Raw genomic sequence first — 144,179 nt, forward strand, 5'->3', positions numbered from 1 at the left:
GCTCTAGTTCGCCGCCAGCGACCTGGGGCAAAGACTAAGATGAATACTCAGATAAGCCACAAACCATGGCACGTTGGCTAAGTTGAATGGGCCCCAACTCACAAACCATAGTCTTTTAACCCCGAATTAGAATTATTTCTTACCACTTAACATTTATCAAAAAGCGAAAATAAGTGTTGACAGCAAAGATAATTAATTCAGTTCGTTAACGGAGCAATGTTAGCAAAAACAGAACATCAGTCAAACATCATGCAAAGAAAAGATGTTGCTTATCAAAAATATGGTCTGAGGTGTTCCGCGTTCCAAGCTCATGGAAGAATAGCTTCATTCATATCCGCCAGGTGATATGCTCTGTTGCCCAGGTTTTCTTTAAGAATATAAGGGTCTTTCCAGTTCGGGCCTAGTGCCCCGTTGCTGGCCTTTCGAGCTCTGAGAAGAATAAGGCGCAACACGAGGTCACCGAGACTATAACATCGAACTCGGACTTTCTGATTGTAATACCTTGCGATCTGCTATTGATAGATAGACACCCTTATGCGAGCTAACTCCCTTACTTCATCGAATGGATCAAGGTTTGCAGCTAGTAACTGGTCGTTGTCCTCGAGGTTGAAGGTGGCTCTTCGTTGACTGATCACCTCATTCTCCGCAGGGATCATCACCTCAGATTCATAGACCATAGAGAAATGAGTTTCTCCTGTTGTGGTTCGAGCTGTTGTTCGATAGGTCCAAAGTACCATTTGTAGTTCGTCTGCCCAAGCCCCATTTCTGTCTTCCAACTTTGTCTTCAAAATTTGTTTGATTATCTTGTTGACAGCTTCGACTTGATCGTTAGCTTGGGGATGATCCACGGCGGAGAAACTCGTCTAGATCCCCAATGATTCGCAGAACCGAACAAACTGCTCGTTGGTGAATTGGGTTCTGTTGTCTGTAACTATTTGTTGGGGAACCCCGAATCTGCAAATGATGTTACTCCAAGCGAAATTCTCTACCTTTGTTGTGGATATCAGTGTGAGTTCATTCGCTTCCACCCATTTAGTGAAGTAATCAATTGCTACTATGGCATGCTTGCATCCACCGCGAGCTGTTGGGAGTGGGCCAATTAGGTCCATGCCCCAAATGGTGAAGGGTCACGGGTTTCTCATAACGTCTTACTTCATTATGGGCCAATAGAAGCCCTAGTGAAATGCCTTTTGAGCCAAAAATAGCCACCCAGCGTGATTTCCACAATGACCATTGTAGATTTCCTTGAGTACCATCTAGCAATCAAGGTTATCAAGGCATCTTAGCAACAGGGTAGTAAACCCCCTTTTGTACAGCACATCATCATAAAGGCAATATCTGGACGCCCGAGCTTGCACATAACGTGCCTCTACTTTGTCGCCTAATAGCATACCTTCCTGTAGATAATCAATAATGGGTTCCATCCATGACCCAGGGGCCATCGTGATCCCCAAAATTTTGCCTTAGCCTTCTGGCTCGGGGTTGCTAGGAACTCCACCAGTATGGCTGCTAAGGAGTCCGCATCTGGAGTTGAAGCCAAACGAGCTAGAGCGTCGGCGTGAGAATTCTCGTTCCTCGACACTTGGTTTACCTTGCACGCCTCAAACGTGCGTATTAGATCACGAACTCTTTGGAGGTAGGCCCCCATTTTCAAGCCTTTTGTTTGATATTTATCTCGTATTTAACATACCACGAGTTGAGAATCATTGAAGACCGTCAACCATTCTGCCTTCACTTCCCTCGCTAGGCGTAACCCTGCCAACAGTGCTTCATACTCTGCTTAATTGTTGGTCGCTTTAAACTCGAACCTCAACGTGTATGGAATCTTGTGCCCCTCTGGGCTTATCAGGAGTACTCTAGCTCCAGCTCTCTACTCGCTGGAAGATCCGTCAACATATAACTCCCAGATCGGACTCTCTGAAGACTTAGGCTCTTTTTCTGTTGGCCTCGTGAACTTGGTAATAAAATCTGCCAGCACCTGTCCTTTCATGGCCGACCTTGGTTTATATTCTATGTCGAACTAAGCAAGCTCGATGACCCAATTTAGTAATCGGCCTGACAAGTCGGGCTTCTGCATGACTTGTTTTAGCAGATATTTTTTCATGCCTGATATTTTGTCCTTTTATGGGCTTGGAAGTAAGGGCAAAACTTCCTTGACTCTACCCCTAAGCAATAGGCGAGCTTGTCCATTGGGGTATATTTGGTTTTCACATCTAACAATCTATGACTTATGTAATATACTGGATATTGTACCCTGTCTTCTTCTCGCATTAGCGCGACACTGATAGCGTATTGAGAAACTCCCAAGTAGGTGATCAACTTCTCTCATTCTTTTGGGTTGGACATAAGCGGGGCCCGCCCCATATATTCTTTCAGTTACTAGAAGGCGATCTCGCATTCTTCCGTCCACTAGAAGTTTTTGGCCTGCTTCAACATATTAAAGAATGTAATGCATTTATCGGAAGCCTTGGAGACAAACCTGCTAAGAGCGACGATCTGACTGTTTAGGCCCTGCTCCTCTTTTATCTTGGTTGGCGATCTCATATCAAGCAGGGGTTGGATCTTTTTTGGGTTTGCCTTGATCCCCCTCTCGTTCACCATAAAGCCCAAGAACTTCCCAGAGGCTATGCCGAATGTGCACTTGAGTGGATTCAGCCTCATTTGATATTTCCTCAAATTCTGGAACATTTCTCCCTAGTTGCGAACATGGTCGTCCATTTGCTGGGACTTTACTAGCATATCATCCACATAAACTTCCATGGTTCCTCCAATCAGATCCTTGAACATCATGTTAACCAGACACTGGTAGGTCGCTCCGGCATTCTTTAATCCAAAAGGCATTACCTTGTAATAGTATAACCCTTGATCTGTAATAAACGAGGTGTGCTTCTTGTAATCGGGTTTCATTAGAATCTAGTTATACCCCAAATAAGCGTCCATGAAACTGAGGAGCTGGTGACCAGCCGTTGCATTTACGAGCTAGTCTATTTTGGGCAGAGGAAAGTTGTCTTTTGGGCAGTCTTTATTTAAGTCGGTGAAGTTCACGCAAGTCCTCCATTTCCCGTTCTTCTTTTTTACCAGAACTGGATTAGCTACCCAGATCGGATAATGGGCTTCTCTAATGAACTTGTTTGCCAGTAGTTTGTCCACTTCTTCTTTCAGGGTTGCATAACACTTTGTAGTCATAGGCCTTCTCTTCTGGAAAATCGACTTATGATTGGAATCTATGTTGAGTCAGTGCATCATCACATCCGGATTTATCCCTACTATATCTTTGTGGTTCCAGGCGAACACATCTAGGTTTGCTTTAAGAAAGTTAGTCAGTTAAGTCTTTACTTTAGGGACAAGGTCCTTACCCTGCTTGAGACACCTTTCAACATCAGTGCTACAAACCACAACATCTTCTAGCTCGCCTACAGGGCCTACAGCTCGGTCACAATCCACCTCGCGTGGATCTAGGTCGTGACTGATGTAACATCCCATTCGAGCGATAGGAAGATCCAGAACAACTTATCCTAATGGGCCTACACGAACTTCCCAGGGGGGTCACCCATCCCTGGATTACCCCAGGTCAAGCACGCTTAACTTGGGAGTTCTTTGCCACCATTCAGCCCAAAAGGTATCCAGTTGGTGTTGTTTCATTTCTTACACTATCCTCGATATATACTAACTTCTCTGGGCTCTCGGGGTATTACATTCTCCTCCCCTTAAGCACATGACGTCCCCGTCATGCGACCTTACAACCGGTCTCAGATCTCTCCCCCCTTGCATGGCTGATGTGGGATTCGCCTAAGGTGCCTACACGCATCCCCCATAGGGCCCTCACGCCCCCCTCGGGACTCAGCCTCCTCGCTGAGGTTTGCCCCACCACCGCGCTCAAAGGTTCGGGGGGTCGGCTCTAATACCATTTGTAACATCCCGTTCAAGCGATAGGAAGATCCGGAACAACTTATCTTAATGGGCCTACACTAACTTCTCAGGGGGGTCACCCATCCCTGGATTACCCTAGGTCAAGCACGCTTAACTTGAGAGTTCTTTGCCAACATTCAGCCCAAAAGGTATCCAGCTGGTGTTATTTCCTTTCTTACACTATCCTCGATATATACTAACTTCTCTGGGCTCTCGGGGTATTACAACTGACTCCTTTCTCGCTTACACCTTGCGATCCTCCTCGTGAGACAACGTTAACTTTGTTTTCTTTGAATTCCATTTTCAAAGCCTTCTTATAACAACGTCTCGCTGAATTTGTTCGCCTCTGATGCATCCAATCCCATTCGGAGTTGGGAATTTGGCGGTCAACGCTTTTGTCAAGATGACCAAATTCAAGTCGTTCATGGCGGGTCACCCCGTGACAACATTATACTCCGAAGGGGAGTCGATGACTAAGAAGTCCGTTATCACAATAGCTTGGCGATTTGAGTCCCCAACTATAAGTGGGAGGCTGATGCATCCTGTGGGGATCACCACATCTTTATTAAATCCATAAAGTGACTCTGGGGACGCCTTTAGTTGGTCCGACCCTAGGCTCATTTGGTCAAAGCATCTTCTATACATTACATTTACCGAGCTGCTTGTGTCAACCATAATCCTTCACACTTCAACGTTTCCAATTTAAGCTCAGACCACAAGAGCATTGTTGTGGGTCGAAGCATCATTTCTGGTATCCTCCTCTGAAAAAATGATGTCACTGGGGGTTGTTCTGGATTTCTTCGATGGCATTCCATGTTCGCCATACCCGACTAGTAAGAGGTGACCGGCCTCCCTTACATAACATTCGTGCGACCTATTAGAGGTCCCTGCAATATGAGGCCCACTATGAATAGTGAAGATAGTTCTTATCGCAGGTGCCCGATCCTACTCGAGAGCTTGGCAAGGTTCTGGTTGGGTTGGATGATGGGGCTGCTGATCCCTCAGCTGCACTACATAATCACGCAATCGACCTTTCCTGATCTGTTCTTCAATCGCATCCTTCAATGCCCAACATTCAGAGGTGTTGTGTCCATCCCCGTTGTGGTAAGCGCAGAACTTGTCCTTGTTCCTGTACCTATCGGAGGTCCTTATGGGACTAAGCCTCCCGAAATTTTCCTTTCCCTTCTCGGCAGTGAAGATCCTATCTCAAGTGTCTGACAGGACACTATAGTGCTCATAGCGACCTTGGTGTGGAGGTCGCTCACTTCTCTGCTCATTCCTTATTTTTTTAGGAACCTGGTCATTGGGATTTTGGCTTTGGCCTCCTTTATCGTGGTCGTCATTGCCCCGCTTCTTACTCTGGTTATTGCTCCCATCTATATCTTTTTGGTTGCTAGGCTTCTTTAAGCCAAAAGTTTCCTCCCACCTGATCTCTTTTGCAGTTCGCTCATAGAATTCACCCAAGTCCCTTACAAGGGACTTATAGATGCTCTCATAGACCTTCCCATCTTTTCGAAGTAATGCGGATATTGCTGTCAAAATACTCTCGTCTGAGAGGGTCTCAACATTGTTGACCTCGCATCTGAATCTTTCTATGTATTCCTTCCAAGATTCACTAGATCGCTGGAAAACTATAGCGAGGTGACATGTTGGAGCGAGCGCCTCCATAGTGACCTGTATTGATTGATGAACCTTCTCTCGCATTCTTCCTAACTACAAATACAACCGGGGGGGAGACTTCTTAACCATGTCCAAGGCATATCCCTTAAGGTCGCGGGGAATGCCCAGCATTTGGCTAGTGAACTTGAAGTTTGCAAGTCCATTTGGACGTTAAAGGCATCCAGATGGTCACTGTCTCTGTTGTATTTAGGGACATATAGGACCTTAAATCTGCAGGGTAAAGGCTCATGTTCTACTTCTCTTGAGAATGGGGTCATTTTATCGCGTTCTCCCTTCCGATCATGAGCTCCATGTCGCGCCTCCAGTTGTTGGACACTTTGCAATAACTCATCCATAGTTGACTTTTGGTCCAAAGATCGCTTAGGGGGAGACCGCCTTTACCATCTGCTACCTCGATCTAGCGAATAGCGAGCTCTAAGCTGATGTCGTCTCCTATTCCCTGGCGAGTTACAATGAATGGCGCGACTTGGGCTGATCCTAGTCGAGTTCTCTCCTGGGCGTGGATCCCCACGTCGTCGACTCCTTTCATGAACCTCGTCACAGTGGTCTTCATAACGATTTGCTCTCGTTCTCAGGTTTGTGGGGTGAGCCTCTAGTCCCTTTCCTTGAGATCGTCGTTCCTCCGATATCCCGGACCGTGAGTTCAAGGAATGCACAGATCCAACCCGTCATGATATTCCTCTACCTTCCCATTCATCTGGAATAAGTCTTTCATCTCGAGGTTGTGAGACGCCTCCTGATGGTGTGACCTCTACTCGATTTTGTACGACCTGGACTTGCGTCTGGGCCAACATCCTAACCACATCCGTGAGCTGCCTGACTGTATTATCCAATGCTTCTTGACGTTGCTGCCAGGCTTGAACTGCCTCTATCCTGGGAACATGGTTCGCCAACTAACAGGGAACCCACTAGGGAATTCTTGAGATTGTTCTAGTCAATGAGGGAATGAAAACAGCTACAGTGGTCACGACTGCGCCCCCTATAGGCAGAATTTTCGGCGGCTGACTAGCATGATCTTTGGGGTTGATTGACCGCGACTTCTGAAGTTCTTGCATGTCTCCCCTTGCCATTGATGTTGATTAGAATGAGCCCTCGTTCTAGTGCTAAAATGTTGACGTTTTGAAATGGTCGACCGAGATTCGACGGCCCGTACTAATCCAGCAATCACGAATACGAGGGGAAGAGAACAATAACACCATCAACGAACAATGCATAAGAGTTTTTTACTTGGTTCGGCCAGAATGATGTCTAGTCCACGACTGTTCTCTGATCATTTTTTGCAGAATAACAGTATGTATTTTTTTTTATTCTACCTGCACAATAGCTTTTGATTCCCTATTTATAGTGTGGGATATTGACAATTTACAAAAAGTTTAAAGTAGTGGGGCCATATTGTGAGGGACAATATGTCATTATCTCCATAAAACAAGGAGTAAAAGTTCCACACCATATGGGGACTGGCTTTCCACGAATAAGGACAAGTAGACATCAAATCCAATTATTCTGCTTAGTGGTCTTCTTTGCAAGCTGATCAGGTTAACCAGGGAGCTAAAGATATCACCAAGAGTTCGCTTGCGATCGTAATCAAAGCTCGCGCTTTAACAATCATGCGATCTCGCAGAGATGGCTTTGGCCTTAGGCCCATTGGATTTCGAGAGGTGGGGCCTTATCATCGGACCATTTCCAGCCTACTGCAGTCTCGTCAATAGTTCAAGGCGTTCCAGAAAATGCCCGTAACAGATAGATTTTTGAGATTTTCTCTCAAACTCTTGAATTTGACTATTAAAAGATATTTTGATTTATTTTTGAGATTTGTTGACATTCTAAGATTTTTTTCAAAATTTCAAAATTTGACTATTATCAAACATTCGGAGTTATTTATATTAAAATTCTTAAGATTTCCTTCAATATTTATATATTTGACTGTTACAAGATGTTTGGAGTTTTTTTTTTTTAAGATTTGTTAAAATTCTTGAGATTTTCTACTAGATTTTTAATTTTGATTATTTTAAATAACGTGGTCTCTAGAAGATTTAAATGCAAATACATCAATCAGATTTGATTTCGATTCTCTTAAATTAAAATCCAATAGTTAATTTAGATGAATCCTTTATATTTGAATCTAGGCTGACGAATCACTTATATTTGAATCTACCCTAAATAAGAGTTATATGTTACTTTTCTATTGCTTGATAATTGTAACGCCCCGCTCCCACTTACGGGTGTTACTCGTGAACAATTATCCGAATTGTCCACATGCCCGGTCTTTGATGAAGGGCAGACCATGTTTTAAGAAGAAACGCCCTAGGTGGAAACTAGGCTCGTCCTTCCCTTCGTTGAATCCCAGGATTCACTAGCAGAATTGGGCTTTAGCCACACCGCATTGGCTATAAAGAAAATCTCCTTCAGGCGTCCAATCGCCATTTTCTCATTTTATTTAATTCTTTTCTATCGAAGAATTTTATCGGGCTCCAAAAAAATCACCATTTAAACCACTCCATTGATGGATCACCAATTTTTGGAGGAAAAACTCATCATTTTCAAATTTTTAAATTTTCGGCCTTTTCTCCAAAATGCCCGAAAAATTCATTTATTTTGAAAATTCCTCCGGGGCCCAAATTCAATTAAGAAATGCCCCAAACTTCCCCATTTTTTCCAATTTTAAAAAAAAAATTGGCCGGCGGGGCCCACTGGCACGCCCGGGGCCCGCACGGGGCCCTGCTGGCGCTGGCTGCGCGGCCGCCCGCACGCGCCCGTCGGCATGCGAGCGCGGCCGCCTGCTCGCGGGCGCGGCCGCCCATGCGGCCCAACCCGCGCGCAGGCAGCAGCCTGCTGCTGCTGATTTCCAGCAGCTTCCAGCTGTTGGTTCCCTCCTTCTTTCTTCCCTTTTTTTTTTTTTTTTTTTTTCTTTGGGCTATGAAACCCCAAATTTTCCAGAAATTAAATTTAAATAAATAAATTCACATTCATCTTGGTTTGCCTCTAATTCTCCATAATTAAGGCCTAATCCACCTCTTGATGAACACACAACATATCATACCAAAGGGAAGTTTTTGCCTAGGCTTCAACATGCCATAAGCCTCAATCTCATTCACTAAGAAAAATCAACCCTTCAAGGAATATACACTCCAAAAATACACTTTGGGCTTAAGAAACCCTTACTTAAAGCATATACAATTTAAGCATAAATTACACCATTTGAGAAAAATAATTAATGCCTTCATGCTCAAGCTTCTTTCTCTTGCCAAACCCTTCCATAGCATGCTTCAATACCTATAAGAGGTCAAATAAACCTCATGAGCTCCAAGAGCTCAATAAGGGTGCAATGACATAAAGTATGGAAATTAACAACATAGATGCTAATGCCATATGCAAGTGCCTAGGGTTCCAATACCTCAACCCTCAAGGTTAAAGGCTTCAACACACCCATCCCAACACACAATTTCATGGCCATGAGTCTCATACACACAAGCATATGCAAAGCAAGCACAAAATGTTAAAATGCATACAAAAGTCATGCTAGCCACCATCCACTTGGGGCTTTCCCCTTACCTCATACTCCATGGATCTTCAAGTTTCCAACAACTTCAAGCCTCCAAAATCACTTCCTTTAATTTCCTCAAACTCCTTACATGAAAAACAAGCCTAGGATTATAAAGAAATCCTTTAAAAATGAGAAATACAAGAAATTTAAGAAACCTTTACCTTTAGGCTTCTTGGATTTCTTCTTCTCTTTTTTCTTCTTCTTTCTCTCTTCTTCATTTCTTTCTCCAAATGGCCAAAGGAAACCAAGACCTCACTTCTTGCCATTTTATACTAGTTCCCTCATATTTCAAGAATGCATCCTAGCCATTAGATTTATTTGGTGAGAATAAATCCTCACCATCCAAACTAACACAATCCATGGCATTAAGTCTTGTTTAAAGTCTACCATTGGATCTTTTCTCACTTTACAAGACAACATCTTAGCCATCCAAAGGAAGCACAATCCATGTGCTTTGCTAGGTTTTAATCCTAGCCTTTGATTTAATTTGGAGATTAAATCTCCACCTTCCAATCATTTCTCTTTTAACATCTCTCCACCATTTGGCAATCCATGCCAACTTCCAAGATTTAATGGCAACCCTTGGATCACTTTCCCATTTCAAGAATTAATCTCATCCCTTGAAATTATCCTTTCTTTCCCATTTAAATTAATGGGACTATTTTCATAACCATCACATGAGAGACATAAATAATTTCTTTCCCATTTAAATTAATGGGACTAATTTCCAACATCACATTTGAGAGACATAAATACTTTCTTATGTATTTAAATAACTCTCATATTTTCCAAGGCATTAATGGTGACCATTTACCATTTTCTTTTGGATTTTCTTTAATCCATATAATCATGCCTCTTATTAAATGCTTACAAGACCAATTATCATAACTTTTGCATTTATTTAATTCACCCAATTATACTTGAACCACAAAATGCCAAGTGTCACAACAAGACACTAACCTTGGCTTCCAAGTTTAATCTCATCTCTCCAAGTGGCATTACCACATTAATTCACAACTTAGGGAAAATATAATTATTCTCCTCAAATAATTTAATATCCACCATTTTCCCTATTTCAAAATTAAATTTCCTTTATGGAATTAAATTCCAAAATTCCCAATTACTCTTTGTGAATTTATTAATCCCATATATCTCCACATAAATACCAAATTGGGATTTTTATTCACTTACACACCTAATTCTTCATAGGAATTATTTTTAATTTATTAAAATATCCTTTATTGGATTTCTCTATCCAAATTACCAAAATACCCTTCTCATGGGCATTCTCAATCTCAAGGATCCATCACCTTCTCAAGGGTATTTTTGGAAGTTTACTTACTTCCTTTTTTATTCTCTTAACACCGGTTACACCGGGTGTTACAATAATAGAGATACATAGCTAGTTATGGCTTATTTTTCGTCAAAGATAACTTAGCATGCTTTCTCTTTGTTGTTTTTAGTCTATTTTTAGTTTTCAGTTTTTTAAAACAATGAAAATGCATTTACTTTGTCATTTGCAAAAATACATTTTTGAAAATAAAAAAATATTTATAAAGAAAACTCAAAACAACAAAGTTGTTTTCGATCAAAACAACCTCTAAATCCAAAATATGGAAAACACAATTTATTTTTCATGTTTTAGTTCTAAAAAAAGGGGGGAAGGAAAAAATGTATTCTTAAATTTTAAAAATAAAATTATATATTTATTTAAAATTTAAAAAAATAGTATATTTATATTATAATTAAAAATATAAGATAACATATAGCATATTATTAAGTATATTACACATATTATATATAATAATATTTAATATAAATTATCACTCAAATGTCATTAATTTATTAATTAAATTTATTATTTTATTTCAATAATAAAATTTTATTAAAATGAGTTAATTTTATCATTTAATAATTAAATTTATTAAATAAAATATTATAAAATATTTTTTTTAAAATTCTAAAGTAAATGTGTTTTTCTAATGATATGTCTTTAATTTTTATTTTAATACTTCCTATTTATAATCACATTATGATCACACTTGCTATTTTTTTTCAAGTTAGTTTATTTAATAAAATGTCATTGAAAAATTATTTTTAAAATTTTAAAGAGAACCTTTTTTTCTAGTTTTCTATTTTAAGAAATAGTTTTTCAAAATGACAAAGAAAACGCATTTTCTATTTTTTGAAAATAGAGTATCAAAATAAGAAATTAAAAATGAATTCAAAACTTAAAATTAAAAAGCAAAGAGAACGCAGTCTTTGTAATTTATATTTTTTTGAATATTCTCACATCACAACTAATAAAAATTATTTTATACTAAAAATTTATTATATTTTTTGTTAACGCACCATTATGAACGCTCCTGCTGTTCGATTTCACGATTTCAGTAGGAGAGGTAAATCAAGAAACTTAGCAGGGAGGTTTTGACCTCTAACACAATTACAAATGTGAGAGCGGCAAGTATTTTTCATTTTTTAGGATCACTCTTTGCTTGTTGAACTATTTCTTGACTAGAACTTGAACACGGAATTTGAGAGCACAATGAGAACTTGCAATCTAACTAAATCTTTTGTCATAAAAAAGTAGCGTAGTTACGCATTTCGTAATAAATAGGTCATTATATCTAATTTTATCATTATAATTACTAAATTATAGATTTTGTTAAAATTCTATTACGTTTTCATTTTTCTTCAAATTTTGATTTATAAATTGACATGACATATATTAATATAATTTTTCAAGTTACTTGATTGTGAAATTTAGATTAATTTTAATTTTAAAATGATTTTGAAATTTATATTGATATCTAGCACGTAAATTTATGCTCACAATAATATAAGGACAAATCGAAAGGTTGAAGATCACCAAGCACCAGTGGTCTAGTGGTAGAATAGTACCCTGCCACGGTACAGACCCGGGTTCGATTCCCGGCTGGTGCAGTGAGAGCAGTGACGAGGCTTCTGCACCACTGGCGATGGTTGGGTCCATCGCAACCGTCCGATGATTGCAGACGAGACCACGGTGCATCTGAGCTCTTAATTTATTTTTTATCCTTTACCCATTTTTTTCCTGAATTTGTTCTTGATGCTCACAGAATAAATTATGAAAAAATCGTAGAATTTGTTGGTGTTGGCACTTAAACTTTTAATGATTTCAATTATACATATGAATTTATATTTTTAAATTAATTTAATTTTTATACTTTGCCCTTTTTTTATAATTGACTTAAAAATACAATTTTAAAAATATATCTAAATTATATAAAATTTGAGTGGCGATAAAAAAAATGAAAGTATAAAGATAAAAGTATAAGCTTGACCCCCACATTTTATTCAAATGATCACATTTGATCATTTGTGTGGGCTCATTTTGACTACACGATCAACCTTTGTAAAAGTATAATATTAAGAGGTTCAAAAAGTATTTATTACATTATTACTATGATATTTTTGAACATAATGATTGACTTGAGTATGGATGAATCATAAGAGTATTAGACCTCAAAATTCTTTTCCTGTAATAATAATTACTTCAAGACACACTCGATTCTGAGAAGTGTTTAAACAATCTCGAAATTGCACAAAACTCAAATAGAGCATGGCTAGGTCACAAATCGTGTATCTCCATATTTGAATCAAGAAAATTAAAATCGTGAAAAATTCAAAGAGAACACTTGAACGCAAGTGTTCTGTATTTGCAATGTTATAGTTTTATAGTATTGTGAAGCTACTTTTAAAGTGAATTTGTATTGGCAGTTTTTGGCCATTGATTTTTATCATTTAGTTTTTATCTTTCTATGAAAAAAATGTTACCTTCCTACGAAAAAATATGGATGTAGTCGTCAACTATTCCAATTTTACAATTTGACGATAGAATAAGGGATCAATTATCACAAATTTGTCTTCAAGTAGGCATTTGTAAGAATGGGTGGAGTTTGTTCCTTTGGCACAATCTCCATTGTTCAAGCTAGTAATGGTACTTGTCCCAAGGTATAGATTATGTGATTGATCCATAATAAATTAAAATTTATATTAGTAGGTCGTGAGTTCAATTCATTATCTTGTGTAATGAACTAAAATTTTCACCTATGATTTAGAAACTGTGTAAAGACAATAATCTCAAATTGGTAATAGTACTAAAAAAATAATAATGATAATGTTATCTATAGAAATATTCCCTTTATATAGATTGAAGGAATTGAGATATTTAGAGTATTTTTCAAAATTTGTTAGATTTTAGAGATTTTCTCTAAAATTTTTGAATTTGACTGTTATAAGATATTTTGAATTATTTTTTAAATTTGTTCACATTCTAAGATTTTCAAATTTGACTATTATCAGACATTTGGAGTTATTTATGTTAAAATTCTTGAGATTTCCTTCAATATTTATATATTTGACTGTTACAAGGTATTTGAAGTTTTTCTCAAGATTTGTTAGAATTCTTGTGATTTTTAATTTTGACTATTTTGAATAAGGTGATCTCTAGAGGATTTAAATGCAAATATATCTATCAAATTTGACTTTGATTCTCTTAAATTAAAATTTAAGAGTTAATTTAGGTGAATTCTTTATATTTGAATCTAGGCTAAAAGTCATATGTCACTTTTCTATTGTCCACAGTAGAGATACATAGCTATTTATGGCTTATTGTTTGTCAAAGATAACTTAGTAATTTATATTTTTTAAATATTTGCACATCACAACTAATAAAAGATTATTTTATACTAAAAATTTCTTATTATTTCTCAAACTTTTGTGTTTCTGAACGATAATGTAACAACTCTAACGAGAACATGCAATTTAACTTAATCACTTGCCATGAAAGAGTAAAGTAGTTACATAATAAATTTGTCATTATATTTAATTTTTTCATCATAATTACTAAACTATAGATTTTGTTAAAATTCAATTACTTTTTCATTTTTCTTCAAATTTTGATTTGAAAATTGACATGACATATATTAATATAATTTTCCAAATTACTTGATTGTGAAATTTAGATTAATTTTAATTTGAAATGATTTTGAAATTTATATTGATATATATTATCAAATTGAAAGATTGAACTTCAACAAGCACCAGTGGTCTAGTGGTAGAATAGTACCCTGCCACGGTACAGACCCGGGTTCGATTCCCGGCTGGTGCAGTGAGAGCAGTGACGAGGCTTCTGCGCCACTGGCGATGGTTGGGTCCTTCGCAACCGTCCGATGATTGCGGACGAAACCACGGCGCATCCGAGCTCTTAATTTTGTTTTATCCTTTTCCCAATTTCGCGGTCGTCATTGGATCTGCGTTAGAGAGCCTTAAAGTTGCCAAATCTGAAGGATGGACGAGCAGCTCTGCTCTAGTCATCACGGGATCTGCTATAGCCATCGCGAGATCTGCTCTGCTCGTCGCCATTCGCTGGATCTACTTGAGGACGACGAGTGTTGCTTAGGGATAGCTAGATCTAGTGGAGTTTACCGAAAGAACAATTGAATTTTGAGTAATTCGCTGGAACTGGTCGATGTCGCTGAAAATTGGTCGAATCGGGTTGATTTGGTGGAGATCGGAGGAAGGACAACTGGAGCTGGTCGAAACTGTTGGAAGAACGACGAGGAGACCAGAAAGGCGTCATTGGAAGGACAGCTTGGTTAGCGCTAACCAATGATGAGGAAAGGTCGCTGGTTCTTGAAGGGGAGGAAGGTAGAGGATGGTGCTGAAAGGTGAAGAGAAGGAATGGAAAGGTGAAATTCATTCCAAAACTTCACAAATAATTTTCTAAAACAAACACCGCTTTCATTGTTTCGTTCCAAAATTTTAGATTATTCAAACAGGCCCTTAGAATAGTACCCTGCCTCGGTACAAGACCCTTAAAATCAAAATTTAAGTATAATAACAAGGATCTAACGGTAGCAGTATATAGAACCCCAAAAATATACAATTTGTTTAAATAGAATGAGGTATCACCAAGCACCAGTGGTCTAGTGGTAGAATAGTACCCTGCCACGGTACAGACCCGGGTTCGATTCCCGGCTGGTGCAATGAGAGCCGTGATGAGGCTTCTGCGCCCCTGGCGATGGCTGGGTCCGTCGCAACCGTCTGATGATTGCGGACGAAACCGTGGCGCATCTGAGCTCTAAATTTTTTTTCCATCCTTTTCCCAATTATTTTGTATTTGGATAAACCACGAAATCAACTGTTTGTTCTAATAAAAGGAGATTTTACAGTTCAGATTTACTATTTTATTATAAAATTATGAATTTTAATTGATTCTTAAAGTACGAAAGTCACAATATAAAATTATAGATGTACATGATTTTTTTTACAAATATTAATTAATATTGATAAATTTTAATACTTTTAAGAATTGAAATTTCTTTGTATGTTGGCATATTTCTTACACATGATTGAGTACTTTTAATTTTTTTTTAGTTTTTATGTGTACAGACAATTAATTATCTTCGATCGTATATTTATCTATGATATATACATAAATTATCATTATATTATATTTCTTTAACTTGTCAAAATCCTTAACTATAATTAAGGCAATTTGAAGGACGTAATAGTTTGGTTATGATTTATAATATAGTTAAATCATGATTAGTGGTTTGGTTTAAAAAATACATTTCAAACTGTTCAAATCAATCATCGTACATGTGAGCCAAAACCTACAATGAACCAAATCAGTGCAAACATTGAACACTAAAGAAAGCAAGCACACATAGAAATCTGAAAATAAAATAGGATGCAAAGAACTCCCTTCTCCACCAATGGCAGTCACAATAATGTATACATAAGATTCAGATCGAATATCTGACATATCACAATGGCAACACCATAAAATATGATCATCAAGTTTCGAACAAACTTGATCCCCAAAGCAATCTTTCATGAAAAACCAATAGAGTCCACCAAGGAGAGAGGGAAGATTACAAAAAATAATGGGGGCTCGATGAACTCAGACAATCGAAAGAGAGAGGGCAGAAGAATGCAACCAAAAGGTAGAAGCACAAAGCTTCAATCAAACCAAAGAAAATAGGGAGCAACCAAGAGGTCATCGGGAAAAATAAACACAAGGACTAGGAGTTTTGGATGTCTATCTAAAAAGGTAGAGGTGACTCCCACTTATATATATATAATTAGGTTTAGATTGGGATAAAAGAGGAAGCAAACTTTTAGGCTAAGCCCATCCCACCTTCAAAGAAAAGGCTAATCAGCAATGGTTCGACTTCTAAATTTGGGCTGTTAACAAGTGATGTTAAATTTGAGTATTTCTTCAATTACAAGCTGAACCCTATAAAAAATATAGTCACCCGATTTAATTGTTATTTCCTTGGACTTATTTGAAAATACAAACTAATAATACACCATTCCTTTTGTATGAATATTAATATGAGTTACTCGAGTTTTATTTTAAATTAATTTAATATTAATTGATTATTAAATCTAATTTATTTTATAATTTAATTTTAGGTTTTTGACTTTTATTTTCTGAATTAGTGTAGGACTTGTCCTAATTCCTAATGTATATGTGTGTGTGTGTTTCTGAATATCTTTTTCTTTTGCCCTAAGGTTTGATTTTTTGCTTCATCTCTCTTTCTTCAGAAAGAGCAAAGCCAAGTTTGTTCTCAAAACTTTCTTAATTTAAGTGTACAAGAATTACTCTTTTTTGTATTAATGAGAATATCAATAAACACTAAACGAACACAAGTAAGATGAGATTAACCTTTTCTATTGATTCTTTTCTTTATGCTCGATTTCGATAGCTTTCACTCTCACACTTTTCTCTATTTTGCATTAACTAATTTAGATGTCCAAAAAGCATATGAAAAAAAATCTCAAAATAGTTATTCCACTTTTATTGCAAGTTTGGAAAGAGACTCTTAAATATTTAATCAACATCTCCAACATATCTCCTTATGGAATTTTTTATTATATTATAAATAATTTACTCTTTATTTTTTATGTGCCTTGAAAACTATGCATGCTCCAACCATATTTCATGTTCTCTTCTATATTTCACTCTCTATTTGATTTATTTATTTTAAAAAACTTCAATTCTATTTATTTTTTATTTTTTATAATTTTTACACATATACAAAATCAATAATTAAATACATAAATTAATAATCAAATACAAAATATCAATCATTCAATACAAAAATAAATAAAAAAAAATCACAAAATCACAAGAAAACTTGCGATTGTTCTGCCTGAAGAAGACGCTGCGGCTAGAGGTGTTTGTCGTTGTCGTCGTTGCTGGTTTTCGCCACCATTGTTACTTGTCGTTGCCATCGCTTTGGCCTGATTTGGTGTCTACAAGTTGTGAACACGCCTACAACCCTTGTTCTTCTCTATTGTTGTTGCTGCTGCTATTGTTGCTCATCGTCGTCGTCGTTGGTATCCGCTGTTGTTGCTCATCATCGACCATTTTCTTCTAATTCCATATCTAAGAGAGAGATTCGTTGGGACAAGAAAAATAAGGAGTGATTTGAAACTCAACAATTCTAGTGAACAATTTGAATCTCAACAAAAAATTAGTGAAAAACAAGAGAGATAAGGAGTGTCATTAGAGTGAATTTTCTACAATTATTTTCTCAAATTTTAGTTTAACGAGTAATTTATGCTCCTATTAGAGATAACCTAAGAAACACACAAATATATCATGCAAAATCCCTAATTTGCAAATTGCTCGTATTAGAGATAACCTAAGACACACACAAATACATCATGCAAAATCCCTAATTTGCATGTTCAGGCCAAGCCATGCGATCTCCGTGGTGATAAAAAGCTTTACTTTTGGTCGGGGGGGGGGGGGGGGGGGGGGCACCACAATTTGCTGCTAAATTAGACACACGGTTGGCCAAGCATCATCAACAAAAAGTTGCCAACGAAGCACATATGGTGTCGTCAGTCACTAGGTAGCAACCATGCCCACCATCAACCTCCCCTCTCACCCACAAACTCGTGTCCAATCCTCTCTATCTCTACAGCCTTTGTCACAAGAAATTATCACCACTCTCTCAAACACCATTACCACCGGTTGGCTCCATTATGGGTAGTGCCTCTATTTTCAGCAGTTGGCTCCATTATGGGTAGTGCCTCTATATTCAATCTTTTTATTACTAAACAAGAAGATTGGATTGTCATTCCTAATTAATTTTTCCACTACAATTTTATCATAAAACATGTTTTTTTAATGCCCAAAACCAACAACATTGGGAAAATGGGCACATATATAGCAAACGGAAAAAATAAATATAGCAGATTGACAATGGAAATGATTTGCCTTTTGAAACATTTCTTCTCCACTTAATAAAAATATCAAAAAAAGAAATCATCTCCCATCGAAAGAAACGTCACGATTAATAACACAGTTCCTGCCTTCATGCCCTCCCGTGCCGTCGATTTCACAGTGGACAGAATGTTCTTTTACATTTAAAAAATTGCACCGGTATGCCCCTTATTTTATTTGTTATTACATTTTCAATTATTTAAGTTTTAACTTGACCTTATCCAACGGTCCAAAGAATTAGAAACACGAATAAAAAATTAATTAATTTCAGTCTCCCCCTCCCCAGTGTGTCGTATGCGGGGCAGCGGGCACTGAGGAATCTGTCGGGTCACGGGATGGTCTTGACATCGAATAAATAAAATAAATCAAGGCGAGATTCCCAATTATTTTGTCATACTTGAAACATGCAAATTATTTATACGTAAATATTGTTTAAATATTTAGAACTCATTTAGTATGATATTTTTTGTATTAGTATGCTATATTCATATCACCATCTCTAATGTTAGTAGAAATTATTTTTCAAGTAAAAATATGAAAAGCTAATTATTAAAAATTCACTTTAATGGTATTTTCTATCTATCTTGTTTTTTGTCAAAAATTTATTGAGTTTCAAACTACTCACTACAATTATTGAGTGAGAAATTATTTCTTATACGTTTTATCCCAACAATTATCAACGCGTAAAGAAAATAAGTCGTTGTAGGTGAAGGTAAAATCAGCGACCAATAGAGACGAAGGTAGCGGAGAAAAAAAACAAAATAAAGAAGATAAGTTGCAGTTGAAAAAAACGAGCTGTAGGTGCAAAACAACAATCAACGGAGACAAAGGCACAGGCGGCAAGCAAAACGATGACATGGTAAGGACTAGATCAAACATCAAATGAGTTTGTGAGATTTTGAATTTTTATTTATTTATTTTTGTGTTAAATGATTGATATTGTGTATTTGGTTATTGATTTATATATTTAATTATTAGTTTTGTATATGTGTGTATTTAATTATTAATTTTATTTATGTGCATATTTGATTATTTTATGTATTTAATTATTGATTTTATATATGTATAAAATATATAAAATAAATAGAATTAAAATAAATAAATAAAATAAAAAAAGAATAGAGAATATGATTAGAGTAGGTATAATTTTTGAGATAAAATTAAAATAAAGAGAAAAATATTTATAATATAATAAAATATAAAATAAAAAATGAATTAGAGATGGATTTAGACACATAACATAATTAGGGAATGCTCGTGCATAAAGACACGATGTAAATAATATAAGAGTAAATAATATTAAGATTAAATATTAGATAAAAATAAAAATTAAAGTTATTATATATTTATTAATGTTGATAATAAAAAATAAAAAATAAATTAAAAAATTATTCTATAATCTAAATAAATAAAATTAAAAATTAAATATCATATAATACGTACCGTGCTATATGATGTCAATCAAATATAAAAAAAATTAAATATCAATTATTTTTGCAGCGCCATGCATTGGACTGTGTGTGTATGGGGCTGTGTGCATTATCATTCTATTTTAACATTATACATAAAACTAATTCTTTGGACCACCCCGTGACCCGACAGATTATATATGTATTTAGTTTTTGTATTTGTAATTTTTTTATTTAAATACTTAATTTTTTTATTATCTTAAAAATACTCTTATATTATATAATTTTGAGTCAGTTATATTGTTAAAATTTTTATTATTTTAATTATACTGTTAAATTATATAATTTTGAGTTAATTTTGTAACTGAATAAATTTATTGAGAATAATAAATTTAGAGATGTAATTAAAATAATAAAAAATTTATAAATATAATTAATTTAAAATTATAATTTTAGAAATATTTTTAAAATAATTAAAAATTTAAAAATTTAATAAAAAAAGTCTAAATATAAAAATTAAAATATATATTTTGTGATCTTTTTATGGCCACACCTACATAAAAAGGATAATAAAGAGGCAAATGGAGTTGGGTTGGGGTGGAGTTCTAAAAAACTCTTCGGGCTTTTCATTTTGCCTTTTTCATTAGAGGTGTGCAATTGATTATAATTGAATTGAACCGATCAAAAATTATGAATCGAACCAAGCCATATGCAATGACCGAACCAAACCAATCGATTAACCCAACTAACTGAAACCTAAACTGTGCTAACCAAATCGAATAAAAAATCGAACTGGTAACAAAAAATAACCAAGATACTGGCCTTGTTGTTGTTGCTGGCCACCTAGCCAGCCGACAATTCCGATGATCGGATTCCCCCAACCACGATGACCCACATATCCAAAAATTAAAAAGATCTAATGGTTAGATTTCAGTAGATCTAGGTTTCCAACTTTTAATGTAAAAGAAAAGTAATCAGAAAACTTACTGAAAAACCATCGGCATCGTCTTCGTCTTCGGCTTTCATCTTCTTTTTTGCCATCGGTGAAGACGACGGATGGTGGAGAAAGAGAGAGAAAGAGAAAAAATGAAAACGAAGTGATAGAGATAAGAGATGAAACACAAATCTGTGTAGACTTGATCTAGAAGGGCCATTGCCATCGAAGAGTCTTCATCTTCATTTTGGCCATCGCCAGATTTGTGAAGAATCGATCTAGAAAAAGAACGAGCCTTGGTCTTCGCCATCACTAGATCTGTGAAGACTCGATCAGAGTGGACTGCAAAGGGATACAAGCAAGGGGAAGAAAAGACGAAATGGCGAGACGCGAGAGAGAGAAGAACAAAGATAAGTACAGAGGCTCATTGGGGTGTCGCGTTAGCGTTGGGGGCAGCCAGTTATGTTCACGCGGAGGGGTGTGGCCAATTCAGTTGGGTATTTGCTACACATTTGGTTCGGTTCGATTTTTTGAGAATTTTTATCAAAATAAACAAACCGAACCGAATAATCGATTTTTGAAGAAAAATATAACCGAACTGAACGGTTCTTTTTTTGAAAAATCGAACTTTTCTGTTCAATTTAATTAATTCGGTTTAATTGAACTTTTGCTTGCCCCTATTCTCCAACAATGAACGGGGTGATGGGATCGTAATAAATTGCCATATAATCTTCCAATCAACTTTTTTTTTTTTTTTTTTATCGTGAAAGTAATATTTTAACGGGTAAAAATTAAGCTTAAGTATCTAAATTTGGGGGTGCACATAATTGGCAATTTTATGAGGAGGTTACTGCAATTTATTGAAAGACCAAATCAACCTCTTTTTGCGTCCGATCAACAGCTTCAACCGTATTAATTCCTGCGGACTCTCCGTTGTCCGACGTCTCCCGCGGCTTAAAAACTTACCAAGTTCCGATAAAAAGCACAACCATGACGACCTTACCGTTAGCAGTTAGCCCCACTCACTCCTCCACCACCGCCACCTCCGTCACGGCCACCACCGCACTACAAAAACTCTTCAAGCCGCTCGTCTTCTCCTCGTTATCCTTATCACATCCACAATGTCCACTCCTCCCCCGACAACAATCCCTACCTCTTCCCCTCGCCAGCCCTGCCGCCGCTGGCACGGCGCCAAGCCCGTCCCTCTCGCCGTCTCCCTCGTCGTCGGCCTCATCTTCCGCTTCGCCGTCCCGAAGCCCGCCCACCTCTCCAAGCAAGCCTGGCAGCTCCTGGCCATCTTCCTCGCCACCATCACCGGCCTCATTCTCGGCCCCCTACCGGTCGGCGCGTGGGCGTTTGTCTGCCTCATGCTCTCCGTTCTCACCAAGACCCTAACTCTATCCGCCGCCTTCGCCGCCTTCACCAACGACGTGATTTGGCTGATCGTCGTGTCGTTCTTCTTCTCCCGCGGCTTGGTCAAGACGGGGCTCGGCGACAGGGTTGCGCTCTACTTTGTGAAGCTGCTCGGGAAGAGCACCCTGGGCTTGGCTTATGGGCTGGCGTTGTGCGAACTGCTTATTTCGCCGGCTGTTCCCAGCACCACCGCCCGAGCCGGCGGCATTTTCTTGCCGATTATCAAGTCGCTGTCGTTAGCAGCCGATAGCCGCCCCAGCCACGACTCGGCCAAGAAGCTCGGCGCTTTCCTTATCCAGTCCCAACTTCAGGTTATCATATCCTTCTCTTGCTTTATCCAATCTATTGAGCTTGGCTGCTGAAGGTCCATACTTGTCAGTTTTATTTGAGAAATTCGCCCCCCATAGCATTTAGTTATTTTACTGTTATAATAATCTACATTACAGTCGACGACATGAATTTTGCTGGGTCTTTCAGCGTTTGAACTATAATGGACACTTTTATTGGTTTTAGGATTCAAGGTTCTGTTACATTTCACATTATTCAATTTTGTGGATATTGCAGTCTGTTCTCTTCTATGTTGTGTTATTGTTAATTATCCTTATGGTGATATCTCTCTCTAACTTCGCATTTTTCTCTTCTCATTGTGTGACAGTGCAGCTGTAATTCAAGTGCTCTTTTCCTCACTGCTGCAGCTCAAAACCTGCTCTGTGTCAAATTAGCTCAGAGTCTGGGGGTTAAAATTGCAAATCCATGGGTTACTTGGTTCAAAGCTTCATGTTTACCTGCACTAATCTCTCTTTCGGTAATACCAGTTATCCTATTCAAGCTGTATCCCCCTGAGATTAAGGAGACACCAGATGCTCCTGCCATGGCCTCACAGAAACTGGCGCAGATGGGTCCTGTCTCGAAGGTCGAGTGGGCTATGGTCGCTACCATGCTTGTTACAGTTGCATTGTGGATTTCTGGGTAAGCAGAGAAACATTGGTTTTACTTAATGTAGTTCACTAATCAGTTTAGCTATTTACTAGGTTGGTGTAACAAGTATATTTCCTGAAAAACCAAACGCAATGGATCATATGCTGATGTGGAGGAGTAGAAAATTTGCAGAATTTTGAAGAGAACAAGGAGAATAATTCAGGGGAAGAAGAAGAGAACAAGAAGAATTTACTAGATTGGATTTTTTTATTACATCCTAAGCCTATTTATGGTCTAACGTCCTATCCTAATTAAAATTATCTTACAAAATGTAAGAGGTGAAACTAACTGAAGATGAGTTCTAAATGTAATTGGAAATTTTTTTGTTTCGTAGGCATTAAACATAAATAAATTATGAAATTTGTAAGGTTTCGTGTTAGTTTATATATTAAAAACTAAATGTGTATCTAAATTAACCGATAATGAGGACGCCATAATGTTCCTCGTTAGACAATAAAATAGTCCGGTTTGATTTCCCTCTCTAGGCCTTAATGGACAAAAACAATAATGATGGATTCCATTTTATGGTTTTCTGTCACTATATATAGAAAGAGATAAAATCGTAATTGCCTTTATGTAGTGGTTTTTCCCATCAAAATAACTGCCCCTACTACCCCACTAATCGGGCCACTTGAAAAATAAATCTTACACTAAAATTTAAATAAAATAAGATAAATCTAAGTAACTCAATATCCCAATATCAACCTTAAAATTTAATAATCCCAATTCCACATCATATGTATGCTAATCGAACTACTAGATTACGTTGGTGTAAATGATTTCACAGTGTGCAACCAATGACATTCTGCAGAAAATTAAATAAACCACACGAAAATAAGTAACCAAATGAAAACCCATCGATAATCTCCCAACCAGATCCAACCTATGCTTGTAACACCACTGCTTATTCTGTTCTCTTATCACTGTTCTTAAATTCTTAAGAATTCAATCTATTTGCAGAAAGGCTCTTGGTATAGCAAGTGTTGTTTCTGCAATGCTGGGATTGTCAGTACTTCTTTTGTTGGGAGTGCTTCACTGGGATGATTGCTTGAGTGAAAAGACAGCGTGGGATACATTGGTTTGGTTTGCGGTCCTAATTGGCATGGCAGGACAACTGACAGCCCTCGGTGTTGTGCCTTGGATATCCGATGGTGTGGCAAAATTCCTTAAATCTCTCTCGGTGGGTTGGCCAGCTGCTCTTTTTATCCTTCAGGCTGCATATTTCTTCATTCACTATCTATTTGCAAGTCAAACTGCCCATGTCGGTGCTTTGTACTCTGCATTTCTTGCAATGCACCTGGCGTCGAAAGTCCCTGGTTTATTAGCAGCGCTAGCATTGGCCTACAATACTAACTTATTTGGTGCACTAACACATTATAGCAGTGGCCAGGCCGCAGTATATTATGGAGGTATCCCTTTTTTCTGCTCTATAGAACACTGTTTTTCTTTTCTTCCTTCTTTAGGTGCACGTACAGTTTATGTGAATTTAATTCTATTTCATTTGAATTTCTTGTGCAGCTAAGTTTGTAGTGTAATGTTCGTTTTGAAGTGCAAGGCATGTAGATTTCTCGAATACATAAACGTTCAACTTCATTTTCCATTTACTCGTAGGGTGTTTTTTGCTCAAGTATTGTCCACTTGCTATAAGAATACTCGTAGCACGTCTTGGCTTGTGGGAATTGCCCAGAGCTCTCCTAGTACCCTAGTTGGCTCCAGTGGCTTTAAATTGCTCCGACAACTCCATTGGCTCCTATAGTAGTTTCTTCAATCTAGGCCAGGTACGGCCTATGGTCTCCTCTGCTTAGGACCTTCAGGTCTCTATATGGAATGGAGATTGTTGGAGCTAACGGTTCACCAAGGAAATATCCTCTACTCTGTAGGATCCTTATGTCGACTGGTAGTTCACAGAGAGAGAGAGAGAGAGAGAGAGAACAATAAGTTACACATGTTTTACTCCTCAAATACCTTATGTCAGATTGCATGATCTTCACAATCCAGACATGCATGTCATTCCTCTCCCATTGGTGCCATTCCTCCACTACTGATGAGTGGTCATCTCATTACTGGCTTTAAGTCCACAATTTATGCCCATTTCCTTTGAACGCCAATTTGTTGGCTTTATTCCACCACTACGTATATGGGGCTGTTGGAATTTTAGTGATTGATGGAAAGGTTGAAAGGGAAAGAAATTGGATTGAAGTACTTCAAAACACAAAAAATGCTATAGATAAAAATAAAGTGTTTTCAGTAATATCGAAATAGATATTTAAAATATAAAATTAAAAATAAATTCAAAACTTAAAATTAAAAATTAAAAAAGAAGATAACAACCCCTACTACTTTCTAGACTTTTCTTTGCTTTTGTATTTTTCTCCAAGTCTCTAGATTTATCTCTTTTAATTATCTTCCCTTAATTTTTAGATTGTGCACCAATTTTCAACCCTTTTTCTTGATGCGTAACTAGAAATTAAGAGAAGATAATTTCAAGAGATAAAATCTAGATATTTGGAGAAAAATATACAAAAACAAAGAAAAATCTAAAAAGACCTAAGAAAATATTTATATCTAGAACCAACTAGAAATTATTATTTAAGAAAAATAAAGAATTCTCTAGAAAATTAGTGAGGCAACCCTTTGGGGGGGGGGGGGAGTTACAGATTGCCTCCCAAAGCTTCCTACCAAAGTTATCCACCATCTTCCTATACAATTAATTTTTTATTTCTAAAACCTTGAACTACTTCAATTCAATTTATATCCCTTTAAACCTTTGAATACTAAGGAATATTTGTTGAGATTGTATTCTTAGGTGCAAGGATTTTAGACGCGTCGGCGGCATTGCCAGATGCAATTTCTGGCACTAATTTTGGCCGGAAAGATATTCTTAGGTGCAAGGATTTTAAAACTTGGATAGGTTCTACCATTCCAAGTTTCCTTGATCTTCTTGTGTGTTATATCCTCATTATCTTGTGTAGTTTCACTTACACTCTTGTTTCACCTTTTCTTAATCAGCAAACTTTTGCTCTTCAAGCTTCAAGAAACCCAATAATGCTATGTTAGAAACATTGAATCACACCTTTAGTAGTTCTCAAGCCATGGATACATATGATATACTGTTAATCTTACGGACTTTTATTTGTACCCCATTGTTCAAAAGACAAACTAACCATCGATATGGAGGATGGATGATAAGTGAGTGATCAAAGACTTGATTAAAAGGGGTGCTTAGATCGATTTGGTCTCTTTTCTTCTGTTAGAATCGTATCATTTACAAATGCTTATCCTTTCAGTCATTTCCTGGAGGTGGATTGATGGGTATTTAACTGTGGGCTGATGATTGTTTTGGCAGGTGGTTTTGTAAAGCTTCGTGCTGTTTTTCGAGTGGGAATTTTGATGGCCCTAATTAACGTAGTTATTTGGATTTTAGTTGGAACTCCCTGGTGGAAGATTTTAGGGCTTTACTAATAATGTTGGACTCCACAACCGAAAGACCCAAATATTTTGAATTGACAAATGATAATCGTATTGTAAACTATGAACTAAAAAGGAATTACAACATTGTTAATTATAGCTAGTCTTGGATAAAAAAATTTGAAGTGAGCAAATATTAAATAATAATAATTTGTTTTTTTTGAAACGAGAGATATTTTAATATGTAACTTTTGATAAATAAAAATTAAATAAAATTGAAAATAGAAAATAAAAAATATTTATTAGCAAATCCTTAAGTTGCATGTATTTCAATTGGAACCCGTTGATCATGGTTGTTAAACTCTCAATTTTATTAGTACGATTTTACGATTTTTTGCACTGAAAATCTTTACGATTTTACGATTTTAAAATTGAATTGTACTCGATTTTATGATTTTACATGTCAAATATCCTCTTACGATTTTACAATTTTAACAATATACATAAAATATAATTAATGTTCACTTCTAAATAAATGCCAAGTGCCTTAATAAAATTAATTATTGAATAAGACAAAATTATTAATTCCACTTATTCCAATCTTGTGTAATTATATTTTTTAACAACTTTTGATTGGTTCAAGATTTTTTTTTTTTTTTTTTTGTAATCGGTTTGTTTAGTATGAGTATTAAATTATAATGGAACAAAATTAAGAAGAAAATTAAATAATATTATCTAATATTTGATAAAAAAAAAAAAAAGTTATTATGTGAGGTTATACTATCCTATATTTGATTGACAAAATGGTATTACTTTGTATTAAATATTACTTTGCATGGAAGATTAGTAAATTGTGTATTCATTGAGTGGAACTTCTGGGAAATGATGCAAATTAAAAAGGAGAGCACCTTGGTAGTGGCTACCAAAACGGAACTAAAAGAAATTGGGCAAACTAAGAGTCATAAATAGAATCGAAAACGAGTCAAGTCGTTAGCAAGTTGCTTAGTGTTTGATTTAATAAAATTTTATTTAAGTTCGTTTGTTAATATAAATAATTCAAATTTTAACTTATCTAAAATTTAATTTGTAAAAGCATTGAGTTTAAACTCAATAAATCTTAACTCATAAGACTCATGAAAAGTCTCGATTAGAGTTTTATGAATAATTTCGTTTGTAAATATATTATTTAATATAAAATTATCAAACTTTAAATTTATTTTTTTAATAGAGACTACAAATTTTAATCTCTAATTTGAAATTCTATCTAAGATTGGGGTTTAATCCCCAATCTGTTTCTTCCTTTTCCATTTTTTCTTGAATCTCACCTCAATCGTCTCCCTTATCTTCATTGTCGCCACCTTGTTCATTTGTTGTTCTCTCATTTTTTCTTTACTATCTCATTTGTTGTTCTCTCGTTTTTTCTTTATATTTCCAAAACCTTGTTACCAGCTCAAGCTGAACTCGCCAAAACCTTAGTGAGCTTGAGTTTAAGCTCGACTCGTTAGAAGATAAATGAGTTACTTGCAAACTAAGCTCGAGCTTGACCAATGTAAATCAAGCTAGAGTTTCAATAGATTTTCAAGCTCGATTTGAGCTTGAGCTCAATATTTTTTTTGCCTAGTTTAACTCAGCTCGACTGTATTGTATCCCTAGTTATTAATCTCTAATGTAAGACCTAGTTTTTTCTTCTTCTTTTTTTCTCATAATAACAAAAGTTCTCTAAATTATAAATGAAACTCCTATAGCATAAGTGAAATGCCCCTGGGTAAAGAAATCATCTAATTGTGATACTTTTTTAAAATTTCAACGTAAGTTGTAAAATAAAATAAAATTTCCAAACATGATATAGATCGAAACCTAATGAATCTCAATAAAATCATTGACAACCCAAAATTTATACATTAAGGTTCAATACTACAGTAAATATATGGGATTTATTGCTTGCTTGCAAGTAGTGAGAGCATCTCCAATATATAACACCAAATTTGACATCATTTCAGTGTTAAATAATAGTTTACATCAAATTTTTGTTCACTCCAACATGCTCAACAGTAAAAAACATCTTTAAAGAATATTCTATAAATAATTTTTTAATTAATATTAATTTATTTATTTAACTTGAAATATTATTATTAAAAATAATTAGTCACATTTTATAAAAAAAATAATAAATACTCTCATAATTATTCTACAAAATATGTTATTCTAATTAATTTTCCAACTAATTTTTAATTAATAATTTTCACCTAACTTTTATCAAACTAATTGTTATCCACCTAATTATTTATCCATCTCATTTTTTCAACTTATATTTTAAATCAAATTAACAATTTTCCCATAAATGTTTTTTCTCACTTAATATTTCAACTAATTTTCTCACCTTCTTAATTTTTAAATGATAGCTTAGAATTAAGTATAGAAAGCATTTTATTTTTAATTAAGCCATGTTGTTGTTGTTTTTTTATTTAATTTTTTTTCTATTTTCATCATGTATTTTTAATTTAAGTTAATAGAAATGTTATTACTTTTTATTATATTATTGATTTTTTGCATTAAGAATATTATCTTTCTATTAAGTAATTATTGAAATAAAAAATTTTCATATACATAAACAAAATTAGTTCAATTCATTTTATATTAACATGGTATTTATAATATACATTAAATATATTTAAGATTATACTCATTTTATAGATCTTAATAAAATATTTTCATCGATATATATTTTTTATAATAATTTAATTTATATTTATATTTATATTTATTAATCAAAATCTATAAAATAAAGCAAGAAGTTTTTGAAAATATTTCAAATGTATGAGAGATATATTTGGTTTCAATGGATGGGATTAATTTTTAGTGTATATGGATTGCTGAGATTGGGAGATGAATGTATCTTCTCGTCTATTGACTCCTTACTCATTCCTTTTGTCTTTCTCTCTCTCTGTCTTTTTCTCTCTCAGAGATGTATCATATTCTCTCTCTCTCTCCCACCCACCCACGCCAACAATGGGAAGGGCAACCAACGAGTGGCGGCGACGAGAGGCGACAATAGACGGTGTGAACAACGAGGGTCGACTGGTAGGGGCGACCGATTGGGGAGAGGGGTGAGAACTAGAGAGGCAGGCGATAATGGGAGGGGGTGCGACAGCCGATGGTGGTGCTCTTTAAGGTGGTGGGGACGAGACGATGCGAGCACAGAGGGAGGGGCGACGAGTCGGTGCAAGCACAGAGGGGGCGACTATCAACGATGCTCACTGCGGTGGTAGGGCAAGGAGAGCGACGGTCGGCGAATTGTGCTCTTTGGGCTGTGGGTTGTTTCATATAGAGTATGGGAGATAGTGAAAGGGGGAGAGAGAGAAAATGGGGGATGGCGGAGGAGATGAATTGACAGTAGCGACAGCGAATCTGGTCCGATGGTGGCCGAAGGGGACTGATGCGGTAGATCTGAGAGGTAGAAGAACATAGGGATGTCGATGGAAGATTCACGAAAGATTTTGAGAGAAGAATACTATTGTCGGAGATTCTCTTGGGCTTATCCGTAATCCATCTTCCCCATCTTGCTAAATCTGCCTGTGTTTTTTGGGATCCAAAAGGTAAAAAAGAAAAAAGAGGAAGTAGAATGGGTTTAAAAAAAAAAAGTAAGTTTTTCCCTTCGTTGAGCTGCATGGCTTGAACTCGGGCTGAATGAGCTCCATCTCCCCATGCCTTTGTTAGGTACCCAAACAAGAAAACTCCCATATCTTCCTCCAAATTTTAATGGTTTTTTCTTAGCTTAAGAGGGGTGCTTTTTTTAGGGAGCTTTTTACACAATTTTGGATGTGAATTTCGCATCTTTGAGGCTTTAAAGTTTCAGAATTTCAGCTTTTGCAACTGTTTCAGATTGGGTTATGTGTTGAATTTATGTTCAGTTTGCTAGCGTGCATGGTGATGCTGCGTAATTTAGATCTTTTTTTAAAAAATTAATTATATTTCAATCTGTGAAATTTTAAAATTTGTGATTTTCTTTTCTCCTTTGTTTGGATGAAAGAATTTGTTGATCGATTTGCCTTTTCTTTTTTGGCACATTTGGTGCCAATGAAATTTTGAGAATGTGAGGTTGATGTTGTGTTTATTTGATTTGATGAGAATCTTTCATTGCTTTGGAATCCTTGCAAGAGTGAACTAATGAGCTTTATAGTCAAAATTAACCAAAAAGAATAATTTTGGACGATGCGTATGAACTTGATTAATGTTCCTTTATTTCTTTATAATTTACAAAAAATGTGATATTTAGTTCTTTGGAATTGAGGATGAATTAACAGTTAGAATTTTTCATTGATGAATTGTGTTCTTTTTGTGATTGTTGGAGAAAGTGAACGGCCTGGGGTGAGGAGAATTTTTCCTTTGATTTCTTCACTTAACGATACTTTATCTCCTCAGTTTGGGGATATATGTAAATATATGTAGTTTTATATTTCTAGATCTCTTTTTCCTTGGCTCTTCTCCGTTGTCTTTGAATTTTATCATTTGTGCATATATATATGTGTAAGTGTGTGCATATTTTTAAATCGTATTGGGTTTTTGGTTTTTTTTTATTTATTTAGTTATTTTCTTGCATTTGTGGTTCTCTTGGTGCTGCATACGGTAAGAAAAGAGTAAATGGGATAAATGTTTTTTTAAAAGAAATCTTTTTTTTAAATATGTATAATTATTTTTTAAAAAAAACCAAACAGTGTAAGTTACCAGCAGTATAATGGATGATTAAATGTTCTTTTTATTTTAAAACTTTATTCAAATAATGATATCAAAATAAGAAACTTAATTTGAAATTTAATATTTTTATCTTTAGGTGTTAAATCTTTGATACTTAATCTATCTTATTGCAAATATTCAAAAAATATTCATTTATTTGTATTTTTTTAATTCTATTCTTATTTTATTAATTCTAGTTTTTATTTTATTATAATAATTTTTTTAATTAAAATAATATAAAAATCAAAGAGTTCCCAACCACGCATAGTCGGGGAACTCAAGGTTCAAGAATACAAGAGTTCTTGACAACTCACAATCGGGAACCCAAGGTTCTTCGACCTCGAACTAGGGTGCCCCTCCGTTGATGGTCGTGGCTGCTATGGCCGTAGTAATGTGTGTTTGTGTATATAAATGTATAGGTGTGTTTGTGTGTATATAGATATTCGGTGTGTTTGTGTGTATATATATAGGTGTGTAAAGTTTTAACTCACTCTTTTTGATGTATAACAATATAATATTTGTTTTTCTTATGTAGTTATAATTTGATGTCAGTAGCACTAACTAATGTGCATTTTAATTTTAATTTTTTTAGATTGCAGAGTATTGGTTGTTGTGCATTATTTGATATTTAACTTTTGTTTGGAATTGTAAAATACAAGCTAATATTTAATTGTAAAATGTAGGTTGGTATTTAATTGTAGAATACAGACTGAAATTGTAGAATACATGTTGGTAGAGCACTTACTGATGCGCTTTATTATATAGATTTAATAATTTTTTTTATTATAAAACGTTAACAAGTATAAAATAACTTTATTCCATTTTTTGTTCATTGTTTATAATTTTTTTTACTTGCTTTTATATTTTGATTTGTAATATTGATGAACATTATAAATTTTATATGTTTGTTTCTTATTTGAGTTTTGTAAAGCATTTAATACAAGTTTTTTACGAATTTTAACATAATACATACAAATTATAATTATATTTTAATCTTAATATTATTTAGACCGTGGCATGGGTATACGCTAATATACATATATAATAAAAGTAATAAAAGATATAAAGGATATAATTTGTTTTTAAGTTATAGTAAGAAAGACAAAATTGAAAATAAAATCAAAAAGTAAAGCTGCGTTCTCTTTACTTTTCAATTTTGAATTTTTTGTTTTGGTAATCTATTTTTAAAAAATTGAAAATACGGTTTTTTTGTCATTTTGAAAAATTAGTTCTCAAAATAGAAAATTAGAAAACGAATTCTCTTTGAAATTTTGAAAATAAATTTTTAATAATATTTTATTCAATAAATTTGATTATTTAGTAAATTAGAAATATTTAATGTTAATTTATTATTAAAAATATATATACATTTTAAAATTAATAAATTTTGTAATATTTTTTCTCATTACAATAATAAAATATGAATAAATAAATAAATAAATGTGTTCTGAATTTAGAGTTTATTTTGGATGAAAACACTCAAAATAATTTTTTGTTTGTTTTGAGTTTTTTTTACAATTTTTTTTATTTTTAAAAATACATTTTAAAAAACAACAAAAAGAATGCGTTTTCATTATTTTAGAAAATTAAAAATGACTTAAAAATAGTAAAGAGAATGCAACCTAAATTTGGGGTTGGTGAATAGTATAATACCGAATTTAGTGTTATATTATTCATTCGACACCAAATTTGGTGATTGGAGTTTGTGTCTAACACAAAATTAGTGTATTTTGACATCAAATTGGTACTGAATTTGGTATTCCATTGGAGATGCTCACTTGCTCTTCCCCTAACCTGTTGGGTCCTTTTCATAAAAAGAGACCGTGGGGGGAGGCACTTTATATATATATATATATTATATTTAGATAAATAATTCATATTTTTATCCATCTATTGAATATATATATATATATATGCACATATGTATCCACATACATTTAAATCATTTGACTCATTTACTTGCTCAAATAAATTATTCTCTAATTTAAAATATGAGTTTATTTACTTGAATCTCTAAATATTATAAAAATATTTTGGGGGTGTTACAAGAACCCTTGAGGTTAGAATTTTGTAAGAAAACTCTGGGTTTTTGTTACAATAAAGAATAAGCAATTTCTGTTTTATGGGGTGATTTTCTTATGAGATAAGAATGTCACAAGGGTCAAATTTTAGAAATGATTTGCCTATGGTCTCGGTAGGTTTATCGGGGAAAGGAAGATCATCTTTAACCCAATAGAGGAGAAGCTTAAATGGTTCCAGGCAAGTGCCATGGGTTGTGTCCATGAGTTCAACTATATATAGCGCAACTAGATGAAATCTTCAAGTCAGAGTAGGTATTCTCATATTTCTTCAAACTAATGGGATAAGCTAATTCTTCTCATTTTCGAAAGATTGGCCATCATAATGGTTTCAATGTGTAACACTTTACATTGAGCGATAGGAATGATTGGATTAACTTATCCTGATGGGCTTACACGAAATTTTCAGGTATCACCTATCATCGAGTTACCTTAGTTCAAACATGCTTAACCTCAGAGTTCTTTATTCACATTCAATCCAAAAAGTATCTAACTAGTGTTGTTTTCTTTTTTACTATTTTCGATATATATATATATATATATTAACTTCTCTAGAGTCCCTTATTAGACCTGACATTGGACTATCGAGATATTAAATTCTCCCCCATTGAGCACATGACATACTAGTCATGTGATCTTACAACTAATTTCAGATATTCTCCCGTTTGGAGGCTTTCATCCTAGAAGCCTATCAGGAGCCGCTCATTGTTCAAACCCTCGAGTCTCGACGCTACTCCTCGCCCTCATTGGACTGCTTCCTCCAAGGGTTAACTTTGATATCGCCTATAACATTCTGCATCAAGCGATAAGAATGACCAAATCAACTTACCTTGATGGGTCTACACGAACTTTCTAGGAGTCACCCATCCTTGAGCTACCTTAGCTTAACTACGCTTAGCTCGAGAGTTCTTTATCCACATTCAGCCCAAAGGGTATCCAATTGATGTTGTTTCCTTCCTTACTATTCTCAATATATATATTAGCTTCTTTAGAGTTCCTTCATGGATATGACTTTGGGCTCTCGGGGCATTACACAATGTGTGAAGAAATGGAACCAAATTGCTACCTAGTTCGAAAGATATGTTTGATTAAGATGCGAGCGCATTCCCTTAACAACTTGAATGTTTAATTTTTTTTTCATCTTGTTGGGAAATTTGTGGGGAAAATTCTTATAGCTAGATGATGATACCATGGGAAGGAGAAGACTTGACATGTATTTCGATCTCAATGCTAATGTACGAAAGCTTGAATAAATAGTGTGTTTGGTAGTGAATGGGTAATTACACTCAATCTACATTATAGAATAGAAGAACCTATCCAATCTTGTTTTCTATTCCTCATATGCTAGTAAGTGTAGGCATTTGGCATAAGACCTTATCGACTCTATCATCAAGTAAAACAACAAAGAATCTGATTGTGTGTGTGGATCAGAAAAGGCCACCAGTTAAGATGAATGAAGAATCACAAATTGTTGTTTGTTGTTTGGCGTTATATGCTAATCATTGATCACAGGTTTGTTGAGGTGGTTGATTCAATTGATGCTTGCAATTCTATGTTACCCCTTACTTGGTTTGCACGAGTAAAGTATTTGGGTTAGGTTGCAAGCGTTAGTGGGTCGTTAGTGCTTGAGTAGTACTTTTCCCACTTAATGCCTAGAACCAAAAATCAAGCCTTGCTTAACAGGGAAGAAGAAGTGCCTAGCTTTGAATCTAAAGACTTCGTAGATCTGGACGATTCACTCAGTGTTTGTGAACAATATCTTTCCAAGGAAGGATCTAGCAAGAGAAACATTAAAAAACAAATGAAGAAGGAAAGAAATAAGGGGTTGCCATTTATGATTACAAAAAGAAGACCTTACCCACAAGTTACAAACTTATCCTTCTATTGACAACTCAATATGTATGAGGATGTTAAGAATAGGAATTACATTTTGAACAATTAGCAATTGTCGTTGTAAATTAAAAATGTGTTTGATTGCACATATTTATTATAGAAAATGTGTAATTATTACACATATTTTCTATTGAAGCAATCAAACACTCTTAACTTTTCTATGAAAAATATGTATATAGTACAAGCATTTAAAATTTCTTTCCATGAAATTCATTTTCCAAAGGGATTGAATGATTTTTGTTTTCTATCCAATCATTATCTAGAATCAAATTATAGATAATGCAATTAAACACACCATAAGTTTATTTGTTTGCACAAGAATCTCAAAACGAGATTTTATTACAATAAGACCAACAAAATTTTAAACAAGTCTTAACAAAATATTGGAAGATGAGTTTCATAAAAACTCAATACAACAGTAAAATTTGAAAATGTGTAAGCCCAATCTTTTTCTCTTCAATTTTCTTCTTCTTTGAACTTCAAAGAATTTTCTATTTATGGCCTTTGACATTCCTTCAAATATAATTGTTAATATTTCTCAAACAGAACTTATTGACAGTTTCCATTGACAATTGACAGATTATTTTAAATTTTGAAATAGTAGTTGATAATTTGAAATAATCAATCGACAAGTTTGTTAAAACTTTTGACTGTATGTAGTCTTTGTTAACAGAGTTACTCTTGAAAGTTAAATATAAAGATTATTATAATTTGATCTATTGACAATTTAGAAAATTACTTTTGTAGTTTAATAGCTTTTGGATCGCTGTGTATATGTTTTATGTGTGAGTGTTTAATATGATTTGTATTTTTATTGTTGCAATTGTCCTTTGAGAGCTCCAAAACAGAGTGCTAAGTTTATATGTAATGGAAGATGAGATTAAATGATTTGAGTGGTGAAATTAAGATGAATGGCTTAATATTTATTTCTTTTTTTTAATAATTTAAAAATATAATATTTATTTTTTATTATATAAGACGTTAAGATTTGATATCTTAATTATTAAAAACTATTGTTTTAAGTGCTTATCATGATGGAATGTTAGTGCGTGCATGAAAATGCCCGTTTTGATAAACAAATGCTACGTGAGACACATCACATTATGCTTAATAAATAAATATGATATTTAATTTTTTAACAATTAAAAAATTTGACATTTAATTATTTAACATTTAAAAAATTTGACATTTAGTTTCTTAACAATTAAAAAATTTGATATTTAATCCCTGATGTGAAAAAAAAAAGACCAAATGAATCGTCTGGGCCCAATCTCGACCCCCTCCCCAATCCCAATCTTGGCCCTTTCTTTGGGCCCAATCTTAGTCCTCATTCTGCGCCCAACTTTGGCTCAATGCCAGCCTACCACGGTATCATTGCAACCCTCATTGGGTATCCGCGCGGTCACCTCAGATTCCATCCTTATTAATGGTGAATCTCATCCTCATTAATGACGAATCACATCCACATTAATGAGAGTTTCGTTGCCACCATGTTACCACCTGAGAATCTTCACTGGTGTCGGATAGTCAGTCCCATTACATACAAACACACGATGCATATATGCAAAAGGACGTCTCCTCCTCATCTTCCTATATCAGTCAGTTCTCCTCAGAGTCAATGTATGTTTTGACCTACTAATACACTACATTTCTTTTACTTTCTTACTCACTTGAGCGTTGGAGTGCTTACAGGTGTTAACCGCCCCTCGGACGGACCTGTCGCCAGAGCCCGCGTTCTGCCGTTGCAATCCTGACGCCAATCGTTCTCTTTTGGTTAGGAAGGAACACTAAGTTTGATAAAAAAAAAAAAACCTAAATTTCATAAAATAAATAAAAAAAACCTAATTTTTTTTTTCTAAACAAATATATAAAAATTTCTAAAAAAGTGATAAATTTCATGAAACACTTAGAAATTTCACAAAAAAAAATTAAAAATTTCATTAAAAAGATCTAACAAAATTAAAAAATATATTGAAAGGGCTTATTTTGTCATTCTTGTTTAAAACCTCATTTGATAGTTTGTGAAAAAGATTTATGGATTCAATGAAATTTTTATTGTTTTTCATTTGAATTCTTGTTATCACAATTTCCATTAGTGTTTTTTTAAAGAAATTTAGTTTTTTTTTTAATATTTTTAGTTATTTTTTATGAAAATTTTAAATTATTTATTTATTTATTTTTATATTAGAGACCAAATGTTAAATTTTTTAATTATTGAAGTATCAAATAATAAATGTCATATTTATGCATTAAATCTAATTTGATTTGCCTTATTGATTTGACATTTCACGTGGTATAGTGGATAATGATTTCGTTTATTTTTAATTATAATAATAATTTAAATTAATAATTAAAGTATTAAATTTTAATATGTTATATATTAAAAATTAAATATTATATTTTTTAATTATTAAAAGGGTACAAATATACGAAAGTAAGATAAATTAAAATTTAAAATTTAATATGAAATTAAGTGATCAGTTTGGTAAGAATATTTATGCATTCTGGATAAATGAATAATGTTTCTCAATCCAAAAATTCGAACCAATCACTAGCCTTATTGATAAATTTATTCTTTGAGTACATAAATAAATCAAAAAAGACTATTGGTACATTATGACTTACACCTTGAGTTGTACAATATAGTTAGAATGTCTAAAATATTCTTCACCTTAATAGCTGAGTTGAGGTGGTAAGACGGCATCAATAGATGAGACGCATAACTAAAATATTTTTCACCTAAGGTGATGAGGTGATAATAGACAATAAGACAAGACGGTAAGACGTAAAGGATAATTTTGTAATTTATAATATATTATGTAACTCAAATTTTACTCCAATGTTACCAATAGGGTTAAGGGAAATTCTATTCGCAGCCATGTTTTTACTCTTCGCAGTCATAATTAAAATAAATTTAATAATTATTCTTCATAGCCATTATTATTACTTTTTACAGCCACTTACATTCCAAAATTACCTTCATATATCCCATACATCGCGCACACATCACCTTTTCTGCAACCACTTGCTGCCGTCCCCTTCTCTACAACCTTTGCTTCTCTGCAACCCCCACTAGCCGTGCCTTCCCTACAGCCGTCGCGTCTCTGCTCTATGCCTGGTCTGCCTTATCTCACCAAGAAATTACAGGTAATTTGTACATTTTTGCAGTTGGTTTGAACTTAGAGGTTGGAGGCGGAGAGTGCACCTCCCAGCAAGGCGGTTCGAAAGGCGAAGGTAGTGGCTCCCTGGGTTTGGAGGCGGTGGTGGCGGTGACATCCGAACACTGGGTTCGGATCGATCACCGCTATCGAACCCGGAGGCAGTATCGCCTTCGAACGTAGTTCGGAGGCAGCCCGCACCTCTGAACCCTGAAGTTCAGAGGCGCAGCCTGCTTCCGAAACCCAGGTTTCGGAAGCAGCCTAAGCCTCCGAACTCCAAGGTTCGGAGGCGCGATGGGTCAAGGTGCTTCTTGTTAATAATTTTTTTTTATCGTAATTATATTGGTAATGATTTTTTTTATTGTAATTATAGTGGTAATAATTTTTTTTATTGTAATTATAGTGGTAATAATTTTTTTTATTGTAATTATAGTGTTAATAATTTTCTTTAATATTTTTATGTTATTTTGTAGGTATGGTATGTGGTAGAAGAGGTGAAGCTTCTTCATCTTGCCAGCGTCCTACTATGTCGACAAGAAGGTGGCGGTGACCACTAGGTTTAAAGGAGGTGGCGACCTCAGAACACTGGAGTTCGGATCGGCTACTGCCTCCCCGACCACCCTTAGCACTTCCGAATCGTGGAGTTCGGAGACGGCTTGCGCTTCCGAACCCTAAAGTTCGGAGGCGTTGGGAGCCTTCGAACCGTGGAGTTCAGAAGCTCTCAATTTCCACTTTATATATAATATAATATATTACACATTTCAATATTACACATATATTATACATATTGCACCTGTATCATAATATATACATAATATATATATTACACATTGTAATATTATACATAATATATATATTACCTCGAACCTTGAAGTTTGGAGAGCCTCAGAACTAGTTCGGAGGCTCTCAATTTATAATATATATATAATATTACACATTATAATATTATACAATATGTATAGAATATATAATATTACACATTGTAATATTATATAATGTTGCACCTGCAGTGCAGGTGTAATATGTATAGAATATATATATTATGATAATAATAATAAATATTATTATTATTAAGATTAAAAGTAATCGGGAGTCTAATATTTATTTAATAAGTTATTCTTGAACTTTTAATTAAATATTTTTGTGAGATAAGATGTAAGTATATAAGTAATTGATAATTTTATAGTTAATATTTATATTTATTGATAAAAATTTATTAAATCTATATTGCATGTCATGCTTATAATTGTTAAAGGGACAAATTTATCACTTTGCAATGGCAAGTAATTCAAATGGATAATAACAATTTTTTGAACTTGTATATTTGCATTTTAATTTTCCTACTTCTTCTTTCTTTTTTGATGGTCTAATATTTATTTAATAAGTTATTCTTAAACTTTTAATTAGATATGTTAATGAGATCTTATTGAGTGAAGATGTCAGTGCATATGATTTATATATGTGTGTGTGCGCACGCGCACGCACGTATATATATGTGTGTGTTTCTATATATGTGTGTGTATGTTTGTGTATTGGGTGCATGCATGATTTTCAATATATATATGCATGTTTGTGTATATATGTGTTCTACTATTCTTATATTTTCATTTATTTTTTCGTTTTCCTATCGAATCTGTTGTGTTTTTGGTTGCATTGTCTTTGTTATGAATATGAATAGGCGGTGGGCTGCGTATGACTGGTTGAGGGAGAAAATGGCTGTGAGGGTAAAAATGAGTTTTTAAAATAGGGTTTTTTAGGTATATTAAAATATGGCTGTGAAGAGTAAAAATGTGACTGCGAATAGAATTTCTCTAGGATTAATTACATCAATAATCACTCAAATTTACATCATGTTATTGTTTGGTTATTAAATTTTAAAATATTATCTGCTGGTTACTAATATTTTAAAATTATTATTATTTAATCACTAAATTTTAAAATATTATTGACTAGTCATTAATATTTTAAAATCGTTTCTCACCAGTCACTCATTAGTCATTAAATTTTAAGTTCATGAGTGACGAATGAGAAATTGTTTTAAAATATTAGTGTCTAATAGATAATATTTTAAACTTCACTAACTAAGTAATACTAGATTTAAAATATAATGATTAATAAATAATATTTTAAAATTTAATAACTAAATAATAATAAAATATAAAATTAAGTAATTATTTATGTAATTAATCCGTCACCAAATAATATGACTCTAAATAAATTTGCCGCTCCCCCTGGTGGCTCCGGTGGCTAGGTTTCGACAGAAAGGACAATGATGACGACCATAGAAGCTACCCCACCCCTCCAACCACCGTCACGGCCACCACCGCACTACGAAACCCCTTTACGCCGCTCACCTTCTTCTTGTCCTCATCATAATCTCTACATCCACTATGTTCTCTACTCACTCAACCACCAACCCTACCTCTCCTCCTCCTGAGCACTGCCGTCGCTGGCAGGGAGCCAAGCCCGTCCCTCTCGCAGTCTCCCTTGTCGTCGGCCTCATCTTCCGCTTCGCAGTCCCGAAGCCCGCCCACCTCTCCAAGCAAGCCTGGCAGCTCCTCGCAATCTTCCTGGCCACCATGACCGGTCTAATTCTCGGCCCCTTGCCTGTAGGCGCGTGGGCGCTTGTTTGCCTCACGGTCTCCTTGCTCACCAAAACGCTAACCCTATCCGCCGCCTTCGCCGCCTTCACCAATGAGGTGATTTGGCTGATCGTTGTATCGTTCTTCTTCTCCCGAGGCCTAGTCAAGACGGGGCTGGGCGATAGGGTTGCTCTCTACTTCGTGAAGCTGCTCGGGAAGAGCACCCTGGGCTTAGCTTATGGTCTGGTGTTGTGCGAACTGCTTGTATCGCCGGCGGTGCCGAGCACCACCGCCAGAGCGGGCGGCATTTTCTTGCCTCTTATCATGTCGTTGTCGTTATCAGCCGATAGCCGCCCCAACCACGCCTCGGCCAAGAAGCTCGGTGCTTTTCTTATCCAGTCCCAACTTCAGGTCAGAATATGTGTGTTTATCAAATCTGTTGTGTTATAGATGTTATCATATCGGTTTAAGTTAAAATCAGATTAGTTTGTGTTATATTGAGTTTATCTCCGCTCTAAATATTCTTTAGAGTTGATTGCATTGATTAGACTTATCTCTGTCTTGGTTAATTTATTTTTATTTTGAGTATTTTCTTAATAAATACTCTGTACATTAGTCACATTCATTCATTCAATTTAATATAGCCTTTTATTGTTTTGGATCCCGTTTCAATTCTAATATGGTATCAAATACTCAATAATATGTGTTATGAGTCTCAGATAAAAAAAAGTTGTGAAACAATTAAGATCATGAGTAAGTTGACTAACAAAAAGTAAACTAAAGGGGCATTGTGGTAAATATAGAACAAATGACAAGGGCAAAGTAGATCGGGGTTTAGCACTCCAAATATCGTTGATTGATTCTTAAGAACCATTAACCAATGAAACTTTAGAGAATTGTTACCTGACATGTGGCTACTAGCACCCGAGTAAAAATTCCAAGGACTAGTTGTGTTGTGTGTCAGCCAGGGGGTAATATTGTAATTAGTCCTTCAGTTAGTTGGGTTAGTTACTCGGATGTATGGAATAAAGGATGTAGAGAATCATAGCTAAGGCACATGGCCACTTGGCGGGCCAATTAGCTGTTCTAGAAGATGTACTAACGGCCTCCTTTATAAATAAAGAAAGCTATCGAGGATGGAGATCAAGTAAGAATTCTACATTGATCTTTTCCCTCTCTCAAATTTTGTCTCTCTTAATCCCTCTCTTTTCCCTCCTTTTTTTCTCCTTCCTGCCTATTCGGCCTTCTCTCAATTACGAGAAGGTGCCTAATCAGATCGAGGATTTGACAATTGGTATCAGAGCCGACGACCTGAGTGCTAAGGATGGTTGCGGCACTAGGGCGAAATAGACGGAATCTAGGTTGGAGGCTATGGAGGGTGGAATGCGACAGTTTCGGGAGCAGGTGGAGGACCGAGATCTGTTAGAGTTGGGATTCAGAAACACACAGGAGGATATTAATCGAAGTCGATCAGAATATGCTACTAATTTGGATCAGACAGTGGATCGATTAGTGACTGGGCTACGGGAGGAGATTGCGGGGCTCAGCCAACAGCTTAATTAACAATTGAGTGCTGCCTTAACCCTCTTTGCTCAACAACCGCACACCAATTTACCCACGGATTTTCCTCCTAGAGCGTCATCGACGCCAATCTTGATGACGCCAAGGGAGAGACGGAGGTATAATGGTCATGGAGAGACCGAAGAAGAAATGGAGACTGATCAACACAATTTGAACTGTGGAGGAGGTGGAAATCACTTCACGCTACAAGGACCAAGAATGGAGATCCCTCCGTTTGAAAGGGATAGGCCGCGGTGGTGGATCCGGCGGTGTGAGAGAGTTTTTTACCAATATCGGGTGGCTGAGGGAGAGAAGGTGAACACCGCAGCTGCTTACTGGGATGATGTAGCGGATGCATGGTTCTAGAATTGGAGCCGGGAAAGGGCTGAGTGGAGTTGGCCAGAGTTCGTTAATGGGCTCTGTAGTTGGTTTGGGGAGAAGACTAGGACAAACGTTATTGAAGAATTCAATAAGCTGAAGCAGAGGGGAACGGTGGAAGAATACCAGGTATGATTCGAAGAGCTACGATCACTATTGTCGCTAGCTCACCCGTCCTTGGATGAAAGTTATTTTGTATCTAGCTTCTTCAGCGGGTTGGATGACTTGATCCGACCTACGGTCAAGATGCTTTATCCAACATCAGTGGGGCAAGCCGTGGAACAGGCCAGACTCCACGAATTGTCGCTAGAAACCTTTGCCAAGAGGCATCGATTGTCGGCTAAAGGAGGGAGGGAGGATACCCCCTACGCGGGGATGAATAGAAGTAACAACCAATCCTGGCCTAGGAATGGTACATCAGGAAGAAATCCACCGATCCAATTACTCGCCAAGGCTTTACCTATAGAATAGAAGAGGCAATTGGGACTTTGCTTCAGATGCGGAGAAAAGTATGGAGTGGGCCACCAATGTAAAAGGATGTTGTTGACAATGGAAGGGTCGGGGGAAGAAGATCGGGAGGACGCTGAGGAGGAAGAACAAGGAGAACCCGACGAGAATGAGGAAGGGGGTGAATTGTCTATGCATGCGCTGCAAGGCTAGGCTTCGGGTAAGGTGCTTAAGGTGAAGGGACTAGTAGGGAAGAGGGCGTTGGTAGTCCTCATTGACAGTGGTAGCACTCATAGTTTCCTTGACGAGGTGACAACCACTGCATTACAATGCCCCTTACAGGAGACCGCTCCACTCTCTGTCTTGATAACTAACGGAAGCCGGATGGTGAGTCAATCAAAATGCGTGGGGTTCAGATGGGTGATGAATGGGCATGAGTTCTCTGCTGATCTACGAATTCTAAGATTAGGGGGATGTCATGTGGTCCTAGGGATGGATTGGATGCGAACGGTGAGTCCCTTGGTCTTTGATTTCAATACCTTGGAAGTCACCTTTGACAGCGAAGGCCAGAAGATAACTCTAGTGGGATGCCAAGGAACAGGGGAATGCAAAGCAGTGACAGGAAAGAGATTGCAAAGATTGTTGGAGCAGGGGGGAACAACCATAGGGCAGTTACACTCCCTATATGCTCGAGAAATGGATGCTGGTGAAGAGGAGGAAATTGCACCAGGTAGGTTGGGCAGTGGGAAGCAGCACAGGGCCAAATCTTTACCCTCGACAGACTATCAGGTACACTCTAATGGCCCAATTCACACATTGTTAATGGAGTTTGAGGAATTATTCGCTACACCTACCACACTCCCTCCTCTCAGATTCCTTGACCATTCCATACACCTTAAACCAAACAATGCACCTATAAATCTCTGAGCCTACCGTTATTCCCCTATACAGAAAGTCGAAATTGAAAAACTAATCAAGGAAATGCTATCCAAATCCTTGATACCGCCCAACCAAAGTCCATTTGCATATCCGATCTTATTAGTAAAGAAAAAAGACGAGTCATGGAGGTTCTGTGTGGATTACCGGTGATCAGCATATTTTGCACTATTATTTAGTGGGTCAAGCTTAGCATTTAATTATTCAATGAATATGATTACTACTCATTTTGGGCTTAATATTGTCAATATAGGTACACATTGCATGTAAAGCGGACATGGAGCAAAAAGAGTGATTTTGGTGCATGATGGGAGTTGAAATAAAGCTTGGAGGCATGGTCGGGTATCGATTCAAAAGAAAGCAAAAGAGTGTCGAGGGCAAAAAGTGGAAGATGATGAAGAAAGAAGCAAAAGAAGAAGGCTAGTGAGCTTATAGCGGAATGCATACCGTTGTAAGACTGCTGTAAGATTTAGTTTCTGGAGCTCACGGTCTTACAGCGGAATGCATACTGCTGTAAGACTGCTTTAGGAATTAGTTTCTGGAGCTCACGGGTATGCAGCAACAAGCATACTGCGGTAGGGTTCAAAGCTTCGTGAAAAGGCCGTTTGTCAGGTTCCTAGCCTGATAAGTGAAATCGAGAATGGCAAAGGAAGGGAGAGAGAGAATTGGAGAGAATTTTAGAGGGAAAGAAGAGCGAAATTTAGGAGGGAGAAGGATTGAGAAGGAAACTAATTTCATGATTTCATTCAACATATGGGAAAAGGCATAGATCAGCTTCTTTATACTGATCTTTGGCTCAGTTGGTGCCAAAAACGGTTAAGCCTTCTCCCACTTGCCTTACAACTTGCTCAGCACATGCTGGAACATTCCTCCAGCTGTGATTTAACCGAAGCTATTATTTACATGGGATTACATGGGCTTAGCCCAATAGATTTAGGCCTATTGTCGAATACATTGGCCTAAGTATCTAACAATCCCCGTCCCTTAAAACTTTTCTTGTCTGCAAGAAATTGTAGGAGACTGGCCACGTTGGGAAATTGTTGGAGCAGTTCTAGAAGATACTCCTAAGTGTTGTTGTCCTCATGTAGAGATGACCACTTGACGAGGACTTGAATAAGTGGGGCTTCATGTCGGTGGATCACCCTTCGGTCTAAGATGGCGGCCGGCATCAGAGCTTGCCTGTCAGCTGCAGGCATGGGGGGCAGTGAGCTGCTATGCGGTTGTTGACCAATGGCTTTCTTGAGAAGAGAGACGTGAAACACCGGATGGATGTGTGTATCCTCCGGAAGTAGTAACTTGTAGGCTACAGCTCCAATCTTTTCGATAATAGGAAAAGGGCCATAGTATTTTGGACTGAGCTTGGAAATTGGCTGCTGAGACAAGGCCCTGAGATGTTGTGGCCCGAGCTTGAGGTAAACCACTTCTCCCACGGTAAATTCGCGTTCGCTACGATGTCGATCAGCCATCTGCTTCATTCGATTTTGAGCCTTAGCTAATTCCGTCTTTACCAACCGCATAATTTCCTGTCGCTGTTGCAAGTAATTATCAACGGTTGCCACGGTAGTGTGGTTGGCTAAGGCTGATAGTAGTCTTGGTTTGTAGCCATAGAGAGCCTCTAATGGAGTCATGCGGATGGAGCTGTGGAACGTTGAGTTGTACCACCATTGTGCAACGGCCAACCACTTATGCCACCCTTTAGCTTGTAGGAAACTGAAACATCTCAGATAAAGCTCCAGCGACTGGTTTATGTGTTTGGTCTGGCCATCTGTTTTTGGGTGATAGGCGGTGGACATTAAGAGTCTTGTGCTGAGCAACTTCATGAGCTCTTTCCAGAATAGACTAGTGAAGATGCGGTCTCTGTCGGACACAATAGACTGCGGTATACCATGCAACTTCACTATATTATCCATGAATGTTCTAGCCATGTCTTGAGCCGTGTAAGGGTGGGATAACCCCAGAAAGTGGCTGAATTTAGAGAACCTATCCACCACTACCAGGATGTAGTCTTTTCCTTCGGAGCGAGGAAGCCCTTCTATAAAGTCCATCGTGATATTAGTCCAGGCTTGGCCCGGTAATGGCAAGGGTTGGAGAAGGCCGGGATGCGCTAGAGTCTCATGCTTACACCTTCTACACACATCACACTGCATCACATAGTTCCAGACATATTTTTTTAGCTGGGGCCAAAAGAATACCTGTTGGACTCTTCGGTATGTATTCTGGATATCCGAATGGCCACCAAGAGGGGACTCATGGAGTGCTTGTAGGATGTTCTTCTTCAATCCTTCATTGTTTTCGATCACCAGGCGTCCTTTATAGCGCAGTATCCCATTGTTTAGTGAGTAGCCGGGTCTACTATGCGCAGCCACACTTAATTGCTCTAGTAAGCCTTTGGTCCAGTCATCTTGAGGGTAACTGGCAATCACTTATTGTAACCAATCGGGAACAACTGCGGATATAGCTTCACATGTTCCTTCTTCTTGGCAGCGAGACAAGGCGTTGCTGCAACATTCTCCTTCCCTTTTCTAAATTGGATTACACAATCCAATCCCATAAGCTTGGCCATGCCCTTCTTTTGTAATTGAGTGTGTAGCCGTTGTTGTAGCAAAAATTTAAGACTTTCATGGTCCGTTTTTATCACAAATTTGTTTCCTTCCAAGTAGTGCCGCCACTTTTCTACTGCCATGAGAACTGCCATCAACTCCTTCTCGTATATGCTAAGTCCTTGATGGCGTGAAGCCAGAGAATGGCTTAGGAAAGCCAACGGTTTGCCCTCCTGAGATAGAACGGCCCCTATCCCATGGTTGCTAGCATCAGTTTCCAACACAAAGGGTTTGCAGAAGTCTGGTAAACCAAGAACTGGGACTTCACTCAGTGCTTGTTTAAGTTGCTCAAAAGCTGCCTCGGCCGGAGGACTCCATCTAAAGCTGTCTTTCTTGAGCATTTCTGTTAAGGGTTTACTTATCGTTCCATAATTTCTTACAAATTTTCTGTAGTAGCCTGTGAGCCCAAGGAACCCCCTCAAGGCTTTGATGCTTGTAGGTTTCGGCCAAGATACAACAGCTGCAATTTTCTTGGGGTCTGTCCCCACTCCTCCCCCTGAAATGATATGTCCAAGATACTCCACTTGCTGTTGCGCAAAAGCACACTTTGACCTTTTGATGTACAATTGATTGTATCTCAAGATGTTGAATGTAGCCCTAAGATGGTCTAAATGTTGGTCAAAAGAGGGGCTGTAAACCAAGATATCATCAAAGAAAACTAACACAAATTTTCTGAGATGGGGTTCAAAAATTTGATTCATGAGAGCTTGGAATGTGGCTGGTGCGTTAGTTAGGCCGAAAGGCATAACGGTGAATTCAAAATGGCCATGTGTGTTTTGAAGGCTGTTTTGGCGATGTCACTAGGATCCATTCTAATTTGGTGGTACCCCGACCTTAGGTCCAATTTGGAGAAAACAGTGGCGTACTTAAGTTCATCTAAAAGATCTTCAATAATAGAGATGGGAAATTTGTCTTTGATAGTAATGGCGTTAAGTTGTCTGTAGTCAATACAGAAACGCCATGTTCCATCCTTTTTTTTGACTAATAGGACGGGAGAGGCGAATGGGCTGTGCCTGGGTCGAATCACCGATTGAGTTAGCATCTCTTTGACTAGTTTCTCAATTTCAGATTTGAGTTTTGGGGGATATCGGTAGGATCGAATGTTTACTGGTGCAGCATTAGGTAGGAGGGGTATGGTATGGTTCAGGGACCTTTGAGGAGGAAGGGTTTTAGGTTCTACAAACAAATCTTGATATTCAATTAAAAGTGCATCAAGAAGAGTCAAATCATGTACCTGCCAAGTGGATGTGGTCGCTGAAATTGTTTCACTTCCCAATCCGTGCTGTTCATTGGCCTTAATTGAAAAGAGTTGGGCTACTTGTGAGATCTTCTTTTTGAATAGCCGCTGAAGTGTTTTTCGTTTAATCATCTTGCAAGTGCCCACCTCCACATTTCCTTGTAGTACCACCCTTCTTCCTTCTTTCTCCAGTGTAACCTCCATTTTGTTAAAATCAAAGCTGATTGGACTCACCTCCTTCATCCAATCCACCCCAAGGACAATATGACATCTTCCTAGCTTAAGCAGCCTCAAGTCGGCCTAGTAATCTTCTCCATGCATTTCCCAGCAAAATCCCACACAAGCGGATTTACTGATTACTCGGTTTCCGTTGGCCACAGTAACCGAGAGTGGCTGGGTGTTAGCTAGCGGCCACTTCATTTGTTTAGCTGTTCCCTCATCTATGAAGTTGTGGGTACTCCCACTATCTATTAAAACCATGAGAGTACTCTCCTGAACCCTCCCCTCTACCTTTATAATCTTGCTACTGGCCATTCCTTTTATAGCGTGTAAAGAGATGGCCCCTCCTCCTTCATCTTCGTCTTCTTCCTTGCCAACGATCTCTTCCTCATCTGTTCCCTCTGCCCCTTCTAGTAAGAGCAGTTGCTTTTTGCATTGGTGTCCAGGAGAATACCTATCCCCACACTGTCAAGCTCGGAATCTGTGGAAGGGGTTCCTCCCGTAATTCTGGAAGGAACGATTTAGGCAGGAAGAATTGAGAAGGGAAATTGAGAGAGAGATTTAGAGAGGGCGAGAGAAACGTGAATGAGAATGAGAGGGAAAGGAATTTATGGAATAATCCTCACATGAATTCTCCATCCTCAGCTTATCTTCATTTATAGGAGAGCTACACAACGTGGTGCGACAGTTAGGAAACATACCATGCGTGCGCCATTTGAATTAGCAGCTAAAGGGTTATTACAATTCTGCCATTACCCTCTAATTACAGCCTATGACAATTTCTCCCCCTTAAAATATTTCTTGTCCCCAAGAAATTACAGTAGACTTGTACTTCTAGGAAAACGCTGCAGGAGGTCGGGGAGATATTCCCATGAGGTGTTATCTTAGTGGAGGTTGGACCATTGCACTAAAACTTGCGTTAGGGGAGCCTGGTCCTGGTGAACCACTCGCCTATACAATATTGCTACTGGCTCGACGGTGGTCTCGATGTTTTCTAGTGGAGTTGGTAGTGTGGTGCTGGAACTGTCAGCGGGGCCAATGGATCTTTTTAGTAGGGAGACGTGGAATATTGGATGGAGGCCTACTCCCTCAGGTAATTGAAGATGATAGGCGACCGGTCCTACCCTTGCCACGATCTTGAAAGGCCCGTAGAATTTAGGACTGAGCTTAGAGATTGGTCCCTTGTGAAAAAGGTGTTGTTGGAACCTCTTCACCTTTAAATACGCCTCGTTGCCTTCCTTAAACTGCCTCTCTGTGCGGTGCTTATCTGCCAATTGCTTCATCCGTTGATTGGCTAAGGCCAATTCCTGCTTAATAGCTAGTAGGGCGTCTTGTCTGTCCTTGAGGTATTGATCTGCGGATGTCTCCTGAGGAGAGTAGTGCATTACAGTTGGGATGATGGGCGGCAGGTACCCGAATAAAGCTTGGAAAGGAGTTCTCTTGTGTGCGGTATGGTAGTTGGTGTTATACCACCATTGGGCCAGAGCTACCCAATGACTCTAGCTCCTGGGTTTTGATACACACAAGCACCTAAGGTAGGTCTCGAGACATTGGTTGACTCTTTCGGTCTGCCCGTCAGTTTTCGGATGGTAGGCAGAAGAAAGATGAAGTTTAGTGCCAAGCCCTTGAAACAGTGACTTCCAAAACTGACTTGTAAATACTTTATCACGATCAGAAGCTATCGCCTTGGGCAACCCATGGACCTTGAATACTGAATCCATTAGTTTCCTTGCGACTTCCGTGGCTGTGAAAGGGTGGGCCAACGTGAGGAAGTAGCTGAATTTAGTTAACTTGTCTACTACCACCAAAACAGTGTTAGCCCCTTCAGATTTTGGTAAGCCTTCAATGAAGTCCATTGAGATTAGTTCCCAGGCTTATGAGGGTATTTCCAAGGGCTGAAGGAGGCTTGGATAAGGAATTTACTCATGTTTGCACCGTTGACAAGTAGTGCATTATGTGACAAATTTGGTGACATCTTTTTTAAGGCCCTTCCAGTAAAAAAGTTGTCTTAACCGCTGGTAAGTTACATTGAGCCCGGAATGTCCCCCTATGGGGGAGTCATGCAAGCTCTGAAGTATCTTTTTCTTCAACAATTCGTCTTCCCCAATCACTACTCTGTTCTGGAAACCTCAATAGGCCCCCTATTAATTGGTAGTTAGGATCATTAGTGGTCTATGCGGAGAGCCTGATAAGTAGCTCTTTAATCCAGGGAGTCTGATCATAGTTATGGGTAATGTCTTGCACCCAATCTGCCACCACCGCCTAAATGGCCTGACAAGCGGCTGGCACCTCTCGTCGGGACAAAGCGTCGTCTGCCTTGTTTTCCTTCCCCTTGCGGTATAAGATGGTGAAGTCAAAGCCCATGAGTTTGGTTATCCCCTTCCTCTGTAATTGGTTGTGTACCTGTTGTTGGGCTAAGAATTTGAGGTTCTCGTGGTCCGTCTTGATGGTGAATCTTCTGCCTCCAAGTAGTATCTCCACTTCTCTACTGCCATTAGGACTGCCAACAACTCCTTGTCATATATATTTAATCCCTGATGTCGAGGGGCCAATGTGTGACTTAAATAGGCCACTGGTCAGCCTCCCTGGCTCAGCACTGCCCCTATACCGGTGTCACACGCATTCGTTTCAAAAATAAACTCCTTGGAGAAGTCGGGTAAAGCTAATGTTGGGGCTTGCAACATGGCTGCTTTGAGAGATTCAAAGGCATCCTCTGCTTCCGGACCCCACCCAAAATTATTCTTCTTAAGCAGCGTGGTAAGGGGTTTGCTGATTATTCCATAACCTTTTATGAAGCGCCTGTAATAGCCAGTTAGGCCGAGGAAGCCTCTTAGTTCCTTCATGGTTTTTGGCCAGGGCTAGGCCTTCATAGCTTCAGTTTTGTGAGGATCAGTACTAACTCCTTGGCCAAATATAATATGACCCAAGTATTCAACCTATCCGTCTACGAATGAGCTGTAACATCCCGCTCGAGCGATAGGAAGGACCGGAACAACTTACCCTGATGGGCCTACACGAACTTCCCAGGGGGGTCACCCATCCCTAGATTACCCCAGGTCAAGCACGCTTAACTTGGGAGTTCTTTGCCAACATTCAGCCCAAAAGGTATCCAGCTGGTGTTGTTTCCTTTCTTACACTAACCTCGATATATTCTAACTTCTCTGGGCTCTCGGGGTATTACATTCTCCCCCCCTTAAGCACATGACGTCCTCGTCATGCGACCTTACAACCGGTCCCAGATCTCCCCCCGTGCATGGCCGATGTGGGATTCACCTAAGGTGCCTACACGCACCCCCCATAGGGGCCTCACACCCCCCTCGGGACTCAGCCTCCTCGCTGAGGTTTGCCCCACCACCGCGCTCAGAGGCTCGGGGGTCGGCTCTGATACCACCTGTAACATCCCGCTCGAGCGATAGGAGCCGGAACAACTTACCCTGATGGGCCTACACGAACTTCCCAGGGGGGGTCGCCCATCCCTGGATTACCCCAGGTCAAGCACGCTTAACTTGGGAGTTCTTTGCCAACATTCAGCCCAAAAGGTATCCAGCTGGTGTTGTTTCCTTTCTTACACCAACCTCGATATATTCTAACTTCTCTGGGCTCTCGGGGTATTACATGAGCATTTAGACCTTTTCACATACAACTGATGGAATCTAAGGATCTGAAATGCTAGCTTGAGGTGGGATAGATGCTGGTCTAAGGTAGTGCTGTATATGAGGATGTCATAAAAAAAAACCAACACAAATTTGCATAAGTAGGGAGCAAAAATGTGGTTCATCAGAGCTTGGAAGGTTGCAGGCGCATTGGTGAGGCCGAAAGGCATTATCAAGAATTCGTAATGCCCTTGATGGGTTTTAAAGGCTGTCTTAGGACAATCGGCTAGGTTCATGCGGATTTGGTGGTAGCCTGTGGTCAGGTCAAGCTTAGAAAAAATGGATGCGCTTGTTAATTCGTCTAGTAGGTCTTTAATAATAGGTATAGGGAATTGGTTTTTGATGGTTAGTGAGTTGAGTTGCCTATAGTCTACACAAAACCTCCAAGTGCCATCTTTCTTTTTCATTAGGAGGACTGGCGAGGCATATGGGCTTTGGCTTGGTTGGATCAAGTTTCTGGACAACATTTCTCCTATGAGTTTTTTGATTTCAGCCTTTTGTATGGGAGAATATCGATAGGCCTTAAGATTGACTGGTTCAGTGTTGGGTTTAAGGTGGATGGAATGGTCAAGGATTCAATGGGGTGGCAAGGTTTGGGGAGTGGCAAACAGATCCTCAAATTCCATTAGCAAATTATGGATGGGTAAAGGGAGGTGTACCTTACTGTCCTCTGATGCCAAGGTAGTGTCCCTTGGTGCAGCAAACTTCTATACTTCCTCTGACCTTAACCCCACGTCCACAGCGTAAATGGAGTGTAGCTGTCCGACGACGGTACTCCCCTGTTCCAGCAATTTTTGGATTCGTTTCCTTGAAACCACCCTACAATCCCCTGTTTCTTGACTCCCATGTAAGGTAACCTGTTGGCCCTCCAGATTAAAGGTTACTTCCAGCGTGTTAAAATCGAATATCAAGTGGCTCACTGTTTTCATCCAGTCTACCCCCAATACAACATGGCACCCTCCCAACTTGAGTATTCTCAGATCTGTCGAGAATTCTCGTCCACTCATTAGCCACTTGAAGCCCATACATCTGAGTTGGCTGACCATTCTGGTCCTATTAGCTATTAGTACTGACAATGGGGGAGTCTCCTGGAGGTTGCACTGTAGGTTGTGGGCTGTGGTCTCATCTAGGAAGCTATGGGTGCTGCCACTGTCTATCAACACAACTATCTTCCTTTTCCGGACCACCCCTGTCACCTTTACTACTCTACCAGCTGCTTGGCCCTGCAAGGCATGCATTGAGATCTCTCCCCATTCTTTTTCCTCATGAATGCCTTCATTTCCGTCCATATCCACTTCCTCCTCCTCGACTTCCTCCTGGCCTTCCATGGTAAGTAGGAGTTTCTTACACTGGTGGCCTGGTCTATACTTTTCACCACAACGGAAACATAAGCCCAGTTGTCTCTTTTGGTCCACCGTGAGATTTCTTGGTTGGGTCACAGGTTGGAGAACCTTACCGGTAGGTCCTCCTCGCGGACTTTGGAAATTACTTCCCCTGTGATATCCCCCATAGGTGTGATCCTCTCTGCTATTTTTGGACGACAACTTATGTCTCCTCGCAAACATTTCTATCGATAGCTCGTGCAATCGAGCTTGTTTTGCTGCTTGTGCCACCGTGGTGGGGTATAACATCTTAACTGTCGGTCTGATTAACTCATCCAAGCCACTGATAAAACTCGAAACAAAGTACTCCTCATCCAGGTAAGGTTGTGATAAGGATAGCAAGGATCTTAATTCTTCAAATCTAGTTTGGTACTCCTCCACTGTTCCATTCTTTTTAATTTGTTAAACTCCTCAATTACATCCGATCTGGTCTTCTCTCCAAACCTTCTGCACAATTGATTAACAAACTCTGGCCAACTCAAATCCAACCTGCCATGACTCCAATTTTGGAACCAAGCATCGGCGACATCATCTAAGTAGGAAGCAGCCATACATACCTTATCATCTTCTGCGATTTGATGTTGATAGAACACGCGTTCACATCTGCATATCCACCACCTCGGCCTATCCCGATCTAAGGCCGGAATCTCCATCCTCAGCCCCAGTTGAGTGGAATTGATACCCCCAAAACCCCTCTGATGGGCTCCCTCCCCTGCTTTCGTTGGTTCTTGTGGTTGCAGCCTATTCACCGGTGCAGTCAGTATTGGTGCCGACGTTGACCTTGGGGGAAAATCCGTTGGCAAGCTAAAATTTGGTTGCCGAGCAAACATGCTCAGCGCTACCATAAATTGTTGGCTGAGACCCGAAAATTCTTCTCGCAATCCGGTCACAGCCCGATCCAACGTAGTCGTGTATTCTGATCGACTCCGGTGGATCTCTTCTTGTGTATTCTGAATTCCTAACTCCAGCATCTCCAATCTATCATCCACCTGCTCTTGGTGTTGTCGCAACCCCAACTCGATCGCGTCCAGTTTGACCTCCATCTGCTTTGCTCGCGTTCCGTCGGCCATCCGATTTGCCATGTCGCGGGCTCTGATACCAATTGTCAAGCTCGGAATCTGTGGAAGGGGTTCCTCCCGTAATTCTGGAAGGAACGATTTAGGCGGGAAGAATTGAGAAGGGAAATTGAGACAGAGAGATTTAGAGAGGGCGAGAGAAACGTGAATGAGAATGAGAGGGAAAGGAATCTGTGGAATAATCCTCACATGAATTCCCATCCTCAGCTTATCTTCATTTATAAGAGAGCTACACAGCATGGCGCGACAGTTAGGAAACATACCATGCGCGCGCCATTTGAATTAGCAGCTAAAGGGTTATTACAATTCTGCCATTACCCTCTAATTACAGTTATACCCCTGGCCTATGACACACACTTGTAACACAATCCCGCCATCCTTCTTTGTTCAAAGATCTTATCTCTGGAAGGTAAGTTCGAATCATAAGGGGAGGGATTAATTAGATACCTTACTCCTATTCCTCCTCTGAAATTGTCCTTGTTCTGTATTCGTCCTCTTGGCGGTAACATTCTTGAATTCGTTCCCCTCCCTTGCGCCCTTTGCTTCTTCATTAGGGCCTCCATAGTAAATTCTTGAAGTAGTGCATCTTCGGTCACTTCTTGTACCGTTCTTGGTCTCATCATCTTCACCATAGATCGGAGGTCATCGCTCAATCCACTGATGAAACTCGATATAAAATAATCCTCAGTTAAGTAAGGATTTCGGTGGAGCATGAGTGACTTCAGCTCTTCGAATTTGAGCTGATAATCCTGGACCGTTCCTAGTTGTTTTAGTTTGTTGAACTCTTCTACAATGTCTACCGTTCTTCGTTCACCAAATCGTTCGCACAATCCTCTAACAAATTCTGCCCACGAGTATCTTTCCCTAACTCCTGACCATCCTTGGAACCATATATCTCCCACATCATTTAAGTATGCGGCGGCCAGATTAACTCTCTGCTCCTCGGTTACCCGGTGGATATTGAACAATTTTTCACATCGTCGAGTCCACCACCTTGGTTTGGTCTCGTCCAACACCGGTAACTCTAATTTAGGGACTGGAAAATTAGAGTGCCCCGCGTTAACCATCGCTCCTTGTCGTCGGTTCATGCCTCTTTCTTCCATTTATCCTGGTTCACCTTCTAGTTCTGGCGATCCCATTGCTCGATGGCTAGGGCCAATACCTGGAAGTATGGGATCCAATTGTTCACGTGGTGGAAAATTTGGAGATATCCTTACCTGCGCCTGGCTCGAGAACATCAGCATGAATTGCTGCATCTGATCTCTCACCATATTACTCTGCTCCCGCATTTCTTCTCGGATCTGAACGCGCATATCTCCTCTCAAACGATCCGCCACTACTTCCAACTTCTTATCCACGGCTCCGATCGCGTCTTCCATATTACCAACCCGTTGTTGCACCTCAATCACTGTCGCAGTGACTTGTTGGATCTGCATTTCCATTTGCTTCATGTGGGTTCCGTCAACCATCGCGTTCTAAGTTCGGAAGCGCCGGTTAGGAAAGTTGCTCTGATACCAATTTGTCAGGTTCCTAGCCTAACAAGTGAAATCGAGAATGGCAAAGGAAGGAAGGGAGAGAGAGAATTGGAGAGAATTTTAGAGGGAAAGAAGAGTGAAATTTAGGAGGGAGAAGGATTGAGAAGGAAACTAATTTTCTGATTTCATTCAACATATGGGAAAAGGCATAGATCAGCTTCTTTATACTGATCTTTGGCTCAGTTGGTGCCAAAAACGGTTAAGCCTTCTCCCACTTGCCTTACAACTTGCTCGGCACATGCTGAAACATTCCTCCAACTGTGATTTAACCGAAGCTATTATTTACATGGGATTACATGGGCTTAACCCAATAGATTTAGGCCTTTTGTCGAATACATGGATTACATGGATAAATGAATGTTTGTATATTTGCAGATTAATTAAAGATAATTAATCTCATATGTAAGCATAGATTCGATTGACCATCGAGAGAGACTTTTGATTAACTTAGGGTCATCGATTTTTAGCTCAAAGCTAGAATTATAAAACCTGATCACTGAAAGATTAAATCAAATTATAGAACTACGGTGGATTCATGAACCCTAGTGCATTAGATTTTTACATTTAAAAACCTAAAGAATTATTTTGTGTTTTCCATTTAGTGAGTTAGTTTTAATTAATATAAAACTTTCATTGAGTATTCCTTTAATTGTGTGTGGCTTATTAAAGTTAGTAGTGGTTAAAGTAGGGATCAAAAGCTAATTCTCGTGAGAATGATACTTTATTCATCATTATATTATTTGTTACGATTCCGTTCACTTGCGGGAAAGAATATGCGAACAAGTTTATGGGACCTTGTATTTATTGAAGTACAATTTTGCGTTTTCTCTCAAGATCTGACTTAAGCATCAGAGGGTTTGCGCGGGGACCCCCACCCGCGCCCCAATGATGCTCTCGTTTTGTAGGCCACTCGGTCACCTCAGGTCACTCTGTTATCCCAGGCCACTCGGTTACCTCAGGTCACTCGGTTATCCAATGCCACTCGGTTATTCAAGGTCACTTAGTTACCTCAGGTCACTCGGTTATCTTGGGCTACCTGATCATCAGCCCACCAGATCACCAAATCTACCAGATTCACCAAGTCATCAGCCTACCAGATCATCAGCCCTATCAGACCATCAGCTTTGTTGGATCACCAGATCTGCTTGTCTGTCAGATCCAGTTGCTCGTTAAGATTCTCATCATTGAAGGCACGACTTCCAAGACTTTCACATCTGCCCACAAGTAAAAATAGATTGTTGTATTTTGGCAACAACAATTGGCGCTGTCTGTGGTTGTAAAAGTCGAGTATAATGATTAAACTGAGGTTTAGGTACATCTGCTCTCCTAACCCTTTCCTGTCGTCGAATAGACTCTTCTTCCCCTTCACGCTCCTTTCTTTTTCTCTCTCTGTCTTCATTCCCCCCCACATTCCTCATGATCTCAGTGTGGAGGATGTACCGGTTTGCCATAACAAACAAATCGGCCAGGGACGTTGGAGGGTCTAAGGAAAGCAACTCTGGGAGAGAGGCGAGACGTGTCCCTTGAAGCATAGCAGACACTGCTACTTGGGCCGGCAGATCAGGGACTTCAAGAGTGGCATTGCGAAATCTATCCACAAATTGTCGTAAGGATTCTTTGTTCCCCTGTCATATGCTGAGCAAGTATATGGTGTCCTTTTTCCTTCGACTGTCAATCACAAAAGCCTTGATAAATTTTGTTCTAAGCTTCCCAAATGATGAAATGCAGGTTTTCGGTAGGCTGTTAAACCATGTTCGAGCGTGTCTTGATAGTGTTAAGGAAAAGGCCCGGCACATTATGTCGTTGTCCCATCCATGCAATATCATCAGTGACTCATAATTTTAAACATGATCGTATGGATCGTCTTTTCCTGAGTAGAGAGTACTTGTTCGCGTATTCTTTCCTGCAAGGGAACAGAATCGTAACAAGTAATATAATGATGAATAAAGTATCGTTCCCACGAAGATTAGCTTTTGATCCCTACTTTAACCACTATTAACTTTAATAAGCCACACACAATTAAAGGAATACTCAATGAAAGTTTTATATTAATTAAAACTAACTCACCAAATGGAAAACACAAAATAATTCTTTAGGTTTTTGAATGTAAAAATCTAATGCACTAGGGTTCATGAATCCACCGTAGTTCTATAATTGATTTAATCTTTCAGTGATTAGGTTTTATAATTCTAGCTTTGAGCTGAAAATCAATGACCCTAAGTTAATCAAAAGCCTCTCTCGATGGTCAATCGAATCTATGTTTACATATGAGATTAATTATCTCTAATTAATCTGCAAATATACAAACATTCATTTATCCACAACAATCATCAAAATAAGATTTCACAAGGCATAACAGTATTTCTACCTATTATCGAACTTTATGTCGTTTATTATCAAGTGCTAATCTATATTAAATCTTTTGAAAGCAATATAAATCACAAACACGTTCTAATGGCGGCCAAGCATCAAAACAGAATTAGTGCATAACAAACGATCAACTCGAAAGACAAGAATATAATAAAACCCAAATACTTTTAATTAAACCATCATTAAACTAGGTTTCATCAATCACCCTAGCCACAAAGTACTTAGCCTAACATAGTTTTAACCAACGAAAGAGTAATAAAAACGGAGTTAATGATGTTGGAGAGAAGAAAGAACAGAAAAATAAAACCAAAACTGAAGATCTTTAAGAAAATCTCATCCTTTTTCCTCGACTTGTCGTCTTCTCCCCTTCAAAAAGCTCTTTAATCTCCCAAAAATAAGTCTTCATATAATCCTCTTTAGGTTATCAAAGTCGTGCACCTTGAAGAAGTCTATTCCTCTTTGATTTGGATTGAAACTGGTTTAAAATTGCCTTTTCACGAAGCTTAGAACTCTACCGCGGTCCTACCGCGGTATGCTTGTTGCTGCATACCCGTGAGCTCCAGAAACTAATTCCTAAAGCGGTCTTACAGCGGTATGCATTCCGCTGTAAGATCGTGAGCTTCAAAAACTAAGTCTTACAGTGGTCCTACATCGGTATGCATTCCGCTATAAGCCCGCTAGCCTTATTCTTTTTCTTCTTTCTTCATCATCTTCCACTTTTTGCTCTCGACACTCTCTTGCTTTCTTTTGAATCGATACCCGGCCATGCCTCCAAGCTTTATTTCAACTCCCATCATGCACCAAAATCACTCTTTTTGCTCCATGTTCGCTTTACATGCAATGTGCACCTATATTGACAATATTAAGCCTAAAATGAGTAGTAATCATGTTCATTGAATAATTAAATGCTAAGCTTGACCCACTAAATAATAGTGCAAAATATGCAGATCAAATACCCCAAAACTTAGCCTCTTGGTCGTCCCGAACAAGATTATCACTCACGCACACATTGGATAGCCTTCCCATTAATCTTAGATTTTTGGTATCTTTTAAAATTTACAAAGAGTTATCAAGTAATGCTCTACCATAGTTTTGGACTCATTCCATGCTTGACGTGTGTGTGTGTATAGTCGGATTATTTATCATGCATTAGGTTGTTGCTACCCAACCCTTCAATGGTCCTATTTTCCTTTCCCTCTTATGACTTGCACTTCACCCCCAAACTTTATACTTTTACTCCATCCCTAGGTATCCTATGGTTACTCTCATCTTCTTTTTATTTTTTATTTTTGGTCTAGTTGGGTCTAGCTAGAGATAATGCTACCTTAGTCTGTGAAGATTCTCCTTAATTTTGAGTGCTTCGATATTCCAACCTCTACCAAGCTGTCAAACCCACTAGTCTTCTTCATCCTCCACAATATAAGTGTCAGCACAATCATCTTTTTTTTTTTCTTTCTCTCTTTTTAGCAAAGCTTCTCCCCATTAAGCTTTCTAGATGAACCTTGTAGTGAGTTTTCAGCCGATGACTCCCAAGTCAAATGACCTTAGGGCACCAAGTGTTAAGACACCCCTACGGACTTAATCACCCGATTCAACTAGGCTACGAAAAGAGGTGCATAAAATATATACAGGATGATTGATATAGTGTGCATGACATAACAATAGAGAGATAAGATTTCTAGTCTTTGGTCATTGCTTAGCTTCTGTTAGTTTGTCTACACACTCCACACCAATTTTAAACATGTACGGAATCAACACATTCCTTAGTAATCACTACCACAACTTGACTTTTTCCAAACTTCTTCTTCTCTTCTTTTTTTTTTTTTTTTAATGAGCTGCAATACTAAGTCGAATGGGAGAGTCCGTTAGCCATCTAGGTAAGTGTGTTCAACTTATGCAATGTGTAACCCGACACAAGTGTTCAATAGAAGTCATCACATGGACATATGAGTAATTCAAATAATGTGAGGGCATCACTATCAAATACTTTGTGAATCATAAAAATACCATGTAGTTTTTTCATCATTGCTAGTAGAGCTATCCAACTATTTTATTTTATTTTTTTATTTATTTTTTATTTTTTGAATAAGTGGCTACAACGAAGTAGGCGAACACATCATTCATGATCGGATCAACAAAACCCTCCTCCCAAACTTAAAATGAGCCATTGTCCCAAGGGCTCGAAAAGTAGTAAACAGGAAGGAAGGTACCTGGGATGGAGAATCGGTGCAGTGATTGCTAGAGTGAATCAATGGTCTTCGGGAGGCGGCGGTGGCTGGTACCGGAGTAGCTGGGCAAACATGGATCTCACCTCCTCGTGCTGGGTACGAAGGTCGGCTCGGAGAACATCTAGGCCTGCTTGCAACATGTGAAATTGCCGATCTTGCTCCTCTTGATTTTCTTGTATTTGTGCTTGCATGGCCTCCAATGTGGGGCCGAAGTTGACCCCACCAGGTCAGCGTCGGGGTGGTGGTCTCACTGCTGGCGGTGCTTCGGGTTCCATGTACTCCTCAGATGCATCTTCTTCTTCGGCCTCTGCTGTTGCGTCTCGCATTTGAGCTGCTTGTCGGCGCTGGGCAATCTGAGTCTGTGACTGCCGGATAGTATATAGATTGATAAATGCGGGCTTTGTCTTGTCGAGCTCAGATGTGAATGTAGTAACTTTGGCATTGTTTGCACAATGCCGAGATGAGTGCTGGAAAGTAAATCCTCTTCTTACTACTCTTGGTCAAGGCGAGGGTGACAATTTGTTGGAAGATGCGCTCGCCAAAATTCAAATCATGTCCAGTAGCCAAGGCGTAGAGTAGCTGCATTCATGGAGGATAAATCTCAGTCATGTGTGAAGATGGAGCGATGTTAGATGATAAGATGTAATGGAACATCTTCGCCTTGAGGTTAAACTCATTATGGAGCACCACATTGTGGCGTGGCCACACCGGTGGAATGTTCTCGTTGAAGCAAAAATGAGCCACTTGATTCCAGTTTGCTATGTTGGGGAGATCTGTCCCTGGCGTCACGTGATAAAAGCGTTGGATTATGTCAGGACTGAATGGTACCCACACTCCTCGCACATATGTATGGAAAGTATGAGCTTCCTCATCTTCATCGTCACCTCCAAGGATGTCATCATTGAAATTGGCGAGGAATTCTCGAACCACGAAGGGATAGATCTTGTGAGGCTTGGCACAAAATTTGTGCCACTGTTTGGCATGAATTACTTCAGAAACACCGGTGATCTCAATACTAGCAAGGTCAACTTCCAGCTCCTTGTGGAGAGGCCATGACTCTATCACTCGGGCCCTTTCTTTATCTTTGGTAGTGAGGTAGATTGGATATGATGGAGGATTAGCTCGCGGCCGTTTGGAAGTATTTGAACTCGTTGCAATGGCTTTACCCTTGTTTGCAGCTGAAGTGTAGCGAGTTTTGGGTGCCATCTTTGCTTGGGCTCGTTTCTGGAAGCACAAAACCAAACATGAGAATAAATAAGAGAAAGAATCAATTAATTCTTTGTTTGTTTGTTTCTTTTCTTGTTGTTATTTTTTTATTTTTTATTTATTTATTTTATATAGATATAGATATATAAGTTTGTAGAAGCCAAAGGTGCCACAATATCTCCCAAACTTAACTCATTCCATTCCCCCAACTCATATTGCAATGTGTGTGACAATGTGTGGTTGGGGCATTTCATCGAACACTTGGTGTGCATGCTAAGAGGAAAAGAAGAAAATAGGGCTTAGGAACCACTAAATTTCCCCAAACAAAAGCATAACAAATAGCAACAATTCAAACACAACATCACCAACCACAACATCATTACTCCCATTCACAAAGCAACTCACCACTCATTTCCACAATGGGGCACCAATCCATACAAAAACACTCAAATGATTCCAAACATACCTTTGATATTGAAGTTGGAGAGAGTAGAAAGGAAGGCCTTGAGGGAGAACTTGGGCAAATGGGATGGGAGCAAGCTGGGATAATAGTGGGATGTTAGGCGAGGGTGGGGGGAAACAAAAGGTAGGGGGGGTTGGCCTATTAAGGCCGACTTGTACCGTAGCGCGGCTGTGGCATGCATGTTGCGGCTGACCCGCGAGCCACAGCAAGGTTGCTGTGGCGCGGTCTGGCCGCGGTATGCATACCGCGGCTCGCCCACGAGCAGCAGAGAGACTGCTGCCTCGCGCTGTGGCCGCGGCATGCATGCCGTGGTCATGGTGCGAGCTTCCCCCCTTTGAATTTTTTTTTTTCTTTTAATTTTTATTGTTATAGCCTAGGCTCTAAATGGTGACTGTCCTAACCAAGGCACTCTCTAACCTAGTACCCAACACTCTAAAACACATGCAAAATAGAGAAAATAAAAGAAACAACAACAAATAAAGATGAAAGGATAGAAAATTGGGTTGCCTCCCAAAAAGCGCTTAGTTAACATCGTTAGCTTGACGGTTCCAATGTGCTTATTCAGAGATTCCCAACGCGGTAGAAACCTTGTCTTTTGGGAAATCACCACCAAGATAGGGTTTGAGCCTCTGCCCGTTCACTTTGAACGTGCCCTTGGTGTCATGAGTCACTTTAACTGCCCCATAGGGGTGTACTTGGACCACGGTGAACGAGCTTGACCATCTCGAATGTAATTTGCCTGGAAACTACTTGAGACGCGAGTTGAACCACAACACTTTTTGCCCCACTTGAAACTGTTTTCGGTGTGCATGCTGATCATGCCATTTCTTGGTCTTCTCCTTATATAACTTGGCATTCTCATAGGCTTCCAACTGAAACTCATCCATTTCATTTAACTGTAGCAACCGTTTCTCACCAGCTTGCTTGAGATCAAAATTCAACTTTTTCATTGCCAAATATGCACGGTGCTCTAGCTCAATAGGTAAGTGACATTCTTTGCAAAAAACAAGGCGATATGGGGACATACCAATCGACGTTTTGAAGGCTGTTCTGTATGCCTATAATGCATCGTCCAACTTCTTAGACCAATCTTTTCGAGAAGTACTCACTATAAGCTCAAGGATCTTCTTTATCTCTCTATTCGAAATTTCCACTTGGCCACAAGTTTGGGGGTGGTATGGTGTAGCAACTTTATGCTGTACCCCGTACTTTGCTAAAAAGAGATTCAAAATGCCGGTTACAAAAGTGTTTCCCTGCATCACTGATAATGGCCGTAGGAGTTCCAAAACGAGTAAAGATCTTCTTCTTCAGAAAACTTACCACTGCTCGACCATTGTTCGTTGGTAATGCTACTGCTTCGACCCACTTGGAGACATAATCCATTGCCACTAGGATGTATAAATTGGAGAACGAGGACGAAAACGGCCCCATAAAGTCAATGCCCCAAATATCAAACAATTCAACCTCAAGAATGCCATGTAATGGGCAGTCCACTTGGCTTAGATTTAGTCCCACCATGGAGAGACCAAACATATTGATGTTAGGAATATATTCATTAGGAAAACCCCTTGAGGAGGTAGATAAATCCTAATTAAAGTTGCATGTATAGGTTATGCAGCTGGAAGTATGATTCAAGGTGTCCATTGTTGAAATTTACAGCATTGATTTGATATTCTTAATGTTTGTTTTGTGTTTGAGTGATCAGGTGCAGTAGGAAGAACCTATGAGAGCATGTCCAGGTGCAGAAATGGTGGTGCCGGGTATCTCATCAGTCATCTAGAAGTGACTCATGCAAAATGGTGGAGATTTTGTTAGAGTTTTGCATAGAGTCGATTGTATCTAGAAGAGAGGATGTATGCAGTCTCATGGAGGAGGAGTTTGCCCGAGAGACCAAGTAGTGTAGGATGTTTTTCCTATGTACATTATAAGGGGCATTTTAGACTTTTGCATAGGTTTAAAATAAGTCCTTATAGCCGGCGCCCCAAACCTCTATAAATAGAGGGGAAAGGCGCCAGTCTCAGGCATCCAAAATATTTTGATCATAGGGAATTCCTTGAGTGCTTGAGTGGAGTAAAAGAGAGAAAGATTGTGAGAATTGTTCTTGGAGCAATTTTTGTAATCTCTTGGGAAGTTTGTACTTGAGAGCACTGGAAAGAGGGATTGGGCCTGTTTGTTGCAGCTTAAAAGTTGTAACTTTTAGCTTCTAGCTTTAAAAAAGTTGGGATGTAGTGTTTGTTTCAACTTATGAAATTCTAACTTATAGCTTCTACTAGCTTTTAGAAGGGGTAGAAGTTGGCTTCTTCAAAGCTGGGATACCCCAGCTTATACAACTTCTGTTTAAATAATTACATTTTTTGACAATTTTGTCCTTATTTTTAACAAAGAATTACCCTCTTGTCTACGCAATCATGGATTTTTCTTCTCCACCGCCATCTCCATTTTTAGATCTCTTCCTCTCTCTCACCATCTTCCTCTCTCTCTATACTCTAATTATTTTTTTTATAATACTTAAAATTTATATATATATACTAATTAATTTTTAAATTATCATTCTATAACTACTAATGGTATTATGGACAATTATACAAAAATAAGTTATTTTACAGCTTATGATATCAAACACCACAACTATTTAACTACAACTTCTAAGAAGCTGCAACAAACAGGTTCACAACTTATTCTAAGTTTTAGAAGTTATAATCTAAAAAGCTAAAAGCTATAATTTCTTTAATTAAGCTGCAACAAACGGGGCCATTGTTGGGACTGTGTACTACATTTGATTGGCCAGTTTCTAGAGGATTGTTGTGTGCCCTGGGCGACTGGATGTAGGGCCAAATATTGGCTTGAACCAGTATAATTCTTGGTTTTCTTGTGCGGTGTGTTTGTTCCTTTACAACTTTATATTTTCTGTTCTTCCGTTTGTTTTATTTCTTGTTATATTTCTGTCTAATTGCATTGCAATCGGGTGTGTTGAGGGTGTGAGAATTGGCAAGAACCGATCCTATTGTACTCCTAATCTATAACAGAGAGTGAAGAAGGATTTCTTGCATTGATTCATACATTGGTTTCTAGTGGCCTTACTCTTAAACCGAGGCTGGATGTAGGGCAGTTTCCGCAGCTTGAACCAAGATAAACTTTCGTGTCTCTGGTTTGGTTGTTTCTTTCCCTTATTCTTTTACTTATTTATATTTTGTTTTCTTATTTCTGTTGTTTGAATTCATTTCGAGTGAGAGAGTGTGTGAGATTGGCGTTGAATTGAGAGGATCCTAGCGCTCCTAATTCTAACAGATTGGTATCAGAGCCTGGAATTCATTCAAGAATTGCCAAGAACCCTAGAAATCAATAGGTTTTATTCCCTGCCATGGGTTCCGCGGCCTCTGCTTCAAGATATGACATCGAGAAGTTAGATGGATCTAATGATTTTGGACTTTGGAGAATGAAAATGAGAGTTTTGTTGGGTAATCTAGGATTAGAAGCACTCGATGGAGAGTCAAAAATGCCGGAAACCTATTCTAAAGAAAAGAAGAAAGAAATTATCAAGAAGGCACACAATACCTTAATCTTAAGTTTAGGGGACAAAGTCCTCAGAGAGGTTTCAAAGATGGAAACCGGGGCTGAATTATGGCTTAGGTTAGAGAGTTTGTATATGACAAAATCCCTATCTAGTAGGCTGTTCTTGAAGGCAAATTTGTTTACCTTTAAGATGCAAGAAGGGCAGAAATTGCAAAGTCACATAGATGATTTTAATAAGCTATGTCTTGACTTAGAAAACATAAATGTAAGCTATGATGATGAAGACAAAGCCCTTGTATTATTATATTCCTTGCCTAAGTCATATGAAACCTTAGTGGATATTCTTAAACATGGTAGGGATACATTGACCTTAGAGGATGTAATAGGTGCATTGAACTCTAAGGAGTTGCAACAGAAAGTAGAGGGAAAGGCTGTTGGAGATGTCCTAACTATTAGGAGTAGGGCTGAAAGGAGAGAGTTTAGGTCTGGGGGGAAGTCTAGGTCCAAGTCTAGGAATGGTAGGAAACAAATTAAATGTTATCACTGCCATGAAGAGGGTCATATTAAGAAAAACTAGCCTAGGAGAAAGAAAGAATTTCAAGAAAGATCAAATACTGAAATTTCATCGTCCCTATGTGAGTATGACTATGATAGTGCAGATGCATTGGTTGCATCTTGCCAAGAAGATAAGGATGTGTGGGTTTTAGACACAGGTTGCTCATTTCACATGACACCCCATAGAGAATGGTTTCTTAACTATAGAGATATTGGTGGTGGAAAGGTGATTTTATGGAATAACCATGAGTGCAATATAAAGGAGATAGAAGACATAAAATTAAGAATGCATGATGGATTGGTTAAGACATTAAGTTCTGTTAGGTATGTTCTAGATTTGAAAAGGAACTTAATTTCCTTAGGAGAGTTGGACAAATGTGGCTATTCCTATAAGGGTGATGGTGGAGTCTTAAGGGTATCTAAGGGAGCACTTATATGTATGAAGGCTGTCCTACACTGTCAAATCTGGCAATAGCTCCCGCTGCAATTCAGACGGAATTGCGCGCGAAAGAAATACCCAAAGGCAGTGAAAGTGAGGGGAAAAGATAGAAATAGAGAAACAGAGAGAACCGAGGGAGAAATAGGTGAGGGAAATGTGATTCAATTTGTATTTTTAGATACCGCTAAAGGAGAATGAGTTGGCTTATATATCCTCCTCAAGGAGGTGCCAACATTTGAATTACAATCAGCTAACTACCACTTCAACACAGCTTCTACACACTTCTAACTCCAACTGCCTACTTCCCTTATTACTACATTACCCCTTCGAATAACAGACCCCCTCGCCCCTGTCCGTGACAATTCCCCTCCCCTTCAGATTCTTCTTGTTCTCAAGAAGAGGTTTAGAGGAGGCCGACTGCCCTTGGAAATTGCTGGAGTAGGTCTGGGAGATACTCCCAGGTGTTGTTTTCCGGATGGAGGTTGGACCAACGGATGAGCACTTGGGTGAGGGGAAGATTTTTTCTGTAAATCACGCGTTTGTCCATGATGGCGATAGGTTCAGCTGGCTGTTGTGATGCTGGAACAGCTGGAGGGAGAGATACGCTCACCGGGTTAGTACCATGAGATGGTTTGAGGAGAGAGACGTGGAAAACAAGATGAATAGAAGTCTCTGCTGGAAGTTGTAAGTGGTAGGCCGTTTTACCCACCCGAGCTAACACTTCATACGACCCATAGAATTTAGGACTAAGTTTAGAGATGGCCGCCGTTGCAAGAGTCTTCAATTGAGCATGCCGCAGTTTAAGATAGACCCGGTCCCCAACTGAAAAGCTTCGGTTACTTCGTTTTTTGTCAGTGTATTGTTTCATGCGATTTTGGGCGTTCGCCCATTCCCGTTTTAAAGTCTGCATCACTTGTTGCCGCTGAGTGAGATAATCATTCATTGTGGCTACTAAGTTAGGTCCACCACTGACCGGAAGCAGTGGTGGTTTGTAACCAAATAAAGCCTCAAACGGGGTCATTTTCAAGGACGAGTGGTAGTTGGTGTTGTACCACCATTGTGCCAAGGGCAGCCACTTGTGCCACCCGGCAGCCTGCACCAAGCACACGCACCTAAGGTAGGTCTCCAGGCATTGATTGACACGTTCCGTCTATCCATCCGTTTCTGGATGATAGGCCGAGGACATGTGGAGCTTGGTCCCCAGAGATTTCATCAGCTCCTTCCATAGGCTGGTAAAGACTTTGTTGCGATCGGAGACAATGACGCGAGGCAAGCCGTGTAATTTTCCAACCTGATCCAGGAACACTCGCGCCACTTCCTGGGCTGTGAAGGGGTGAGCGAGACTTAGGAAATGGCTGTATTTGGTGAGTCTGTCCACGATTACCAGTATGCAGTCTTTACCTTCTGACTTGGGTAATCCTTCTACGAAGTCCATACTGATGCTAGCCCAAGCTTGCTCCGGTTGAGGCAATGGTTGTAGCAGCCCTGGTGGTCAATGTTCTCATGCTTACAGCGGCTACAGATGTCACAATTCCTAATATAACTCTGCACGGCCTTCTTCAACCCCGGCTAATAGAACAATTGTTGTACTCGGTTATATGTGCTTTGGACCCCTGAATGACCTCCTACGGGCGAGTCGTGCAAAGCTATTAGGATCTTCCTTCGTAGCAGCTCATCATCCCCGATCACTAGCTTCTCTTTGTAGCGTAACAGCCCATTCCTTAGCGAATAACCCGGTTTGCTCGTGGGTCTAATGTCAGTTGCTCCATTAGATCCCTGGTCCACTCTGTGTGCGCGTAGCTGGCTGCGACCTCTAGGTGCCATTCTGGTATGACAAAAGTCATGGCTGTCGCTGTTCCTTCCTCCATACAGTAGGAAAGGGCATCAGCTGCCTTGTTCTCGTGTCCTTTCCTGTATTGAATAGTGTAATCAAGCCCCATGAGTTTAAACATACCTTTCCGTTGGAGGTGTGTGTGTAACTTCTGTTGCAATAGGAATTTCAAGCTTTCATGGTCAGTGCGAATCACTATCTTACTCCCTTCTAAGTAATGCCGCCATTTGTCGACGGCTATCAATACTGCCAAGAGTTCCTTCTCGTACACACTAAGACCGAGGTGCTTTGGGGCTAAAGTCTGGCTGATGAAAGCTATAGGCCTCCCTCCCTGAGCCAACACTGCTCCCACTCCATAGTTGCTGGCATCGGTTTCCAGAACAAACGGTTGATTAAAATCGAGAAGGGTCAATGTAGGGACCTCACACATAGCCGTCTTTAGTAGATCAAAGGCGTTTTCAGCTGCTTCATCCCAATGAAATCCATCTTTTTTGAGCAACACCGTGAGTGGCTTGTTGATGATGTTGTAATTTTTAACAAACCGCTTGTAATAACCCGTGAGACCCAAGAATCCCCGCAAACTCTTCTCGGTGGTCGGCCTTGGCCAGCCATTCATAGCAGCAATCTTTTGGGGGTCAGTGCTCACCCCCTTCTCCAATATAACATGGCCCAAATATTCCACTTGGGTTTGTGCGAAGGCACATTTGTACTTCTTGATGAACAACTTATTGAATCTAAGGATTTGCAAGGTTAACTGTAAATGCTCTATGTGTGTGGGGAAGCTGAGATTGTAAATTAGGATATCATCAAAGAAAACCAGAATAAATTAGCGGAGATAAGGTTCAAAAATTTGGTTCATGAGGGCTTCGAAAGTTGCTGGTGCGTTGGTTAAATCGAAAGGCATAACAAGGAATTCGTAGTGTCCTTGGTGGGTCCTAAAGGTTGTTTTGTGGATATCTTGGGGATTCACACGGATTTGGTGATATCCAGAGTGGAGGTCGAGTTTGGAGAAAACTTTGGCTCCATGTTGCTCGTCTAGTAGGTCCTCTATGATAGGGATGGGGAACTTATTTTTTATGGTAAGGGAGTTGAGTTGGCGGTAGTCTATGCAAATGGTCTAGGAGGGGGTAGAGCTTTCGGTTCCTCAAACAAATCCTTAAATTCATCTAAGAGTTCATCAAGTAAGTCCAGTTGAGTTACCTCCCACGGAATGGAGCCCTATTTTGTTGCGTCCGGTTTGATTTTTCCCCCACAATCCAGCTCGTCCTCCTCTTACTCGATTGTTTGTATTGAGAACAATTGAGCCACCTGTGTCCACTTGCTCTTGAATAGCTTATGTAGTCGTTTGCCTGAAATGAGTTTACAAGTACCCGCCTCTGCACCGCCAGTGATAGTCATTCGTTTCCCTCCTTTGTCGAACGTGACTTCCATCTTCTTAAAATCAAAGCAAATGGGCTTACTTCCCTCATCCAATCCACGCCTAAGACCATATCGCAGCCCCCTAACCGAAGAAGTCTTAGGTCAGCTTCGAAGTCCTCCCCCTGCATCTACCAACAGAATCCCATGCAAACAGACTTACAGATCACCTTCTGTCCGTTAGCCACCGTAACTGACAATGGCAGAGTCCCCATAAGTCGACAATGGAGCCTCTTAGCCACCCTTTCATCCAAGAAGCTATGTGTGCTTCCGTTGTCAATGAGTATAGACAAGTCATCCTCCTGTGCCTTACCGTCTACTTTTATGATTTTACTTGTGGATACTCCCCTTAGTGCATGGAGAGAAATCTCCATTTTCTCTTCGTCTCCCTCGTTCTCTTGGGTGTCAGATTCTTCAATTTCTTCTTCCCCATCCTCTGTACCTTCTAGCAATAGCAATTGGCTTTTGCATTGATGGCCTGGCGTATATTTGTCTCCACACTTGAAACAGAGCCTAGCTAACCTCCTCTGTTCTCTCAAATTGTTCCCAAACGATGGGGATGGAGCTGGCAGAGCTAGCGCCTTCCCATTGGATCCCCCTGTTCCTCCTTCCTTGTTCCACCCCCTGTTAATCGGTTGATTAGGCACTTGCTAACCTCTACTAACCCCTCTCTTCTTCTTCAATAAGGCCTCCACCGCTAGTTCTTGCAGCTTAGCACACTCAGTAGCCTGCTGTACCGTTTTTGGTTGGAACATTTTCACTATGGGGCGGATTTCCTCGCTCAAGCCGCTGATGAAGCTTAACACGAAGTAACCTTCGGTGAGTGTGGGATTGGAAATTAACATGAGTGCCTTCAATTCCTCAAACTTCTGTTGGTAGATTTGCACCGATCCACCTTGTTTCAGTTTATTAAATTCTTCTACTACATCTAACATTCCTTTCTCCCCAAATCTTCCACACATCCCTTCCACAAATTCTTCCCAAGAACACTCGTCTCTCACTCCCATCCACCCTTGGTACCATGCATCCCCCACATTATTAAGGTAGGCTGCAACCGTTGTTACCTTCTGTTGTTCGGCCACGTTGTAGAGACGAAACACTCTCTCACAACGCCTCACCCACCATCGCGGATTCTGGCCATCAAATAAAGGAATCTCCATACACGGCATCAACGTCCCGCTCTGGTTCGATCCCTGTGCTACGCTTGATCTCCTGACGCCCGCGATTTCCTCCATCATTGGTTGCTTTGCTTCCTATTTCGTAGATCCCTTCGATCTGCCATTACCCCCTAGATCGTTCAGGATTGGTTCCGAATGTGCCCTTGGAGGGAACTCCGGAGAGATTCGTACCTGAGTTTGGCGTGACAACATTAGCATAAACTGATGCATGTGATCCCAGAGAGTTTGGTTCCGTTCTCTCATTTGCTCCTCCAACTGAGCAGTCTGTGATCGACTCTCCTCCCGCCATACATTCACCGCTCCATCGATTCTTCTTTCCACCGAACTTTCAAACTTGTCCATCCGATTCTGAATCTCCGACACCGACCCAGTCACCTGCTGGAGCTACGCTTCCATATGCTTCATCCGAGTGCTGTCTGCCATAGCCCTCCCGATCGCCCACGAATGTGCTCTGATACCAAATTGTCAGATCTCGGATCTGGCAATAGCTCCTGCTGCAATTCAGACGGAATTACGCGCAAAAGAAATACCCAAAGGCAGTGAAAAGTGAGGGGGAAAGATAGAAATAGAGAAAGAGAGAGAACCGAGAGAGAAATAGGTGAAGGAAATGTGATTCAATTTGTATTTTCAGATACTGCTAAAGGAGAATGAGTTGGTTTATATATCCTCCTCAAGGAGGCGCCAACATTTGAATTACAATCAGCTAACTACCACTTTTACATAGCTTTTACACACTTCTAACTCCAACTGCCTACTTCCCTTATTATTACATTATCCCTTCGAATAACAGACCCCCTCGCCCCTGTCCGTGACATACACAATGGGATATATGTGCTGCAAGCAACCATTTTAAGTGGTGAGGCAGCAATAGGTGAAAATAAAACCTATGTTCAAACCAAATTGTGGCATTATAGGATGTCTCACATAAGTGAGCAAGGCCTTAGACAATTGTCCAAACAAGGTATCCTAGGGGCTGAAAATGTAACGGAATTGGACAAATGTGAAACATGTTTCTTTGGTAAGTCTTCTAAGCTAAAATTCCCTAAGTGTTGGACGAAATAAGGAAGATTCGAAAGTTAGATCAAGAAGATTCAAAAGTTAAAATAAAGGAATTATCCTTGTAGATTATTGCTGTATTTCAAGTTTATATTTTAAGTTTGATTTATTCGTAGTCTTTAAGAGATAAAGAATCCCAAATCTTATCCTAAAATATAGGAGATAAGATAAGGGACTCATGTGTATATATGTAGCTGTATTTTCCTAGAATAGATCAATCAAGCATTTTAGTTTTTGCTTGTTTCATGGTATCAGAGCCCAGGCTCGATAGAAAAATCCTGAAGCTTTCCACTGTTCTTCTCCTTCCTCAAAAATTATGGCCGATGATCACCAAAACCCTACCCTAATTGAAGTTTCCGCCACAAGCTCTCCAAATTTCTTCTCCTTCCTCAAAAATTATGGCCGATGATCACCAAAACCCTACCCTAATTGAAGTTTCCGCCACAAGCTCTCCAAATCCTCTTCCTTCTTCGGTTCTAGTCCTTTCTTCCTAGAATCTATAAGCTAGCTCAATCAATAATCATCCCCTTCAAATTACTCACCACAAGTTGAATGGTAGTAATTTTAGGGAGTGGTTTTAGTTCATGTTATTGGTGATCAAAGGAAAAGGCGAATCCAGCTACCTCACAAGGGATATTCCTACTCCTCCAACCGATTCAGCCACCTATGGCACTTGGGAAGCAAAAAATTCAACCATAATGGCATGGTTGATTAATTCAATGGAGCCTAGACTTGGAAGGACTTATCTATTTCACAAAACCGCCAAGGAGATTTGGGATTCGGTCCAGGAGATGTATTCCGACCTAGAAAACTCATCTCAAAGTTTTGAAATAAGATCAGCCATTAGGACTACAAGGCAAGGTAACATGAGTGTTACTGATTATTTTAATGTATTGGTTGAGTTATGACATGAAATGGATTTATTTCATATTATAGATTGGGAATGTAAGGCTGATAGCAACGGGCATTATAAGATGATTGAAAAGGACAAAATATTTGATTTCCTTCATGGATTAAATTCGGATTTGGGTGAAGTAAGAGGCTGGATTTTAGGGACAAAACCTCTACCATCTTTTAGGGAGGTTTTTGTCGAGGTAAGAAGGGAAGAGAGTTGAAGGAAGGTAATGCTGCACCTAATGACCTAAGTGTTACTCACTAGAATTCTTTTGCTCTAGCAACTGTTAGACAAGGAGAAAATTCCTTAAAAGGATCAGGGAAGGAAAAACCTTGGTGTGATCACTGTAAAAGGGCATATCACACCAAAGATACCTGTTGGATGATACATGGCAAACCTGCCAGTTGGAAGTCGAGAAGCAAACGAGAAAATGTTTGATCAGCCTATGTTGCTGAGGCACCTAGTGAAGAAGGAAATAATACAAATTTAAATTTGTCAAAGGAACAAATTCAAACTCTTTATCGACTACTAGATCAAGGTACCAGTGCTGCTAGTTCCTTTACACATCATCCCACTGTTTCCATGGCCTTGCAAGGTAATCCCTATCTTTTTTTGATGTCGTGAAGACTTCCTAAGGATACTTGGATAATAGATACAAAGTTATCCGATCATATGTCATGTTCTACAAGGTATATGACCGAATATACTCCCTATAAAAATTCAGTTGATATTTCAATGGCTGATGGTACAGTATCCCCTGCTGTGGGACATGAGAATGTTAGTATCTTGAATTTAAAACTAAAATCAGTGTTATATGTGCTTGGGTCAAATTATAATCTGTTATCAGTGAGTAGGATTACTAAAGATATGGATTGTAGAGTGATATTTCTTCCATCTTGCTGTATATTTTAGGACCAATCATCGGGGAGGATGATTGGCAGTGCTGAAGCAAAAGATGGACTCTACTGGTTGACGAAGAATACTACAAACTCATCTCTTTTCAATAAAACAGTCCTAACTGTTACCACAAAGGCCAATGTTATGTTAGGGCACAAACGATTATGACACCCTAGCTTTCCGTATCTTAGATCTTTGTATCCTCAGTTTTTTATCAATAAAGATCAGTGTTTTTCTTGTGAACAATGCACTCTTGCAAAACAATCAAGAGCCCATCATCCCACTCAATCTTATAAGCCTTCCACACTATTTCACTTAATCCATAGTGACATTTGGGGACCTTCTAAACATCCGAATCTTTTAGGTTCAAGGTGGTTTATCACTTTTATTGATGACCACTCTTAGGGCATGTTGGGTATATCTTATGAAAGATAAATCAGAAGCAAGTGGCATATTTAAAAGATTTCACAAATTTATTTTGAATATGTTTCAAACCTCCATCCATATTCTTCGAACTGACAATGGTTGTGAATTTTTTTCCCATGACTTGATCAACTACTTACTTGAACATGGTATTGTGCATCAAAGTTCTTGCCCTTACACATTACAACAAAATGGAGTGGCCGAACGAAAAAATTGACATCTTTTAGAACTGGCAAGAGCTATGATATTCACTACTCATGTGCCTTATTCATATTGGGGAGAGACCATTCTTACGGTTACATATTTGATAAACCGTAAGAATGGTTAGTATATATAGGCATCTTAAACCAATGAGAGTTTGCCACTTGGCTTAATGGATTTGTGCCATTTGCTATTCCTAATCATGAGATTCCCTTTCTCTTGACAAGTGGCCCTTGAGATTGGTGTCCAATGATTACTCTTGATTTTTATCTTCAAAGAGCAAATGGATGGTTGCCATGTGTCCCAAGCTTGATTTAATGAAGTTTTGAAATCCAAAGCCACTTTTAATAACTTTTGAATCCAAAGTTAGTTTTAATAAAACTTTGAAGTCCATTTCACTTAGGTCCCCTAAATTTATCATTGAATCTCACAAATTCTCAAGTCTTCGAGAACCTAAAAAAAAAATTAGGAAAATGTTTCATTTATTAAATGGAAATAGCTTACAAATTTTTGGGTATTACATCCACCTCCCCTTAAAAGAAACACCCTTGCTTCTATAACCAAGAGGCTCATAAACACATCGGCCATGCAAAGGGGGGAGATCTTGGACCGGTTGTAAGGTCGCATGACGAGGACGTCATGTGTTCAAGGGGGGAGAATGTAATGCCCCAAGAGCCCAGAGAATGATAGTATATATTGAGGATAAGTAAGGAAAGAAATAACACCAGCTGGATACCTTTTGGGCTGAATGTAGACAAAGAACTCTCGGGTTAAGCGTGCTTGAGTTGGGAAAGCTCAAGGATGGGTGACCCCCTGGGAAGGTCGCGTAGGCCCATCAGGGTAAGTTGTTTCGGTTCTTCTTATCGCTCGATGCGGGATGTTATAGGTGGTATCAGAGCCGACCCCAAGCCTTTGAGTGCGGTGGTGGGACAAACCTCAACGAGGACGCTGAGTCCCTAAGGGGGGGTGTGTATAGGCATCTTAGGCAAATCCCACATCGGCCATGCAAAGGGGGGAGATTTGGGACCGGTTGTAAGGTCACATGACGAGGACGTCATGTACTCAAGGGGGGAGAATGTAATACCTCAAGAACCCAGAGAATGATAGTATATATCAAGTATAAGTAAGGAAGGAAACAATATCGGTTGGATATATTTTGGGCTGAATGTAGGCAAAGAACTTCCGGGTTAAGCGTGTTTGAGCTGGGAAAGCTCAAGAATGGGTGACCCCCTGGGAAGTTCACGTAAGCCCATCGGGTAAGTTGTTTCGGTTTTTTCTATCGCTCGATGCGGGATGTTACACATCTCCCTTCCAAAACATTCAAATTCCAAACCCCTCTTGAAACCCTTTGTGGCTCTCATCCAAATGCATCTTTCTTTCCTTCCCTTGAGCCTAGAGCTTTCGGGTGTGTTGTGTATGTTCACAACCACAATGTGTCTCAAACAAAGTTAGATCCAAAAGCCCTCAAGTGTATTTTTATTGGCTACCCTCCTTCATAAAATGGATATAAATGTTATTGTCCAATCAATAAGCAGGTCTATACCTCCTATGATGTTACCTCTTATGAGGATCTTTCCTATTATCCACATACTGATTCTCTTCTACTTCCTACACCAACACCATTTCCTCTACTTCTACCAGCATCTTCTCAAGGGGGAGAATTAATCCCTGATAACCCTGATAATATGCTGGCAGATTTTGAGCCTTCTATTCAGCAACCAAGCCCAAAAAATGTGTAGCCTATGTCTCATCAGTCTCCAGCCTCTCTATCTCCTAATAATATGCTGGCAGATTTTGAGCCTTCTATTCAGCAACCAAGCCCAAAAAATGTGCAGCCTCTGTCTCTTCAGTCTCCAGCCTCTCTATCTCCTCAGTCTCCAGCCCAAAAACCTTCCAGTTCTCCTTGGTTTGTGTATTCTCGAAGACCTAAAGGTCCATCTGAAGCCCAGTAGGGTCAATCATCTACTCTTGATGACGGTCTATCAGAGGACAATAAATCAGATGCTGATTTAATAGGGAATGAGACTGCATTAATGAAAGAAACCGAGGATCAACCAAAAATTAACAACAGTGATATTTCAGATGATGGGCTAAATTGGGCAGTTCCCATAGCTCTCCGAAAGGGTGTAAGATCATGTGTAAAATATCCAAAGTATCCTCTGTCCAATTACTTAACTTATGCAAAATTGTCTCCTCAACTTAGAGCATTTATTGCAAGATTTGACAGTGTTGAAATCCCTAAAAATATTCAAGGAGCTATGGAAGATTCAAAATGGAAGGCAGTTGTTATGGAGGAAATGAAGGCCTTAATTACAGACCATACTTGGGATCTTGTTGAATTACCTCCAGATAAGAGGGTTGTGGGATGCAAATGGGTGTTTACCATTAAGAATAAGACAGATGATAGTATTGAGAGCTATAAGGCTAGGTTGGTAGCACAAGGGTTCACACAAACCTATGGGATCGACTATGAAGAGACCTTTGCCCCGGTTGCCAAACTCAACTCTATTCGGGTAATACTCTTAATTGCTGTTAATTTGGATTGGCCTTTGTATCAGTTTGACATAAAAAATGCATTTCTTAATGGGGACTTAGATGAGGAGATCTACATGAAAATTCCACCAGGCTTTGAAGATGAAATGGGCTACGGAAGGAAGGTTTGTAAACTGAAACAAGACTTTGAAAAATAATCCAATAGCTTGCTTTAAATTAAATCTGAGAGTAGCAGAAAATATATATACAAACTACTGCTATATCACTTTCCTAGAAAGTAGGAAAAGATTTGGTACTCTACTCCTAAAAAATTAGGGATAACTATCTCCTAAAACTTAGGAGATAAAGAAGATGTAAAATACAAAAGATTATAACAATTATCTACTACTAACAAAAATAAATTTAAATAATCTGACGATAATCTTGAGTTCCTGCAGATATTATCATGCTTCTAGAGTCCTTCTCCACGTATACTTCTAACAGAAACTGATCTCGTCCAACACTCCCCCTCAAGCTAGAGAATAGATGAAAGTCATTCCCAGCTTACTAATTAGAGCCTCAAAAACTTGTTTTGCAATTGCCTTTGTTAAAGTATCAGCCACTTGATCATTAGATGGTTTATAGGTCAAGATTATTCCTCCTTCCTCAATTTCTCTTTTTATAAAATGCCTATCAATCCTCACATGCTTCATCCGGTCATGTTGCACTGGATTTTTAACAATGCTGATAGCTGATTTGCTATCACTAAATACTTTTGTTCGTTGAGATAGGAGAATCTTCAAGTCCTCCATGAGCCTTTCCAATCAGATTACTTCACATATCTCATGAGCAATTGCTCGAAACTCGGCTTCAGCATTGCTGCGAGCCACAACTGACTGCTTCTTGCTTCTCCATGTAACAATATTCCCAGATACCTTAGTGTAATACCCTGAAGTTGAACGACTATCTTCTTTAGAACCAGCCCAGTCTGCATCTACATAGCCTTCAATGTTCCTATTTTCAGTTTTCTTGAACATTATTCATTTTTCAGGAGTTCCCTTTAGGTATCTTAGAACATGTTGAACTGCCCTCATTCTGTGGGTGAATGCATATATTGGCTGATTACACTCACTGAATAGGCTATGTCTGGCCTAGTTAATGACAAGTAAATCAACCTCCCTACCAACTTTTGATACTTTTCTTTGTTCACGGGAGCATCATCACCTTTTTCTTCGAGTTTCTAGCCCTTTTCCAAGGGTGTTCCAGCTAGTTTGCAAGCTGTCATTCCGGTATCTTTCAGCAAATCCAAGGTATACTTCTATTGTGAGATGAACAAACCCTCTTTGCTTCGAGCTACCTCCATGTCTAGGAAATATCTCATAGTTCCTAGGTCTTTAACTTCAAACTTAGCCTTCAATTGCTGCTTTAGATTATCAATTTCTTGCAAATCATCACTTGTTACAATAATATCATCAACATAGCCCTTTTTCCATTTTTGTTGAGTTTAATGAACAAAGTATGCTCGGATTGGCCTTGTTTATACCCTAGTTGCCTAAGGGTCATGCTGAATTTGTGAAACCAAGTCCTTGGTAACTGTTTTAGACCATAGAGTGACTTTTTCAGCTTGCACACACTACCACTTCCAACCTTTTGCTCAAAATTGGGGGGAACCCTTATATAAATCTCTTCCTCCAAATCACCATTAAAAAAAGCATTCTTAATGTCGAATTGGAAGAGAGGCCAATCAAAATTCATAGCAATAGATAATAGTACTTGAATGGAATTTAGTTTGGCAACCGGGGCAAATGTCTCCTCATAGTTGATTCCAAAGGTTTGGGTAAAACCTTGTGCAACCAACCTAGCTTTGTATCGCTCAATGCTCCCATCAGCCCTGTATTTGATTGTAAATACCCACCTACATCGAACCACTTTCTTGTTAGGAGGCAATGGAACTATCTCCCATGTCTTATTTCCCACTAATGCATTCATTTCTTCCATTACAGCCATTCTCCACTAAGGATCTTCCATAGTAGCTTGAATATTTTTGGGAATATTAATGCTGTCAATCTGGGCCAAATACCATCGGAACTGTGGAGCCAATTTCACATAGGTTAGATGATTAGATATTGGGTACTTAACACATGATCTTACTCCTTTTCTCAATGTTATTGGAACAGCCCAATCTAAGCCATCTTCTTCTTTAATACTGCTGTCACTTTCTAGTGCAACTGTCCCCTTATTGCTACCCTTTTTTGCTGAAGGATCGGTCTCTGGATATGGCTGGTTTTGCTTCAGTTCTGTATGACCTTTAGATTTTCTTGAGTAGACAAATAGAGGAGGATTTTTGGCTGCTATAGGACTAGGTTTTTCCTGCTCAGAATGATGAGAGGACTCAGAATTTGCAGGATTTTTGGTGTCAGGTTCAGAATTTCCAGCACCGAACAGTATGTTGTCATGAGGCACTAAGAATTCTCCCCCTTGAGAACATACTGGTAGATTTGGATCGAAAGAAAATAAGGGAGAAATGGACTCATTGGAACTGTTTTGGTGGCCTGTGAGGGAATAATAGGGAAGATCTTCATAGAATGTCACATCGGTGGAAACCAAAAATTAGTGACTTGTAGGACAATAACATTTGTAACCCTTTTGAGAGGGAGAATATCCCACAAAAATGCACTTGGTGGCTTTAGGATCCAACTTGGTCCGAGAAGGGGCATTGTTGTAAACATAGACAATGCAGCCAAAAACCTTAGGAGCAATAGACAAGATGGTAGAGATGGTTGGATACATAATACATAGAATGCTGAGAGGAGTTTGGAATTGCAAGGTTTTGGATGGGAGACGGTTAATTAGGTAGGCAATAGTGGTGAGAACTGCTTATCCTCAATAAGAATGAGGCAAATTAATAGTGATCATCATAGCTCTAGCCACTTCTAGGAGGTGTCGATTTTTTCGTTCGGCCACTCCATTTTGTTGGAGTGTATATGGACAAGAGCTTTGGTGAAAAATACCATGCTCGGCCAAGTAATGAGAGAGATCATTTGAAAAATATTCTCGGCCATTATCAGTGCGAATTATTTTGATGGAAGTTTGGAACATATTCAAAATTAATTTGTGGAATCGTTTGAATATATTACAAGTTTCAGATTTTTCCTTCATCAAGTACACCCAACAAGCCCTAGAATGATCATCGATAAATGTAATAAACCATCTAGAACCAGTGATATTAGGGCATTTAGAGGGTCCCCAAATATCACTATGAATTAATTAGAAGGGAGTAGAAGGCTTATACATTTGAGTAGGATGATGAGATCTATGTTGTTTAGCAAGAGTACACTGTTCACATGAAAAAAACTGCTCTTTATTACCAAACATATCAAGATATAAAGATCTAAGGTAAGGAAAGCTAGGATGTCCTAAGCGTTTATGCCATAACAGGACATTGTCATTGGTTTTTACACTTAGAACAGCTTTATTAGAAGAAAAATTAGAAGGGAAAAAAAGATCTACTGCAAGATAATAAAGTCCATCCATTACTTTAGCATTGCCAATCATCTTCCTTGAGACTCGATCCTGAAAAACACAATAAGAAGGGTAGAACATTACAGTGCAGTTCATGTTGCAGTCCAGGAACATGTAACACAAAATTCAGCTTTAGATTAGAAATATATGTAGTCTCCATACCCAAAACTGGTGAAGTGGTTCCATGAGCCATAGATATATTGAGAGATGAGTCACATAAGGTATAATCAGTCAAAGACCATACTGAATTTGTCATATGGTCTGATGCTCCCGTGTCAATCACCCGTATATTCTTAGAAAGACTTTTAGAAACCAAGGAGTAGGGCAGGAAATTACCTTGCAGTGCTAGGGAAGCAGAGGACTGAGGATTAGTTTGGATGGACTGATCTGTACCTTGGTTTAGAAGCCTATACAAGGATTGAACTTGCTCTTTTGATAGATTCAGATTGGACTTAGTTTCTGTTGAAGCCTCAATATTATAGGCTGTTGCTTTGGGATTATCTCTCCTCAGCCGTGGCTTCCAATTTGCTGGTTTGCCATGGATTTTCCAGCAATTTTCCTTAGTATGGTTGGGCTGCTTGCAATGGTCACACCATAACTTGTCCCTTGCTTGAGTCTTTGCAAAAACATCCCCTTGTTTAACAGAGGCAAGAGCCTAATGCTGGTGAGGTAAGACTGAATCTGATGGGTTTGAAAGCATCACTTTTCTCCTGCTTTCTTCCCTTCTTACTTCTGAAAAAACTTCCTTGAGTGATAGAAGATGTTTTGTTCCCAAAATCCCACCCCGAACTTGTTTAGTATTCCTAATGGCTGATCGGACTTCAAAACATTGAGAGAAATCTTCCAAATCTAAATACATCTCTTGGGCTGATTCCCAAACTTCCTTGACCGTTTTGTAAAACAGGTATGTTCTCCCTATTTTTGGCTCCATGGAGTTGATTAACCAAGCCATGATTGTAGAATTTTCAACCTCCCAAAGGCCATAGTTGGCTGCTGTAGCAGGCGGAGCAGGGATAGATTCGGTTAAATACTCGGATTTTCCTTTGCCTTTTATCACTAACATCACCGATTGAGACCATTCCCTAAAATTACTCCCATTAAGTTTGTGTAGAGTAATTTGTAGGGGATGGTTATCAATAAGTGTTGTTGTGAGGTGTGAGGGAGACGGAAATGGAAGAGAAGCACTTGGAGATGAAATGGCTGAAGCTTTGGTTAGGGTTGGGTGGAGAGTGGCGTTGGCCATGAATGAAATCGAGAGAAGTCACCGCCATTCTTCCTTGATCGAACAGTGCTTTGATACCATGAAATAAGACTTTGAAAAATAATCCAATAGCTTGCTTTAAATTAAATCTGAGAGTAGCAGAAAATATATATACAAACTACTACTATATCACTTTCCTAGAAAGTAGGAAAAGATTTGGTACTCTACTCCTAAAAAATAGGGATAACTATCTCCTAAAACTTAGGAGATAAAGAAGATGTAAAATACAAAAGATTATAACAATTATCTACTACTAACAAATATAAATTTAAATAATCTGACGATAATCTTGAGTTCCAGCAGATATTATCATGCTTCTAGAGTCCTTCTCCACTTATACTTCTAACAGAAACTGATCTCATCCAACAAAACTGAAGAAATCATTATATGGATTGAAGTGGTCACCTAGTGCATGGTTCAAGAAATTTAGTTTTACCTTAATCCTGCTTGGGTATAAACAAAGATAGACTGATCATACTTTGTTTATCAAAGCCACCGAAAGTGGAAGAAAATCTATATTAATTGTCTGTGTTGATGATATCATTGTAACAGATGATGATGAGAAAAATATCAAGATACTAAAGGAGCAATTGAGATCCAAGTTTGAAGTGAAAGACCTTGGTCTTATGAGGTACTTCCTAAGAATGGAGGTAGCTAGAAGCAAGGAAGGTTTGTTTATTTCTCAGAGGAAATGTACCATGGATTTACTCAAGGATATAGGGATGTTAACCTGTAAGCTAGCTGGAACTCTATTAGACAAAGGCTGGAAATTTGAGGTAAAGGATGATGAGATCCCGGTTGAAAGAGAGAGATACCAAAGGCTAGTGGGCAGGTTGATCTATTTGTCCTTTACCAGGCCAAGCATAACATATGCAGTAAGCAAGATCAGTCAATACATGCATGCACCTACAAAGAAGCATATGAATGTTGTATTTCATGCGTTTAGATACTTAAAGGGGACACCTGAAAAAGGGTTGATGCTTAAAAGGACCAAAGAACGAGGTATTGAAGGTTTTTTTGATGCAGATTGGGTAGGTGCTATTGAGAACAATAGGTCAATAACTAGTTATTGCACCAAAGTATGGGGAAATATTGTGACTTGGAGAAGTAAAAAACAATCAGTGGTGGCTCGTAGTAGTGCTGAGGCAAAGTTCCGAGCAATAACACAAGGAATTTGTGAAGTAATTTGGCTGGAAAGGTTAATGGAGGACCTAAGAATACCTTTGACTCAACCTACAAGGGTATATAGTGATAATAAGTCTGCTATTAGTACTAAGAAAAGTCCTGTCCAACATGATCGTATGAAGCATGTAAGGATAGATAGGAATTTTATAAAGTAAGAAGTTGAGGAAGGAAGGATAATTCTATCATATATTCCAACCACTGATCAAATTGCGGATGTGTTCACAAAAGCTATGGTTAGGCCAGGGTTCAAATCTCTAATAGCCAAGCTTGGAATGACTTCTATCTATTCCTAAGATTGAGGGGGAGTGTTGGACGAAATAAAGAATATTCGAAAGTTAAATCAAGAGGATTCAAAAGTTAAAATAAAGTAATAATCCTTGTAGATTATTGCTGTATTTCAAGTTTATATTTTAAGTTTGAAATTTGTATTTTAAGTTTGATTTATTCGTAGTCTTTAGGAGATAAAGAATCCCAAATCTTATCTTAAAATATAGGAGATAAGATCAGGGACTCATGTGTATATATGTAGCTGTATTTTCTGAGAATAGATCAATCAAGCATTTTAGTTTCTGCTTATTTCACTAAGAAAGCAAACCACATATCTAAACCCCCTTTAGAATATATTCATTCGGATTTGTGGGGCCCTAGTCAATCTTTAACACATAGTGGGGTAAGGTTTTTTTTGTCAATCATAGATGACTTCTCTAGGATGGTTTGGGTATATGTATTAAAATCAAAAGATGGTACTTTTGAAGTTTTTAAAACCTGGAAAACCTTAATAGAGAACAAAAAATGTATGAAAATCAAGGTCATTAGGACAAATAATGGACTTGAGTTTTGCAACAAAGAATTTGCCCAAATGTGTAAAGAGAATGGCATCTTTAAGCATTTAATAGTCCCGAGTAACTCTAAGTAAAATGGCCTAGTTGAGAGAATGAATAGGACCCTACCAGAGAGGGTGAGATGCATGTTAATCTATGTTAGGTTATCCAAATCATTTTGGGGAGAAGTTGTTACAACAATTGCCTATGTTATTAATAGGTCACCATCGGCTGCAATAGGGTTTAAAACACCCTATGAAGTATGGAATGGCCATAAACCAAGCTTAGAGCATCTAAGGGTATTTGGCTGCATTGCTTATACACATGTTAAGAAAGGGAAATTGGAGCCTAGAGCCAAAAGGTGTCTATTTATAGGATATCCAACTGGGGTAAAGGGATACAAGTTATGGGCCTTAGAAGAAGGATTGCCAAGGACTTTGGTGAGTAGGGATGTGACATTCAGTGATAATTCCTTCTTAAAGGATGATAAGGTAGAGTTCCAAAAGGATAGGAAGGGAAAAGCCAAGGCTGTTGAGATGGAACTGCAAGGGCATGATGCTGCCATGGATAATCCCATGGATTTGGCAGCAGATCAGCACACTGACAGTGCTGATTCCCCTTCCTCAGATAGCTTCCATCAAAGTGGCAGCCTTGATCCCTCAAATTCTGAGAGGTTCCAGCCTTCTGATAGTGCTGGACCTTCAGGTTTGGATAGATCTCCTAGTATAGAAAGATACAATGTGGCAAGGGATAGGCAAAGGAGGGAGGGTTAGACTTCCTATAAGGTATGGGTATTCTGATTTAGTCTCCTATGCATTGTGAAGTGCAGAAGATACAGCTGGAGATGAACCTCTTTCATATGAAGAGGCTATGAGATCAAAGGATTCCAAGCTATGGCTGGATGCCATGAAATCAGAAATAGAATCCCTAGATAAGAATTAGACTTGGGTTTTGGTTGATAGACCCTTAGATAAAAGGGTGGTAGGCTGTTAAGTAGCGCTTTAAGATTAAAGAAGGGGCAGGTAAGGTGCAAAAACCTAGGTATAAAGCTAGGATGGTTGCAAGGGGATTCACCCAAGTTGCTGGGGTGGTTTTTAATGAGGTTTTCTCACCGGTAGTAAGACATGCCTTGATTAGAATATTGCTTGCTATGACTGCCCATTTGGACTTAAGTCTAGAACAAATGGATGTGGCCATTGCATTCCTCCATGGTGAATTAGAAGAGTACATTCTAATGGAGCAGCCTAAGGGATTTGAGTTTAGGGATAAGAAAGAGCAAGTATGCTTGCTAAAGAAGTCTTTATATGGACTTAAACAGTCCCCTAGGCAGTGGTATAGAAAATTTGATACATTCATGATTAGCCAAGGCTTTAAGAGAAGTGCCTTTGATTGTTATGTCTATGCTAAGTATATTTCATCTAAAATCTCTATTTATTTCCTCCTTTATGTGGATGATATGCTGATTGCTAGTTAATCAGATGAGGAAATTGATAGGTTAAAGCTGAAATTAAAATAAGCTTTCGAGATGAAAGAGTTAGGAGAGGTTAGGAAGATTTTAGGGATTGAAATAGTAAGGAATAGACATGAGAGGTTAATCCAGCTATCTCAAAAGGTATACCTAGAGAAATTGATGAGAAGATTTCAAATGCATGATGCAAATGAGGTAAATCTTCCCTTTGCATAGCATTTTAAGCTATCCTATAACCAATCACCTAGTGATGAAGAGAGCTTGAGAGAAATGAACAAGATTCCCTACTCAAGTGCTGTAGGTAGTCTCATGTATTGTATGGTGTGTACTAGGTCCGATTTATCACATGCTATGAGTGTTGCAAGTAGGTTCATGGCTAATCTGGGCAAGGAACATTAGGTTGTTAAGTAGATTTTTAGATGCCTCAAAGGGTCAATAAACATGGCTTTAGTTTATGGTGGAGCTAGTATAAAAGATGAGCCTATTATACTAGGGTTCACTAATGCTGACGATGCAGTAGATTTGGACAAAATGAGGTCATCTACTGAGTATGTATTTAAGCTATAGAATGCAACCATAAGCTGGAAAACTAAATTGTAATTGGTAGTGGCACTATCAACCACTGATGCCAAGTATATAGCTGTTACAAAAGCTATAAAGGAGGGTCTATGGTTGAAAGGTTTAGTAAGTGAACTCCTTGTATTTGTGAATGATCAGTTTGTTTTGCAGGTCCAAAAAGGAGAGTAATTGATGGGACCAGATTCTAGAAGTCACTCATGCAAAATGGTGGATATTTGTTTGGTTTTGCATTGAGTAAACTATCTAGAAGGTTAGAAGAAATCAGGAAATCCCTCGGGTGATTGAAGCAACAAAGTAAACTAAGTTAGGGAGAGGCTAGCTTATGTGTTTATTATGAGGGGTATTTTAGTCTTCTTGTAGCCTAATATTAGACCTTGTAATTTCCGCCCCAACTCTCTATAAATATAAGGCATGGCAGGCTGTCGCATGACATGATCATTCATTTACTTTCTGAATACGAGTGAATTGCTGCGAGAGGAAAGGCTTGTGTCCAAGAAAGTTATTTGTAATATCGGTAAAGGCAGTGTATTCGTGTGATAGAGAGTGAAGAGGGATTTCTTGTACTGATTCATACTTTGGTTCTAGTGGAATTGCTCTTGGACCGAGGTTGGATGTAGGGCTATTTTTGCAGCCTGAACTAGGATAAACTTTCGCGTCTCTTGTTGTGGTTTGGTTGTTTCTTTCTCTTATTCTTTTATTGATTTATATTTTGTTTTCTTATTTATGTTGTTTGAATTCATTTCGAGTAAGAGATTGTGCGATTGACGTTGAACTAAGAGGATCCTAGCGCTTCTAATCCTAACAGTTTGAATAATGTTCCTTTTATGTATATTTCAAATTAGGTGAACAAGGACTATAACATGCATCCTATTCTAATATAAGGAAACAATATCTTCTATGGTATATTAATTGTACACTCTCTAAAGTTTGGTTATTTGGTTCGAACATCTCTTGAATTTTAAAGTTCTTTTTTTTTTTTTTTTTCTGTAAGAATTTTATAAAACAAAAAACTGACGCCGAAGCGACTACAAATGAAGCGTAAGGCATACCTTGGACCACCAAAAACCAAGGGGAAAACACCAACAATCACCCTTTAGACCAAAGAAAAACATAAACACATACAAAGTCTTGAAAGTAATCACTGAAAACATCCAAAATAGACATGGCTAATTTGTTGAGGTGATCACCATGCAGGACTGAACAGAACATGAGCCCAGAATAATAGGGTAATCAGTCCCTAAACTTTCCAAGTTTAGCCACAACACCCTTTTTATTAATAACGGTGTTAAGTAAATTAATCACACCCCCTTGAAGTTTGGGTCTTTGGCCCAGACACCTCGAACACTTCTATTCTTTGTGAAATTAGTCTTTGAGCTTTCTTAAAATGGCTAAGACACCTTATATATAAGAAACGTCATTATTAAACTAAATTAAGTTAAAATTAATTTAGTTTATATAGCAGAAAATCTAGTGTTTCATTCGCGTACAAAGCATATTGAAATAGATGTGCACTTTATTCGAGAAAAGGTGGATATTGTGTACAAGGTGGCAAGTTAGTCTTTGGGAAAAGTAAGAAAGAAGAGTGTTGTTGTCAGTTGAGTGTAGAGGTTGACTATAGGTCAATGGCCCTAACAACACGTGACTTGATATGGTTAAAACAAGTGATTCAGGAGTTAGAAATCATTCAGATCAAGTCTATGAAGTTGATTTACGACAATCAGGTTGCAATGCATATAGCTTCTAATCCCGTGTTCCATGAGAAATCCAAACATATTGAGATTGACTATCTTTTTTGTTAGGGAGAAGTTCCTTTCTGGATATATTGTCTCAACTTTTGTGGGTCTCATGATTCGTTGGCTGACTTGTTCACTGACTCGGTTCTCATGGGGGGAGTGTTAAGAGGATTATGATATTTGATTATGATCTTTATATTAAGTAATGACATATACTCAGGTGATTTGTATATATTCCGTGTATATCTTTAGAATATATTTTTTCTTTACATTAGAATAGGATGCATGTATATAAGTCCTTGTTTAGCTCATTTATGATATACACCTTTTCACATTCTTTTATTTAATAGTACCTATAAAGCAACACCTCGAAGGCAGGGTTAGCGACTCACAACTCTTCTCTTCCAATAGCCTTCTTCACTGTAAATATTGTAACTCTTACCTGATAGGGCTCTATTAAAGTGCCCCAATTTGCTAATACCTATATCTCCTCATTAAAGGTGCAAATTGATCTTTCTTAAAGTTGTGCTGCATGCCAACTTCCTGATACCTAATATCTCCACCCAAAGGGGGGCAAATACACCTTATCCTAGTTGACTAAGTCATACCTCCTGAGGAAAATGTCCTTTCAGGTCTTCTGAAGTCTATTTACCATTACCAATCTGGTAAGGGCTTTGAATTCTGCTATCTTATAGGCACAGAGGCTGAAGGAGTACCCAGGTTTCTGAAGCCACTGTGGGATGATTGTGGAATTAGTGTTAGAATAATGACCAAGTGTGCATCTTAAATCTGTTTAATAGTTGAATGGAAACATGCACAATACTTTATGTTTGCAAAGTCCACAAGCCTCCAAGCAATCACTTTGAGAATACTGTTTGGTAGAATGTATTTTTTTTTGGTGGGCTCTATGACGTTCCAGCTGCCACCTTAGGATTAACATGGGAATTTGGAAAAATTTTATCTTGGGATTTTCTCTGTGTCTAATGTGGACATAGTTGGGGATATTTGAGAGAGTTCGGACCAATTATCAATTATATAAACATTCAGGGTGTATAATGTTATCATTTCCTTGGCATAAAAATGTCTTCAATCGTTTGCAGACTTAGTTTTGGTGGACTATGAGATAGCACTGGTGCATTGTGAATTCAATACACAGTCTTGGTGAATTACTAGACAACAATGGATTGTCATGGATTTGATGTGTGGTTTTGGTGGATTATGAGATGTTTATTGGAGGATTTGAAGAGTTGTGGACTTGTTGTGTAGTATTGGTGGATTCTAGGTTGGCTGTGGTGTATTTTGGATTCAGTCCCTGGTTCCTATGGATTGGATGCTAGAGGGATATGCATATATGGAAGGGTCATTTGAGAATGAGCAAGTAAAAATGACATTTGAGAGGTGCTAGATTTAAGGGGTTGCAAAACAGGTTTATATTAGCTTTTTTCTTTAATTGTACTTTGTTCAGTGTTTAAACTATAACACACAATTTTATTGGTTTTAGGTCTCAAGGTTCTTTTACATTTCACATTATTCATATGTGATTTCTGTACATCTTGACAGTTTGATATGTGAACTGCTGAGTATATAATATGTATGGGAGTAATACTCTATTCACTAAAAGGGAACTCTGAGATTCCTCGTTTTATGAAATCCATTTCTTTAATGTAAATCATACCTCTAAAGAAATGTGACTAAAATGGAGATTAGTCTAATAATGTTATTCTTTTCCTGCAGCATGGTCCTATGTTTTTCTCTGCTTCAGCATATACCAAATTTTGTGGATATTGCAGCCTGTTCTATTCTATGTTATGTCATGTTTCTGGTGTTAATTATCATCATGGTAGTATCTTTATGACTGCATTTTTCTCTTTTCAATGTGTGACAGTGTAGTTGTAATTCAAGTGCTCTTTTCCTGACTGCTGCAGCTCAAAACCTGCTGTGTGTCAAATTAGCTCAGAGTCTTGGGGTTAAAATTGCAAATCCATGGGTTACTTGGTTTAAAGCTTCAAGTTTACCTGCATTAATCTCTCTTTTCAGCACACCTATTATCCTATTCAAGCTTTATCCCCCTGAGATTAAGGAGACACCAGATGCTCCTGCCATGGCCACACAGAAACTGGCACAAATGGGTCCTGTCTCGAAGATTGAGTGGGCAATGGTGGGTACCATGCTTATTACAGTTGCATTATGGATTTCTGGGTAAGCAAAAACATTTGTTTTCCTTAATGTAGTTCACTAATCAGTTTAGCTATTTACTAGGTTGGTAACAGATATGTTTTCTGAAAAACCAAATGCGATGGATATGCTGATGGGGAACAATAGAACATTTGTTGAAAGAGAATAATTCAGTAGAAGAAGTAAGAATTGAGAGAGAGAAACAGAAGAGATGAGAGAGAAATCAGGGAGAGAAATTTGTCAAAGGCTTGCATTTCTAATTACTTCGTAAGCCTATATATAGGATGAAATCCTATCCTAACTAATATATAATTAAACTAACTACAATTATCTTAACAAAATAAGTAAAAGATAAAACTAACAGAAAAATGAAGTCAAAATCTAAATGAAATAAGATAAATCTAAATAACTAAATACCTAATATCAAATATTAAAAATTAATAATCCTAATTCCTCATCATTCTCCCCATGTTTGAAAAAATGTCATTGTCAAGTTGTATGTAGATTTGAGTCAGTGGCAATTGAGCATCATTGTTGTCATGGTCGCTGAATTGCTCAAAGAGAGAGGAGCTATCTGCTTTCATGGCTTGCTTCTAAACTGACAGTTGGATGTACAGCTGTGGTTTTTTCGAATGTTTGCTGAAAGTTGTTGATGGTGGTAAGCAGCAAGGGTCTTTCTGATGGTTTCTTGATGAAATGCTGGTTACTGTTATAGCTGTTAGATTTATTGATGAATGCTGGGATGGTTGATGATGGATTTCTGGGTCTTAATAGTGATGGCTGTTGGTTGTTGTTTTAGCTGGTGGAAATTGAGCAATTGTGACTTGCAGCATATTGCAAGGATGGATTAAGTAAGAATCTTACACCAATTTGATGTGCAACGGTAGAAAATTTGCTGAATATTGAAAAGAAAGAAGAAGAATTTAGGGGAAGAAGAAGAGAAGAAGTTGAGAAGTGTTTAAGAAAGAGAATATTGCATGCTTGTATATTGCATGTACCTATAAGGTATACAATCGGTATATATAAGGTCTTTCAGTAACCTAAAAAGGTAATGAAGACTAACCTGAAAAGGTAATAAACAACTATGGAAAGATCACAAAAATATATAAAAGATCTTTAAAATATTCTAGTAATATTATCAAGATATTCTATCATCACCCCTCAAACTCAAGAAGTTAAGAACTTAGCTAACTTGAGTACAGATACCAACTCATGAAAGCATCTGGGTATGGATGGAGGTTGTGTGCCAATTGGAGGAGATGATAGGGGTGCTGGATGGGAAGGAATGGAGGAGCGTGTTCTTTGAATCATGTGCATCGCATGACCATGATTTGGAGGGGTGCTGCCTCTTCTGTGCGACAGGGAGTACACGACTGGCTAAGAAGGCATGAGAAGCATAGTGGGTGAGAGGCACGGCTGGAAAAATGCACAGCAGGAGAGAGGTGATTGACTTGACATCGCCTGAGAAGGTTGTCCATGCTGTAGCTTGAACAAAAGGCCTTTTCTATATCAGATAAATTGTGATATATAAATTGTTGAAAAAGACAGAAGATCTGATGCCTTCTTATAGTAAGAGAACATTGTATTCTTGTTATTGTACTAGAAGGTATACACTGGGTATATAATGCATGTTGTAGCAACTCTAGTCTGAACTTCTCGGGGAGGATGGTAGGACACCTGCTCCCCATATAAATAGATAGGTGGATCACAGCGAGGTCGCTTACAGTTCATGCGGTCGCCACTTTTGCCAAATTCTCTCTCTGATCTCCTTTGGAGTACTTTCGTCTGTTTCCACCTGATAACCTCTAGTGGCTCCATATAAATGTTAGTGACATTGACATCCCAACCTCTCTCTCCATCTTTGGGATCAACCAACATTCACTTCACTGAGGATTCTTTTGAAATGGTGCCACCTCCAAAAAGTGTGTGGATTCCGTTGCCATGTCTGGGCAACCCAACTGATGCAACCAACCAAAGGAATCTATCAATTGCAGAACAATCTCATAATTCTAGACCTTGTGGTGATGCTTACACTACCTCTATGAGGCTGTTCACAAAGTAGTTGTCTTCCAAGCAATGGACATAACAAGCTATGATGGTTTCTGTTTTAACACTCAGCAAAATCAATTTGCACAGCCATTGCTGGCAAAACAATTGTCTTCTGACCCCACTAGTTGCAGAAATGACCCCTTGTTGGGGAAAAAAATTCAAGCTAGCCCTGCAGCCATGATCTTTGCAGCAGGGGAATGATAGGAGCCCCCCTCATAGCAATGAAAGGTATTTCCTGAACACCTGCTGAGCTGCCAAAGTTTGACTAGATTGCTTAGTATGTCATTTTTTAGCTGCAGCAGGGCTAGGAAACTGCATGAAGGAACTTGACATGGAAGTCACAAATGCTCCTTCCCTAGAGGGATAAATTGTAGCCAGTTTGCAAGGTTTGATGGGAAGAGAGGCAGTGTGCAAGAGCTGTAGGGGCCATCCTGAAATTTCCCATTAAATCTCATCAATGCCAGTTCTAGTAGTTCTTCCTCAAATGAGCTAGTTCATCTCAGTTCTGATACCAAAAACTGTGCGTGACACCATTCCACGCTATTGCTTCCATTTAGCTAAACCTCATTTATTTCATGCTATAATACCATTCTCCTTTTCATGTATTGTCCAAATGCCATCCTCCAAGGATTAGTTGGTGGAGCCTACGGTTCCTGTCATCTGGCCATTGGCATGTACATGGATAGACATAGTGATCAGCTTCCTCCCATTTTGTGTTTGGGGTGATTACCTTTATCTCATTAGGGTAGGTTAGGCTCAATCTCTTTTTTCTCATTTGTTGAAAAACATAATTTACAGAGAGAAAGAGAGAAAGAAAAAAGGTTTATAAGAGAGAAGAAGAAGAATTGGAGAAAGACTGTAGGTTGAAGCGTATTTTTGCTTTTGATCTACTGCTCTATTATAATAGTTGGAGGAAGGTAATATAGCTGTAGAAACTAGAATATTCTGTCAATCTTCCTAATCAGCTCATAACAATCAGCTAATCAATCACCCTAAATCAAGTAATCAATCAGCTATCAATCAATCAATCCAAATCAGTCTACCAAATTATAGCAATCAACACTACCCCTCAAGATAGTGCATAGATCTCTCAGCCCATCTTGGAGTCAATTGAGTGAAAGAGCTTACTGCTGAGACCCTTAGTGAAAATATCAGCAAACTGTTGTATGCGAAGAGTTCCTCCACCAAGCTTCTCCTTAATGGAATCTCTGTCAATTTCTATGTATTTTGTTCTCTCATGCTGAACTGGGTTCTGAGCAATGTTTATCTCAGCCTTGTTATCATAGTAGAGAGACAATGGTTTGTTGTTTTCCAGCCCAAATTCTTGCATCAGCTTCTTAAGCCATAGTAGTTCATAGACCCCTTGAGCCATGGCCCTATATTCTACTTCAGCACTTGATCTTGCCACCGCTGACTGCTTCTTACTTCTCCATATGACTAGATTACCTCCAATATATGTGCAATACCCAGATGTTGACCTCCTATCATCAGTTGCTCCAGCTCAATCTGCATCTGTGATGGCTTCTATTCTCACATGATTATTATTTGAGAAAAATAGCCCTTTTCTAGGAGTTGATTTTGAATACTTGAGAATTTGGAATACTGCATCTAAGTATATGATTGTGGATCATGCATGAACTAACTTACAATACTAACAGCATATGCTATGCCTGGGTGCATGCGGGACAAATAAATCAGATTGCCAACTAATCTTTGATATCTACCAATATCAATTGTCTCTCTAGTACCTGCTTTAAGACAATGATTTTCTTAAATAGGAGTATCAACAGATTTGCACCCTAACATGCCAGTTTCCTAAAGAAGACCAATAATATATGTTCATTGTGATATGAAGATGCCTTTATCTGAATGAGCAACTTCATTCTCAAGGAAGTAACATAATTTAGACAAGTCCTTGATCTCAAATTCTTTTGCTAGATAGGCTTTCAAATTGGATATTTCATCAGGGTTGTTGCCTTTCACTATTATGTCATCAACATAGAGAATAAGAATGGTAAGCTGATCATGTGACCTTTTGATGAATAAATTATGGTCTGCATTGCTTTGATGATATCCACAAGCCACCACAACTTTATTGAATCTGTCAAACTACACCCTAAGAGAGAGTTTCCAGCCATTCAAAGCTTTCTTCAATTTACTAACTCTCGTTGCTCTCTTATCACAAGAGAAGCCTGGGGGAATCTCCATATATACTTCCTCTTCTAGATTTCCATGTAGAAATGCACTTTTCACGTCTAGTTGTTGCAAATCCCACCCCAAATTTGTTGCACATGATAGGAGGACGCTCATTGAACTCATATTGGCTATGGATGCAAATGTTTTTTGGTAGTCCACACCATAGGTTTGGGTGAATCCCTTTGCGACTAATTTTGACTTGAGCCTTTCAACTATTCCATTTGCTTTATGCTTTGACTGTGAAGACCCATTTACGCCCCACTGCTTTATCTCCAGCTGGCAGAACACAAAACTCCCAGGTATCATTTTTTTACCAAGGCTTTCATTTCTTCCATTTAAAGGGAAGGCAAAGCCTGAAGGCAGCTATCCCAATCATGGCCTCTTTCCATTTTGAATCATCAATAGCCTGTTTCCAACCTTGTGGATAGAAATAAAAGACAAAGAAGAGACAAAGGTTCATTTGAAGGAGATAGAGCTTCATAAGAAACAGAATTAGAAATAAGGTAACAAGTACAGGGACAAACCCCTTTTCTAATTGCAATTGGAATATCAAGATCATTCACTGTATTTAGAATAAAAGTTGAGGGTAATGAAGATTTTTTGCAAGGTAGAGTGGGAGACTGCATAATGGAGCTAAAATTGAGTATGGCGCTTGGCTAGGTAAGGTTCTTCATTGAGCACGAGAGTATATTAGCAAATCATTCTTGTCTAGTTGTGAAGGCTCCACAATATTTGTTGAAATATTGATTCAAAGTTGTTGATTTAGTGGGTTGATTGGGTCAAAATTCTGTTTACTGATTTAGTGGATTGATTGAGTCAAAATTCTATTTACTGATTTAGTGGGTTGAGATAATTTCGTTTTTTTAAATTTAAATCCAGTAATAAATCATATTTTCTTGTTATTCAGTTGACATATATTGCCTATTTAAAGGCATGATGATATGAATAAAAATAATGAAGTTACAGCCTTTCACATTCATGTTTTTTTTAGCTTTTGTTCGTTAACTTCATAGCTATCAATGTCTCTAAAATTCCAACAGTGGTATCAAAGCATTCAATGATCTTAAGGGGTCTGTGAGAGAGAACCCATCAACGCCTTCTTTATTTCTATGGCTTCTACCAACACATCATCTCTTTCACCACCAGTTTTTGATGGAGAAAATTATCAAGTATGGGTTGTCAAAATGAAAGCTCATTTGAGAGGTCTCAGTTTATGGCAGTGGGTCGAAAGTGAAAGGGAGATACCTCCACTTGGCAACAATCCTACACTCAATCAAATCAGAGCTCATGAAGAAGCAGAAGCTAAAGCTTCGAGGGCTTTATCTCAAATACACGCTGCTGTCTCCGCATCAATTCTCTCAAGAATCATGGCGTGTGAAACGGCTAAGGAAGCATGGGATGTATTGAAAGAGCTATATCAAGGGAATGCTAGAACGAAGAGAATACTAGTGTTGAATCTCAAAAGAAATTTTGAGATCCTTAGAATGAATGAAAAAGATACAATCCAAGAGTTCTCTGAAAAACTAATGACGGTGGTAAATAAAATCAGACTTATGGGAGAAGAGCTACCTGACAGCAGGATCGTAGAGAAAGTCTTGATAAGCCTACCTGAGAAGTTTGAGGCAAAAATCTCCTCCCTTGAAGATTCAAGGGATATTAGCCAAATTACATTGGCAGAATTAATCGGAGCCTTGCAAGCTCAGGAGCAGAGAAGGATTATGAGAAATGAAGAAAGTGAAAAGACGGTGGAAGGAGCTTATCTTGCCAAGAGTTCATCGTCAAAGAAGAAAGGAAAAATTCCAGAATGTGACCATTGCAAAAAAATTGGTCATGAAGAGAAAGATTGTTGGCACAAGGGGAAGCCTCAATGCTTCCAATGTAAAAGATTTGGGCATTTGAAAAAGGATTGTAGATTTAACTTGAAAGAACAAGCAAGTACAGTGAAGGCAATTGAAGGGGCAATTGAAGAGGAAACGCTCTTCTAGTTGGTGAGAAGTGCACCAAGAAGAATTTTTTGGAGAGAAGTGCTCCATGAAACTGAATTATTATTTTTTTTTCAACATTTGAAGGAAGTATTGATTGTGATGAGAAGTGCATCAAGAAGTGAAGAGAAGTGCTTCACAATTGGGAAGAAATTTGGAGAGAAGTGCTCCATATAAAGTTGAAGTTTTGCAACTTTGAATCAAGGAGGAATGTTGAATATTGATTCAAAATTGTTGATTTAGTGGGTTGATTGGGTCAAAATTCTGTTTACTGATTTAGTGGATTGATTGGATCAAAATTCTATTTACTGATTTAGTGGGTTGAGATAATTTCGTTTTTTTAAATTTAAATCCAGCAATAAATCCTATTTTCTTGTTATTCAGTTGACATATATTGCTTATTTAAAGGCATGATGATATGAATAAAAATAATGAAGTTACAGCCTTTCACATTCATGTTTTTTTCAGCTTTTGTTCGTTAACTTCATAGCTACCAATGTCTCTAAAATTCCAACAATATTTTTCTCCCCTCAATTGTATTTTCTGTTCACCTAAGATCTTTTCCTGCATCTTCGTCTCTTGCATCTTGCATTTAAATTGGATAAGGATGGAAAACAATCAACTCTTCCATCTTGATATTTTCCCCCTGAAGAGGTTGTGATGCTAAGAAATATGCCTCTGTTTCTTGAAATGTAACATCCATTGTAACAAAGGTCTTCCTTGTAGGGGCTAGTTGCAGAATAGCCAATAAATGCACACCTCAGGGCTATGGGGTCCAATTTGCCAATATTTTGAGCATGGTCATGAACAAAACAGACACAACCAAACACCTTGCAGAGACTCTGTAGGAGTTTTTTCCTTGAAGAAGTTCCTGCAGTGCTTTAAGGTCTAAGGCTTGTAGAAGCATGTGATTAATAAGATAAGCAGTGGGTAGAACATCTCTGAGATAATCTTTAGGGACATTTGAAGTAAGCATCAGTGCGCTGACAACATCTAACAAGTGATGATTCTTTTGTTTAAAAACACCATTTTGAGCTGGACCGTTTGCACAACTAGTTTTGATGGATGATCTCATGTTCAATGAGACTGCTTGGAATGATCTATCCAAATACTCCATGGTCATTCTGTAGAATTTTGATCCCAGTGTCAAATTGTGTTGTGATCAGCTTATGAAACATCTTAAAGCAAGAGAAAACCTCACTTTTGACATGCATTAAGTAAACCCAGGTTGACTGTAGCAATCGATAAGAGCAACAAACCATTGATAGCCAAACAAAGAGACAACATGATAAGGACCCCATACATTAGAATGGATGAACACAAAAGGAACAGTGCTTCAAACACCACAGACAATTGGGACCAAGAAAGATCTGCTGCTCCCATCTAATTTTATAGGCTGAGTTGAAGTGAGGGGCTATCATTTAGCGGCCTAGACCTGCTCCGGCTACTTCCTTCCCCGAATTTTGAAGCATCACAAACCTTTGATGCATCCATAGAGGTGAGTGAATACCAACACTACAAGAATCTGAATTCAAGAAAGTGGTTATGCACAAAAGAGACTGGCTCCAACTAGAAACAGCACTCAAGAACAAGAATAAACCTGATTTAGCATGAATAGGCCATAAATCAGTGACTTATCATGGCTATCGCACACTAATGGAGATGAAGCTGCAATGCAATCAAGCTTATTTCAAATCAATGGATAGAAACAACACTATAGAGCCAGTCAAACCTTTAGAGACCATTATCAAACTTAAATCATCACCATAAAATTAGATTTGAAGAAATTGCACCAGGTAGGACTTTCTGCTACCGAGCAGAAATCTGACAATTAATTGTTGAAAGACTGCTGAAACTCCTCAAAAATTGAGGGGATTTGCTCACTGGTAGAGAGAAGGCGGCTGGTGCACTTGCCAGAGCTCAGTGATGTCATGCTGACATCAGCATGATGTCATTTTTGACTTGAACAACTCAAACCTGCTGATCCTTCTAATTTAAAATGCCATGAACCTGGCTCTGATACCAAGTTCAAAAAACAGAGAATTTACAGAAAAAAGGTTTATAAGACATGAAGAAGAATTGGAGAAAGACTGTAGGTTGAAGCATATTTTTGCTTCTGACCTACTGCTCTATTTATAATAGTTGCAGGGGAGATAATACAGCTGTAGAACCAGAATATTCTGTCAATCTTCCTAATCAGCTCGTTACAATCAGCTAATCAATAACCCTAAATCAAGTAATCAATCAGCTGCCAATCAATCCAAATCAAAATCCCAAATTGTTGGAATTTGAACAAATTAAATAACCTAAGTAGGAATACCTTAGGTAGAATTGGAGACTAACAAAGCACTTCTTTTCTCACGTTTTATTGAGTTTAGAATGAGTATTTATATATGAGCTAGGCCACGGTTTGGTCCTAAAATACTGGGATAGGATACAAAATACTAGTTAAAAGATGTTACAAGACAGATAGGGTAGGATTTAAACTCAAGTGGTAGTTTTATCCTATTTTTATGGAACCACTTTATCTTTATCTTCTCATCTCCTCAAACCACTTTATCTCTATCTTCTTATCTCCTCTTTATCTTCTCATCTTTCTTATCTCTTTAGTTTCAAATACTCCTTATCATCTCATCTCCTTTCAGCTTTTATTCAAACACACACACAGCCACATATCACCTCTGTATCTTCATTTTATCTTCCTTCAACAGAATTCAGAAAGGAATCCTGCCGATTTCATGGAGATCTTATTAGGAAAGTCCTACTTTAGAAAGTTACCATGCTTAATGATTGTTAGCTGTCATTCTCCAATCAGTCCTCCTGTAATTAAGTAGTCCTACTATAGGTAGTACAGCTGTATATATCAATTGTATCAATTAGTCCTATGATTTAGGAGGCTAAATATAGGAAGGTCTGCTGTGTATATTGATTGACTGTTGAATAAAATTACCAGAGAATCTCTCTATGTAATTCTCTGTTCATGGTATCAGAGCCATCTATTCTTGTGGCTGAAATTTTTTTCATCCTTACCCTTCAAACCTTAGAGTTCTAAGTCATAAGGCATGGCCGAAAATCAATCAGCAGTGACAACTAGTGAATCATCTACCATTAATTCCATTCCAGTTAGAGATACACCGATGCTTGCTGCTCCAGTAACCCTTGACAACCATTCTCTCCAAATGACTCAGCACATACTAAATGGAACCAGCTTTAGAGAATAATGGTCTGAATCAGTTTTGATGACTTGGCAAATGAAAGGTTGGGTATCTTACAGGAGCGACACCTATGTTTGATATTGAAGTAGCCACCTACAGTATTTGGGACATTGAGAACTGTCAAGAAAAGAATAAAAAACCTGACTTATCATTAAGATGCAGCACAAGCTGTAAATTTATACAGCATAGGCACAGCCTGCCTTATGCAGATTTAGGAAACTATACAGCCTATCTTATGCAGATTTAGGAAACTACCAAATCTAGAAAGAAATAAAAGGAAGGCTACAACAACCGAATATAGAAAGAAATATACAAAAAAGATACAAGACATAATATACAATCAAATCTCTTAAATAAGGAAAGCAAAGTAATTAAATAAATCTTTCATGGACTCCCGTGGATATGAAACAATATGAATCAGCCTCATAAGGAATATGAATCAGCCACATCTTCTAACACTCCCCCTCAAGATGGAGTGTGGATGTCATACATTCCCATCTTGTATAGAAGCTTGTGAAATATGCTACCCGAAACCCCTTTAGTAAATAGATCAGCAAGTTGTTCGCCAGTAGGAACAAATGGAGTACAAATCAAGCCACCTTCAAGTTGCGCTTTAATGAAATGTCGATCAACTTCAATACGTTTAGTCCTATCATGTTGGACGGGGTTATGGGAAATATTAATAGCAGATTTGTTGTCACAATATAACCGCATAGGAGCTGTCCAACAGATCTGTAAATCTGCCAAGATTATTTTGGGCCACAACAACTCACAAATCCCCAAAGCCATAGATCTAAATTCAGCCTCCGCACTAGATCTAGCCACCACATTTTGCTTCTTACTTCTCCATGTGATAAGATTACCACCAAGAAACGTACAATAACCCGAGGTTGACCGTCTATCAACAAGGGATCCAGCATAATCTGCATCAGTGTATGTTTCCACAGACATGTGACCACCTTTTTTAAATAAAATGCCTTTATCGGGACTGCCTTTAAGATAATGAAGAATACGGTGTACAGCCTTAAGATGACTTTCTTTGGGGTTATGCATAAATTGACTAGCTACGCCCACGGCATAGGCAATGTCTGGCCTTGTATGAGAAAGATATATGAGCCTCCCCACTAATCGTTGGTAGGATGCTCGATCAACAGCCCCTTCTTCGAGGTCAGCACCAATACGATGATTTTGTTCAATTGGAGTATCAATTACTCTACAGCCCAACATACCAGTTTCCTGTAGAAGATCCAGCACATATTTTTGTTATGAAATAAAGATACCCTCCTTAGATCGAGCCACCTCAATACCCAAAAAATATTTTAGATTGCCTAGCTCTTTTATTTCAAACTCGTGAATCAAGCATTTTTTCAAGGCATCAATACCGTCTTTATCATCTCCTGTCACAATGATATCATCAACATATACTAATAGAGCAGTGAGTTTACCCGTTTTAGAATGATGAATAAAAAGAGTATGATCTCCTTGACTTTGTTTATAGCCCAAACCAAGCATCACCTTTGTAAATCTCCCAAACCAAGCCCTGAGAGACTGTTTCAGCCCATATAGGGCTTTCTTCAATTGGCATACAACATTTTAGTCAATCCAAAACCAGGAGGAACTTCCATATAAATTTCTTCTTCTAAATCCCCATGTAAAAAAGCATTTTTAACATCAAATTGATACAATGGCCAGTCCAACATAGCTGCTAAAGACAACAAAATTCTGACAGTATTCATTTTTGCGACGGGAGCAAACGTCTCAATGTAGTCCACATCATATGTTTGTGTATAACCCTTGGCCACTAACCTAGCTTTGTACCTTTCAAGAGAGCCATCTGATTTATATTTCACTGTAAATACCCACCTACATCCAACAGTTTTCTTTCCTTTAGGTAGCTGGACCAAATCCTAGGTTTGATTCTTTTCAAGAGCAGTCATCTCCACCTTCATGGCCTCCTTCCAATTATCATTACTTAAAGCTTCAGATAGATTTTTTGGGATAGGGATGGAATTAAGGTTGGTCAAGAAGGCCTTGTGTGTCGGAGACAATTTAGAATAACTAAGGAATAGATGTAGGGGATGTTGAGTGCAGGCTCGGGTTTCTTTTCTCAAGGCAATTGGGATGTCCAGGTCATCCAAAAGTGGGTTAGATGGCTGGGTGTTGCTTGAAATAGGTTCTGGTATAGCAGTAGAGACTGTAGGTTGAAGTAAATTAGGACTCTTGGGTGAATCAGGCTGAGGGCTGCACTAATTTACACAAGGATTAGATGATTCAGCATGCTTAGAGATAAAATTAGGACCTTTTCTCCTTGAATAGACTTGCAGTGGGTGAGAAGAAGAGTGAACATTCTCTCTTGGAACCAGATTTAAGAAATCTTGAGGATGATTTGAAGGAGAAGAAGAAATTGGAAAATTTGAGAAATAGAATTCCCTTGACTGTTCATCCAATGAATTGGTCTCCCCCTTAATATCAGTCATATCAAAATATGATTGGTCCTCCACAAAGCTTACATCAGCCGAAACAAACAGCTTCTTGGATGGAGGATGGAAACACTTATAACCTTTTTGAGTGGAGGAATATCCAACAAAGACACACTTAAGGGCTCTAGGAACCAATTTCCCTCTATGAGGAGAATGATTATGAACAAAAACCAAACAACCAAACACTCTTGGGCAAAGATTTGTTGGAATAAATTCTGGGAATGCCTTAGCAAGAAGCTGAAGAGGACTTTGGAGGTCAAGATTCCTAGAAGGAAGCCTATTGGTGAGATATGTGGCTGTCAAGACAGCTTCTCCCCAATAGCGTTTAGGCACATTATTGTGAAATAACAAGGATCTTGTAACTGCCAACAAATGTCCATTCTTCTTCTCAGCTACTCTATTTTGTTGAGGGGTATAAATACAAGAAGACTCATGAATTATACCATCTCTTGAAAGAAAAGAGATAGAGTTTGGTTGAAAAAATCTTTGGCATTGTCAGCTCTCATTCTTTTAATTCCAATACCAAATTGATTCTTAATCATGGTATAGAAATTAGGAAAAATGGTGCATACTTCTGATTTGTTCTTTAGAAGATACAACCACACAACCCGGGTACAATCATCCACAAACAATACAAACCATCGAGCACTCGAAATACTAGGAATAGAAGAAGGACCCCAAATGTCACTGTGAATTAAGTTGAAAGGAAGAGCACATCGAGTATTATTAAGAGGAAATGAAACTCTTTTATGCTTAGCAAATTGACAAACATCACAATGTAAATCACTATTATCTAATCCATTGAACAAAGAGGGATACATAGACCGAAGAACTATAAAGGATGGATGTCCTAGGCGAAAATGATGAAGCCATAAAACATCCTTATTGGATTTAGCTAAAAAAGATATAGGAGAAAAATGTTTTCTCTCACTCAGCCCACTAGACTCTTCAAGGTAGTACAACCCCTCCTTCACCTTAGCATGCCCAATCTTCTTCCTTGTGTCCTTTTCCTGAAATTCACAAAAATTTGGATAGAAGATGACACGACAATTAGTGTTTGGGTCAATTTTTTAATAGAGATGAGATTGGTGTAGAGTTTTGGGACATGGAGAACATCTTTTAGAATTAGGTAATTGTTAACAAGGATATCCCCTATTCCAGCAACAGTAGTTAGAGATCCATCAGCCAACACAATCTTTTTAGTACTGGGGCATGGTTTGTAGTTTAGAAATTTGTGTGAAGAATGGGTCATGTGGTCGGTTGCACCAGAATCAAGTATTCAGTGTGATTTAAAACCTAAATCTGAAGCATTTAAGCAACAAGAATTGAAAGTAATACCTGTGAAGACAAGATTTGAAGCACTAACACCTTGCTCTTTTTCAAGAGATCCCAATAGGTTCCTTAACTTCTCAATCTCCTCCTGTTTGAGCCCCATCAATCCTATTTCTTTGCCTTTTATATGCTCTTGGTCACTGTAGTTGGTCATATGAGATGGCTGTTGACCATTGGCAGTGTAGGCCTGAACCTTAGCCTTAAGTTGTTGTCCTCCTTTTGTTGGCTTCCCATGAAGCTTCCAACATTTATCAACTGTATGCCTTGGCTTCTTACAGAAAGTGCACCACAAACTATCTTTGTTTGTGGTCCAGCTTGCATCCATGAATCTTTTATCTTCTTTAATCCCTCTTTCACGTCCAGCTCCTTTTAGAGTCAATAGAGCTGAATTCTCCAAGTGACTATGCTCTAACATAACTCCTCTTCGATCTTCTTCTGCACGTACAATAGAAATTACTTCATTTAAGGAGGGTAGATCAGGCTTACCAAGAATCTGAATTCTAACAGCATCATATTCTAAATTTAGTCCAGCCAAGAAATCATATATTCGCTCTTTCTCTACAAATCTCTTTTGGACTGCTGCATCTTCATTGCATTTCATTTGGATGCACTGATAGTGATCCAATTCTTGCCACAAGGTTTGCAACAAGTTGGAATATTCAGTGATAGACCGATTCCCTTGCTTGGTTGCTGCTGCCTTGGTTCTAAGTTCATAAATCTGAGCGGCATCACGTACCTTCGAATAGGTAATCTCCACCGCCTCCCATATCTCCCTTGCCGTTGTTAAGAACAAAACGGTATCGCTAATCTCCAGATTCATGGAGTTCCATAGCCAAGACATGACTAATGAATCTTCTTCATCCCATGCACCATATATAGGATCAGTCTCCTGCGGTCCAGATCCCTCCAAATGACTCAATTTTCCCTTGCCTTTCAAGAAAGTCTTGATAAGTTGGGACCACTTGAGGTAGTTCTTGCCATTCAACCTATAGGCTGCTTGGACAATCGGAAGTTCTCCTCCAATACTATGACTGATCGAAAGTTCCCTCCCAGTGCCTTGACTAGAATTTTCTGTAACATCAGTCATGCCTACTGGTTTTTCAGTTTTGGCCGCCATGCTTTACAATCTCGACAGGCCTAGGACTAATCCTAAGGCTCTGATACCATGTCAAGAAAAGAATAAAAAACCTGACTTATCATTAAGATACAGCACAAGCTGTAAATTTATACAGCATAGGCACAGCCTGCCTTATGCAGATTTAGGAAACTATACAGCCTATCTTATGCAGATTTAGGAAACTACCAAATCTAGGAAATACCAAATCTAGAAAGAAATAAAAGGAAGGCTACAACAACCGAATATAGAAAGAAATATACAAAAAAGATACAAGACATAATATACAATCAAATATCTTAAATAAGGAAAGCAAAGTAATTAAATAAATCTCTCATGGACTCCCCTGGATATGAAACAATATGAATCTGCCTCATAAGGAATATGAATCAGCTACATCTTCTAACAAGAACTCCATTGTCATGGCTTGGTTAATCAACTCGATGGAGCCCAAGATCAGGAGGATATATCTCTTCTACAAAACAGTTAAAGCAATTTGGGAAGTTGTGCAAGAGATTCTCTCCAACATGGAGAATACTCCATAATGCTTTGAGATTAGATCTGTAATCTGAACAACATGACAAGGTAATCTCTCAGTCATTGAGTATTATAATGTTTTGATTGATTTGTGGTAGGAAATGGATTTGTTCTATGAGATTAGTTGGGAATGCCCTGATGATGGAGTAAAGTATAATAAGATGTTGGAAAAGGAACGAGCCTTTGACTTCTTCCACGGTCTCAACATCGAATTGGATGAAGTTCAAGGTAGGCTACTTGGTGCTAAACCTTTTCATCCATTCAAGAAGTCTTTGTAGAAGTTAGGTGAGAGGAAATTTGAAAGAAGGTAATGCTAAATCCATCATTGTATTCTAACAATGATGCGAGCTCTCAAAATTTAGCTCTTGCTATTGCAAAAAGAAAGGCTACTACCTTATCACGTGGTGAGAAACAAAAGGACATAGTGGTTTGATTACTACAACAAGCTATATCATACAAGAGACTTGTTGGAAGATCTATGGTAAACCAGCAAATTGAAAACCTCAAAGTCAAAGTCAACTCAATCCGCTTATATGGCAGATTTAGAAATTGAGAAGTCCGTCGATCTGACTTTATCTGCAGATCAGTTGGAACTCTTGCATCAATTACTAAATCGGATGAAGCTATCAAAAATGTCTGATCTTATAGTGACTCCTAAACCAACATCATCTCTTGCCAAAAAAGGTACTACAAAACAATCCCTACTTTCTCAAAAACCTACTACAAATTCTTGGATTGTAGATATAGGTGCCTTGGATCACATGATAGGTTTAGTGTATGCCTTTTCGACCTATGAGGCATGTGATTGGGATATAATAGTCTCAATGGTTGATGGTGTAGTATCTCTAGCTATACGGCAATGATCAATTTATTTGGTAGAATTAGACTTGAAATCTCTTTTACATGTGCCAAAATTGAAATGCAATTTATTCTCTGTGAGTAAGCTAACTAGAGACATAAATTGTATGGTGACATTTTTCCCATCTCACTATGAATTTTTGGACCTGTCTTTGGGGAAGAATATTGGCAATACTGAGGAGAAGGATGACCTTTATTACATTTTAGGATCTTGCAATCCCTCTAGATTTAGCTTACAAAATAAATCTTCTTTTCTTGCTATTTTAGATTCTAAGAGTTATGGCATAAGCATTTAGGGCATCCTAGTTTTAGCTATCTTAAAGAATTGTATTCTCCCCTCTTTATCAATAAAAAGCAAATTTCTTTTCATTGTGAGTAATGTATTGTTGCTAATTAGTCTCAACAATCTCACCCTGATCATTCTTACAAACCTTCCAAACCATTCTATTTGATTCATAGTAACATTTGGGGATTGGCAAGAACGCCTAGCCTAACCACCACTCGTTGGTTTATCACTTTCATAGATAATCATTCAAGGACTTGTTGGGTATTCATTATGAAAGAAAAATCTGAAGCTAGTTGTCATAGGCCGAGGGTATATGAGACATTAGAATAGCTTGGGGGGTAGTATTGTAACTGTGGGTAGAGGAATAATTCAAATTCCTCAAGTAGGCGCGCGCTGGGCAGTTAGTTACTGCCGCGCCCACTTGCATCTTACTTAAATAAGAGCTGGTCGAGGATGGGGAAATCATGCGAGGATTATTCCACAATTTCCTTTCCCTCCCTTTCTCTAGTTTGTTCTCGGTTCTCTCTCTCTAATTCTAAAACTTGCTCTCCCTATTTTTCCCTTCTCAATCGTTTTCTCGCCTGCGTTTCCTCCTCAATTCGGGAGGAATTCTTTTGTCAGATCAGAGCCTAACATTTGGTATCAGAGCCAAGACCTGGAGAGGTAATGGCAGATGGAACGCGCGCTAAACAATTGGAGAGCCGGCTGGATGCAATCGAAATTGGATTGCGTCACCACCAGGAGCAGGTGGACGAGAGGCTGGAGACGATGGAATTGGGAATAAGGCACGCGCAAGAGGAGATCCACAGGAGTAGATCGGAATACACGGAATCGCTGGATCGCGCGGTGAATGGCATCCGGGAAGAATTCGCGGGACTCAGCCAACAGCTCACGGCCGCCTTGAACATGTTTGCAAGGCAACCGAACGTCAGCTTGTCAACGGATTTCCCTCCCAGACCGCCTTTCGCACCAATCTCGACTTCCCCGCGTTTCATCCAAGACAACCGGATCCCAGAGGTGGTGGAGATCCAGTTGAATTCGGCGAAGGTATGAATTACCGGGTCCAGGGGGGAACCAATCCATCCCATCTTGGTCCACGAATGGAGATTCCCGTCTTCGATCATGAAAGGATGAGATGGTGGGTACGCAGGTGTGAACGGGTATTCTACCAGTATCGCGTAGCTGAAGGGGATAAGGTATGTTTGGCTGCTGCCTACTTAGACGATGTAGCGGATGCGTGGTTCCAAACGTGAAGCCATGGAAGAGGGGATTTGAGTTGGCCAGAGTTTGTTAGTCAGTTGTGTCGAAGGTTTGGGGAAAAAAACCGGTTGGATGTCATTGAGTTGTTCAATAAATTGAAACAAAAAGGCCCGGTGGAGGACTATCAAACCAGATTTGAGGAATTGAGGGCCTTACTATCATTGTCTCATCCATATTTGGATGATGAGTATTTTGTCTCGAGCTTTATCAGCGGTTTGGAGGAGCTAATTAGGCCTACGGTTAAGATGTTGTTCCCCACCACAGTGGCCCAAGCAGCTGAACAAGCTTGCCTGCATGAGCTGTCGATGGAGGCCTTTGCCAGGAGGCATAGGCTGTCATCCAAAACCAATCGAGAGGATCACAATGTGGGAACGTATACTAGGGGTAACACATTTTATGGGCAGAGAGGGGGATCCTTGGGAAGGACCAGTCAGCCTACCGTACCGCCCAAGAATTTATCGGTAAACCAGAAGAGACAATTAGGTTTATGTTTCTGCTGTGGAGAGAAGTATGGGCCGGGCCATCAATGCAAGAAACTTCTCCTCACCATGGAGGGACAGGAAGAAGGAGAAAACGAGGAAGCAGGAACAGAGGAGGAGGAGGATAAGTTGGAAGGGAATGAAGGAGGTGAAATCTCCATGCATGCTCTCCAAGGACAGGCAGCTGGTAGAGTCATTAAGGTGAAGGGAATGGTCCGCAAAAGAAGCCTAGTGGTGTTGATTGACAGTGGCAGCACTCATAGTTTCCTTGATGAAACCACTGCCTACAGCTTGCAATGCAATCTTCAGGAAACACCCCCTCTCTCAGTACTAATAGCCAACGGAACTAAAATGGTCAGTCAATTAAGGTGCAGGGGATTCAAATGGGTAATGAGTGGGCAAGAGTTCTCGGCTGATCTGCGGATACTCAAACTGGGAGGGTGTCATGTGGTGTTGGGGGTTGATTGGATGAAAACCGTGAGTCCATTGGTGTTTGATTTCAACACTTTGAAGGTCACATTTAACTGGGAAGGGCAACAAGTAACCCTTCACAGTAGTCAGGAAGTGGGAGAATGTAAGGTGGTGTCGGGGAAGAGAATCCAAAAATTGTTGGATCAAGGGAGTACCACCGTGGGACAACTACACTCCATCTACGCTGTGGAGGTCGGGAAAACGCTGGCAGGAAGTCCACCACATGTTCCTCACAGTGACAAGTTGTTGTTAACCTTGAATGGCCAGGTACACACTCTTAGTCCTATTCACGATCTATTAACGGAATTTGAGGATCTGTTTGCCACTCCCCAGTCCCTTCCACCCCATTGAATACTTGACCACTCCATTCACCTTAAACCCAACAGTGAACCGGTTAACTTGAAGGCCTATCGATACTCCCCCATACAAAAGGCAGAAATAGAGAAACTGATACACGAAATGCTAACCAAAAACCTTGTACAACCTAGCCAAAGCCCCTATGCTTCACCAGTCCTCTTAGTAAAGAAAAAGGATGGATCGTGGAGGTTTTGTGTGGATTATAGGCAGCTTAACTCCCTACCAATCAAGAACCAATTCCCTATTCCCATCATTGAAGACCTGCTGGATGAATTAACTGGAGCATCCATATTTTCTAAACTAGACTTAACCTCCGGTTACCATCAAATCCGCATGAATCCCCTAGACTACCCTAAGACCGCTTTTAGAACCCATCAAGGGCATTACGAATTCTTGGTAATGCCCTTTGGCTTAACCAATGCTCCAGCCACATTCCAAGCATTGATGAACCACATTTTTGCTCCATATTTGCGCAAATTTATCTTGGTATTCTTTGATGATATCCTCATATATAGCTCCACCCTAGCACAACACCTCACCCACCTAAAACTGGCATTTCAGATCCTTAGATTTCATAAACTATATGTGAAGAGGACTAAATGCTCATTTGCAGAAGAAAAGGTGGAGTACTTGGGCCATATTATTTCAGGACAGGGGGTGAGCACCGATCCACACAAAATTGAAGTGATGAAGAATTGGCCAAGACCAAAGACATTAAAGGAGCTTAGGGGTTTCCTAGGCCTAACTGGATATTACAGAAGATTTATAAGAGGTTATGGGGTGATAAGCAAGGCACTGACTAATCTCTTGAAGAAGAACAGTTTCCATTGGGGCCCGGAAGTAGAGGAATCTTTTGAATCTCTCAAGGCAGCCATGACTCAGGCTCCAACATTGGCCCTACCAGATTTTTCTAAGGAATTTATCCTAGAAACGGATGCATGTGATACTGGAGTAGGGGCTATGCTTAGCCAAGAAGGATGACCTGTGGCTTACCTAAGTCAATCATTGGCTCCACGTCACCTGGGTCTCAGCATCTATGACAAAGAGCTACTGGCCGTTCTAATGGCGGTGGAAAAATGGAGGTATTACTTGGAGGGCAAGAGATTCACCATTAAAACTGACCACGAGAGCCTCAAATTCCTATCTCACCAACAAGTACATAATCAGTTACAGCGGAAAGGAATTACAAAACTCATGGGCTTTGACTTCGTCATCCTTTACCGGCAAGGGAAAGAGAACAGAGCAGCTGATGCTCTGTCTAGAAGGGAGGGCTCAGCCTCTTGCTGTGCCATTTCAGCATTAGTTCCGGATTGGGTGCAGGAAATTGCCCACAACTACGACCAGACTCCGTGGATCCAGGATTTACTCACCAAGCTGGCTGGCAGTACCACGTCTGATCCAAACTATCAGTTAAAAGGGGGACTTCTGAGATTTCAAAACAGAGTAATTATTGGGGATGACACTCAGTTGAAACAAAAGATCCTACAGAGCTTGCATGACTCGCCCATTGGGGGTCACTCCGGGCTCAACGTCACCTACCAGCGGGTCAGACAACTCTTCTACTGGAAGGGGCTAAAACGAGACGTGAACAGGTTTGTGATGACATGCAGTACATGTCAGAGGTGCAAACATGAACAAATACCCTACCCGGGCCTCCTTCAACCGCTGGAAATTCCTTCACAAGCTTGGGAATTGATTTCGATGGACTTCGTGGAAGGGTTACCAAAATCTGAGGGTGCAGACACTCTATTAGTGGTAGTAGACAAACTAACCAAATTCAGCCACTTCCTTACCTTGGCCCATCCGTTCACAGCAGCTGAAGTAGCTAGGAAATTGATGGATACGGTCTTTAAGATTCATGGTTTACCCAAGGCGGTGGTGTTTGCTCGTGACAAGGTCTTCACCAGCCAATTCTGGAAGACTTTAGTTTAGGGGTTGGGCATCAAACTACACCTATCTTCGGCTTACCATCCTGAAACAGATGGACAGACCGAAAGAGTTAACCAGTGCTTGGAAACCTATCTACGATGTCTTTGTATCTCCAAACCTCGCAGCTGGAGTCGTTGGGTAGCCTTGGCACAGTGGTGGTATAACACCAATTACCATATAGCACACAAACGAACCCCATTTGAAGCTCTGTTCGGGTATTTACCTCCTATTATTCCGGCAGTAATGCAGTACTCCCCCACCGAAACCGTGGCCGACCTCTACCTGAAGGAAAGGCAAGAAGCTCTCCACACAATCAAGCAAGAATTGACCCTAGCTAGCTAGCGCATGAAATAGCCGGCTGATAAGCATAGAACAGAAAGGCAGTTTGAAGGAGAAGAGGTCTATCTCAAGGTCAAAAGATTCCAACAGCACTTGTTTTGCAAATGACCAACATCTAAACTCAACCCCAAGTTCTACGGACCATTCAAAATTCTAGCTAAGGTGGGACCGGTGGCTTATCGCCTGCAGCTGCCGGACGGAGTGGGATTGCACCCCATCTTCCACGTCTCGCTCTTAAAAAAATCAATTAGACCTACGGAGCTCACCAACAACACACTACCCGCCCCGCTGGAGACCATAGAAGACATCGGAGAACCCTTGGCAGTGTTGGACAAACGTGTCATATACACTGATACTGCTCCAGTGACTCAAGTTCTAGTCCAGTGGTCACACCTCCACCCGGACAACACGACATGGGAGTATCTTCCCGACCTCCTATAGCGATTTCCAAGAAGTTCCGGCCTCCTCTAATTTCTTGAGGTCAAGAAATACTTTAAGGGGGGGGGGGGGGGGGGGGGGGTGCAATTGTCATAGGCCGAGGGTATATGAGACATTAGAATAGCTTGGGGGCAGTATTGTAACTGTAGGTAGAGGAATAATTCAAATTCCTCAAGTAGGCGCGCGCTGGGCAGTTAGTTACTGCCGCGCCCACTTGTATCTTGCTTAAATAAGAGCTGGTCGAGGATGGGGAAATCATGTGAGGATTATTCCACAATTTCCTTTCCCTCCCTTTCTCTAGTTTGTTCTCGGTTCTCTCTCTCTAATTCTAGAACTCGCTCTCCCTATTTTTCCCTTCTCAATCGTTTTCCCGCCTGCATTTCCTCCTCAATTCGGGAGGAATTCTTTTGTCAGATCAGAGCCTGACACTAGTGTAGTCTTCAAAAAAATTCATAAAATGGTGCTTAATGTGTTTCAATCCTCAATCCATGTTCTTCCTTCAGATAATAGCTGAGAGTATTTCGCGAATGAGTTCAATCATTATCTAGCCGAATAAGGAATAATTCACTAAAGTTCTTGCCCTTACAACCCTCAAGAAAATAGGGTGCTAGAATAATACACCAATCGATGATGATCCCACAGTTGACCTTGCAACAACATTGTCTTGAACAGTTGAACCAACATTTGAATGAGGATAAAGCATTTGAGGCTGTGAAATCTACTTTGGCATCACCAGGCCATGATGCCTTCTTAGCTAGGGGAAACTTTGCTATTTTAAATGACTTTAGCCCCACAATTGAGGAAGGATGTCAACTTTGAATAGGGGAGCAAGCAAGATAAAGCAATTGAAACTGTGAAATCTACTTTGGCTTTATCCTAGATCATGATGCCTCCATAGCTAGGAAAACCTTTCTACTTTACATTACTTAACCTTGTGTTCCATTTTAGCTTTTGCTTATTTAAGATGATAGAAGCATTGAAAGGCTGGTCTATTATATAAAACAGAGGTATCTATGGATGGAGGCTAAATACTCACTTGTAGAGTGACACTGTTGTTAAATACCTCCTCTCTAAGTCTGCAGGCAAGCCGCTAGATGGCAGTTGTTGTTAGAGTATGAAATTTTTTAATGCAGCAGGTACTGAAAAGTCAAGGTGGCAGTTGTTAGAGTATGAAATTGTTTAATGCAGCAGGTGCTGAGAAGTCAAGGTTTGGCTAATCTGCTGGCCTACTTTTCCTAAGGGGGTTTATGAGCCATTGTTGGAGGAGCTTCCAGGTGAAGGCTTTCAAGCTGCAGTAACAGATGCTGAGGAATGGACCCTTAATTTTGATGGTTTAGCCATTGTCAAGGGAGGGGCAGCAGGAGTCATGTTAATAGGCCAAATGGGGAAAAGATCTACTTATGTTGTAAGTTGGAGGGAGGGAGAGCAATAATAGTGTTAACAAGCCAAATGGGGAGATGATTGATCAACTTATATGTGAATTTTGCACTGCCCTAACAATATAGTGGAGTATGTTGCTCTTTATTGGGGTTGCTAGTGGTGAGAAGTGTGGGAGCAGCTTCCATATGCATAAGATGGGATTCCAAGCTAGCTATAAAGGTGCTAGTTTGGCATCTCATTGTGCCATTTACAGAACTTTCTGTGTAAGTTTGTTCGAATCAAATTCCAATACTTGACGTGCTCAAGGCAACTATTGCCTGGATCCTTTTCAAAATAAGGCCAAAACTTTGGGAAGTTGAAGTTTTTTTTTTTTTTTTTTTTTCATTTTTTTAATTTTGTATCTTACAGAGTTCCCTTTGTGGGCTCACCAGATTTTTGTTTTTGCTCTCTCTCTCTCTCTCATGCACACACTATTTGTTTGTTAGCGAGTGTGTAGCTCAAAATGGAATTTTGTATCATCTGTATGACTTCTTAGTGAAGTTTCTGCTGTTCTAAAAATTACCCCACTACAGTAACCACTGCTTATTCTGTGCTTTTATCACTGTTCTGAAAATGGAATACTTACGGTCTGTTCAGTTATAGAAAATATTTTCTAATTTTTCGTACATTTTGTGTTTCAAAAACCAATAACATTCATTTCTAGAAAATTTAGAAAGCCTCTTTTTGATATTTTCCAATTCATAGTATAATGTTGAAAAGTTAGAAAATTGAGTTTTCTGTTTTCTAATTGGAGATTCAATCATTAAATAGAAAACTAGAGTTAGAAAACTAGAAAATGTTTTCTACAACTGAACAGGCCCTTAAGAATTCAATCCATGTGCAGAAAGACTCTTGGAATAGCAACTGTTGTTACTGCAATGCTGGGATTGTCACTACTTCTTTTGTTGGGGGTGCTTCATTGGGATGATTGCTTGAGTGAAAAGACAGCATGGGATACCATGGTTTGGCTTGCAGTCCTAATAGGCATGGCAGGACAACTGACAACCCTCGGTGTTGTGCCTTGGATATCTGATGGTGTGGCCAAATTCCTTAAATCTCTGTCAGTGGGTTGGCCAGCTGCTCTTTGTATCCTTCAGGCTGCATATTTCTTCATTCACTATCTATTTGCAAGTCAAACTGCCCATGTCGGAGCTTTGTACCCTGCATTTCTTGCAATGCACCTGGCTTCAAAAGTCCCTGGTTTATTAGCTGCACTAGCGTTGGCCTATAATACTAATTTATTTGGTGCATTAACGCATTATAGCAGTGCCCAGGCTGCAGTATATTATGGAGGTATCTCTTTTCCTGCTCTATGGAATACAATTTTCTTTTTCTTCCTTTTTTTAGAAGTGCAGTTTATGTGAATTTAGTTCTATTTCATTTGAACTTCTTGTTCAGGTAAGTGTGTAGTGTAATGTTTGTTTAGAAGTGCAAAACATGTAGGTTTCTTGAATATGTTTATGTTCATCTTTGTGTTTCCTTTCTCTTTGAAATATTTTTTTGCTCTAGTATTGTCCACTTGCTATAAGAATGCTCGTACCACCTCTTGGCTTGTGGGAATTCTCTACCTGAACACCTTGCTGTTGGCTATCTGGAGCTGTGCTTTTAGTATTCTAGTTGGCTCCAATGGCTTTAATTAGTATTACAGCAACTCCGATGGCTCCTATTGTTTTTACAATATAAGCTGAGGTAGAGCCTATGATCTCCTCTCCTTAGGACCTTTAGGTCTTTACAGAATGGAGAATGGATCAAAGGGTTCACCAAGGAAAGATCCTCTACTCTGGAGGATCCTTATGGTTCATAGAGAGATGGTCTAGAAAATGAAAAAAATGTGTACATATTGTACTCTACTTATGCCTTAGGGGTCAGGTTGCATGAATTTCACAATCCAGACATGGGTGTCACTCCTGTGCTGCTGGTGCCATTCCTCCACTACTGATGTGTGGTCATCTCATTATGGAGTTAAAGTACACAATTTATGATCATGTCCTTTGAACGTCAAGTTTTTGCCCTGATACCACCACCATGCATGTAAGAGAGAAACCCTAGGGCAGTGGCGGAGCCAAGAAAAAATTTTAGTCCGGGCCAAATTATAATTATTTATAATAATATATATAAAAAATCAAAAAGTCAGCTGGGGCCAAGGCCCCAGCTGCCCAAGGCGTGGCTCCGCCACTGCCCTAGGGCATAGAGTCTTAGAGATCGAGGATAGAGAGAAAACTTATGTGCTAAAGTTTTACTTTCTGTAAAAACAACCTCTTGAATACATTACGCAAGTTGTATATATATACAACTTTATAACGGAAAGAAATAACTCCTGCCTCAAATACAAACTAACACAACAGTAACATAAAATAGAACGAAACAAAAGTAAAATAGAATAAAATGCTATCTGAACGTCACATTCTCTTCAACACTCCCCTTCAAATCATGCTCCTCCAGCGGCTCTTTAAGACAAGGATTTCTGTGAAATGCTGTCATTGCTGTACACCTTTGTTCACCTGCACTAACAGGGGACCAAGCAAGCCTGAGTTTGCTGCATAACATCTGAAATTTGTCTCTAGGCAAACTCTTGGTTAGGATATTAGCTACTTGTTCAGATGTAGGGACATATCGGATTTCTACTTCACCCTTTTCCCTAACAAAATGCACATCAACACCAACATGCTTCATTCTTGAGTGAAAAATAGGATTCTCAGCCATGCTTTTGGCTGCTAAATTATCACACCAGAGAACTGGAGTGGTAACATTCGGATAGCCCAACTCCACAAACAAAGATTTAAGCCATAGAAGTTCCATCACGCCCAAAGCAACAGATCTATACTCAGGTTCCCCTATAGAATGTGCAACCATTGACTGCTTTTTAGAGCCCCAAACAATAAGGTTTTGACCAAGATAAACACAAAACCCACTAGTACTCCTTCTAGTGACCTTGCACCCAGCATGATCAACATCGGTAAAAATTGTTAGACTCAAATTTCTAGGTGTGGAGGAGAAAAACAAACCAAGATCAGCTGTCCCCTTTATATATCGAAGCAACCTCTTGCAAGCTAACTAGTGTTGACTCTTAGGTTTGGAGGAAAACTAACTCAACTTGTTAATAGTAAAGGCAATATCAGGTCTTGTATATGCCAAGTATTGTATAGAGCCTATAATAGTTCGATAGAGAGCTAGATTAAGAAGATCTTCTCCTTCATCCGTTAATGAAAGTCCAATATTCATAGGAGTGTCACACGGGTTACAGTCCTCCATACCAGCCTTCTTTAACAAATCCACAACATATTTGGTTTGAGTAAGATAAAGACCACCTGTATTCCTGTAGGCTTCAAATCCTAGGAAATAGTTGACAGCTCCTAGAGTTTTTAAAGCAAATTGATAATCAAGATCATGAATACAAGCCTTAAGAGCAGCTGAACTAGAGCCAATAAGAAGTATATCATCTACATATACAAGCACAAACAACACATAATCAGTTGTTCGCTTTATGAACAAAGAAGCATCTGCAACTGTTCGAACAAAACCCCAGCTAATTAAGGCTTCTTTCAGCTTATTATACCAAGCTCGAGGAGCATGTTTCAATCCATATAAAGACTTTATCAAACGGCAAACATGAGTTGGTTTTGAAACACTCACAAACCCTTCTTACAAAAGGTACACTGTGGACGTGAGCGATTATTATTGCGTCCTCTATTTCCTCCAACGGTGGAAGCCTGAGATACATGAGCTAAAGATTCAGCTGGAGGAACAACATGAGAAGAAGAAGACATACCATGTGCACCTGTCATATTCAACAACCTTTTGAAAGAGTCCTTCATGGTAGGGTTAGCGGAGTTGGTCAAGATTTGATGTCTGATGGCGTCAAACTCTAGTTTTAGACCGAAGAGAGCAATAACCATAAAAAGCTTCTCTCGTTGAGCAATCTGTTCGGTACGGGTCGTAGTAAGAGGAAGAAGGGTATCAAATTCTTGCATGAGAGCCCGAACCTGCCCTAGATAAGATTCCATGGACGACTCCTGCTTGAGATTCTTGATATTAGAGATCACAGTGTACAAACATTGGATGTCGTTTGTATAACACTCTTTAGCTTCCTTCCACATATCAACACAAGTTTCAAAGGGGCAAAAGAGCTGCATGATGGATGGATCAATAGACTGCCATAGGAGGCTACATAACTAGGCATCAACTTGTTCCCATCTCGCCTGATTAGCTTCTGACACACTTTCAGCCTTCGTGGTAAGATGATCTGCTTGACCTTGCCCTTTAAACCACATTTTGACAGAGGCTACCCATAAGAGATAATTGACAGACTCTATCAACTTGATAGTGGTAATATTGGTTGTCCCAAAATTGGAGATAGCAAAAGATTGAGAGACAGTAAGGGCAACGGCAGAAACCTCATCACTGAAGTCAAACATGACGAGGACTTTGACACCAGAAATAGCTTTAGGGTTCGTCGGTGGTCAGATCTGGAGAATCTGGCAAAAGAAGATCGGCGGACGCGCCGACGCGTGGAGGCGGAGGCAACGCATGGTGGTGGCGCGTGGCTGGTCCAGCAATGACGATTCTTCGGTGGTCAGCCGATCTGGAGGCGGTGAACTCGATTGTAGTGGCGATGTGGTGAGGTTGTGGTCGGACAATGGGGTTTAGGTATGGGCAGTGACGGTTAGGGTTTAAAAGTAGCTAGAAAACGATACACATCGACGGCTAGGGTTTTTTGTCTTACCAGTGGCTCTAATACCATGTGAGAAAATAATTAGGAGAAATAAAACTTAAGAGACCAGCCTCTCTTAGTTTGTTATTTATAATTAGCATAATGGGCCTTAAATATATGGACTTAATCTAATTACAAATAAAACACATATAATAATTATAATATATAATAATAATTTTAACAACCATCATTACATGCCTGGCTTTTTGCCATCCTAGAAATTGCTTCTAACACAGGCTGAGCTGAATTGGTTGGTTTGTTTCTTCTTTATAGCTTGCTTTCTCTTTTTTTCCCATCTTTCATTTTGAAAGTCAGTTATCCAAGACTTGCTATTACAGAATTTCTTTGGTAAGTAAACTGCTATTGTTAGAGATTCTGAAAGGTGACAATTTCTTCTTTTGATGATTGACAAATGTGTTGCTGAGATTTTGTTTATTGGATATCTTTTGCTTTCTACAATTTTGAACACCAGGGATTCGTTGAGATTGTATTCTGAGCTGCAAGAATTTTATATGTGGCTTTGCATGGGTATTGCTAGATTCAATTTCCTAAGCTAATTTTGGCTAAAAAGATTTTGGTTCTACTTTTTCAAGTTTCCTTCATATTCTTGTGTGTTATATCCTTTTGATTTCCTTATTTCCTGCAGTATCACTTATGCCTCTTGCTTCTCTTTTTCTTAATTAGCGAACTTCTGTTCTTCATGCTTCAAAAAATCCAGTAATGCTATGTTAAACATCGAATCACACCTTTTTGTTGATCTCTAGCTATTTCATGGCATTTAGTCTCTTGACTTGTTCTCCCCACCCCGTTGGTTTATAATTTTGTCAAATATCAAATTGATAGACTGGTTCAAGGGCCTTTGGACCTGGGACTGGGGACTGGTTTGTACTAGATTTTTTTTTTTGAAACTAGTAACATCTTCAATCGTTTTGGCTCAAGCATATAAAATCTGGTAGGTCTGTATTTCAACAGACACTTGTACTTTTATGACTTTCTTTTTTATTTTTCAGCGATCAGGATGTGCTCAACTCACAAGGAAAATCTTGCATGAAATCCTGAAAGCATAAGTTACATCTAGTACTCCTGAGGTTTGGCAAAAAACACACAAAACCCCGAGTTATCGAAATGGGACAATGACCTCCCTACCATTAGAAACTGGGGTAAAAAGACTATTTTAATAACCCCCCCCCCCCCCCCCCCCCCTCCTCTTCTCATCAAAGATCCATGACCGAACTGGCCATGGCTCTCTCTCTCTCTCTCTCAATCCCATGGCAGTGGGACTCTATTAGGCATGCTACATAGTGTTTATGTGCGTATATGTTCCCACCTTTTCTTGCCTTGTTGCAATTTCTAGTCTCCATATCTCTTTCCCACACGATTCTGGCTTGTCTCTGCAATTTTCCCCACAAAAGGTAGAAACTTGCTGAGTCTCTCCTTGCACTCATCTTTCAATCTGGGCATGCTTTTGCTTCTAGTTTCACCCTTTCATTGTGCTTATGGGATTTCTGTAACATGGGTTTGTCCCCTTTTTACTTTTTTTGATTTTATGTTTTTTTGGGAAAAGTTCTGTTGAAGCTGGAGGAGAAAATCACTCTGGCCTATCGTCCAGTGAAATCTTGTCACTTGGCTTGGCAATCTTGACTGATCACAACTAAAATTTCATCCAATGTGAACTGATATTTTCAAGAAATATCCCTTTGGTTTTGTATTTTAAATGCTCCTGTTCTATTCTGTAAAGAAATTGTAGTAACCTATACGCCTACAATGTCAAAATTCAATTGCTTCTCTGTACTGGTTGGCAGGAAGAAAAATGGCAATGTGAACCATTTGTGTGTAGTTGTGTGTGTTTTGTTTGATAGTAACCCCATCTCTCTCTCTCTCTCTCTCTCTCTCTCTCTCTCTCGGTGAGTTTCAGCGGAAGAGAGGGGAGGAGAGATAGAGAGATAAAAAGGGAATTTCTGGCATTTTCAAATATTAGGGATTGTTCTTTTTGTGTTTCAGTTTTGAGTTTTGAGTTTTGAATTCATTTTTAGTTTTGTATTTTGAGTGTCTGTTTTGAGATTGTTGAAAATGTGTTTTTTTTGTCTGTAGCGTTTTTTGTGTTTTAAAAATTTTGAGTGTGTTTATGATGCAAACAATCAAAACGACGTTTTATTGTTTCGAATTTTCTTTACAATTTTTTTTTTTAAAATACATTTTTAAAAATATGAAGATAAATACATTTTTACTGTTTTGAAAAACTAAAAATAGTTTTGAAAACAAAAAAGAGAATAGCTGCTTTTTCATGATAGGCGGAAAAGTGGTGCATAGTTAATAAAGTCAAAAGGAGGTTTGGGAGGTCACTGTAATCTCTAATAACTCAGGGGTCTTGTATTTTTTTTTTTTTCCAAACCTTAGGATGTTGAGTGTAATTTACCTATCTTGAAAAGTGATTTACATCCAATGAATCAATGTAGCAAAAGTGAAAATAGGCCTATTTCTTTTTTCTGTTTTTGGGGGGTGGGGGGTGGGGGAGAGGAGGCGCTAAGAAATATTTTGTAGTTTTCATTAACTTTTTAAGAATTGCATACATGTGATATATTATTAATCGTATAGATTCTTTTATTTGTATCCCATTGTTCAAAGGATGAAACTTAGAATTGATATGGAGGATGTGTGATCAAAGACTTCAAAGGTTCAGATATATTCTGATTGCCAGGAATTTGGCTTAAGTAGTAATTTTTGGTCTGTTCAAAACTAGTGATGCACAGAATCTTATCATTAGAAATGCTTACCTTTGCAGTCATTTCCTGGATATGGGACTGATAGGTATTTGTGCCTGATTGTTCTGACAGGTGGTTATGTAAAGCTTCCTGCTTTTTTTCGACTGGGAATTTCAATGGCCCTGATCAACATAGTTACATGGGGGTTAGTTGGAACTCCTTGGTGGAAGATTTTGGGGCTTTATTAATGTTGATTATGAAAGTAAAATGTAATTTCCTATGTTTTATGTATTTTCTTGTTAGCGCATTGAGCTCATGTATGATGATCTTCCTCCCCGCTAACAAGAAAAGAAAAAGAAGGAAATGGAAATTGCAATTTCAGTTCAATTTCAATTAAATTGGCGAGAGAGAGAGAGAATTGTATTACTTTCAACTGTAAAAAACACTATTATTTATGATGATCTCTTGTATTCATGTCAACATATTTATTGTTTAAAGTCTTAAAAACGCTCTATTTCGCTAGTGTTATTTTTTAGTCCATACAGTAAAACCTTAAAGCTCTTAAGATTTTGTTTTTGATTTTTGTTATTTGGATTATTCTCTTGAGCAAAGATCCGTCAAGGTCATTCCTGCCATGAAATAGACAATAGGGCTGGATGAAGTTTTGATCTTAAAGAGGGTTGAAAGCAGAGTACCAGAATTGTGTTGTGCATCTTTCATTGGGAGCCAGTTTTCTTAACAATATCACCTCTGGTCTAGCACTTTAGAAAAGGCTGGTGCATAAGAATCTGCCTGATATTTTATTTTTTAACCAAGTCCATGCAAGTGGACAAATTTCGACTTCACATGTCTGTTAGACAAGGAGATAAAAGACAGATGATAATATGAAATACACATTGAAAATGGTAATATGCATGAAAATACATCTCTATAACCACCCAGTTGCTTCGATACAACGCCCTACTCGACGTTGTATGATGTAATAGCTTGAAGAACCGTCCAAAAGGAAAGGCCAATTTCCTGTAAGACCTTGATATCTCCAGTCTATACGCAAACGACTTTACCCTTCATTTCATGGTCCGGCAGTGATTATGTAACTAGTGGAAGAGTGTGGTGGGGAGTCGGTTGGCTCCTCGACAAGTCAATGACAGGCTTTATTGACTTGACCGTAACCGTGGGTTAATTCACAGTTCATCTTCATATAATGGGGGGGGGGGGGGGGGGGGGGGGGGTGTCGGTTGGCTCCTCGACAAGTCAATGACAGGCTTTATTGACTTGACCTGACCGTAACCGTGGGTTAATTCACAGTTAATCTACATTTAATGGGGCTTCTAATGATTTTGATTAACATGTCATTGGTTGAGGGCAGCATAACCCGTACTTTCTAGGAACACCAGGGTATTGCCTTAGGAGAAATTAATGGGTTGAATCTCTGGTTTAGTGTCAGCTAAGTCAGTTGCTTTAATTTCTCTGCTTGAAATGGTATTGTTTAGGAGAATGTAATGATCTTTAATCTCTTTTGTTGATACTTGATAAGTGCAGTTGCCTGAATTGTTTCTTGAATTTGGAAGGATGTTTTTATAACCAAGAAGTAATCCTCGAGGACACTGTACAGTTTCTAGATAAGCTTATAAGCCCAGGCTCTGAAACACTTGTGTACGTACCTGAACTGAAGCTCTCTTGATTTTCTTTTTCATATATATACAATATATATGTTGCTGTGGAACACTTAAAAAGCCAATTTCATGATTAAAGGAGGTGAAAGAAACAAAGTCCTGAGCAAGATTCTACTTTCCCATGCTTTTCAACATGGCCTTGGACAGCACTCACAAAATAGAAAAAAGTAGGCCAAAAAGAAAAGCTGCCTACCATTAAGGGGTCTACACCCTAAAAAGCCAACCCACCAAACCAAATCTTTTCCCCATTTGTTGCTTTTGATTCTTTAAAATTTTTCCTTCCTTTTGTACCATTGTTGGATTCTACGACTCCCAGGCCCCAGAAGCTTACCCCAAACAAAAAGATCAATCTCTTTCCTGCTCCTCCAAATCACGTGGCAGCTTATGACAACTGTTCTCATTTCTCTTTCCCACTTTTTACTTACAACACCTGAATTTAAACTAAGGTCTCTCCTGTATCCACCTCTCTGCAAATATGACCTTCCAGTAAGATGTTGTAGAGAAGGGAGGTTGGGTTTGATGAGGGCGATGGAGCAATTTTAAGGGTAGGATTAGGTCTCTCCAGCCTGCTTTTGTGGGCGAAAATATCGAAGCAAAAGCATGGAGAAAAAATGGAGCTGTAGCCTGCATGCATGTCCCATTAGTGGCCACAAATTCAACTTTCCGACCATGTCAAAATCTGCTGCCTACTTTGTCTTTGCACGCTTTATCTAAGGAGCCTTGCTTGAGATTGGAGTCTTAATCAACAGAGATTAGTAGATAGCATGAAAGTCAAGCAAGTTGGACCATTGGATGGTAATTCTTGTCGAGACCTTGTCATTGTGGGCCCTAATTAAGCTAGCTGCATATAGGGGTAAAGAAATAAACCGGGGGGGGTGATTTTTCATGGCAATCTTTGGTTAAAGATCTTAATCCCCTAATTTTCGATTCACTTCAAAGTGTTACGTGAAATAAAATTGATCATCTCTAATTTAAAAATTAAGACCAAATATACTCAAAAGTACTAGGTGAAGCAAAATTGACCGTCTTTGATTTGAAAATTAAGGCCGAATGATGAAAGGTGTTTTCCTAATATTTGATCAATCATGATTCAGGTGTTAAAAATCTCTAGAACAAATGAATGGATTCGAGTGAATCTCTCTATGCCAAGAAGCCATAAGTGACTTATATTCTACTTGGGAAAACTGATTACTTTTTAAGTTGCATAAAGAAGATTTGTTTCTGTCAAGTAACATTTTCAAAATTAGCTGTAAATAGAAACATAAGAACTCTTCTCTCTTTTTGGCTAATAGAAGCATAAAAAATTCAACTTGTAGGTTTCCCTGCATGCTAGAACCATAGCTGCTACGATATATACAAAATTTTCAATCTCCTCCCACAGTTTTAGGTTTCCATGAACCATGAATCTGGCCATTTGATGAGATTATCACCAAGCTGCAACGTACATATATGCGTGGCAGTTGCTGTCACCAATTATCTTGTGATAGGCATCACTTGTAGGCTTCCACCTACCCAAATCAAGAAGTGAGAACATTCGTAATGGATGGGACGAGAAGTTGGGACTACTTTCGCACACGAGTATCCATAGAATTGAGACTTATTATTTTTATTTTGAATGTGTGTGTGTGTCTGTACATATATTTATATATATATATATATATTTATGGGTAGAAGCCAATAATGCTCTGCAGAAACTTGTGAGGCCAGTGACACCACAGCTAATAAGTCCCATACTTGGGATAACCATGCAGCCAGAGAAGACCTTATCCCATACCCATTTTCTGAGTGTCTACGCTGTCCATGGAAAGTTTTTATGCAGACTTATTATATGATTAATTTGCAGAACGAAACTGATGGATACTATACAGAAAAATCAAACAAATTGACAAAAATTAATGGTTTAATCATGTTAAAAAAATTATAAAAGAATTTCTGTAAGTCATCTTTTTCTAAATTGAGTCAGCGCAAATCAGTAGCTGAGAGCCACAGTTGAATTAAAATTTGTGTACTTTGATTTCGAAGGCACCCACCCACATGCAACAGCTTCAAGATGGGAGGAGTATCAGCAAGCCTCAGGTTGAAATAGAAATTAATTCATTATCTGTGTCATGTTTTATATAAGATTTTGGGTAATTTTTCATTTTATTTTAAGTGAGATTTAAGAGAAAAAGAATTGATTATGTTATCATTGATGGCCTATATGGAGAGTTATCCATAGCAACATAAATGGCTTTTATTTGCAACATGAGTAATATAATTAAATTGACTTCACAAAATCTATACTTGATGATGGGCAAAGAACCGGACTAGGCTAGTTGTATACAGGAGAGTTTTTTTAACACACGTTTAAGTCTGTTGTTTAAAGGAAAAAGGAAAGAAAGACACCTAGGCCAGAAAACAAAAGACCCCAACTTTGTAATGCAAATTGGCTCACTCTTTAAAACTTAGAGAGGCAGCTTTGGAGTGAGGTTCAAGGGTTGCATGATGATGAGTTCATTGAAGGACAGCCCCCTTTTTAGGGCTTTTGCCTTATCCTCTGCCCCGCTGGAAAACCAAGCAAAGCACTTGCAGTGCAGTTGGATCCTTTTGTGAGATGAAATGCAAATGCAATTTTTCAAGTACTTGTCCCCACATGCTCACAACTCATCCTTGCCCCTTTCTTGTGGGCGTTCTGTTGAAGCTTGGAAACCCAGCTCGCACGTGCTGCCCACATTAAAAAACAATTTGCATTTTGGGCCCCACCCTTTTCGTAAATTTTGGTTTGGTCTGGCTTTCGGGCCCCACCTTACAGAGACCCCCAGCTGATTATCAACCTTTGTAGGCTTCATAAATGATTACCCTTCTACACCTACAACCCCACGACCTCCTGTTTAGATATCTGTATTAATCCACGTACCTCAAATTTTTACGGTATGTTTACACCATTCTATGCTTAAAAACGATACCTCGATGAGACAAGGGTGATATGGATATGGGTAGATGTCATATTATTAATAAAGAAAACAATAGGATATCTTGTACGAAATTAATTAATAGGGTTATATGGATTAACAGCCCAACCGGAATACCATTAGCTTGGCCTGAGCCCCAGAGAGGTGTCCTGTAAAAGCGACTAAACAGAGGCTTTCTGTGTGACAAAAACTTGCTAGGACTTGTGTACCACAAGAAACGACGCGGGGGGGTGGGGGGGGGGGGGGGGGTCGATGGAATGGTCCCATTATCTTTTGGCCTTTGATCTGATGTAAACTCAACAATGCCTTGCATTCAATTGGAATTGGGGACTCATCTTCATCCTCACCTCGGTCAAACTAGGCATGCTTGCAGTTGCAGGTTTTGTCCATATTACTTTACCCATGTATGGCTGGGATAAGTGGAGTTAGTTATGTGAATCTTACTCACTCCTCATATCAATGGAAAGCTGGCTGGTTTCTAGCTAATTAGACCATTCATTATTTGTCTGCCTCATTCATATCCGAATCATCAAGGGTCTATGACCATGCATGGTTGCCTTCACTCCAAGCTTTGTAGATTCTTCTGTGGATCAGACATGCGTACATAGTACATGCATGTTTTATAACTGTTTGAGTGTGTTAACATGACTAAACTAGACTTGAAAAGCAAGCAAGCACTGGGCTCATTCATGACCATCAAAGACTCTGATTTATGCTACCCACCTTGTGTATAAACTTGTTACTATTTGAAATTAGAAAATTTTCTTCCACATCAAACGATGGGAGATTTGCTTTTAAAATAGTATTCTTTTGACTCTCCTTTTCACTACGCATATTAGTTTGCGTCTTAAGTTAATATTAAAAACAAAGGAATTATTTACAAAATTGCAAATGTTTAAATATATTATTAGCGGTTACTCTAATTTTGGAGAAAAGTAGTTCAGAAATGTTATAAATAAAATTAAAGACATCAGAGAATATATTTTATATTTTTAATTATGTTTTTCTTGTTCTTTTGCAATTCCCTTGCCAAACAGCCCTTTATTGCAGCGAGGAACGGCGATTAATCGCACCGACCACCCGCGTCCTCTAACGCCATCTAATACCCCCGAGTCGGCTTGGCTCAGGCGAGCCGTATCGCACTTTCCACTTATCGTAACAATAGCTTATACCTTGCCACAGACCGAAAATATCTCCTCGAAACCGGCAATAGCCGGTGGACTTAAATTGCATTTGCATCGCAATTTGGGGATCATTTCAAATTCCATTTTGCAAAATTTCAGTGTACCTAACCCCAGTCAGACTCTAACCCCCCTACTCACCCAAGTTAAGTTTATTTATAGACAGTGTGTGAAGGCTGCCCGGGTTATCCAACTGGTTTGCTGGTCTTCCTCTCCCTCAACACACACACACACTCTCTCTCTCTCGCTTCGCCAACCATCTTTTCTTTTGTGGATGAACAGTCAGAGACTAGTTTCTTTAGAAGCTCTTAAATTGATTGAGTAATGATGTAGAGAGAGAAATAGAGCAGGAAAAAGTCAGTGTTTGTGTGTGTGTGTGTGTGTGATAACTTATAATTCTGGGTTTGGTTGCTTTGTGGGTTTTTGTTATTCTTTGATGGGTTCAGAGGGAGAAGAAGTAGTGAAAACGGTGAAGGATGGGTTACCCAATACGCTGAAATGGTGGGTTGCTTACACAATTTGTATATATCATCATTGTACGAGTTGGCCTCATGTTAGCCATGGCGGTGTTTCGTCCAAGTACTCTTTGTGAAGAACAACTTTGTAATTCACTCCCTCTTTGAGCTCCTCTTTGCACATTTTAACTCAACCAAGATCAAACCAGAAAAGAAAGTGAAAAGGGCGGTGAGATCCTATTAAGTGGATCTGTTTCAATTCGAGAGAGAGAGAGAAAAAGAGAGATCAGTACTTTGGCCTTGCTGCAGAGTCATGAAGAGACTTGGCAGCTCAGATTCTTTGGGCGCTTTGATGTCCATCTGTCCTACTACCACAGGTTCTAACAAATTATTCCCTGATGTTTTTCTTTTCCTTTCTTCTATTTCTTTCCTCCCAAACATCCAAAGTATACCCATTTCGTGTTTCTTGTCCCCATCCCTTTTCCACGATCAATCACCGTGAGAAGAATTTTCAAGAATCGTTCTAGATTGATTTCTGATTACAAATCAGCACAATTCTTTCCCGTTTTAGAAATTTCAATGCTTTTACCCCCCGTTTCCTTTCCAGGTAAATACGGAATTGATTCTCACTTTTTGAGTTCTTTGGTTCAGAAGAGCACAGTCCGGCGAACAACCATGTCTACGAGAGGGAGATTCAGTCCATGCTGGAAGGCCTCGACGAAGAAGGCTGCGTCGAACAGTCCGGCCACGTCGCCGAGAAGAAACGCCGGCTGAGCGTCGATCAAGTCAAGGCCCTCGAGAAGAATTTTGAGGTGGAGAACAAGCTTGAACCGGAGAGGAAAGTGAAGCTTGCCCAGGAGCTGGGGTTGCAGCCCCGGCAAGTCGCCGTTTGGTTCCAGAACCGCCGCGCACGGTGGAAGACCAAACAGCTCGAGAGAGACTACAGCCTCCTCAAAGCCAACTACGACGCTCTCAAGCACAATTTTGACTCTCTCCAACATGAAAACGAAGCTCTATTCAAAGAGGTAAGAATGAAGAGATTATTCGTATTAAAGATGCTAAAAACACGAATAAAATGGAAAAATCAAGGAAAATTTGATGAGAGATATCCTTTTAAGTGTGCTAATTTGTTTCATGTTGTTGCAGATGAGAGAATTGAAATCGAAGTTGAAGGAAGAGAACGGCGAAAGCATGGTGGTATCAGTGAAAGAGGAGCTAACTGGATCCGACTCTGATGAAAAAGCCATTGAACAGAAAGGTGAACCGGCAACGGCTTCGCTTGCCGGATCTGATCTCAACTACGAGAGCTTCAACCACGGCAATGGCGTGGTGAGAGCCTCGATCTTCCCAGACTTAAAAGACGGGTCGTCGGACAGCGACTCGAGCGCCATTCTGAACGAGGACAACAGCCCCAATGCGGCGGCGATCTCCTCCGCCGCCGCCGGCGGGGTCATGCTCCAGAACCACCAGATCGCGGCAGCGCCGAGTTCGCTCAAGTTCTGCTGCTACCAGTTCCCGGAGTCTAAAACGGCGATTCTAGGAGACGCGGAGAAGGCGTACCAGCCGCAGTTCGGGAAGGCGGAGGAGGAGGAGCAGAATTTTATCAGTGGCGATGTGGCCTGCAATTTCTTCCCCGATGACCAAGCTCCGACGCTCCAGTGGTACTGTTCCGGCCAGTGGAGCTAGAGAAATTCGAACGAAACCCCATCATCTCCCGAACGGCGAGCAGAATAAGTGAATAGAGCGAGACGCAGAGTCCATTGTACAAAAAGAAGTGTTACAGAGAGGAGGAAGAAGGGGAAGGGATGGTCGTTGGAGGCGGCGCAAGGCGGCGCCGGGAGCCTTTGTCTTCTGAGGCCGTGCGGGAATGATTAGGAAGTAATTAAGCTGTGTTTTTCGCAGTCTTAAGAAAAAGGGGAGAGAGAAATTCAACCGAAGATTTTATTATATAAATCTCTCTGTAATGGTGAAATAATGATCATTAGGTTGGCCTTGTCTGTCAAACGTCTCCTTTCACAAATCAACGGCGGCGGCGGCGGAAACCCCACCGACGGCTGCAACCGCCAATAGGTGGCGGCCAATCGATCCGACCGGACCGGAGAGAGCTGTTTGGAGATTGCCCTTGTCATAATAATAATAATAAAATGCCTTTTAAGTTCTCCCTTTTCCCCCCTTAAAAATGAGGATCATCCAAACATATATGAATTGCTTAACAAAGAATATGTGTGAATTTGCAGTAGTTTGACATCGGCAGCCATGCATGCATGTAGTGGAAGTAGTATGGGTTGCATCTATATATAGGCTTAGTAGTTGTTTATTTATGAAATGATTCTCCCACCAGTGAAACTTTTCTGTAAAATCTCAAATAATAACTTCTAGAGTCGTATTACACTACTTGAAAGAAATTAACACACGAGTCTACCAAAATATTATCAGGGAGACTTCAATGTGCAGTGGGCGAGGATGAAATCTTTCCAGCACTGTGCTGGGCGGACTTCATCTGTGTTGAAGTCTACTCATTCAGTGTGGGCGGATTTCATTATAGATAAATTCGTTCGAATTTTATTTAAACACGTGAGTTGTATATTTGAGACGAGGCGACAATTTTAAGATGATATTTTTGTCATTTGATGTCTTTAGTATCTTGTGCGTCAACCAATTCAGACAAAGTAGAATAATCCTAATTTTTAAGTTTTTTTTTTTTTTTATAAAAAAAGTAACTTAACTTGAACATTCAAATTCAAGAAGTGTATGTCTGATAAATCTATCATCTATCATTAAACACAAAAAGTAACTTAATCACAACTAGGAGTACAATCTCTTACATAACAAAGTATGCCTTTTAACAACATTGCTAGGCAATGTAGGAATTTTTTACACAAGAAATTATATAAATTTCTCAATTACAATATCTCTTAAAATTTAAACATAAAAGCCTAGGCAAATGATATTACAAAGTCTTTTTGACAGAAAATTTAAAATCATTTTTGAGCACTTGAATAGAATAGTAAACTCAAAACTTGCAATAGTTTCTCTAACCTTTCAAATACACCATCAAGATGGTATTTATAGGTTTTCATTGCCTTTAAATTTATTAGCCGTTGGTTTCAATAAATGATATACAAAACTAACCATTAAAGATAATCTATAATGAAAACGGCCGACATGCACAAAAAATGATCGACTAGTTAAAACAAACCCTAAAGAAACAATCAATAGAAAGAACTAAAATAGTCGACTAGGATGAAGACAATCGACTGAATTTGATGCAGTAGCGATCAATCGTGGCTGACTGAGAGCATACATCAGGCAAGTCAATAGGCTTAGGCAGCAGATCAACAAGATAAGCACAAGCGGCCGACTAGGATATGAAATACGATGGACAACTTGGCTTTCATCTTTTAAAATTGGTTTTGTTTTCCAAGTGCTTCAAGACCAAATTTGATACAACAAAAATAAATGATTCTTTTAATAATAAAAACTTATTTTTTCGAATGCCATCAAGAATTTTGAAAATAAGATTTTGGCATTAGATGAAATTGATTGTGGTACTTAATAAAATGAGTTAGATGAACCAAATAAAGAACTATTTAGACAATATTTTTCATCATCAAAACAATATCAAAGACCAAAACAACACAATAGAAAAGCAAGAAGAGTCTTGGGGATCGAGCCAAAACAAAGACTAAAAAGAGCATCAACAACAACTTGGAACCAAAGAGATCGAGCAAAGAAATCAAGAGAAAAAAGTCCACAAAGGATTAAGGGACTACCAAAATGTAGCTTGGAAATCCCAATGCATTGCATGGGAATGACCCAAAGGGCTGAAGCCCCATTGAAGGGTAAGAAAATGACCCAAATGGGCCATAACAAACCCCTTAACTACCTTTCCCCATAATCGAATGGCTAAACATCAAAAAACAGACACTATAACTAGCAGTCAGTACCAAAAAAAAAAAAAAAATGCATTTAAAGATCCTAGAAAACATAATGCAAAAAAATAGGGTGTTAACTTTATTGGTACAATTATTGCTTTAATGAAAACAAAAACAATTTTTTTTTATAAACAATAATCAAATTTTTATGAGTATATTCAAAAGTTCTTGATTTAACAATTCTGCAAACCTATCTATTATAGTCTAAACCGAGATGAAGATTTTCAATTCTTTAAACCTTAAAAATATGGAAAACCATTTTTAAGGAATGTTTGGTTGACGAATGTCTAATGTATGGTCAACTGAAGATATGTAGAATGTCTAAATGATTTTGCTTTACAAAGTTTGATTAGTCAAAGTTTAATCTCTTGTTGACCAAACTCTCAAAGAATAATTACTCAAAATTGACTATAGAATTTGTTCAACCAAAGTTCTGTTAGTGACATATGCCCTAATGCTAGATTTAGATAACATCTAGTATGTTATAGGGATATATGTATGATATTCTTACAATCAATAAAATGGTCACTACTTGATTCTTGCTCTCCAAATATATATGAATGAGTTACTAGATTTTATGATGATTATATTCTTAAGTTGTTCAAAATATATGACAAAAATCTATAACACAAGATTTCTTAAAGGTATTCCTAGTTCTTAGATTTTTCAAATGGAGATTATCATTAATCGATTATGGACTAGCAAATGAGATATTACATTTGATTAGTATGAGATACTAATAATAAAGCATAGTGAGTCACATACCATATTGCATGAAATGCATCTAGTAGACATGTAGATGGATATTGGTTAAACATCTGCTAAACGTGACGCTTGTGACAGATCACATGGCTAGAATAATTAATGATCTGTTATTTTTTTATTGTGTATCTGGTTCTCAGACCAAAGGCAATAGAGTTATCTTGTGCACTGGTATCGGAGATTTCCCGTTAAGCAAAACCATCTGCTGTAAGAGGTAGGAATACTCTCTATGTGACTTCTATGCAATGGTGTATGGAGGCAGATGCTCACTAATGGGATTTGCTGACCTCCAGCATAAGGCAAACATTCTATGCAGTCGCAGTTGGGTGTGATTAGAAAACCCCTGCCCAAGGTGCACATGATTGGAAATGAGTTTTCAATGTTGCAAGGTGTTCTAATGTGTCATCTTGATCACACCGTACTGAATCTTGGTATAGTTACTAAGTCCTATGAGTTTAATCAGTCCATAGCTCTCACTCAGTCAAGATGTTAGCCAATGGGGGGATTATAGTGCACGATAATCGAAAGCCCTAATAGGTTTACTTGAAGTATTGACTTCATGGTCATTAGAATCGTTTTGATATTATACTAGATGTCACTTAGGACCTTTCGAGGTGCTATGAGAAAATAAAAAGTTTCTCATAATAGACCAAAGTATTTAGTTGGTGTCAAAAAGTTTGACATGTCCAAATTGCTACATGGCAATGAACCTAAAAGGTCACACACAAATTGGTAATGCATTGGATTAGTGATTCTTTGTTGTCAAGTGTTCTTAATCATTATTAAGAGATAATGATGATAATAGATGTATTATTAAGAGTTAACAAATATATCAACAAACTGTTAATAGTTAATAAAGGGATATCGTTAAGAGTAAACGGGAGGTCTTAGTTCCATTAAGAGATAATGGTAAGTCTTGATACAATTTGGTGAAACCTAGAAAGAAAGGCATGAAATGGTTAATAATGTTCCTAAACGATTGATAGTTTAGTCATAAATTGTTGATTGGAATAGTCGGCAATTTTACTAAGCAAGATTTGATCTCGCGTGCTTTTCTTCTCTCATTTCAATCAAAAAAGCATTAAATGTTCTACCAAAGCCATGATGCGTGTCTAAGACACATTAAATAAAAAAGATGAGGAAATTGAAAAAGATGAAAAAGGGGTAGCTTATGAAGCACTCCCACTCTCATCCTTTTGACTGTTTTTAGAAGAAAGAAGAAGCTCTGCCCTAGCTATTGTCATCGTTTTCTTCCTATGTTCCATCACCTTCTCTCATCTCATTGCTCCATGTTTTCTATTGATTAAAAGGTTGTGAGACGATCGGTTGCATCCATGGAGAGCTAAGCATATCTTGGAGTCACCTTCGTTCCTATTTGTCTAGCAAGTGGGTAAGGCGAAAGGTTCTATTGTCGCCTAGGTGTGGACCAACTTGGTCCCCTACGGCTAAGGAAGTTGGCTTGGTTAGCTAAAGAAACAGGTACAAGAGCAAACCAACTTGGCAGAAGTTGTTTAAGGGAGACCAAAAGAGTTCGGGTCCAGGTGCATCACAAGCACGACCAACAACATCTCAACAAAGAGAGATAATGTTTATCGCCGATTTTGTTTTGATGCTTATATTTTGTATATGGCCATCTATACCAAGTCTTGCAAGGGTCATTTTGCATCTTTTTCGTTGCGTGTATGTGTGTGTTTTTTAAAAAGTTTAGAAAACCATGTGAGTCCCTTGCATGATATACTAAGCATTAGTGCATTCTTTTAAATTCACCTCATGGTTGACCAAAATGAGCTAGTATATTGCATCATTTTTATACCTTGAGTTTAATTGATCAAAGTTAGGCAGATTTTTTCTCTCATTTCACACCTTGAGTTTGGTATACCAAAGTAAAGCTCTTGATTGATCAAGTTCCAAAATACATCATGTTCATTTTCAGTCCAAGTTAGTCAACCAAAGTGATCGCTTTGGTCAACCAAAGTCTACTAAAATTTATGACTTGTATACTAAATGAGTCGCTTAACTTAGTTTTTAAAGAAAACTTATTCCATATATTTGTCAATAAATGTCTTATATATGCTTAATTTGGTTAAGTTTTCTCTATTAATTGATAAGAAAATTTGAGGTCAAAATGAGATTTTCCAAAATGGTTTTGCAAACAAAGCTTATGCCATTCTTAATCATTGAACTTTTCACCAAAATAGTATTTGACTCTTAGATTGAGTTATGTTGAACTCTTTTTAGATTTGTGATCCTTTTTGTTGCAATGTCTTAATTGATTTTTGGATGTATTTGTTAACCATGTCTGGACCTGTACACTTATATTTCATCTACAAAGCTAAAGCACTATTTAAATTTGAATTTTAAATTTTGAAAAAAACTAGACATCTATTAAATTTGAATTTCAAATTTTGTTGAGAGTTAATGTCTCTAACTGTCATAAAGCTATAAATATATAAAAGGGTAAATTTACCGCATTCTCATTGAACTTTAAAAATGTAACTAGTTACTAAATTTTGGATTGTTACTACTTGCTCACTGAATTTTTCTCAACGTCAACTGTCCATCACCCGTTACATCTTGTAAACGAAAAATTCCCATGTGACTAATGGAACCTAGGAAAATTTAACAAAAACTCACTAAACTTTAAAAATGTAACTATTTATTCACTGAACTTTGGATTGTTACTATCTTCTCATTGAACTTTACTCAACATCAACCATTCATTACCCGTTACATTACCGTCTGACGAAATTCAAATTGGCTCAATCAAATCCTTATTTTCGATGCCTTGCCTAGTCGTCGCCTCACCTCTCACTGCCTCACCCCATTGCCTTTCTTGTGCCAATCACCGTTGTTCGAGCAATGAAGAGAGAAAGAGAAGACCCTTTCATCACCTGGTGCCTCACCTTTCGCTGCCTAGCTGTTAGCCATGTGGGCATTTTTAGTTTACAAGATCAGACGGTGATGTAACAGGTGATTGATGGTTAACATTGAGCAAAGTTTAGTGAGCAGGTAATAACAATCCAAAGTTCAATGAGATCGAATGAGTAAGTAGTTACATTTTTAAAGTTCAGTGAGTATTTGTTAAATTTTTTCGCATTCTGTTAGCCACGTTGGTATTTTCCATTTACAAGATGTAATAGATAATGGATAGTTAATGTTGAACAAAATTCAGTGGGTAGGTAGTAACAATTCAAAATTTAGTAAGTAAATAGTTATATTTTTAAAATCCTGTGTGTATATGTTAAATTTACCCATATATAAAACAAGAAAAACAAGTATTTAACTCACTTACAACATTCCAGATCTTATAACAATCAAAGGAGTTTGTTCATTTTAATGTGAAAGCCTTGAAATTGTTGGATCTCATTATTAATTCACTTTCTTCTTATCTCTATAAAGCATCCATTAAAGTTTTTAATTACTCACCATTAAAGTAAGGGGATTTACTCATCATTAGAGTGAGGAAAACCTTACATTTATTGTGATAGATTTTTAGTTGCTACAAGCTTTAAGTTCTTGTTGCGCAAAAGGTTGTATTAGGTTATTAGCTTCTTGTAAAAACTAAGAATTGTGTTAGGTTGCTAATAAAAAAGCTAGAAACTGTATCAAGATTACTAACTCCTATTAAAAAGGCATTTTTACTAGTATAATGGAATAGTCAAGCTTAGACTTGAAGAAAGAGGATATAGGCTTTAGCAAGCCGAATATTTATAAAATTTCTTGTATTGATTATGCATGCCTTCCATTTGGTTATCTTTAAAAATTTTCTTTATAAAATTTCTTGTATTGATTGTGCATGCCTTCCATTTGCTTATCTTTAAAAATTTTCAGCTCAACACAATTTAATCTTAAATCACAAATCTCCTAGTCATAAAAGGCTAAAATTTTTAGTTGTCACTTTAAAAAAAATTATAAAACCCAATTCACCCCCTCTCTTAGATTATTTTTTAAGCATAGGGGGAAAAGTGTTAAAATTAGAAAGAAAACTCAACCACTTGAAGTGGGAACCTAAACAAAAGTAAGATTATGAACCCAAGGTCATGTAAAAAAAATCGTCAAAATAAACTTGTTAGAGTGAGATAGTTGGTGATAAAATTGATTAGGAATCCAACCATTGAAGATTGAGGGATAAAAGCACTCAATGGTCACGAGTCAAACATTGATGTCAATCTCTATAGAGGTGATAGTGCAACATTTCCTTTATTCATTGCACCACTAATAGTAAGGGCCGATAACTATGAGGATGATGGTGAAAGGTAAGGATTAGTTTTGAAGGAGCAATGGTGAGAGAGTGGTTGCCATTTGATTTTTAAGGGACGATGGTTGAGTAAGGTCTTGGGAAAAATTGCATATGTTATAAGAGTTGTTGAGGTTTTAGTATTTTGTGTTTTTGGTGGTATTCTTGGTAATTGTTAGAATATAAGGCATTGAGACTGATGGATCCTATAATACTAAAAAAAAAAAAAAATTAAGCAAATTTCGGACGTTAATATTTGGAAAATATGAGAAAGGAAACTTTCGAAAAAATTAAAATGAATTTATTTAAAAGGGCCTAAGTGAAGAAAAAGTCAAAAGTAGGGAAAATATGCAAATTTAGGAAAAAAATTGAGGAATTAAGAAGCTTTCGGGTGACAAAATGCAACCCCCAATACATGGGGGTCTTTGTGCTATTTTCAAAAGGGGTATGGTTTCATTGGGAAAAATGAAAAATGAAACAAAAACTAAGGGTCGAAATATAATTCTCAAAAGTTATAGTGTGAACACTACAACAAGTTATAACACTGCATTACAGTACTAGTAAGGTCAACATCATTGGCCAAGGCTAGGACTAAAGACATGATGGTCTAGTGGTAAGGCTTGGCGGAGAAAAAATAGACAAGTTGATGGAGACAGATTTGTTCTTCTGCCAGCATCAGATTTGCCTGGCATGAGCACGCAGGGGAGGTGTTTGGGAAGGTGAAGAATGTAATATCCCAAATTTTCTAAAGGGTTCAAGAGTAATTTTAACGTGGGTCATAGGTGAAATTATCAAAAGATTAAGGACTTAAATATAATTTCTTACAATTATACGTACCGAATCGACTGCAAAGAATGCCCCGGAGTGTAATTGCCTAAGAAAACAGATATGGTCCCGACGAGTATCACGAGATAGGATTTATGGTATTAAAAGAAATCAGAATTGAGACGATTTTCGGTACAACTAAAATACAGCTTCGATTCAGGCTGAAAAAATGGAATCATCGTAAGAGGCTTCCGGGAAGTCAACGGAACCCTGAGGAGACTCTAATTTTTCATAACGATCAACCCTGTGATGGTTTCAAGATGAAACAAAGGTCATGAGAGGGCGCAGAGACGAAATCGTCCTTATCGAGTAAGTTTTTGAGTTATTAATTTTGGATTTTAAGTATCTCAATGAGAATTAATTTGATATTTGAGGGTGTAATTGTAATTAAAGAATTACCAAAATGAAATAAGGATTAAATTAGGAGTCCATGTGATAAAATATCAAAGTTTGAGAACTTGAAATAAGGGTCAAAATAACATTTGGAAGAAGCGTGGGTATTAGCTTTGGATTTCAAGCAACATTCAATTCTAGTTTTGAGTCTTTGGAATCCAAAGCTTATCAAAGGACAAGTGGCGTCATGTGATTGGTCCAAGAAATCTATAAATAAGGAACGTGAGTTGTTCTCAAATCATTCTAAGGGAGTTTGAGGCTTGAGGGATTCTAAGGTAAGGATCTTGATCTTGAGAGATGGGAGAAAATTCTACAAGAAGAAGGGAAGGAATTAGAGGAGAAGCGAAGGAGAAAAAGCCTCATCGAAGTTTTGGGTTTTCATCAGAATTCGTCCCAAACAGTCAGGAAAAAGGCAAGGTAAGCCCAATTTTTTTTAATATTCCTATAGAGGGGGAAGAGAGGGATCTGAAGGTTCAAACGCGGGTCCAATCGAAGTTAAAATGAGGGAGATATGGCCGAAATACAAAAATGACGCAGTGTTGTCACGACTACACGTGAAAGCGCATAGGCCATCTTCAAAGGGCGCGTGTAGGGCCCATTTTCATAAAAAAATTTCAGTTATGACCCATATTTAATTCTCTTCAACCTTATGTAAAAGTTTTAAATGTTAGGTTTACTGAAACTCGTGTTTTCTACAGAAACCTAGGTTGTTTGCTGTGAAACCGTAACTTCCAGAGATAAACCTTCAAGGTGAGTAATATTTTCTATAAAATTTCAAAAATTCAAGAATGTTATTTATGAATTGTTATAGTGAAATATTTGAGAAATATTTAGTTTGGATTATTGAGGGAAAATAGGAAGAAATAGAGAGAAAAATAAGGAAAATGCAAGAAATTATGGAAAAATAGGTTTTAATACTTATTTAAATAAATATGATGACTATGGTGCTTTGAGGCTTAAGTTGAAGTGACTTGTGCAAATTTTGATATTAGCACACAAATCGAGATTATGCACATATTTTGAGACAGTGCGCAAATATCGAGGTATCCCGATAAACTTGAGAAGGTAAGTGGCTCAATCCAAAATCTAATTTTATGTAAATGATTTTATCATGTTGTCATGCCTTGTTGTGAATACGTCATGTATATTGCATTTACATGCTATAATGAAATATGCATACATTCATGATGAAATTTACGGTCATACGTTGCACGGGTTTGGGATTAGGGGCTGGCGTCGTTGTTTTACCAAAGGTACATCCATACACCTCGGTCTGGCAAGGAGACTGTAAAAATGACGAATAATAGTAAAGTGTGGTTAACCCAAATATGAGAGTAATGATAATATGTGCATTGCATTCATACACATGCATTAAATATTTTATTTTCTTAGATGATTCATCATCTAACTTGGGTTTTGCCCCTAGAATATTCAAACATTCCAGATGGAGATTGTAGCAGAAACAAGTATAAATGAGATATGAAATGATACTTAGCAAAGTGCATGATGAATTGAATATATGTTATATAGCTCATGTATTTAAGTTCTGTGACTTTGAATTCTGAACGTTTTGAGAAATGATGATATAAGAACTGATTTATGATTAATGTTACAATGTTAGGTTCGATTCTAACTTCCTCAATTAATGTTTATGATGATTATCTTTCGAGATAAATGTATAAAAATTTTGGGATTAATACAAGGAATGATATGGTTTAGCAATTAGTTTTGAAAGAAAAAAATTTATTATCCCAAAATTATCCCAAGTTATAACACTCCTGAAAAAGTGGGGTGTTACAAAGAGAATGGGGCTTGTGCCCCCTTCTCATTTTGCCCACGTCTAGCAACAAACGTTAATTTGCTTGACGTGGTTGAGAGTGGCATTTCAATTCTTGTTCTATAACTAGTCATTGATGATGCAAAGGAATAGGGTTATTAGCTAGGGTTTCAGGCATCATTTAGCCTAGGAATGAGCCTTGGTGAGGAAGAAACTATTTGACTGATGTGATTCAATGGTTTGGCTAATGAAATGTGGCTATAAAAAGGTAAAGGCCAAGGGTTTTGGAATCGTGTTTAGGTTAAGATTAAGATAATATCGAGAAGAATTAGGATAGGGCTTTGTTTTGGAAATTTAAAGGGATTAAAGGGTTTTCTTCATAAAATTGAGGTTGCTAGAAAAACTAGGCCCATGACCAAATTTTGGGTGTTCTTAGGTTGAAAAAAAAAAAAGACAAAAAGGATAGAACAAGGAAAATAAAGAAGAAGAAAGTAAATAAAGTTCGCAACTAGTAGAGGACGAGGAATTGGGGAAGAATATGGGAGCAAACACACATGAGCTACATCTGTTAGAAGGAAAAAGATGGATGGAAGACGCTAGGGTAGGCAAGGGAAGATGTAAGAAAATAGGAAAAATTGGGGAAATAAAGAAAAATTTGGGAATTAACCCTAAAATATTTTAGTGAAATATTCTTATGTCCAAGAAGGAATTCGAACCCAAAGAGTGTTTTGAGCATGATCTTTGAAGCCAACACATTTTTCAAAACATTTAGAAATTAAAAGATCACTCAAGCGGGGAGTGAATTGGGTGTTTTGATCATTTTTGTAATATTAAGAAAAATATGCATTATGATTGATATGAAAAAATATTTTTCACAACATAAAATGAGTTACAGCAGTTCAATATAAGTTTATATGCATTAATACATTTTCATAAAGATTATTCCAAACATATTTAAGACATAATATATATATATATAAAGGTGGTTACATTTGAAAAGAAGAATGAAGAAACTATTATGATGGCAACGATAAGAATCAATTTGTTTTTCTAAAATTTATCCTTCAAATCTCAAGAAAAACATATGCAATTGAGAAGTATGTATGAAATGGTGAATTTAAAAAAACTTTAATACTTGCAATGAGGAACATAAATTGATTTGCTTGAAACTAATAAGCTAATTTCAAATATGTAAATGTTGCATTGGCAGGAGAAAAGCAATATTATCAAAACATAAGAAGCAAACCACAAGACACAACAATTTAGAGTGGTTCGGCTAATAAGCTTAGTTCATTACCTTAACTTTTCACTAAGGATTTTAAAATCCACTAAGGGATTTTAGCTTTTAGGGATCAATTAGTGTTAAAATGATTTTTAATGAATTTTTCAAAAAATAGAAAATATGTATTTTAGAGGTGGTAAATTTGTTAAATCCCGAGTTTATACTAAAACCAAAATTCTATTTTCTTATGATTATGGATTTTGATTTTTTAGATATTTTTATTAAATCCAAATATAGGGTATTTTCTTATTTACATAAAATATAAATTAAACAATAAAAAATATAAATATGTTATAATGTTTTGTACCAATCAAGTGTTCTTTTACATGTTATCAGTTTAGTGTTAAGTTTTTCTAAAGTGAATAGTCGACTATGTGTCTATGATCTGTCAACTATGCCTGTGAAAAGTCGACTATGTGTTTATGCCCTATCGACTATACTTGGCATCTGTCAACTATGTGTTAAGCTTCTGTCGACTATGCCCAAGCTTCTGTCGACTATTGTGTTGGTTCTGTCGATTACCAAAATTGCTCTGTCGACTATCTATGTGTATGATGGTATATATTTTCTTCATATTTTTTGATCTGTCGACTATGGGTATATATGGTTTTGTCGACTATGTCTTATTTTGTTACTTGATTCTATCGACTATACATTATATTCTGTCGACTATTTCTTTTCGCAGAAAGCCATAATGGCTAGTTTTTCAAATTTTCAACGGCTCAAAAACGACTAGTTCTGGTAAAGCTCTTGGGATGCATATAAATACAAGTTATGGATGAACTTGAGAAGGCTAACGGGCGGAAACGAGTTGATCTAGAGATTACAAATCAATTTATTCAAGTTTTACAAGAGTCTGTACTTTCATTGTTATATTTTTTTCTCCAAGGCTTTATTCTATCATTGTAAATCTATTCTTAAGCCTTGTTTTTATTGTGAGAAAACTTGTAACTAAGAGTGTTAACTCTTAGCTTCTCTCTTTCATTTGTATCACTTTTATTTTCCTAGTTTGATGTGTTAGAGGACTTGCTCATTGAAATAATGGGTTGAAATTCCTAGCTAGGTACTAGAGAGCTTGTTTGTATAAGCAAGATGTTTGTAATTTCTTGGTCTTGAACTAGAGGGCCTACTTGGTTAAGTAGGAGGTTTTAGTGGAGTATTTGTAAAATCCTTAATGAGGAGCTAAGGTAGTGGATTAGGGTTGGGTTAAATCGAACCACTATAAATCCTTGTGTTCTCTTATACTTGTGTATCTTTATATTTCCAAGCATTCGTTTATTCCTCACTTGATTCACATATTTATCTTTGTGAACTTACATTTGTCTTTTTATATATACTTTACGTTTTAAATCACTAAAACCTCAATTTGTATCAAAAAAAATTTTAAGTTCAATTAAGTTTTTAAATTAACCAATTCACCCTCTCTCTTGATGTGTGCCATAGCACCTCTCAGTTCAACAATATACAATTTTTACAAGTTTAACTGAAACCTCCACTTTTCATAGGCTAAGTAGGAACCTCAACTTTTATAGGAATAGCTATAACCTTTGCTTTTGCGGGCTAAGTAGTAACGCCAGCTTTTTCAAAAGGCTCAACCGTAACCACTGCCTTTCAAGGATGAGGCATAACCTCTACTTTTATGGACAAAGCAAAAACTTATAACATACATTTTCAAGAGATGAGGTAAAACCCTTACAATCACTTGTTGAAAGGAAAACTTACAAGAAAAGCTCAAAACAAAGAGTCTCTTAAAGAATAAGAAATACAGCACAAGAGGCCATAGACAAGAGAAATAAGGAGAATATGAATAATAAAGCATTCCACTCTCTTGTTCCTAATTTCTAATTCAAAAAAATCTACATGAGGCTTAACGAAATAATGACTTGAAATGAAGGAATATGAGCATGAAGGGTTGTCACTCAAGCAATAAGGTTTGGCCTAAAAATGGATTCATCTTAGCTGTGTTTAGGGTTAGGTTAGCTCGACATTGTCTTGCACTCATTGGATAACGACACTTTTATCTCGAGCAGTACTTGGCCTTTTATAAAAACTATTCAGCACCTGTTATCTGTACATACTCACAACTTCTTTTGATTTGACTGATAACAGTTAAATTAGTCAAGAAAAATATGTATGATATTAAGATAAAGCATTTGCACACCACACATAAATATTTTTATCATTCTTTTATAAGAGAACATAATTAGAGACTTCAAAAAATAATGAAATAAAACTCTAATGGTTAAAATATGTCCTTTCTTTCTTATCTGAATAACGGCTATAAAATTCAAAATTTGACAAAAAATATCCCAATAACTTTTAAATTTAGTCGACTAATATATAATCTTACTTAATCGGATATGTTATGTAATCGATTATATGGAGTAGCCAGCATCCAACCTATCCTTACTTGATTAAGAAGATTATTCACTCGAATATAAAAATACATTAGTCGATTATAAAAAAAGCTTTACTAGATTAGAAAGATGCTCAAAAGATTTATCACAGAGATACTCAATTATCAAAATACTTTACTCAAATACAAAATATTGATATTCGATTATGAAAATTTCTTACTCGATTAATTTTTGAAATAACAGAAAATTGCATAACATATTCGAGTAAGAAATTATGATAGTCAATTATAAAACATCTTTACTCGATTATACACATACATGTAATCGACTAATTTGAAAATAATCTAAGCATGACTCAATTTTATACAAAACATACTCGATTGGAATTTTTACAAAATACTTTCAAAAGCTTTACTTAAGCTTACTCGATTAACAAAAACTCACTCGATTAGTTTTCATATGCAAGATAAAATACTCGATTGTTTTGAACATATACTCGATTAACAAAAAATTACTCGATTAGTTTTCATATGCAAGATAAAATACTCGATTGTTTTGAACATATACTCGATTAGTTTGAACAAAATACTTGTTTATAATATCATTAAACTTAATAGAGATTCAATAAATTTTAGATAGCATCAAAGAACCAAATTTACTAAAATATATTTAATTTTATTAAATATTATTTTTTCAATAAATTAAAACATAAATTTCTCAACACAAATCTTAAAAATATCAAGGCGGGTGGTTCGTCCAAAAAAAATTATGTTTCACATTCATGTTTAATGTTAATACATGTCATTTAGGATGCATTTACATGTATTTTGTCAGGGACGTATATAGATCATTTTCTTTATTAGTCATGGTACACTACATGTTTAGTGACAAGTGTATGTTTAACCATGATGGGTGATAGGCATTGCCACCCCCTGGCTTGTACGTGTAAGAGGCTATATAAAATGACGATTTCACAAAGGTATTTCATCCTTGCATGCATCATCAAACACGAGGAGAATAGAAAGTGTGTCATTTTGCTTTCACACTCATGAAAACTATATTTTGAACCCTCTCAATGATTCAACATTTAATGCAACATTTTCAAATGTGTCAGATGACTACAGCAGCAAAGAAAAGAAAAGGAGAATATGCATGCTTAACCGCTTCATGTTAAAGGGCTTTTTAATAATTTTGAACCCAAATGATAGGGTCATGATTTAATTTATGAGAAAATGCATGCTGTAGTAATGATTTCTCTCAATTTTCATAGCACTCCATTATGATTTCTCTTGGATTTGCACATCGTAATAAATGAACACCTCATTTTAAGTGATGTAATAAAATGCTTATTACTTTCATATTTATGTTTATTATTCATTATTTAGGTTTGATCCATGTCACTTTCTAGGCTTAGCATATAGATTACTTGAGAAAACTAGGTTTATGGAAAAAAAATATAATTTCCGAGGAAGGGGTGTTACAAAGCGAGTGGGTGGTTCTCAACTGTTGATGCTAAATGAAATATAATTTTCGAGGAGGAGATGTTACAAAGCCAGTAGATGGTTCTCAACTGTTGATGCTAAATGAAAGGAGTTGGTTTTTTTATTATTATTATTAATATGGAGTTTTTGAGTTTACGTCCAACTAATCTTCAGGGATAATTACCTTCCCTCCCAATGCACTTTTATGTAAATTCATATACGAACTCAACATATACACATTTGAAGTTGAATTTTCGAAAAATGACTATCCTCTCTATAGACCTTATCTTCACGACGTGACGTGCGGACGAGACTTTCAAAGAGGTGACAGGACACATCATAACTCTGTCTTCACAAAAATGACTTGTCTTTCAAGACGTCACTAATTGAAGTCACTAAAATTTAAATCTTTAATGTTCCATATTTTACTTTCAAAAGGTGATAGGTCGCACCATAATTCTATTTTTAGATAAATGATTTGTCTTTTAATATTAAGTATTGTCTTTCAAGATGCAACTAAAATTTAAATCTTTAATTTATCATATTTTACTTTTTATACTTTAGCGCCAAACCATGCTTGTGGGGGCAAAGGAGGTGGTTTTTGTTAATGAGAAAAGCAAGAACGAGCAGGGTGAAGTTTGTGAAAGGAGAAACGTCGTTGGCTGTGTGGAAGAGGTCGCAATCCGTACGTATGCAGTGGTGAGAAAACATTAGCCATCCCAATAAAAGGGTGGCCATGGCGGTAATAGGAAAGGGGACAGAGAATTTCTTTTAGTGTTAAAATGTCAATGATGAAT

At 38.3% G+C, this 144,179-nt stretch overlaps 3 protein-coding genes and 6 non-coding genes across 13 annotated transcripts; all 9 read left to right on the plus strand.

Moving 5' to 3' along the window:
* Nucleotides 1-12,005: 12,005 nt before the first annotated feature.
* TRNAG-GCC (transfer RNA glycine (anticodon GCC)) lies at nt 12,006-12,076 on the plus strand. The gene has a single exon. It is a non-coding gene; the product is annotated as a tRNA-Gly (tRNA).
* Nucleotides 12,077-12,080: 4 nt separating this feature from the next.
* On the plus strand, nt 12,081-12,172 carry LOC127805430 (small nucleolar RNA snoR114). Its single transcript, XR_008024156.1, has one exon. It is a non-coding gene; the product is annotated as a small nucleolar RNA snoR114 (small nucleolar RNA).
* A 2,042-nt stretch (nt 12,173-14,214) lies between these two features.
* Nucleotides 14,215-14,285, plus strand: TRNAG-GCC (transfer RNA glycine (anticodon GCC)). The gene has a single exon. It is a non-coding gene; the product is annotated as a tRNA-Gly (tRNA).
* Nucleotides 14,286-14,289: 4 nt separating this feature from the next.
* On the plus strand, nt 14,290-14,381 carry LOC127805431 (small nucleolar RNA snoR114). Its single transcript, XR_008024157.1, has one exon. It is a non-coding gene; the product is annotated as a small nucleolar RNA snoR114 (small nucleolar RNA).
* A 710-nt stretch (nt 14,382-15,091) lies between these two features.
* Nucleotides 15,092-15,162, plus strand: TRNAG-GCC (transfer RNA glycine (anticodon GCC)). Its single transcript has one exon. It is a non-coding gene; the product is annotated as a tRNA-Gly (tRNA).
* Nucleotides 15,163-15,166: 4 nt separating this feature from the next.
* LOC127805429 (small nucleolar RNA snoR114) lies at nt 15,167-15,258 on the plus strand. The gene has a single exon (XR_008024155.1). It is a non-coding gene; the product is annotated as a small nucleolar RNA snoR114 (small nucleolar RNA).
* A 6,411-nt stretch (nt 15,259-21,669) lies between these two features.
* On the plus strand, nt 21,670-26,830 carry LOC127803424 (dicarboxylate transporter 2.1, chloroplastic-like). The gene is made up of 4 exons (XM_052339633.1): nt 21,670-22,486; nt 22,831-23,144; nt 24,114-24,562; nt 26,500-26,830. Exons 1-4 carry the CDS (start codon nt 21,884-21,886, stop codon nt 26,613-26,615), a joined length of 1,482 nt encoding a protein of 493 aa, XP_052195593.1. The 5' UTR covers nt 21,670-21,883; the 3' UTR covers nt 26,616-26,830.
* A 13,840-nt stretch (nt 26,831-40,670) lies between these two features.
* On the plus strand, nt 40,671-120,625 carry LOC127803423 (dicarboxylate transporter 2.1, chloroplastic-like). 3 transcript variants are annotated; one of them, XM_052339630.1, is made up of 5 exons: nt 40,671-41,417; nt 89,476-89,581; nt 89,667-89,940; nt 113,502-113,950; nt 120,203-120,613. In XM_052339630.1, the coding sequence occupies exons 1-5, from the start codon at nt 40,815-40,817 to the stop codon at nt 120,316-120,318; spliced, it is 1,548 nt and encodes a 515-aa protein (XP_052195590.1). In that variant the 5' UTR covers nt 40,671-40,814; the 3' UTR covers nt 120,319-120,613. The 3 variants fall into 3 exon arrangements, with proteins under 3 accessions (XP_052195590.1, XP_052195592.1, XP_052195591.1); XM_052339632.1 differs by lacking the exon at nt 113,502-113,950 and having other exon boundaries at nt 120,203-120,625; XM_052339631.1 differs by lacking the exon at nt 89,476-89,581 and having other exon boundaries at nt 89,627-89,940; nt 120,203-120,610.
* A 5,422-nt stretch (nt 120,626-126,047) lies between these two features.
* Nucleotides 126,048-128,492, plus strand: LOC127804204 (homeobox-leucine zipper protein ATHB-6-like). 3 transcript variants are annotated; one of them, XM_052341013.1, is made up of 3 exons: nt 126,048-126,710; nt 126,988-127,358; nt 127,480-128,492. In XM_052341013.1, the coding sequence occupies exons 1-3, from the start codon at nt 126,647-126,649 to the stop codon at nt 128,017-128,019; spliced, it is 975 nt and encodes a 324-aa protein (XP_052196973.1). In that variant the 5' UTR covers nt 126,048-126,646; the 3' UTR covers nt 128,020-128,492. The 3 variants fall into 3 exon arrangements, with proteins under 3 accessions (XP_052196973.1, XP_052196974.1, XP_052196972.1); XM_052341014.1 differs by having other exon boundaries at nt 126,050-126,710; nt 126,941-127,358; XM_052341012.1 differs by having other exon boundaries at nt 126,050-126,710; nt 126,985-127,358.
* The last annotated feature ends 15,687 nt before the right edge of the window (nt 128,493-144,179 follow it).

The sequence above is a fragment of the Diospyros lotus genome, chromosome 6, assembly GCF_014633365.1.
Source record: "Diospyros lotus cultivar Yz01 chromosome 6, ASM1463336v1, whole genome shotgun sequence".
NCBI classification, from domain to species: Eukaryota; Viridiplantae; Streptophyta; class Magnoliopsida; order Ericales; family Ebenaceae; genus Diospyros; species Diospyros lotus.

What these genes read in the sequence shown, in the direction of transcription:
- LOC127803424 (XM_052339633.1), top strand. Translation starts at nt 21,884, where the DNA reads ATGTCCACTCCTCCCCCGACAACAATCCCTACCTCTTCCCCTCGCCAG. An exon ending in GTTGCATTGTGGATTTCTGG is followed by an intron (nt 23,145 to 24,113) that starts GTAAGCAGAGAA and finishes ATCTATTTGCAG; the next exon opens with AAAGGCTCTTGGTATAGCAA. An exon ending in GGCCGCAGTATATTATGGAG is followed by an intron (nt 24,563 to 26,499) that starts GTATCCCTTTTT and finishes TTGTTTTGGCAG; the next exon opens with GTGGTTTTGTAAAGCTTCGT.
- LOC127803423 (XM_052339630.1), top strand. Translation starts at nt 40,815, where the DNA reads ATGTTCTCTACTCACTCAACCACCAACCCTACCTCTCCTCCTCCTGAG. An exon ending in GTTGCATTATGGATTTCTGG is followed by an intron (nt 89,941 to 113,501) that starts GTAAGCAAAAAC and finishes ATCCATGTGCAG; the next exon opens with AAAGACTCTTGGAATAGCAA. An exon ending in GGCTGCAGTATATTATGGAG is followed by an intron (nt 113,951 to 120,202) that starts GTATCTCTTTTC and finishes TTGTTCTGACAG; the next exon opens with GTGGTTATGTAAAGCTTCCT.
- LOC127804204 (XM_052341012.1), top strand. Translation starts at nt 126,647, where the DNA reads ATGAAGAGACTTGGCAGCTCAGATTCTTTGGGCGCTTTGATGTCCATC. An exon ending in CATCTGTCCTACTACCACAG is followed by an intron (nt 126,711 to 126,984) that starts GTTCTAACAAAT and finishes TCTTTGGTTCAG; the next exon opens with AAGAGCACAGTCCGGCGAAC. An exon ending in ACGAAGCTCTATTCAAAGAG is followed by an intron (nt 127,359 to 127,479) that starts GTAAGAATGAAG and finishes ATGTTGTTGCAG; the next exon opens with ATGAGAGAATTGAAATCGAA.